The 144,179-nt window shown below is 40.9% G+C and overlaps 2 protein-coding genes and 1 non-coding gene across 11 annotated transcripts; 1 reads left to right on the forward strand and 2 right to left on the reverse strand.

Moving 5' to 3' along the window:
• Positions 1 to 13,915: 13,915 nt before the first annotated feature.
• TBPL1 (TATA-box binding protein like 1) lies at positions 13,916 to 52,300 on the forward strand. 7 transcript variants are annotated; one of them, XM_072824239.1, is made up of 8 exons: positions 13,925 to 14,053; positions 42,999 to 43,142; positions 43,627 to 43,805; positions 46,157 to 46,239; positions 46,400 to 46,463; positions 48,999 to 49,102; positions 49,213 to 49,307; positions 51,759 to 52,300. In XM_072824239.1, the coding sequence occupies exons 3-8, from the start codon at positions 43,671 to 43,673 to the stop codon at positions 51,836 to 51,838; spliced, it is 561 nt and encodes a 186-aa protein (XP_072680340.1). In that variant the 5' UTR covers positions 13,925 to 14,053; positions 42,999 to 43,142; positions 43,627 to 43,670; the 3' UTR covers positions 51,839 to 52,300. The 7 variants fall into 7 exon arrangements, with proteins under 7 accessions (XP_072680355.1, XP_072680340.1, XP_072680369.1 ...); XM_072824252.1 differs by lacking the exon at positions 13,925 to 14,053 and adding an exon at positions 14,058 to 14,190; XM_072824249.1 differs by lacking the exon at positions 13,925 to 14,053 and adding an exon at positions 14,817 to 15,112.
• Positions 25,723 to 109,074, reverse strand: SLC2A12 (solute carrier family 2 member 12). Of its 3 annotated transcripts, none has more exons than XM_072824220.1 (5): positions 108,782 to 109,070; positions 89,223 to 90,554; positions 70,280 to 70,402; positions 65,861 to 65,993; positions 25,723 to 26,461 (listed from the first exon to the last, which is right to left on the reverse strand). In XM_072824220.1, exons 1-5 carry the CDS (start codon positions 108,882 to 108,884, stop codon positions 26,428 to 26,430), a joined length of 1,725 nt encoding a protein of 574 aa, XP_072680321.1. In that variant the 5' UTR covers positions 108,885 to 109,070; the 3' UTR covers positions 25,723 to 26,427. The 3 variants fall into 3 exon arrangements, with proteins under 3 accessions (XP_072680321.1, XP_072680320.1, XP_072680324.1); XM_072824219.1 differs by lacking the exon at positions 25,723 to 26,461 and adding an exon at positions 54,029 to 56,226 and having other exon boundaries at positions 108,782 to 109,064; XM_072824223.1 differs by lacking the exons at positions 25,723 to 26,461; positions 65,861 to 65,993 and adding an exon at positions 68,296 to 69,109 and having other exon boundaries at positions 108,782 to 109,074.
• On the reverse strand, positions 67,460 to 67,566 carry LOC140609133 (U6 spliceosomal RNA). Its single transcript, XR_012011084.1, has one exon. It is a non-coding gene; the product is annotated as a U6 spliceosomal RNA (small nuclear RNA).
• Positions 109,075 to 144,179: the final 35,105 nt, after the last annotated feature.

Raw genomic sequence — 144,179 nt, forward strand, 5'->3', positions numbered from 1 at the left:
AGCTGTGAGACAGTGGATTTGGGGCTGAAAGCAATTCACTGGTAAGGTGCACGCTGCCCAAATCATTCTCTTCCTGTTATTATTTTTCTATGCACCAGACAAAATGGATTTGTAAATCAATTTCTCAAGTACTTAAATCGCAGGATTTCTCTAGCTATTGCCATCACCGTCACCAAAGAATGCCAAAGGGAGCCAAAAAAAAAAAAAAAAAAATTATTGAAACTTGCTCTAGAGTAGATGCTTTCATACATGATCTCCTAATATAGGATGCTATAATAACCACTATACTAAGCAATAAGTATCAGGTAAGTGTATGGTATTATTCGTTCTATTTTCACATATGGGAAGTCCAAGAACACATAGCTAGTAAGGTATGGATCTAAAAATATGAACCTGGGACCATCTGATTAGAAAATCAGTACTCCTTTCACTAACTCAGCCTTAATTTCTCACCAACAGACTAATTACTTTTTGATGTGCCAAGAAATTCCAGGTGCCAGGTTGCAAATAAAGTGCCATGCCTTTGAGAACCCCTGCTGGCAATCAGTTTTCTTTTTGTCTGACACATCTTTTCCTTGAATGCCTAAAAAATGCAACAGAAGTTATGGTTTTCCCTATGAAATTTGATAGCTCCATTGTGGGCACACTTAGAGTCTGGTTGTACCCACATCCCCACTGCTGGGCGGTTCTAGCAGCCAATGTTTATGGAGCGCTGAGTGCTAGGCTTTGTGCTAAGTGCCATGCAAACCTTTTCCTGCCTAATCCTCATTACAGTCCAGTGGGGACTCTTTTCAGAATGAGAAACTAAAGGCTGGAGAGGTTAAATATAACTTGACCAAAGTTATCACCTAAGGAGGAGCAGTAGGATTTGAACCCAAGTAGGATTTATTACAAACACTCTTGATTTTTATGTTTAAAAACACAAAACGGGGTTAATATATTTTTTAGCTACATTAAATTAGTAGAAGAAATTACTACCTGAAGATTATCAGGCTCATTTAAGAATGTTAAGCTGTCTTATGGTGAGCAGCCCATTTCTCGGAGTCACTGATACTCCGGAGTATGGACGGAGTCTTGTCCAGTCTCATTAATTCCAGGTGACACAGGGCAGACCATGGGTACTTGACACAAACAATTTGCAAGTGTCTTGGATGAGGATAGTTGCTGATATAGTAAATATTTTTGGCAAACTTGTGTTTCATGGCCTCATTTCTTACCCTGTGTCTGCTTGCTGAAAGCATCACATCCACCAAGGGGACCTCTGTGCACCTCAACTAATGAGTCTCCTTAGGCTTCCACTCTATGTTTAGCCCAGAATAGATCTCTTCAGTGCACATTTCTGTGACACTCAAACTAGAACAACACTTATATAACTACTGAAAGCAAATCCATTTAAATATTTAATATTTAAGTGTTTGCTTCACTTAGATTTCATTAAATTCTATTTAATTAAATTATCTCATTTATATAACATGACTATTATGCCAAAAGTACTTGATTGGGGAAAAAGGTAGGGACAAAGGGAAATTTAAGAATTTAATGACCTAGAACATACTGTCTTACTTAATTCAGTTTTATAAGATAAAACTGTGCACATTTAGACCTATTTTTAAGATAAAAATATGTATATTACTTCCATAGATCTCTCGGTCTGTGAGCATCAATGAGTCACTTATATCTTCCTGGAACTTCAGGCAGCTCCCAGTCTAATGGCTGTACCAGGATTTCCCCACATAGCCTAAAGAGAATTTCACAGTCTTATAAATCTCGATAAGTGAATCACCATAACAATGACAGAAGTTGGTCATTACTGTTCTAATTAATGAAAATTCACCATGCATAATTTTCTCAATTCTCAAAATTCTCTGTATAAATCCTTCCTCTCTGTTCAAGTTCACACCACAGGGTGGCAGCCTTGTTTCTTGTTTGCAGCTCTGTATTCACAACAGGAATCCTCATGTTACTGACAAGGTATTGGTTTTCGGGAGAAACCAACTGATGCAGAACCAGATTCTGAATGAAACTAGTAGGAAAAATAGTGTGGGCCTTTGTTTCCTATTTATAAAACCAGATTGATCTCCAAAGACCCTTTTAACTCTCATTTATGATTCCAAAGCTGACTTGAGACTGAACTGGAATCTAAGATTGTGGGAGGGGGATGGTGGGACAGAGTCTTCCCAGGCAAGCTGAAAAAGCTGAAAAAGCATGTGCCAGATGGGGGAAGTAGTGAGGGAGGGCAGAAGGTGAAACTGTTCCCAGCATCTTCCAAACAGAAGGGAAGAAAGTAACAAGCTCAGCAAGCCTCTCTGAAAGTTTGAGTCTGCAGGACAAAAGGAATTAATGAAGATTCTGATGGAAGTTATAAATGAACTAGAAAACACTAGTTGTAAGTATTTAATTTCCACACCCTAGAAAATATTCTAAAATTAATCCTTATATATAAAACTATCATCTCAGAGGAAAGTTAGAAAAAATCAATTGCTAACAGAAGTAACTCTAACAGCTTCTTAGAGGAGAAATACAAAAACCACCCCAAGCCAATCAAGGCATAGTTTCAGAAGGACAATCATTACCTGATCAATAATATTATTGTAACTATTCTGAAGAAAAAAACAAGTTAAGAGAAAGATAGCAATATGCATGCTGTCCAAAAAGAGGAAGACAGAGGAAGAATTTCAGACTCGTCTGCAGCCTTGTTCAGGAAAGAAAGTCTTGATCATATTTCATTACATATTTGGTCCATCTGAAGTTCATGCTCTTTTAGGCAAGATATTTACTACCCTATTTTGATAATGTTTGCCACTAAAAGTATCCAAGTATTCTTCCTTGAACAAACGTCCTGATCACTGATTATTTCTGTTACAGAGAAAGTATCTCACTTTCAGTATTTATTTGGAGACAATATAGCAAAGTGTTTTAGAGTACAAGCTTTGGAATTAGACCATGCAAGTTCAAATTGTCCTTCCACTTGGATAAGTTGCTCAACTTGACTCCTTTCCTTATCTTTGTAGAGATACTAACATACCTCAGAGGGTTGTTTGTGAGGGCTAATTGAGAAAATAAATGTACAGTGTCAAGCAGAGTTTCTGGCACATAGTAGATACCAGCAAATGGCAGATATTACCTTTAACTGATCCCTTCACTGAGGTTTTATTAGTTTGGGTGGATTTTTAATTGATTTTAATTGGGATTTTCAGACAATACCATCATGTGCAAATAAAAGTCATTTTACTCTGCCTTTATTACAATTTTTTTCTTTTTCTTATCTCGTTTTATTGACTAGAACTTCTAGAACAAAGAGGAGAAAATAATGTTGATAAGAAATGTCCTTGTCTTAGTTCTACTTTAATGAATATTCTGCTAGTCCAGGCTTGACATAATATAAACACGAAGACATTAAAATGTTCAAAGTTTGAATTTTCAGCTACCCTGTCTTCCTCCTAATAAAGTAAATACTATCCTGGATTTTTTGTTTATAATAACCTTACTTATAAAAAAATGTTTTTATTGTTTTTTTGAAAGCTTTGCTTCAAAGAGCCTTTTAATTTTGCTCGTCTTCAAGCTGGCATCATGCTCTATTTGTCATTTATTGAGGAGATTATCATTTCTGAACTGTTTTGTTCAAGAATTTTGCCTAGTTTCCTGGCTCATTGAGGTGATGGAAACACTTCAGGTACTTACCCTTAGGATATAGCTCTTTTGTGTCTCACTTGGTTTCAAGAAAACCTCCTATTCAACTTCCCACTGGTGCAATCACTGGGCTATTGCTGTGCCTATTACTCTGAGGACATCAAAAGACAAGTTCCAGTTCTCAGGACTAGCCAATGCTCACTGAGCAAGAACACCTTCTCATTTGCATTTACCTTTCTCCATTCTTCCTTGGTCTTAATTTTAGCTCTCTTTTCAGAATTTGCTTTTAAGAAAGGAAGGCCTCTAGATACTTCTCCCAGAATTTTTATCAGGTTTTTTTTTTTTTTAAGAGAATTAATTGGTCAATTACCAGAATCCAGAGGTTCATTCCTTTTTTCCTGTCATTTTTGCTGTTATTATTTTTTAGGAAATTGCTTGTTTCTTCAAAATGTCCAAACTTATTGGTATAAGGTTGTTCACAATGTTCTCTTTTTATCTTTTTGGTCTTTATCTGAGGTTAAGACTCAGTTTTTCATTTTTTGTTTTTATTTAAGCTGTATCTCTTGTTTTTCTTGGTCAGACTTATACAACAGTTGTCTACTTTATTGACCTCTTTAAAAAATCAGTAGAATCCTGTATTTTCTGTGTATTTTCCATTTCATTAATTTCTATCTTTATCATGTGTTTTTCTTATTTTCTAGAGTTTCCTCTGCTTTTCTTTCTCTAACATCTTAAGTTGGGTACTTAGCTCATGATTTTTCAGGTTTTCTTCTTGAAAGCAAATAATCTTATTAATTATATTAGTTAATCTCTACCTATTAATAGGCCTTACCTATTAATAATTCAGAAAGATTAATTGGCATATCTACTCTGATATAAATTTGTCAAATTTTAAAATTATATCTACTAGTTTTTGCTTTTATTTTGCTATTATTGATATGGCTACTAGTTTTTTGTGATTAGTATTTTTCCGGAATTTTTTAAAATTTAAATTCAAGTAGCCAACAAATAATAATAAGTACATCCATAGTTTCACATGCAGAGTTCAATAATTCATCATTTGCCTAGAACACCCAGTACTCATCATACCATGTACCCTCCTTAATACCCATCATCCAATTACCCCATCCCCACACCCTCTGGAATCTTTTTCATTTTTAATTTTCATAATTTTTACTCTTTAAATATAAAAAAAAAATCTTTGGAGATGGTGTATTTTCTTTTTGTTTGTTTATTTTTTTTAATCCACCAGAACAACCTCTGTTTTGAACTCAACATATTTTTTTTAAGATTTTATTTATTTATTTATTCACGAGAGACAGAGAGAGAGGGAGAGAGACACAGAGACACAGGCAGAGGGAGAAGCAGGCTCCCTGCAGGGGCCGGATGTGGGATTCATCCCAAGGCTGTGGGATCATGACCTGAGCCAAAGGCAGATGCTCAACCGCTGAGCCACCCAGGCGTCCCTGAATTCAACATATTTAAACACAGAATATAGTTGAATTATTTTTAATCTACTATTATATTTTTCTGGTATTTTTTACATGTGAGTTTAATCTATTTACAGGTATTATGGTTAGTAGAAATTTATAACTTATTTCCACTATTTTTGTGCTTTCTTTTAGTTCCACTTTTTCTATGTTTTTTTCTCTCTTGACTTTCTTTATACTTGCTTAATTGTTTGTTTTATTTATTTATTTTTTGCCTTCTACAAGATGAGAATTTATACATTCTATTTTTTATTCTGTTTATACTAGTAGTAGTCTTTTAGTAATCTTATTTAACAACTCAGCAAGACCTAGAACTGATCATATGTAACGTCTTCCAAACAATACAAATCTGAGGATGCTTTTCCTGCATCAACCTCCACCCTGCTCCCCCAAATTAATGAGTTGCTAAATGCACAGGATAAAATTTCCAGAATAAAAATTAAGTCGATAACTTTCCCACCAGTAGAGGGAGAGATGCATATTCAAAATATTTTATTTTATTTATTTCAAGATAATGTTATTTATCTTACTTGTAAATTGAATTATTGATTAAATGATTAAATGGACTTTTGTTTCAAGCAGGTGGCCTAAAAATACTTATATCTCTAGCTTTTCAAGATTCAATTCCATTAACAGAAAAATATAAACATAAGAATTACTTCATGCAGCACAAAGAAATTACTGAGGTGCCCCCAGAATACCAGAACAGTGGAGAGTTTCTGAATCATATAAAGCAGGTGTCACACAACAGTACTAAATCTGAGGTAGGGAGTGACATGGCAGGAGGGGAAACAAAGGAGACTCCATTTTGTGTGTTTGCGTTGTGCGAATTTCTACAAAGAAAATGTATTTATGGGGATCCCTGGGTGGCGCAGCGGTTTGGCGCCTGCCTTTGACCCAGGGCGCGATCCTGGAGACCCGAGATAGAATCCTATGTCGGGCTCCGGGTGCATGGAGCCTGCTTCTCCCTCTGCGTGTGTCTCTGCCTCTCTCTCTCTCTCTCTCTCTCTCTCTCTTTCTCTGTGACTATCATAAATAAATAAATTTTTTAAAAAAGAAAATGTATTTATGTGTTATTTGTGTAGGGAAAAAAGGTTACATAGTCATTTGCAAATAAACCATACGGATAGAGATTTGATGATAAAACCTAATAGAGCAGGATCTTTGAAGCTCATACATTTGACAAAGGTCCTAAGAACTCCTCCAAAAGAGGCTAAAATTGAAGACAGGGGAGCTCTTTAATCGATGTGGAATGTGTTTTTGTTATGAAATAAAGATCTGACTGTGTATATACTTTTTCTTTTTTTTTTTAAATATTTTATTTATTCATGAGACACATACACACAGAGAGAGAGAGAGAGAGAGGCAGAGACACAGGCAGAGGGAGAAGCAGGCTCCATGCAGGGAGCCCGACGCAGGACTTGATCCCAGGTTTCTCTGCTTTCTGTTTTTTTCTACTCATTTTCTATCCATTCTGCTCCAATTCTATACTGTATAATTATTGTTGCTTTTTAATGTGTGGCAGATCTGGCAGTTGTATATATTGGCAAAGCTATGTTATGCTCTTGCATTTTCTTTTTCAGATGAAATTTAGAATTTGACTAATTTTATTAAAAATTATCATTATCTATTGATAGGGATAACTTACATTTATAGATACATTTAAGGAGGATCAACTTCTTTATAACACAGAACTTTTCTCCATCTTTTGTCTCTGCTTCTCTTCCTGTCAGCTTTGTTAACTGCTAGTGAACATGGTCCTAGTGAACATTCTCCTTACAGAAGAGGATATGTCAGGCTGTTGCCCTCAGTCCACACCTTCCCAGTTTTACTACTAGAAAAAGAAATTGTTCTTTTTCCCAGCTGCACCTCAATAAATCCTGGAGTAGGACACTCTTTGCCCTGGCTTGGTCATATTACCTTTTTATCACCAATCACAGGAGCCAGGAAAGTGGGGCAGTGAGTCCAATCAGGAGAAGTAAACTCCATGGTAATTTGAGCAGAGACAATATAATAAAAAGAATTTTTAACTATAACAGGAAATTGGAGTATTAAGGGGGTTAGCTAGCATGAAACAAAGAAAATTGGAAATAATATAAAAACCACACACTTAAGGAGCCAGCATTACTCCTGGGGCTGGGATGGAGTGCCAAGGAGGAGCCTTGTGCACATCCCACCCCACCCGCCCCAATACAACAGAGCTTCAGACCTTGCTGGAGAGGGCATGGCCATGGCTCACTGAAGTTTACTTTGATACTTCCCAGACAGAATTCCCAAGAAATCCACTCTCTAACTGCTGAGGATAGCAGGTCTCAGGGAGAGGTCTCACTGGATTCTCCTACAGGTTTTGGGGGTGAGCTTCAGGAGTGGAAGCTTCATGTGTTGTTGGAGGCAGACACTAGAGAAGTTGCTTACAGTGTAGAAGCCACATGCACTACAAGAAACTGCCTAACTGCAAGGCTTCCACCTGCACCTCTCTATAATGAAACAATGCTGTATTTCTATGTGATATGACACTGTTATCCTCTTACAAGGGAAATTCTCCCCTTTTCATCAAATAATGTGACACAGAGTCTTCAGACTCATTGTATTTATTGCTGGCTATATTAATTAATCCTCAAAATTCAGTCACCGTTCTACTGAATATTCTGTTACTTAAAGACTAATTGTAGGGATGCCTGGGTTACTCAGTAGTTAAGCATCTGCCTTCGGCCCAGGGCATGATCCTGGAGTCTGAGGATCAAGTCCCACATCGGGCTCCCTGCATGGAGCCTGCTTCCCCCTCTGCCTGTGTCTCTGCCTCTCTCTCTCTCTCTCTCTCAATCTGTGTGTGTGTGTGTGTGTGATGAATAAAGAAATAAAAAATCTTTAAAAAAAAAAGACTAATTGTAGAGTTAATTTCTGTAGTGAGTTGCATTGTGGCCTCAGAAGATATGAGTACCCAGTACCTGTGAATGTGCCCTTGTTTGGACATAAGGTCTTTGCAGATGTAATTAAATTAAGGACTTGAGATGAGATCATCTGGGTTTATAGCGGTCCCTCAATCCAATGCCTGGTGTCCTCCTAAGAGAAAGAAGAGGGGAATTTGAGACACAGACACACACACAGAAGAGACAATATGAAGATGGAGGCAGAGATTGTGATGCATTCACAGGCCAGTGAATGCCAAGAATTACCAGGCTGCCACCAGAAACTAGGAGAAAGACATGGCACACATTCTCCCTCAGAGCCTCCAAAAGGAATCAACAACTGGATTTTGGAATTCTGGGTTCCAGAACTGGAAGAGAACAAATTTCTGTTGTTTTAAGCCATCAGATTTGTGGTACATTGTTGCAATGACCTAGGAAACTAATACAACTTTCAACAACTTGAATATAAAGTAAAAGTAGGAAGGGGATAAAGTAAGAAAATGCCTAATAAATACAAATAAGCACATAGATAGAATAAGCCAATAGAAACATGCAAAGATACTACAGTCCTCATTTCTATAATTGTTCACAAGGTCATAATTCGTATCTACAGCTTTCATTTTCCTCTACCCATTCTATATTTCCCCTACCATCCTCTGGAACCTCAGCCAGTTGGGATTCTTTGCTTGGTGGAGGGGCCCAAACCTTCAATTCCATAGGATCTGAGTCCTCAAACACCCTATTGTTTATTTTTGGTTGCTATAAGTTTTCATTAACTTTAATATTAGACATAATATTAGGTACTTAGAGGATCCCCAGAGAACCTTCTGGATTCTAGACTGTCTTTCTTGCCTTCACCATGTGTAAGTAAACCAGCTTTCCAAACAGTGTCACCATTTAAATGTATCATTTCAGGGCTCAGGGGCACCTGGGTAGCTCAGTTGGTGAGCGTCTAACTCTTGATCTTGGCTCAGGTCTTGATCTCAGGGTTATGAGTTTGGGCCCTGCATTGGAGTCTACATTAAAAAAAAAAAAAGTATATCATTTCACTAAAAGTGTACAGCTTTGGGTAGGGATTTTATTTCTTGTTGCTAATTTAGTAAGTGTAAGAGAGAGTTCAAAATTGCTCTAATTTGTGTGTGCCTTTTCTGTATGCTTTATTTACATAAACACACGTCTTAATGGTGTCTTTATACATTTATATGTTATTTATGCAGTAAATGTTTGGTAGAAGTAAAAAGAAAATCACTCCAGCCAGTAAATTACCTCATGTTTCTGTTTTTTGTTGCAGGGGCATAAGGAACCCAAAATGGCCAAGTGGGAGTCTCATCCTCTGATGTAGCAGAACCACTGATGCATCTCATGAAAGAACCATTCTCCCCTTGGGGATTAAATTCTCTACAACAGCAGAAGTCAAAGTTTCCAGATTAAGGGAGGAAAAATTCTGAGTGGCTTATTAGGTGAAATTGTGAGAAGAGCCATTCCTACTCCCATACCTTGATTCAAATTTATTCTGGCTATGGAAGAGAGGGTACCATGTAATGGTCTCTGATTCAAAATATATCCTGTAAGACAGATTTTCATTCTTCGAGGGTGTTGCCTTCCAAGAAGGCTATGGCTGAGTCTTCAATAAATCATTTCACTGCAGCCAGCTGCTTCCAAGTGATGGTGTATATGGTAAGATCTGTTAATTTCATAGACCATGGACCCATTGCTGCACTTTCTTTGCTGTGAATGAGTTCCCTGATTGGATACAACGTTGTGTGGAATGCATTGCCAGCAAATAAACCATTTTGTGAGTTCACAGATAGTGACGCTGGCAGAAACAATATAAGGAGTAAAGGCTAATCCATTTTCAGAATATGTGATTATGCCAATAAAAATGAATCTTTGCCCCCTCAGTGATGAAAGAGGTCCAGTATAATCAATTTGCCATTAGACAGCACGTTCTAAATACCCTGAGAATTTAACAGTAATGTCAGCAAGGTGAGCCTTGGTTAAGGAGACATTCATGTTGTTGAGCACAGGCATAGCCTACATTCTTACCCCCGTGGCCACTTTGTTCAAGGGTCCCTTGAACAAATCCTGCATGGCTGAGTAAAGAGGCTGGCTGACATCCACAGGTAGTGCCATTTTGTCCACCTGATTATTTCTAGTCTCCTCTGCAATGGATACCTTTAGTGTGCACCAAAATGGGACACAAGTATCTTCACAGTTTGTGCCCATGTAGAGAAATTCATCTATCTATCACTTCCTTTGTGATAGATAGGTGTGATTGGTGCTTCCTTGTCACCAATCTTCCAATCCTATTTCTTCTAAGTGCTTGTACATCTAGAAAAGCCATTAGCAATTGCCCATTCTGGTCACCCTTCACTCTAGACATGGTGAACAAGCAAATATACTGTTCTAATTACGCCCACTTGGAAGATTTTCCTTTACCACTGACTGTCCTTCGGACTCCAGAGTGGGCATAGGGGAACCACTTGTGCTGTAGGAGGTAGATTCCAGAGAGGGCTTCCATGCTTCAGGAGCTTGTCAGGGGGAACACTGGAACTGGGAAGCAAAAATCCTTACCTACTTCAATGTCTCTCTAGCCTTTTCTACTGACAAAACTTAACATTGTGATAGCTAGCAAACAAGAATATTCAAAGGATCAAGATCCATCTTCGCAGAGCAGACATAAAGTAAATTTGGAACTGAGAGCAATTTCAGTACAGGTACTATACACAGTTGCCCCAGCTTAACTGAGGACCCCACCTCTCTATCAATCATTATCACTATTGCAACTCCCACTTGGACCTGCATTAGATTGGAGGAAGGTAAAAAGTAAACATAGTTCCCCAAATAAGTGGTAAGAGTAATCTCCCTAAAAGAAGAGAGATGTTCTGGGCTGACAAAACAATAAATGTTCCCTACATGTTATCCTTTGGCTATTGTTCAGTGCATGTATGTGTACATACACACACACACACACACACACAGAGTTTTTTTATATATCTCTAATTCTCTTAATCTAAAGCAACTATACCTTATGCAACTGAAAATTTACTCAAACCCTATGCAGTGGGAGGAGAAAACTCAAAGTTACATCCAGCTCAAATTCAGGATCTTTGAGTATAGTCAGTCTTGAAAAGGCCCAGATCTAGCTAAATGATAATTAATGTATTTTCCCTTAATGTACCAATATACTATATATTATGTATATATATATATATATACTATAATGTACCAATGTACTAGAGGGGATGGAGAACAGGATAACAAAAACTGATGAGAAAGGGCAAAAAGGAGACTCACTGTGCAATGGTTGAGCATATATCATATCCTGTTGGACAAGAATAAGGGTAAGAAGGGCTCCTCTTGTCCAGCAGAGAATTGAGATCTTTGATCAACCACTCAAAGTGTCAAGATTCCCTTTATCTATTATTCTCAAAGACCCTGCCTTAGGCAAGTAGTGAGAAGGAATTTTCTACGACTGCCCTGGCAACTGAATTCATCATTCTGCTGACACCAAGACCAGGATGTTGTCTTTGACACAGCACACCAATAGATGCCTTTTCCAAGGATGAAGGTTTTCTGGCAATCCCTTAAAATTTACTTGGCTGTCAGTCAATGTCATTTGGGGGAAATCCATTCGGTCGTTATCAGAAATCTCACTGAGACAGCAAACTTTGAATAGGGACTTTGCCCTTCTTGTTTCTATCTCTTGGAAACTGGCCTACCAACTCTGTCAATCACCCTGGATCTTCATTCACTGTTTGTGCCACAGACTCTATCTGATGATAGGGTGAGAAACAGGCTGGGATTGTAAAGCCAGGTTATAGCTTCAGACTATCCCCTAAGTTGTGACCATTCAACTGGCATAATAGTAGAAATTACCTTTTTCAGTTGATAAGGGGGCACAGCAGAAGATATTTAAGAAGAGTCCTGAGGAATGATACATCCCTGACTCCATTGCTCTGCTGGGTCTCTGCATTTCTGGTTAGTGTATTAACCTTATGGGGGGGGGGGGGGGTGTGTGCATAAAACTTAGTTGTTTCAATTGGCAGAAGTACATATTATCTGATCAATATCAGCATAGGATAACGAGACCACTGGCAGAAAGGACTCCTCTTAACAGCTATGTATCACACTACCATTGCCCGTCTCTTTCAGAATGGCCCTACTGAACTAGTTTCTCTCTCTTGTGGCACTAACAGAGCAAGAAGTAGCTAGTATATTCCAATAACTTGATTTTTTTTTTTTTTGACCAAGCTCATTAAGCTAGAAACCCTAGTGGGCATAGCTATCTGTTGTGAGGGATCACTTTTTGTTTTTAGTTAGTAACTCAATGAAGGCAAATGCTTTCATAAATATAAAACTGCATGCTTACTTTCCATATAAAACTGCATGCTTAATATTCCATATTAAGAATTTCCAAATTCTTAGAAGTTTCAAAATGTTCCTCTCAATTTCTATACCGATTTCATTGCTGATTTCACTGCAGTTTGCAGACTGACTTTGGTCCATACACCACATTTTAAGTAGCACTGATCTATCAGATAAATATATTCTCCCAGTTAAGTATAAATTTCTGTGCTAATGGAGAGACTTGGTTTGGAACATATATGGCATATTCTAATCTTACCTAGCACCTGAATAATAGAAAATATTATAATCTTAGCTGGCACCTAAATAATGGAGCACATTCTAAGACCAATGAAGCCCACAGGTTTTATCTTATTGTCTTACTTCCTTCATTGTGAAGTGAATTCCTTGGTCAGAGGAACAGTGTGTATGATAGTGGATAGACATTCAATAGGCCTATGGAGAATGGTGCTTGCAGCAAAGCCGAATCCATTTCCAGAATGAGGAATGGTGGCAGTGAGACAAGTCTTTGACTAATGTATGACAAAAGGGATTTCAAAGCAATTGACATGCTTTATGCCAGGTATCTTGTTGGTCCCCTAAAAGAAAATTGCCTCATAAAGACCTTAAAATTGGTCACCATTGCTTTAAATTGGCTTTTCAGTAGTGGCGCTAATCACTGGATTATAGCCTTTTCCTCGTCATTCGGTTGGTAAATCAGACCATGTTATGCTACAGCTTAAAACCCTTCACGTCCCCTAGCACTTGGAAGAAAATCCAAACTCCCTTCTATGTCTATAAGGCACTGAAGGTTTAAGGCCTTAAGCTCTATCCAATTTCGTCTCATGTCACTCTTTCCATTGATTTGATCAGGATGTCCCACCGACGTAATGCTCCAGCATAGCAATCTCGGCATCTTGTTCCCTCCGCCTGTAACACTCTATGAACATCCCTTCTATTCCCATCCCTTTCAGCTAACAGCTGCAATGTCACCTCCTAAAAGTCCCCTCCCTGCTAACACACAGCCAAACTTCCCAATCAAGCCTCTTATTTATTTTCTTCCCTTACACCTAACACGAACTACAATTATTTAATAGATCTGAAAATAAGTTAGTACAGAAATCGAAACAAAACGGAAATCCCATACATCTACAGGGCTTTTAAGTGCTCAGATATTTTTCCAATGAATAATGAAAGAGCCAAATGGCTAACATGCTCCCAAATCCCCTTGACGTCCGCCCTTGTCTTCTCTCCCACCCAAAAGGACAAGTGGCTTTCTCATTTTTCCTCCAGGAGTCACACCAATCAGAGGCCGGGGTACCCATGATCCCGCCTTGTAGACCTTTAATTAAATCAGAGCTGCCCATCGGCCTCATCCGGGGTCGGAGGCTTCTGCTGCAGCCGAGCTCGGGAGGCGAGAGGCCCGTGCAAGCCGGGGTGGGACGCGGGCGGCGTCGCGGGGCTCCGCGCTGCTCCGCGCTCCCTGCGGTTACTCGAGTCTCGCTCCGCCGGCAGCGTCTCAGGCCACCCCCCCCCTCCCCCAAGGCTCACCGCGCCCCAGCGCGGCGGTTCAAACTGGCGAGAGTGCGCCTCCCGGGGTCCCCGGGTCACTCCAGGGCTACTCGGGCGCAGAGCCGCGGAAGGGTGTCAGTCCCCGGGCGCCCCGCTTGCGCTGGAGTGAGTGCCCGCCTACGCCCGTCGGCCCCAGCCGAGAGCCGCCCTCGCCCCCCGTGCATCCTTCCCGGATCCGGCTACACCGCGTAAACCCTCTGAGGTGCTCAGGCTCCAAGGCGGAGCTCTGACCGCAAACCCAAGTTGAGTAAGGAGTAAGAGCGAAGGGAGAAGCGACAGAAGTGTGCCGGAGGCTCCCTGCCCTAGTATCTATCGTCTGTCTATCCATGCATTTGTCTGTCCATCCATCCATCCATTCTCCCATCGCTGTATATTAGGACTTGAATCGGAATTCCTTAATGAGAGCTTTGCCGCGATGTTATCGAAATAGGACTCTCTGAGACAGAAAATGCCCTAGAAAATAAATTTAGTTGTTGAGGACTCGTTTTGCCAACGACGTTAAATGGTGGACCTTTAAGTCGAACGAGCTAACGAGAAAGTTCTAAAGTCTTCATCAATTAAAGTCCCTCTGTAGGCTAGTGTCGGCAGGAATTTGGTACTTATGTTTAGATATCGGCTAAAAACGTAAAAAAGGTCGCGCAGTGTTTTCGAAATCTTTTTAGACGGTCCTCAAGCAAAAAAAAAAAAAAAAAAAAAGGATGTAGCCCAGTCGCCGTCCCTGCCCCCCATTCCCGGACGTCGCCAAGCCAAGAGCGGGAGGGGCCCGCCTCCGGGGACCAGGAAGGAGGAAGGGAAAGTGGGGAAAGGGGCGGGGGGAAATGACGGGAGCAGTGAGAGCCGGAAATGAGTGGCTAGCGAGGAACCCAGGGGCATCCAGCCCGGCGGCGCTCTAGCCTCCGCGCGCTGTCTCTATGCTCCCCCTGCGTCGGGTCTATTTATTGTCGCGGGGAAGAAGCGGCAGCCCAGTACCCGGAACAACAAAGCACGAAAGACGGAGCCCGAGCCTCGGGGGCTCCTAGCAACGGGCCGGGGCGGGAGTTCCATGGAGACTGGGGAGCGCGCTCGCCTCATCATCATCCTCGTCCTCCAGCTTATCCTTCGCGTCCGACGTAACCGGCAGCAGCGCTGCCGCCGCGTTCTCTGCCGCCGCCCCCTCTTCCCACGGTAACCCTGTAGGCGACCCTGGGCTTGGGGGAGCGCGGGCGACCGGGCGGCCTGAGCGCCGGGGCTGCTGTGTGCGAGCCGGGCCGTGCCGCGGCGGGGATGTGCGGGGGCGGACGACCCGAGGACGGGAACGGAGGTGGGGGGCAGTTGGCCCGCGGGCCGGAGGGGGGGTCCACTTGTTAGGAGGACTGGGTGATATTTGGGGAGCTCATCGGGGATAACGGCGTGGGGGCGGGGCGTGCCTGCCTGCGAGCGTTATCGAGTAGGGTGTAGCATAAGAGGTATTTTATTTTTCGTGCTAGCTACCCCTGGGAAAGACGGGAGAAGGGAGATCCCCCAACTGTCTCGCCGCTTGCTCCCTGAAGCTCTCACCCAGAGGAAAGACGGATCCTGCAAAGATGCTAGGGGTCCATTGCTTCCCAGTAAACTTCCAGCGGCCTCTGCCGCGGCGGGAAGGCTCCCAGATCGCACCTTCGCGGGTTCCTGGTGCTGGCCACGCCAACAGCCCCGCTTTATTATTGTTATTATTATTAACCAAATTAGGTTTGATGAAGAAGGGCCCGGAACGAAGAAAGATAAGACGAATTGTGGGCAGGGGTAAGCAAGGATGAGAATTGGAATAAGCGCTTAATGACAGCCAGTAAGAGCCCTACAAGTAAATTTAATTGGGAATGACGGTTTTTTAAGACTCCTTCTGCAGGGATGTGCATCTGCGGGCTCTGTCAATGTGCTCAGTGGAACAAGACTCACACTGCAGCCAGTCCACATCTGTGAGCTCTCTGGCTGCATCTGTCACCTGCAGTTCCAAAGCGACACTGGCAGTTTACCAGAGTGGGCTTGTGTATTTAGGGTTAAGGACAGTGCCTTAACATTGGCTCAAGGAAAAAAGAAACAAGCTTGGTGTGATTGTGTGTGTGTGTGAAGAACCAATTACAGAATCCTTGAGATAATTGAAAAAGAAATATAAGGAAAAGATTTAGCTATTGGAGCATAATCTGCCATCTCTTAAAGTTTGAGAAAATGGCAGTTTATCCAAAAGGAAAAGGGGCTTTTCTCGCTATCTCGTTTGAAGAATTATTCAGTTTGATAAGTCCAGTTAAATATTTATCAGCTTATATTACCTCTTTATGCTTTACATCACTAACTGTTTAATGGTTTTATACTTTCCCAAATCCTTCCAGGTCAGTAGATGAGGTTTCCCTGTGGCTACATATTCTTACTAGAGAATATCATTTTTGTGTCCAGTGAGAATAAAGCTCTTTCTTTAAATTGGAGGGTTAAAGATGAAAATAAAACTGATAAGTCACAGAAGCAATTATGCCAACCACAGCCTCTATTTGTCTCCCACTTTTTTTGCTAAGCTTGGCTTCTCTTAAACAAAATGTGTCATCCTTGTCCCCAGCCCCCTCCTTTCATACTCTCTGCCTTCAAAATCAGAACCTGCAATGATCTGCTTGCTACTAAGTGCTCTTGATTGGTTGAGTAGTGCCAGAATAGTTTTTTAACTCAGGATTTTCATGGAATTGAGGTTCACCGTCTCTTCTTGAAGGAAGTTCACGGATGTGCAGAGTGGTGGGCAGTTTCCTTTAGTGGAAGTATAAACGTTGGGAAACTTAAAATTGCATTTTAGGACTCCTAAGAGGAAAAACACAGTATTGTCTCCTCTGCTGTTTAATCTTTTCATAAAAGCTGTTCTGTGAAGGATTTCCTGGGAGATGACCACGCTTGAGGCTGTTGGATGCTGAGTCCCAAGATTTTCATAGTGCAAATGAGACTTAGTGAATTTCCTCAATCTGGGGTTGCCATTATGCTCACTTCCCCTAGACCTGTTTGTGGTTAGCTCTGTCCCTTCCATGTCCCTTCCATGTCCCTTGACTGGAGGTCACGCCCTAGCTTTCACCTCTAGTAACAGTCCCAATTTCGGCATTCCCTGCTCTCTACTACAGTATTCCCAGGGTTTGGTGGTGGTTTAGTTCCCCTCCTTATTAAATCCTGTCTCAATCAAAATGATTTTTTTTGTGCTGCTTGTATTATTTGTTTCTTAACAGAGTTTTCAACTTTCAACGGATGTGGTAGGTCTATATATCCTTTTCATTAATGTTACTTTGTTTTATTTTCTGTCTGTATCCCTCACCTTTATTTGGAAAATTGGAGCAGTCATGTCACATGTTTCATTCTGTTTGTGCAATACAACAGGTTAAGAGCCTCATGCTGAGACTCAAAAGATTGTATTGAAGTAAGGCATGTACAAAATATTGTTACTTTTCAGGATTAAAGGTGTTTTCAAAGTTTAAGTGGTAGTATAGTGTAGACAGTCACTTTTTTAAAGGCAAGAGAGTATTGTAGAAAGGTTTTCATAATTCTTATTCTAAAATTTTCTTATCTTTTCTAATTTTTTTTCATCTTAATATTTGACTGAAATTACACTTTGCCAAATTTGAGGGAACAATTCAAGTGATTTCTGCAAATTTTTCTTTATGTGGAAAATTTTTGTAGCACAATCTTTGTGGATATATGATTGTCTCCTGTTTTTCTGTGGTTTTGCCTCCTGTGGTTTCAGTTACCCCTGGTCAACCATGGTCTGGAAGCAGATGATCCTCAGAATGTTAGTAGTTTAACGCTAGGTCATAGTGCCAGCATCGTTCATCTCACAGACATTTTATCATCTCACATTATAATTGTTCTATTTTATTACTATTGTTAATCTCTTACTGTGCCTAATGTATAAATTGAACTTTATTATAAATATGTATGTATAGCGAAAAATGTAGTATATATAGGGTTTGTAGAGTTTCAGGCATTCACTAGAGATCTTGGAACATATCCCCCACAGACGAAAGGCAACTACTATATATAGGATGTGCAGAATTTGCTCTAAAGTAGAACAAATACATGTGAAATACACAACTGAATATTTTTAGCATGTTATTTCTTATCATGGATGTGGCACATCATTTAAAATAAATATTGTATAATCTAGTTAAGTGAATGACAGCGTTTTTAAATGAAGGTCTTTAATCTGGTGATTATCCTCTTGCATCATCAACCATGTGATGAAATTATTATTGCTTTAAAAAATAAAAATTAAATTGATTTTAGAAGAATTTATTATAGAATGTTTCTAGCATCTCTAACCGAAAACCTGTAGTGCTTTGAAAATTTAGCTGTCTTGTGACATTTGAATTAAAAAACAAGGATTTCCTGAAATTTATACTGATTTATACTGATGCTTGTTTCACCTTTTATATGCTTGATGCTACATCAGGTGTGTACAGCTGGATGAAAGGTGTTTCTCCTCAGGTGCTTTTTGTGCACTTGTGTAGATAGCAAAGAAATGACGTACATGAATACCAAAACATGACACACAAATTTGAATTTTAAATATTTTTTTACATACATACAAATCTTTTGTGCTGTTGGTGTACGGATTTCATCATGCCTGCTAAATTAGGAGTTTCTTGAGGATCAGGACTATGGGTTGCCATCTTGTATGTTAATGTCATGCAGGTGTATGTGCATATTTGAAGATTAGCGTTTTAATAAAAGTTTATATACGTATTTTTCACTTCAGGTAATTATCTGGTAGATGAGGGGAATCTTTCAGATATCTAGTCTAATTAATGATTAATTCTTGATGCCTACAATTTCAACTTTTTTATGCTGGCTGCAAGTTATAAGGAACAAAAATTTGTCTAACATGATTAGGGCCTTTTTTTTTTTTTTTTTCTGAAATCAGTTCAAACAATAAGAATAATGGTTTACTGCCTTGAGTAGATGCAGTCTTTTCTCTTGTCCCATGAATACCACCTTGGGCAGTTTCAAAAAGGAGAAAGAGTATATGCATGTTTAAGGTCTTTCCATGCCACGTATACAAATTTGGCTTTTGTATTGTGATACACCCTTTTATCAAGAAGAGAGGTGGAGTGTGTGTGTTTGTGTTGTGGAAAAGCCAAGATTCTAGAAGTGTGTCATTAATGAAAATGAATAGGGTTGTATCAGAAATTATATTCATCTGGTTTTATATTGTGACTGGTGATAAAATTCAAAGTTTGGTTTAAATGGCTTGTTTTGTATGGGAAATAGGCTGCTAGAGATCCCATTAAATGTTAAAAAAATATATATATACACTAACGTGAATTTTGGGACAGTTCAGATCAGCCTTCATGCAAGAATCTATAATGGAACTGTTTACAATTTCACCAAAAAAAATGCAGCACAAAAGTTTGGCAACTTAGACTACGCAGAATTTATTCATCAAGCAAGAGTACTGCAAATCAGCTTGTATGTTGAGTTTTCTTAGGACATGTATGGCTGACTCTTAGTATTTTAAGTCAAAATTTTTTTTATTAATAGTTCCAAAGAATCAGGTGCTAACTTCCTCTTGCTGATAATATATTGATTACAGGTGTTTTCATCGTGAGGCAGAACATTGTTGATTAAAATCAATTATGCTTTCTTGGGATTAAGGCTGATACAGCGCTTAAGAGCTTGGACTCTGGATACAGGTTTTCTGTGTTGAACATAGTGGCTTTGCTGCTTCTTGGTGATGTGGCCTTGAGCAAGTTACTTCACTGCCTTGATTCCTCAGTTTCTTCACCTGCAGTATGGGGTTAATATTAGTACTAGCCTATGGGAGTTGCTGTGAGAGTTAAGGGTAAACCAGAATGGTGCTCAGCATTGTGAGTAGTCTCACATTGGCTCCCTGTGAGGAAACTGCTTCTCCCTCTGCCTGTGTCTCTGCCTCTCTCTGTGTGTGTCTCATGAATAAATAAATAAAATCTTTAAAAACAAAACTATCAGCTGATTCTCCCAGCAGCGATGATACTAGGCAGCACGTTAAAGGTGAACCAGCTGGGGGATCCCTGGGTGGCTCAGCGGTTTGGTGCCCGCCTTTGGCCCAGGGCTTGATCCTGGAGACCCGGGCTCGAGTGCCGCGTTGGGCTCCCGGCATGGAGCCTGCTTCTCCCTCCTCCTGTGTCTCTGCCTTTCTCTCTCTCTCTCTCTCTCTCTCTCTCTCTCTCTATGTCTATCACGAATAAATAAATAAATCTTTTAAAAAAAAAAAAAAAGGTGAACCAGCTGTATGTTTTGTTTCTTCCCTCTGGAAGCTTTCTGTTAAAGTATTGGAATTCTTGATTTGCGATCATTGACTGTTGGACACTTCTCTGCTGTTAGTTTTGGGGGGAGGGAAGCATTTTTGTTTTAATTTTGAATTATCACACAGGCATTTGGTTATCACTTATGGCAGATGGACTAAGTATAAAGAGATATCTCTCAGAATAGGAAGGCCAACAAAGCCTGGTCTGGCACCACATTGCAGCTATTGAAATGCTATTACCCTGTGGACTTGACCGCTTGTTTTGCTGTATGGTGCTCCTAAATAAAAGGAATAGACCCTGATGGTTTTCATTTAGCAGAATTAGTCTTTCTTTAAAGGATACTATTTTTGCTTGTATAACTTGAAATGGTGGTAAACTTGAAACTTGTTGGTGTCTTTGTCCAGCCATTTAATTCGAGTTTTCTGTGTCACTATAAATGTTCTACATAGTAGCTTTCTTGTAATTTTAGAAGTAGCTGAAACTGCTGCTCTGTTCCAGTAATTCGGTTGGCTCAAGAGTGACTGCATAAGACTGGAAAATTATTTGTTTATGGTAAGGCTAACACCATATACTGAGGCTTGCTTAATCAGGGGAATAACTTGATAATTGTGGCTTTGTTTAGGCTGTTATTGCAATGCTTAACTTTTCAAAGTTAAATCCAAATGTTTTAGTTTAGTTATATGGACATTTGAAACTGCTGACAGAAAATAAATGTTTCTGCTTTTTCGTTTATACATTGAATGGCAAACTGTTCTTTCCCATTTTGGCTAATATCAAGCTCATGGTTTTTAGTTGAAATAGTATTTTTATAGAATGTATATTACCAAAATTTATATAAAATATGCTATTTTTTATTTTTTTAAGATTTTATTTATTTATTCATGAGACACACACACACACACACACACACACACAGAGGCACAGACACAGACAGAGGGAGAAGCAGGCTCCATGCAGGGAGTTTGACGTGGGACTCGATCCTGGGTCTCCAGGACCACACCCTGGGCTGAAGGCAGCACTAAACTGCTGAGCCACCCAGGCTGCCCTAAAACATGCTATTAAAATACGTTTTGCTCTAAATGTATAGAAGTAGAGTTTTATAACTCTTTCTTCCATACTGTGCCATGTTTGTTTTAGTTTGTTTTATACCATCTCCCTGTAAGAAGATTGGCCAATATGCTAGTATTTGGAGATGTGGCTTTTGTTTTCCTATTTAAAGAGAATAAAGTCTAGTTAATATTGCTGATTTAGTTGAGTAATCACTGTATTGGCCAGATTGATTTAGTATTGATAGAGTATTGTTAGCTTTATTCCCATAGCCATCATGGATCCTGGATCTGGAAAATATTGAGATAAGCAAAGAAAAGGTCATGGCAATTTCACTGATATCTGTATCCATAGAAATATAGATACATAGATACATACACATATACACATATCCTTTAATTTTAGATATTTTAAGGACTGGAATGGGAAATTTTTACAAAAACAGGTCTCCAAAGTGTCAGTATTGTCCAGAATAAGAGCCCCTTTTGAAATACAGGTTTGACTAACACATTATTAATGTTTCCTTAGTGTTCTTCCCACCACACTTTCTCAGGGATAGATGTCGTTGTCCTTGAAATATAAAGACAGTAAAGCTAATGTGTAATCCAAATGTACAAATATGAAGATGGGAATTTGGTTTTTGACCTGGTCAACATTCATAGAGCCCATTATCATTTGAACCTCAGCTAAGATTCATGGTAAACCTGAAGCTTTTATGGAACAAGAACCACCCCATTCTTTTTCATTTATCAGGTTACTTTTGTTGAGCAATAAAGCCTTTTTTTTTCTTACTAGCTTATGGCTACAGTGAGCTTCTTGGCTATCTCCAATTATTTGTATGCATGTGTAACCTAGTGAAGTTGTAATGAGCATCCTTTAATTGCTCATGAGTTGACTAAATCCCAGGATTTCTGCTGGTGGCAGAGTAGGGTAGATGTGGGAAGCACAACCATTTTGAAGGCATAGTCACCAATTCATTAGACTTTCCTCAGCATGACCTTGGTATGCTAATCTCAAAGGTGCACTAGATTTCTTAACCCAATTCTCTACTCCTTTTTTTTGGTGGTGATGGGGGACCTAGAGTAAGGTATGTGACACAGCTCAACAGTTTATAACTGATAAAAAAAAAGCCATGTGATATTACTTTTATCATCCTCTTAGCAGCATGTTGCTAATATAAATATTTAGTATAGCAGAGGAAACCTTTGGCTGGCCAGTGATCTTGAAAATCTGCTTTAGTGCCTACATAGTACACTACTGCTTGGATAATTGTTTTATTTGTGTGTCCATTAAGAATGTGTGCCTTTTACATTACTCTTTCTAGGCTTTTGCCTTTTACATTACTCTTTCTAGGCTTTCTGTTTGGGGCCTGTTAATTTGGAAGAGTTTCAAATGTCTGAAGCTACATTCTTAATTTGTCTTCTTATATTCTCATTCTCACTTCATAAAGAGAGGCATGGTGGCTTTATCATTTATACCCATCCAATTGGATGATTGATATGCTGAAAGTAACTGTTAGCTAGTGTATGACCAATTGTCATGGAATGAACTTAGGATGTGGATGAATTAGGACCCTTGGGGTTAAAATGGAGAACGTAACTCTTAGGAGAAAGAGAAGGGAATATATACATCAAAAGTGCTAGGGATTTGTGTGAATGTTTTAATTAAAATAATTCTTTCCTTACATCAAAATCATGTTTATTTGTTTCTTTTTGTTGTTGCTGTTTTTTATTTATTTTTTTAATTTATTTTTATTTTTTTAATTTATTTTTTATTGGTTTTCAATTTACTAACATACAGAATAACCCCCAGTGCCCGTCACCCATTCACTCCCACCCCCCGCCCTCCTCCCCTTCTACCACCCCTAGTTCGTTTCCCAGAGTTAGCAGTCTTTATGTTCTGTCTCCCTTTCTGATATTTCCCACACATTTCTTCTCCCTTCCCTTATATTCCCTTTCACTATTATTTATATTCCCCAAATGAATGAGAACATATAATGTTTGTCCTTCTCCGACTGACTTACTTCACTCAGCTCTTTTTTTTTTTTTTTTTTAAGATTCTATTTATTTATTCATGAGAAACATAGAGAGAGGCAGAGACACAGGCAGAGGGAGAAGCAGGCTCCACGCAGGGAGCCCGATGTGGGACTTGATCCCGGGACTCCAGGATCGCTCCCTGGGCCAAAGGCAGGCGCCAAACCGCTGAGCCACCCAGGGATCCCCATGTTTCTGTATTTGTAAAAGCAGTTGCTTTTACACAATTGCCCTTCAGGATTTGGGGGTCTGAACTGAAACCATTCATAATTTGTTAGGTGTATGAATACTAAGCAAAATGTACCAGCAAATTAAATAAGGATATAATGGGATACTGCCAGAGAACTTGAGTGGCTTGGTGCTACTAAGATTTTTATTTGTTACAGTGAAAAATGTCTACCCTTCCTATTTATTCCTTAGCCTCACAGTTCTCTTTTAGTTGCTCTTGTTCATTTAAGTTAGCAACTATTTATTGAGTTGATGACCAAGTGCCAGCTAAGCCAAATTCTAAAGACACATTTGTATCCAACAGTTCTCTTCAAGAAGTGCAGTGCCTATGGTCTAGCACACAGTTCTGATGGAGACAGTACTTTTGCAGTGCCCTCTGCTGAGAATCCCTTTCTCATTTTTCCTGACTGGCTCCTTATCCTGCAAGATCTCATATTAATAATTTGTCATCTCCGAGGAAGTTAAGAGGCCTGCTTGCATCATTCCCCCTAGAGTTTCTCTTGTCATCTTATTTCCTTTATAATATAGATCACGTTCTCTAATTGTTTTAATTGCGTGTCCGTTTGTTGTCAGATTTTACAGTTGCCAGGAGGCTTCCTTACCTGACTGTTTTGTTCTGAGCTCTATTCCAGGGCCTAGCCACAGTAGGATAGGATATTCAGTGAACCCAATTATGGATAAGAGTCTGTTAGTTGAAGCAGGGAGGAAAGGGCATCCTGGGCCAATACAAAATTAGAAAATGGTCTGGTGTTGTAGGAGAAATGGTAAAAAGTGGAGATTGTTAAGTTGTGGAAGTGAAAGATTAGGTTACAAAAGGTAAATTGGAGACTTGGAACTCACTGCATTCCAGGCCAAGCAAGCTAGATTCTATTTTGTCTGTGCAAGAGAGCCAAGAGACTTTTCTTTAAGCAGGGTGTGGCACAAGTAGGAAGATAATTCTGGGAGCTTATTTGGTAGATGGACTAGACTGTGGAGACTACAAGCAAAGTTCCATTAGAAGGCCATAGCCATAAGAACATGTGAAAGCCTGAAATAAAATACCAGTGCTCTGGATGCAGAAAGGAAGCTACATGAAAAGTTAACTGGGTATAAGAGAAAAAGAAGAGCCGAAAGAATGATTCTGAAATCTTTGACTCAGGTGTCTGAGTGTTGGAGGGTGGTTCCATTAACTGAAATGAAGAATTAAGAGACCACAAGTATTTCAGAGGGGATTGATAAATTTTGGATATGTTGGCTTAATTTAATGAATATGCCAAACAGCTAGTTAAGAATATAGGATTGATGTAGGTGCCATAAACTCATAGATAGCACATTAAAACCTGGGAAGCTTAAAAAAGGATTTTTGGCAGTGGTTTATAACCTTTAGAGATCTTAAACTCATTGAAGATCTAAAAAAAAGAAAAAGAAAAAAGAAAGAAAGGAAGGAAGGAAGGAAGGAAGGAAGGAAAGGAAGGAAGGAAAGGAAGGGAGGGAGGGAGGGAGGGAGGGAGGAAGGAAGGAAGGAAGGAAGGAAGAAAAAGAAAGAAAGAAAGAAAGAAAGAAAGAAAGAAAGAAAGAAAGAAAGAAAGAAAGAAAAGAAAGAAAGAAAGAAAGAAAGAAAGAAAGAAAGAAAGAAAGAAAGAAAGAAAATGGCCTCAGATATGCATCCAAATCTGTGTGTATACAATTTCAAGGGGTTCCTCACCTCTGGAACCTATTACTGAGCTTTTCAGGAACTGTCATGGATTTCAGTTAAGAACCTCCAAGTTAAGGAGCAGATGGAAGTATTTGAGATGGGAGGAGAACATAGGAAATTTGCCTCAGAAGCCAAAAAATAGGGGGTGCATGAGGAAAAGTTTTGAGAATCAGGAGTGCCCAGGGCTTTATCTTCTGGAGAGGTTTAGTAGGAGGGAGTTTCAACTGTGACATCAGATTCAGCCGTGAGCCACTCATTCATAAACACCTCATACCATGCAGAGAACAAGGCAGGTTGTGAAGGCTTCATGCGTGAATCAACTTAAGGAAACAATACATGGTAAACAGAGTGCAGAAGTCTTGATGTTCTCTAATGATAAACAAGCCTGATATGAGAATAGAGCCCATTTTAAGGACCTGCTAAAAGGAAAATTCCATTATTTTGATGACCTTTTGTGACGTTTCGGCCCAGTGGCTCTCAACTGGCTGCCCATTAGAAACAGCTTAGAGATGTTTTTAAAAATTAGGACCCTACAAAGGTTAGTTAATCAATATCTCTGGGGGTGAGGCTTTTTGTAGTTTTTATTTGGTTTATCTTTTTCTTAATAGTTAAGAACTAGTGTTCCAGTTAGAAAACTTCTTTATCACTCTTGTTTTATGTTCCGTGTAAGAATCCTTTCTTTTACTTGTATATTATCTAATTACTCAGCTTACTATTGTGCTATTTAAAGTATTTTTAGACTTTCTAACAGGCCTTAATTTCCAGTTTAAGAAATGTTATGGCTTTCTTCTACTCTTTAGGCAAGTTCTCCATACTTACTGTTTTTGAGTGACATAGCCCTTAGTCAATTAAAAACCTGACAGTTCTGAGTAAAATAAATTCTTAATGGTGCTTACATGTGGAGAGAGTATTCATTCTGTAATCCTGTTTGCTTTTATTTAAGGATATTACTTTTTTACTAAATAGTAAAAATTATTTTTTACCTAGAAGAATTTGAACTCTGTATACTATTTTCCAGCTAGCTAGCTTATTTCATAATTCTGCCTTTGCTTTCTTAAAATGGCAGTCATGCATGGCATAGACCTTAAAACGGGTTGTCTGCACTCGAGCACACATTTTATATGAAGTGTAAACCTGTAAAAGCAGCTGAAAGGAAACTGTCAAAATAGAAAATTTCACATGTTGTGTTTTCATCTTGCCGTGCTTTCTCTTGATTAAATTCTTGATGAGCTGTCAGTGTTCAAGTTTGAGTCTTGCATTCACATCCCTGAAAAAAAATCAGAATACAGAGAAGTTTGAACTTTATGCATGCCAATGACACCAACCAGAAGTTGAAAGAGGGGTTATTTGATTTGTTTTGTCTTAGCCACCTAGGGAATTAACATGTATACGTAGAAAATAATAATCTTTTTAAAAGTACATGGCTTTTATTAGCTTATTATCAACTAATGGATTAATTAGTCTCAGAAATTGTGGCTACTTATGGGTAAGTTAGGACAAATAACAAAATTCTTTATAAAGTGATAACAGTTTTTGAAATGATAACCCATAATATGGAAAAATATAGACACAAGACCTGCTGGAGAAAACTGATTCCTTAGAAGTGCAATGAAATGAACATAATAAATTTATACTTTAAGTGAAATGAACATGATAAACAGTTCTGTTGCAATTTAATTTCTGATTGTCACTTTTCCGTCTGCCTGTGTTTGCCCATACCTAGCTAAGTAAGTTAGCAAAATACACATTTTGTAATATGTAATAGCCTTGGTCAGATTGTTTTTCCCTCTCTCTTCCTGTTCTTCTCCCCAATCTCTGCCCCTCCCCCCCAAAAAACCCTCACACAATCAATACTTGGTTTGAAATGGTTTTATTATTGGGGATTTTTTTTAATTTATTTATTTTAAAGATGTTATTTATTTATTCATGATAGACATAGAGAGAGAGAGAGGCAGAGACACAGGGAGAGGGAGAAGCAGGCTCCATGCCGGGAGCCTGACACGGGACTTGATCCCGGGACTCCAGGATCACGCCCTGGGCCAAAGGCAGGCAGGCGCCAAACCGCTGAGCCATCCAGGGATCCCCTATTGGGGATTTTTTAAACGTCACTGTTAAATTTATTTTTTAAATATTAATTTTACTTACTAGATAAACAAAATTATATTCTTTATTTTTACTCCTTGCTTTTACACTTGAAGGAACATGATCTGTTGTGTTCCCCAGCTTGAGGACCACAACAAATAATTGGAAATCCTTTCCATTTTTGAACATTTCTCTATTCCTGGGAGATGAAGCAAGGAGATTGTAATTGTAGCGATGGGAATAGCTAAATATATAATGCTTGCCATGTGCAAGTGTTTTGCATAAAATGTCAACTTTTGCAACACTCTGTAATAGGTACTATTACCTGCCTTGTTTTATAGATCAGGACATTAAGGCACAGAGGCATTAAATAACTTACCCAGTGTCACACGACTGGTAAATGGTATTTACCAGTCTGGATTTAACCCAGGTGATCTACTCCAGAGTCTGAACTCTTAAACTTTAGTGTGTCTGTGTGTGTGTACTGCTTTTTGATCTCAAGCTAACAGTTAAGCTCTTGCAGACATTTTATTGAATATGTTTAGTGTCTTGGGAACTATGCTAAGGCTTGGGTATAAAAATAAGTAAGATTTGATATGAGTCTGTGGAATCTATTGTCTAGCAGGGAGAGACAAACATGAAATTTCACTGTAGTGTGAAAAAATGCTGTGATAGTGGTTTGCATAGCAACCTGGTAATGGGACTCAGAGTAGGGATACCTTGGCTCGGTCTTAGGGATCAGATTTCTTAGTTCCTTTGATTTCTTATTTTACCCATCATGGTTTTAATTACCTTTTATAGTAGGGTTTTCAGATTTTCACTTCTAATCTATACCAGCCTATACTGAGTGACAGAATCTTATCTGATTTTTTGCTCTGGACCTCCCTTTCGGTGTCTCACAGGCTCCTTCAACATTTCTCCAGAGAATCCTTACCCCTCCTTCATGTCCCATCTCCTCTGCAACCTGCTTTCCCTCTGGTGTTTCTCTCACAGTAAATAGTATCTAAGGCCACAAACCTAGAGTCATCCTTCATCTCCCATTTCGTCTTCCTCATATCAGCCACAAATATCACTCTTCTGTCTACTTCTTTTCATCTTCATCCACCCTGGTCTCCACTGCTGTCCTCTCTCACAGGACTGCTCTACTAGACCCTGACCGAGTTTCCTGCCCATTCTTAACATCCAGTCCATTCTCCCATTACAGAAGTGCCAGTGATATATTTTTAAAAAGTAAATACTTCATGTCATTTCTTGCTTCACTTTTACTTCCCCATTACTCTTGGGATGAATGTGAAGATCCTTAATACAGCCTGGAAGACATAATTTGACCCTTTCCTGCATGTCCAGCCTGGTCTTGTGCCACTCTTTCCCCTCAAGCCATGCTGGCCCTTCTTCATGTATGAATAGTTCGTACTCTTAACTCACCTCAGAGCTGAGAATACCTGCCGTTCCCTCTACCAGGTCTTGTTCATTGCTAGATTCCTGTACCCTCGTAGAAGGCCTAATGCGTAGATTTCCAGTTCATTGTTACAGAATTGATTAAATGAAGGTGATGCTGAGCTATAGAACAAATAGGAATGAGCCAGGTGAATAATTTTAGCAGAAGGAATAGTATAAGCAGGCAAAGGTTAATATTCTTTAACATATAAAAGCTTGTATAAATCAGTAAGAAATCTCAGAAGGCAAATGAACAAAGGATCTGAGACAATTAACATAGAGTAAATATGAGGAGTAATATTTTACAAGTTCACCCTCATTAGTATTTAAGGAAGTTCGCCCTCACCAGTTAATTCAATATTACTTTTTCTTATAACTCACATTGTCAAAGACTTTTACAAAATACTTTGTTGACTAAATGCCAGCATATACACATGATGCAAACTTGTTTAAGATGCAGATAAATAGAAAGATTCAGCAGCCTAGAAACATGTGCCTACATGAGCATAGGAAAAAAAAAATTAGTTTATCACTGTGATAGGACTATGGATGACTTTTTCTTTGAGTATTTTTTATGCAATCAGAAAATGACATGCTCTCTGCTTAAAAATCATGCATTAAGACCATTTGTTTAAAATACTAAGAAATCTATACAATTCATTCCTGGGTAGCTTAGTCATTTAAGTGTCAGACTCGTGATTTTGGCTCAGGTCATGAACTCATGGATCCTGACCTCAAGCCCTGTGTACAGCTCCACGCTCAGCGAAGAGTCTGCTTGGATTCTGTCCCTCTGCCCTGCCTCCTGCTCATGTGCACTTTCTCCCTCTCTCAAATAAGTCTTAAAAAGAAAAAAAAAAGAAATCTATCCAAAATAAATTTTTCTTTTACTTAGTAAGGAATTGATACACCCAATTTCTAATCTCTTGAGTCTGATTCCCTAGATTTCATTTGTATTCAGTAAAATATACTTTTTCTCTTGTTATCCACAATAATACATTAGTTAATGTTAGCACTGGCTAATATGGCATTACTTTAATCGAGATATTGTGATTTGTGAGGTGTTCATTCATTTCTCAAAACAATCATGTGACAAGTAAACAATGTGCGCATTTTACAAATAAGTGTGGGAATAGTTCAGAGCTAGCCTACTGTCACATAGCTTCCATTAGGATCCAAGTTCTCTTACTTTATAGGTAGGTTTTAGTACATAATGAAATAGTGAAATTCGTAAGTAGGCTGCTATTTAAACATTAAATATGAAATAGATACTGAATTATATATTTTTTAAAGATGTATTTGTTTTAGAGACTGCAAGCATGAGCAAGAGGGGCAGAAGGAGAGGGGGAGAGAATCCACATGGAGTGCGGAGCCCAACTTGGGGCTCAATCTCACGACCCTATGGCCTTAGCTAAAACCATAGGTTGGATGCCTAACTGACTGAGGCACCCAGGCACCCCAGATTATGTATTCTTATATCACAAAATACTTTATTTTTTTAACTGGAACTTTTTCACGAGAGTATACACCATTGACATATCTTTTACTAAGCACTCCTTCAGAAATTCAGCATCATTTAAATTTTCCTCCACTATCTTTTAGGCACCGATACAAATATTTTTACTGACTGAAGCATAAAAATTCTTCCTTTCTATTTTTTTAAATAGGTATTTGCTGACAAAGCCCCAGTTGTTATTAATTAATTTCCATGAAAAACAGTATTTTTATTGTTTTCTTAATACAGATTTAAAAAATTACAACAGTTCGTTTTGATGCAAGTTATTTACATGAATGCTATCTGCGTACCACTCTTCAGAACTGGTATTTAGCCTGAGTCGTAGATAGTAGGCAGAGGCAAAAGTAATGAAGGTACTTTAACATTCTGTTTAACCTAATGTGATAACAGTTTTGTATATCAAATACTTTTGCTTGATAATTAAGTATTTGTTAAATGTTTTATATAATAGGGGTAGCATAATATATGATCCTTTCTTTTGGAAAATAAAAGCGTTTTTGAGGCCAGGCCTGTTAGTAAAATTTTCTTCCTGTGGCTAGAACACAAAAATGCCAACCCTAGGGATGGGCCCCTAAAGAGCTAAGGAAGAGCTCTTGTGCCATGCACTAAAATGTCTTCATGAAGGAAGGTCACGCTGCCACACGAGTTAAAGGTTTGTGGTTTGAGTTGTGTGCCTGTACCTTTGCCCCTTAGTGCTGGTGTCTTCCTTTACTGCCTGCCCCTTTGAACACAAATGCATGTTGAAGGGAAAATGGGAAGTTGAGAATTGGGATATTACTTAAAGATTTTATTTATTCATGAGAGACACACAGAGAGAGGCAGAGACACAACACAAGGAAAGGGAGGAGAAGCAGGCTCCATGGAAGGAGCCCGATGTGGAACTTGATCCTGGGACTCCGGGATCACCCCCTGAGCCAAAGGCAAACACTAAATCACTGAGCCACCCAGGCGTCCCTAGCTCTAGAATTGAAGTCAAAATTTAGCATATCATTCCTAAGCTTATCTATAGCATGTCTTCATCTAAGATGTTAGAATCTGGTATTTTAGAATTAGATGGGATCTTCGGAACCATCTAGTCTCATCTTCCACTAGAATGAAAGACTCATTCCATAACATTGCTAATTGCCGTTGGTTTATTCTCTAACCCCGCCTCCTCTTTTTTTGATACTTTTCTTCCTTGGAGCAACTGCTTTACAGGTACTTGTTTATTGGTGTGGTTTCGTGAGATCTGCTTCCATGTGACTTTAACTGGTTTGCAGTATCCTTTTTATTCAGATATTTGAGAACAACTGCTCTCTTTTCTTTCCTGTGCTAAATGTCCTGAGACTTTCCTCACACTCTATTTTTGTATCTCATGCCATTCGACTTTCCTCTGGATATTTGGTTATCATTGCCCTCTTTAAATGATGTTAGGATATTCTAGATGTGTCAGTTACAAAGAAGGCTACTACTTCTTTGCTCTGGTCACTCCTATCTAGCCTAGGTTTTGTTTGTTTTTTTAAGTAATTGCAGTTTTATGTCTTAGTATGATCTAGTGTGAAGTAAAGTCTTTTTCTTAAACATTCTTTAAAGGTGTTACGGATGGGGATCCCTGGGTGGCTCAGGGGTTTAGCGCCTGCCTTTGGCCCAGGGCATGATCCTGGAGTCCCAGGATCGAGTCCCGCGTCGGGCTCCCAGCATGGAGCCTGCTTTTCCCTCTGCCTGTGTCTCTGCCTCTCTCTCTGTCTCTGTCTATCATGAGTGAATAAATCTTTTTTTTTTAAAAAGGTGTTAATGGAAATTTTCAGATAATTATAGAGAGAATATATAACAAGTATCTGTATACCTATCACCTAGTTTTAATAGTTGTTAAGAGATGAAACAGTAACATGACATTTTTTGGTTTTACAATACAATTATATCTGCTATTCTGTATCTCAGAGTAGGTCATCCCAATTGCATATTGTCTCCATAACCACTCTATCATTGCATGTAACAAAATGAACAGTAATTCCCCAGTATTATCTGTCACTCAGATAGGTACTGATTTCCTTCAAAATTCTGCTTGCAGCTGGTTTGTTCAAACCAGGATTCAGTCACAAACCATGACAAACAGTTTTGTTTATCTTAATAAACAAAACAAAACGTGGGCTTTAAAATTTGTCAATGTTACATTTTATTATATTGATTTTGTCTCTCTGGGGTAGCCCAGGAATTGACAAACTTTTTTTTTAAAGGATCAGACAGTAACTCTTTTAGACTTGAGGGTATGTGGTCTTTGTCACAACTGCTCAGCTGCTCACATAGTCATTAGGTAAATACTTGAGAATGGCATGTTCCATTAAAACTTTTTTTTAACGGGATCCCTGGATGGCTCAGTGATTTAGCACCTGCCTTCAGCCCAGGGCATGGTCCTAGAGTCCCGGGATCGAGTCCCACATCAGGTTCCCTGTGGGGAGCCTGCTTATCTCTCTGGATGGGTCTCTGCCTCTCTCTCTCCGTATTTCTCATGAATAAATAAATGAATTCTTTTAAAAAACAACAACAACAACTTTTTTTTTTTTTTCACAAAATAGCCACTGGCCCATTGGCCATAGTTTGCTGACCCTTGCCTAACCTGTTGTGATCTCCTTTTTTTTCTGTCTGTTAATGTGGACTTCTCAGATTTTGTGTCAGTTCATTAAATAATACTATTTGATTATAAGATGCAATTACCTGTGAATCCATCAAATAGTAATAGCTACCATTTAATGAACACATGCTAAATGCTATGTACTAGACATAAATAACCTATTTAATCTTTAAAAGTACCTTAGGAGGTACAGTGATGCCACCAATTTCCAGAAGAGAAAATTAAGAAGTAAGTTTTCTTCTATACTATTAAATAGATGTGAAAGAACAGCAAAAAAAACCACCATTTTTTAAAAGGCAAAACGTTAGCTTGGTCACAGACGTGCGTGGAGGGACTATGTAATCTGTTGAAATCTGGACACAGAGACACAGAACGTCTACTTCCTAACGTGCTGTTTTGAGAGCTTTTTAAATAATATAAGATTACTTGGATAGCATGTCTTGCTTGTAGAAAAGAACAATTTCCAGGAGACCATGAGGGTTCGTGTTATTTATAAATTGGTCTGTATTCAGTCTCCCCCTACTTCTGCCATTTCTCAAATCATGGGTGGTAATTTGGTGGTTAAAGCATTAGAGGCCCCTCCCTCAGTATCCTCAGATGCAACTTGAATACACTTAAAGTAGCTAGATTCTACTTTTTTCTCAGGTTTATTTAGTTTTGTTCTTTTGGCTTTTTATAGGATTTTAGGGGTATTTTTGCCTTGTTTTTAGGACACTGTTTATTGTACCCTTTTCAGTTTAAATATCTCTTCCGGCATGGAAAATATAAAATGTAGTACAGGCATAACCAGTTTTATTGCACTTCACAGATACTGTGTTTTTGGCAATGGAAGGTTTGTGACAACTCTGCACCAAGCAAATCTATTGGCACCATCTTTCCCGTACTTTGATAAGTCTCTCAGTTTTCCAGACTTGTTTATTACCCTCTTTTGTTATGGTGATCTTTGATGTTACTCTCTAAGTGTTTTGGGGGCACCATGAAATGTACCCTTGTAAGATGGCAGACCTAATCAAGAAATAACGTGCGTATCTGCTGCACCAACTGGTCATTCCCCTGTCTCTCTCCTTGCACCCCCCTATTCCCTGAGACACAACAGTATTGAAATTTGGCCAGTTCATAACCCTACAGAGACCTGTAAGTGCTCAAGTGAAGGGAAGAATTACATAGCTCTCACTTTAAATCAAAGCCAGATATGATTATGCTTAGTGAGAAAGGCATGTCAAAAGATGAGATAGGCCAAAAGCTAGTTAGGTCTCTTGTGTCGTTAAGCCAAGTAGTGGATGCAAAGGAAAAGTTCTTTTTAATTTTTTTTTTTTTTTTTTTTTTTTTTTTATGATAGGCACACAGTGAGAGAGAGAGAGAGGCAGAGACATAGGCAGAGGGAGAAGCAGGCTCCATGCACCGGGAGCCCGATGTGGGACTCGATCCCGGGTCTCCAGGATCGCGCCCTGGGCCAAAGGCAGGCGCCAAACCGCTGCGCCACCCAGGGATCCCGCAAAGGAAAAGTTCTTGAAGGAAATTAAGAGTACTACTCTGGTGAACACAATAATGTGCTGTATTGCTGATATGGAGAAAATTCTAGGGGTCTGGATAGAAGATCAAACCAGCCACCAGATTCCCTTAAGCCAAAGCCTAATTCAGAGCAAGGCCCTAACTCTCGCCAAATCTGTGAAGGTTGAAAGAGGAGAGGAAGCCGCAGAAGAAAGTTTGAAGCTAGCAGAGGTTAGTTCATGAGGTTTAAGGCAAGAAGCCGTTTCTATAACAAAAGTGTACGATGAAGCAGCAGGTGCTACTATAGAAGCGGCAGTGAGTTCTCCAGAAGGTCTGGCTAAGATCATTCATGAAGCTGGCTACACTAAACAGCAGATTTTAGATATAGACAAAACAGCTTTAGTTTGAAGAAAATGCTATCTAAAGCTTTCATAGCTAGAGAGGAGAAGTCAACGCTTGGCTTCAGAGGTTAGGCTCTTCAGTTAGGAGTGAATGCAGCTGGTGACTTGCAGTTGAAGCCAGTGCTTATTTACCATTCAGAAAGCCCTAGGGCCTTTAAGAATTACTCTATGTCTGTCTACTCTGCCTGTGTTCCATAAATGGAACAACAGAGCTTAGATGACAGCACATCTGTTCGCAACTTGACTTAGTATTTTGAAGAACTTTTGAAGAACCAGAAAAAAAAAAAAAAAGATCCTTTTCAAAATACTACTGCTCACTGACAAGGCACCTGGTCACCCAAGAGCTCTGATGGGGATGTGCAGCGAGATTAATGTTCTTTTCATGCCTGTTAACACAACAGTCTTTCTGCAGCCCATGGATCAAGGAGTCATTTTGACTTTCAAGTGTTATTATTTAAGAAATACATTTCCATAAAGCTAGAGCTGCCACAGATAGTGATTCCTTTGATGGATCTGGAAAAAATACATTGAAAACCTTCCAGAGGGATCCCTGGGTGGCGCAGTAATTTAGCGCCTGCCTTTGGCCCAGGGCGCAATCCTGGAGACCCAGGATCGAATCCCACGTCGGGCTCCCGGTGCATGGAGCCTGCTTCTCCCTCTGCCTGTGTCTCTGCCTCTCTCTCTCTCTCTCTCTGTGTGTGACTATCATAAATAAATAAAAATTATTAAAAAAAAAAAAAAGAAAAAGAAAACCTTCCAGAAAAGATTCACCATTCTAGATACCATTAAGAACATTTTTAAAAAAGATTTTATTTATTTATTCATGAGAGACACACACACACAGAGAGAGAGAGAGGCACACTGGCAGAGGAAGAAGCAGGCTCCATGCAGGGAGGGAGCCCGACATGGGACTCAATCCGGGGACTCCTGGATCATGCCCTGGGCCGAAGGTAGATGCTCAATCCCTGAGCCACCCAGGCGTCCCATTAAGAACATTTGTAATTGGGGGGGGGGGGAGAGCTCAAAATATCCACATTAACAGGAGTTTAGAAGGAGTTGGACTTCAGCCCTCATGGATGACTTTAAGGGATCAAGACTTCAGTGGAGTAAGTGACTGCAGGTGCAATAGAAGAAACAAGAGAACTAGAATTAGAAGTGCAGCCTGAGGGTGTGACTGAATTCTGCAATGTCATGATAAAATTTGAATGCGTGAGGAGTTGCTTCTTAAGGGATAAGCAAAAGCATTTTTTGAGATGAAATCTACTTTGGTGAAGATTGTTGAAGGGACAACAAAGGATTTAGAATGTTACATATACTTAGTTGATAAAGCAGTAGACTTATTGGATTGAGAGGATTGACTCCCAATTTTGAAAGTTCTAATGGTGGCTCAATGCTATCAGAGAGCATCACATGCTATAGAGAAATTGTTCATGAAAGGAAGATCCAATCCATCCAGCAAATTTTATTGTTGTCGTATTTTAAGAAATTGCCACAGCCTCCAACCTTCAGCAACCACCACCTAGTGAGTCAGTAATCATCAACATCCAGGCAAGACCCTCCCCTAATAAAAAGATGGACTTGCTCAAAGCTCAAATGATGGTTAGCATTTTTTAGCAATAACATACTTTTTAAATAAGGTATATAAATTGATTTTTTTTAGACATAATGCTATTGCACACTTAATAGACTACAATATGGTGTCATGCAACTTCTATATGTACTGAGAAACCACACAATTCATTTGACTTGCTTTATTGAGTTACTTGCTTTACCGTGGTGGTCTGGAACCAAACCTGTAGTCTTCGATGTACTTTGTCTTAAAAGCCAGGAGGTGGCGGTGTTTTCCGAGTAATTCTTTTAAGGTTGCAGTTTGTGCTGATTGTTGAAAGTAATGTTTTTGAATACCATTAGAAAGTCAAAGATCCTAAAACACACGTGTTCTTGTCCCTAAAATCATTGAGTGAGGAAGAAGCTGCTTCAGCTTCTATGATGCACTTTTTTCTAGGACTATTTAAAAATTTTTATTGAGATTCAGTTGACATGTAACATTATGTTTCAGGTTATACAACTTGATTCAATATATGTATGAGTTGCAAAATAATCACACCACCACAGTGTGGTTAACATCCATCACCACACATAGTTACAATTTTTTTTTCTTGTGATGAGACCTTTTAAGATCTCTTTTATCAGCTTTCAAATATAGGATAGAGTAATATTAACTAGTCACCAGACTAGACTGTACATTACATCCACAGGACTTATTTTTTTTTATAATTGCAAGTTTGTACTTTTGACCACAATTATAATTGCATTTAATAAAAAGCTAAAAATAGGACATTTCCTGAAGTTAGGACAGGTGCAGTTTTGATCTTTGCTTTTTGTTAGAAGAAAATATTTGACAACTCATACTAGGCATTTACTTGAGGTACAGGACAAAACGCCTGATTAAACCATGCCTTAATGTTAGGCCTTGGGCAGTGAGAAAGTTATTGATAATTATATTGAAATCAAAATAGAATTAACTTTATTTTTCTTGTAATAAGTCTAATATATATATTGTTTTACTACAGTGTACAAAAAAATTGAAGAAAATTATTTAATTTTCCTGTATGAAAAAACTATTGGAATGTTTTACATTTCAAAAATTTGAGTTGTATTTTTCTTTGCATTTCTACCATGTTTTCTTTTTAAGGTTTTGTTTCTACTTTTATTATTTTCTTCCTTATGTATTATGGCTGTTATTTAATTGATTTCTTGGTTCAAATGCTTAAGTCATTTGTATTTCCATGCTTCTTATTTTCCAGTAGTTGTATTTCTTTCTTGCTTTTAACCTTTTCTTTAGTTGAAGTATAATTAACATATACAATATTATATTAGTTTGAAGTGTACAGTATAGTGATTCCCCATGTATATGCATTACAACGTGCTTATGATAAATGTAATTACCATCTCTCACCATACAAAGTTACTGCAGTATTTTTGACTAATATTCCCTGTGCTGTACTTCTAATCCCAGTGAATTATTTATTTTATAACTGGAAATTTATACCTCTTAATTTCCTTGTATGTCACCCATCCCCACACCCATCTTCCCCTCTGACAACTACCAGCTTCTTCTCTGTGTTTTAGTCTCTGCTTTTGTTGTTGGTGTTTGTTTTGTTTTTTAGATTCCACATATAAGTGAAATTTTTGAATAATTTCACACAACATAATACCTTCAAGATCTATCCATGTTGTCGCAAATGGCAAGATTTCGTTCAATATAGCCGAGAAGTATTCCATTATGTATACATATACAACATTTTTTAAATCCATTCACTCATTGATGTGTGATCACTTAAATTGTATCCACATCTTGGCTATTGTAAAGAATACTGTGATTAACATGGGGGTGCATATATCTTTTCGATTTAATGTTTTCCTTTTCTTCAGATGAATATCCAAAAGCAGAATGGCTGGATCATATGTTATTTCTGTGTTTAATTTTTTGAGGAAACTCCATACTGTTTTCCATAGCACCTATCCCACTTTACTACCAGCAGTGCACAAAGGTTCCCTTTTCTCCACATCCTCACCAGCATTTGTTATTTTTTGTCTTTTTGTTGCCAACCATTCTAACACATGTGCAGTGATGTCCCATTGTGGTTTTGATTTGTGTTTCCCTGATGATTAGTGACATTGAGTATCTTTTCATGTGCTTGTTGACCATCTGTATGTCTTTTTTGGAAAAATGTCTCTTCAGTTCCTCTACTCATTTTTTTTTAATTAATTTATTTATTTATTCATGAGAAACACAGAGAAGCAGAGACACAGGCAGAGGGAGAAGCAGACTCCCTGCAGGAAGCCCAATGTGGGACTCGATCCCGGAACTCCGGGATCACAACCTGAGACAAAGGCAGATGGTCAACCGCTGAGCCACCCAGGTGTCCCTCCTCTACCCATTTTTTAATTAGATTGTGGTTTTTGCTATTGAATTATAGGAGTTCTTTATATTTTTTGGATATTTACCTCTTACTGGGTATATATGATTTGCAACTGTTTTCTCCCATTCAGTAGGTTACCTTTTCATTTTGTTTGCTGTGCAAAAGCTTTTTAGGTTGATGTAGCTCTCATTTGTTTGTTTTTGCTTTTGTTACCTTTGCTTTTAAAATTAGACCCAAAACTCAGGGGAGCCTGGGTGGCTCAGTTGGTTAAGTGTCTGACTTCGGCTCAGGTCATGATCTCAGGGTCCTACGATGGAGCCCTAGTCTGGGTATGGCTCCTTGTTCAGTGCAGATCCTGCTGCTTCTTTGCCTTCTGCTCCCTGCCCCCACCCCCACCCCCATGAGTGCTGTCTCTCTCTCCCTCTCTCAAATAAATAAATATCTTAAAAAAAAATAGTTAGATCCAAGAATTCACTGCAAAGATTGGTATCAAGGAACTTATCACCTGCTTTTTTTTCTAGTTTTCTAGTTTTAGGTTTTACATCTCTAACCCATTTTGAGTTAATTTTTGTGCATAGTATAAGATAGTATAGGTTCATTCTTTTGAATGTAGCTATCCAATTTTCCTAGCTCCATTTGCTGAAGAGACTGTCTTTTCCTCAATGTATATTTTTGCCTCCTTTTTCATAAATCAATTGACTGTATAAGCATGGGTTTTATTTCTGAGTTATATTCTGTTTTATTAATCTCTGTGCCAGTTTTTATGCCAATACCATACTGTTTTGATTATTCTAGCTTTGTAATATAGTTTGAAACCAAGTCCAGCTTTGTTCTTTCTCAAGATTGCTTTTATGGTTCCATACAAATTTTAGAATGTTTTGTTCTATATCTGTGAAAAAATACCCTTGGAATTTTTATAGAGATTGCATTGAATCTGTAGATTGCTCTGGGGTGGTATGGATGTTTTAGCAATATTAATTCTTTTAATCTACTAGTATGCTGTATCCATGTATTTGTTTTCAGTTTCTCTTATCAATGTCTTACAGTTTTCAGTGTATAGGTCTTTCACCTTCTTGTTTAAATTTATTCCTGGGTATTTTATTCTTTCTGATGCAATTGTAAAGTGAGTTTTTAAAGTTTCTCTTTCTGGGATCCCTGGGTGGCGCAGCGGTTTGGCGCCTGCCTTTGGCCCAGGGCGCGATCCTGGAGACCCGGGATCGAATCCCACGTCGGGCTCCCGGTGCATGGAGCCTGCTTCTCCCTCTGCCTATGTCTCTGCCTCTCTTTCTCTCTCTGTGACTATCATAAATAAATAAAACTTAAAAAAAAAAAAAAAAGAATGTGCTTTAAAGTTTCTCTTTCTGATAGTTGTTAATGTATAGAAACAGAACAGATTTTATATATTGATTTTGTACCTTGCAACTTTACTGAATTCATTTATCAGTTAAAGCTGTTTTGGTGGAGTCTTTAGTGTTTTCTATATATAAAATCATGTCCACAGAAAGTGACAATTTTGCTTTTTTCCTTTCCAATTTGGATGCATTTTCTTTTTCTTGCCTAATTGTTCTGGCTAGGATTTCCAATACTATGTTGAATATAAGTGGTGAGAGTGGGCATCCTTTTCCTGGTCTTAGAGGAAAAACTTTCAACTGTTCACCATTCAATATGATGTTAACTGTGGGGTGAATCTTTGTTAATATCCAGCACTGCTCTCTTACAGGATAGACAAATTAATTGCAAGTAGGGTTTTTTTGTTTGTTTGTAATCTTTCAAAAATGTGTAATCTTTCATGTAGGATGCCTCTTTCTTTTTTAAATACTGACTTCATATTTTATCCTTGATCTAAAACCTATGAGAGCAATAGTATTAAAGCTGCTTGCCAGATTATATTCATGTAAAACATGAACATTGAGTAACTTAAGATGAACTATGTTTTTAGAGTTGCTTAAACTCTGGATTAATTTCAAGGCTTTGCATTCACCAAGATTTGCTTTACACCTACTCTCTTGACTTATTTTTACCCTATATATTGCCCTTGTATTCTCCCCTTAATTTGTTTTAACCTGTTTGATGAAAAGAAAAATCTATGTGAAACAGTAAATTTGACATAGTTTCTCTTTAGGTAGTGCTTTCTGTAGCCTATCCCATGGAATGTGTAGCCATTAAGATTAGATTTAGTGACATATAACAAAAATCCAACATGTGAGGGCCTTGAGATGGAAATTGATCTTTCTCTCACATTCATCAAGTCTGGCATTAGGAAGTGCAGGGATAAGGAGTTTCACTCTACTGGGAATTCAGGCTTCTGTTTTCCTGTTCCACTATCTTTATCACATAGTCTAATGATCCCAAATGGCTACTTGAGCTCCAACTTTTACATCCAACTCCAGACATTAAGAGTGAAAAGGGGTGGAAAGGCCAAAGGGGTCTTTGCTGGCCTAGCTTGGTCACTCTAAGCAGTCGGTTCTTCCCAAAAGACATAAAACCATTCATTTTACATTAACCATGATGGGACCATGTGGCCTCTTGGCTGTACCTATTCCAGGGAGCCTTAAAAGTATGTGTCATATTTTAGTCCTCCCACAGTGTACCCAGCTAGATTCTCTTGGGTTCTGTTCATTGTGAAGGAAGGGTGGAATGGATGTTGAGGTAAGCAACTAAAAGCCTCTTTACATTATTTCACAGTTTCTATAGGAACATAGGAAACCTGGTGAGGTCTAGGTTATTACCCAGATACTCTACCCTAGTATCTATTATTACTAGAGTAATAGAGTAGTAGAGTATCTGGGTAATAATATAATCATGGAAAGTGATACTAAGGTATCGCTACTCTGCCTTTTGATTTAAACTTATTTGATCTATATTAATTGTCATTTTTGTGTTATTATTACCAGATATATGTGCTAAGTACTTTTGATACGTTCTATATAACCCCCACAATACTTTCTGGTAAGGTACTATATTCCATGCCACAGATGAGAAGACTGAGGCCCAGACATAGTACATAACTTGTCAGGTTTTAATAACTAATAAGTGGTGAGTCAGATACTGATCCCACTTTTAAGATCAGTATTGATAACTGCCTCAGTCCTCTTTGTTAATCTGTGTACCCATATTTTTATCCATTGTTATCCCTGCCCCACTCCTTGTACATAAAAATTATTTGAGGTTGCTCAGACGTACACAACAACAAAATAAGCAGATTGAAGGGAATATAAATGTGAGAAAACTTGATGAACCTGAGATACAAGGGGTACACAGAGCTGAATGCTCCTTCATCCTAGAGAGGTGCTAGAAGGCTTGGTCTGACTTGTGTTCTATCAGATACTAAAAGACAAGAAAACAAGCTTGAATTTTCTTTATTGAAACTCTTGGCATCTTCTTTTTTTTTTCATTCTTTTTTAAATTTTATTTTATTTATTCATGACAGACACAGAGAGAGAGGCAGAGACACAGGCAGAGGGAAAAGCAGGCTCCCTGTGGGCACCCTGATGTGGGACTTGATCCTGGGACCCCAGGATCAAGCCCTGGGCCAAAGGCAGACACTAAATCGCTGAGCCACCCAGGTGTCTCATCATCTTCATTATTTTAATCGAATAATAATTTGAATCTTTATAAAGAATATTAGTTTTTCATATTGCTGCTTCACGGAATCTTAAAAGTCATTACAATGGTATTATTACTGTTTTCTGGTTTTTTCTGTGGGTTAAATAAGCTGAATTACTGTTACTTGTTTTTTAAGAAGTTGAAACCTAGGGACACCTGGGTAGGTAGCTCAGTCCATTGAGCTTTGGCCTCTTGGTTTTGGCTTGAGTCATGATCTCAAGGTTGTGAGGTCAAGCCTCACATCAATTTTGTGCTGGGCATGGAGTCTACTTGAGATTCTTTCCCTCTCTCTCTGCCCTTCCCCCCACTTACACTCTTTTTCTTACTCTCTTTTAATAAATAAATAAAATCTATAAAAATGGAAACCTAGTCAAAGATATTTTTTTTAGCTGGATATGGGTCATATGCTTACTAAAAACTAGGACTCATTTTTGTTTGTTTTTAGAAATGCTCGTATCACAGTTTTGAAAGGTATATTTTAGAAGACTGTGATCTTGACAAAAATGATGTTGGGCTCTTGGCCAGAGCTCCTTGAAGACAAAAAAGATTTTGTCTGAATTCACTTTTTTCTCTGGTGTCCTCAGTGACTCACTCGATAAGTGAATAATGAATGAATGGCTAGTAAATGAGAAAAACCTGTTAACAATTATTCTAATAATATAATTAATATTTCTGCTCCTTTAAATAAGTAAGCCAGCTATCCAAAGTAGAGGAAAAATAGGTTATCTTTCCTTTAGCCCTTTAGCCCCGGCACATTGTATGAGGTGGATTATTATACCATGAATGACTGGACATCAGGACCACAAAGTCCAGCCCTTGAACTTGGTGTATTTCGAGAATTGCCATAACTGTGATATGCCTGAAACATAGTGGTTGCAAAGGCAAGTAGCACGAGATAAGTCTGGTAAATTCCTGGGGTGTAAAAGTTACTTATTATAAGGAATAAAAATTAGGACCAGCTTTTGAAAGATTTTATATGATGTGTTTGTTATCTTTTTAAAAGTAACTTTTTAGGGATCCCTGGGTGGCGCAGCGGTTTGGCGCCTGCCTTTGGCCCAGGGCGCGATCCTGGAGACCCGGGATCGAATCCCACGTCGGGCTCCCGGTGCATGGAGCCTGCTTCTCCCTCTGCCTCTCTCTCTCTCTCTCTCTCTGTGACTATCATAAATAAATAAAAATTTAAAAAAAAAATTAAAAAAAAAATAAATAAAAGTAACTTTTTAAATGGGAAACAGAAGGGACATGATTTGGTTGGAGTGACCTTTGAAAAATAATGTAATTCATTTCTTATATTTTAATTTTCAAGACTTTGTGAAAAACAAATTAACAGAATATTTAATTACTTTATTTTGTTTTATTTCTTAGGATGTGATCTTCGTGGTGGGAAGCTAAGTTTTTAAACTACCCCAATGGATGCAGACAGTGATGTTGCATTGGACATTCTAATTACAAATGTAGTCTGTGTTTTTAGAACAAGATGCCATTTGAACTTAAGGAAGATTGCTTTGGAAGGAGCAAATGTAATTTATAAACGTGATGTTGGAGTAAGTATCTAAATTTTGGTATGTGTGCCACATAGACTAATTTTATTGTCCTGTGAATCATATTCTAAAATACATTCACTATACTGCTAGTTTATAAGCACCTTCCCATGTGCCAGCAGTACTGAATATAACATTGAGCCCTGGAGAGTGGCCCCTCCTCCCCTAAGTGTCCACTTTTGGATGTTCTCGATCTCCAAGTCTTAGCAAAGAACTCACAGGCTACTAGAATTTGATTGTTCTCCCAATTTCTTTTAAATGAAGAAGGGGACATTTATATGTAGTGCATACTTACACAAATATAATTTTTTAGGGGTACCTAGGTGGCACAGTCGGGTAAGTGTCAGACTCTTGGTTTTAGCTCAGGTTGTAATCTCAGGGTCATGTATGTGATTGAGCCGCACATCAGGCTCTCCTCTCAGCTCAGTCTGCTTAAGTTTCTCTCTCCCTCTCCATCCTCTCTTTCCCCTCTCACTTTCTCTCAAATAAATCTTAAATATATATATATTTTTTTCAGTTACATGAATGATATATGATATGAATGATGCCCTTATATGTTGTAATTTTTGTATTATATTTAGCCAAAATAGTAGGTATTCTTTAGTAACAAATAGCTGAAAATAATATGGTTCATATCATAACCTAGCTAGATACTTTAAATTTCAGTTTTTGTTAGACCTGTAATATTTAAAATGAAAGCATGGATAGCTTGCTTTTAAGCTTACTGAGATTAACATTACAAATGACAATGTGTGTTTATCAGCTTTTATAAACCAAATGATGTTGAGATATATATCTGATACATTTATTATGAAAATTATGGAGGTATATGAAGGCTCTAAGCTCTAAAAATTATGTGCCAGTATACCTCAGTGAATTATCATTAGCTCTTATACTAGAAACTAAGTTAAGGTTAATTCAACTAAAAATTGCAGTGACTCACAATTAAGGATTTTCAAGTTCATCAGTGATGCTGTCATCACCTAAACAAAGGAATAAATATGTCTGCTAAGAAGTTTAGAGAGTAAAATGCCCAATACTATGTTGGAACTTGAGCATGCCATGTGACAGGAAAGACATTTTTTGTAGAGGGGTTGATTGAGAAAGCTGTGTTGATCAATAAGGTGGTGGTGAAAGAATTAAATGCAGAACAAACTCAGTTTAGTGTTTCTCAGCTACTTGTGTATGAAATTTTATAATATCGTTTAGTTCAAGTTTAATTTGACTCTGGTAAATTTTATCCTTCCAGACCTAATAGCTTTTTAGTTTGATAATATGATATGTTACAAAGAAAGGGTGAAACTCAGAAAGTAACAAGGAGAAATTTCCAATTCATGTATATGTTACAGTATTCAATAAATATTTCTCTCTTACACATAATGGCTATATAATATTTTCAAAAATGAAAAATCGCAATGCAAATTTAATTTCACATTATTCTCTTGGACCTTAGTCCTTGACTGATTTATGTTCACTCTGTAGATAATTTCATTCAAACCCACAGCCTTAAATGCATTTCATATCTAAGGAATCCAACATTTCTCCTGTGTTCAAGATTTGTATATTGAACTTAAGTATGTAGTAGGCATCTCAACTGTAAGATACAATATAGTGCTGAGTACCATGAAGCAGAATAAAGCAGTATAGGAGATGATGAGCAATGAAGGGATGGGTGCTTTGGTGGAGTGGTCAGGGAAGTCTAGCTGACATCTGATGAGAGACTTGAATGAAAGTGAGAATATTGAGGAAGAATATTCCAGATGAAGTTAATAACAATTACTGCAAAATTCCCAAGGCATGAATAGGTTCAGCATGCTTAAGGATCCATGCAAATTGCAAATTCCAGTTATGTGTCCCGAGAGGAATGAGAGCTGAAGTTTCCATACTTGAAGTGCATTGATTTCAAATATATAGTAAGAGATTTGTACAGACCTTGTATTTTTAATTAATGTTCTTTTGAATTAATACATTCTTTGTGTTCAAGTATGATACTTGATTTCAGAATGGATGATTTGGAGAACAATTATTTCAGTCTTGGGTAAGCTTTGAGTAGTAAAACTTTTATTAAAATGGCCACATACAGGAACGCCTGGGTGGCTCCAGTGGTTGAGTGTCTGCCTTCGGCTCAGGGTGTGATCCTGGAGTCCTGGGATTGAGTCCCACGTCGGGCTCCCTGCATGGAGCCTGCTTCTCCCTCTGCATGTGTCTCTGCCTCCCTTTCTGTGTCTCTCATGAATAAATAAATAAAATATTTTTTAAAATAAAATGGCCACATAGAGTAGAGCCATAAGTGAAAATTAACACTTAGTATGTAACCATGGTTTTTTTGTTTCTGTTTTTGTTTTTTATTGCAGAAAGTATTAATGAAGCTTAGAAAACCTAGAATTACAGCTACAATTTGGTCCTCAGGAAAAATTATTTGCACTGGAGCAACAAGGTAAATTTTACTTGGATTTTTTATTTTAATTTTTAAATTTTTCCTTTATGGAAAGGACATTTTTCTAGACTTAAAATTATATGTACAGTTTGTCATGTTTGTCAGTATAAAATTTATTTCTTGTGTGACTGATAATCTTTTTCTTTCCTTAAAACCATAGTGAAGAAGAAGCTAAATTTGGTGCCAGACGTTTAGCTCGCAGCCTGCAGAAATTAGGTTTTCAGGTAACATTTTAAAAAACATCCAAACTGTAAATATTAAAGGATTTAATTTGTAAAGTTAAATTTTTTAATGTAATAGACTAAAGAAATCACACAGATACTCTTCTCATGATTGGCCTTTTTCTTACTGTCCTTCAGTACAAAAATTTCATAGTAAGCTCTCACCCATGTGTGTACTTGTAAATGATCCTGGCTTTTTCACTAACCCCTTCCTCATTGAGAGACTTGTTGCCTTACAAGTGAACTGCCTCTTCAACTCTTTAGGTTGTTCACTTCTCACCAAAAAAAATCTCATTTTTGATCATCTCAAGAGTGGTATGTTGGGATGATGAGTAGGGTGTAGGGCCCTATGTTTAAAAAGTTAAAGCGTATTTGTTTTTATTTATAGATAGGTATCACATAAATTATAAAGAAGAGAAAAGATATTAAAATGGAACTTGCAGGGACACCTGGGTGGCTCAGCAGTTGAGTGTCTGCCTTTGGCTTAGGGCGTGATCCCAGGGTCCTGGAATCCAGTCCCACATCAGGCTTCCTACATGGAGCCTGCTTCTCCCTCTGCCTGTGTCTCTCTCTCTCTCTGTCTCTCATGAATAAGTAAATAAAATCTTGAAAAAAAAAAAAAAAAAAAAAAGAATGGAACTTGCATAGATGTATGCATTGTACGGCTAAGAGTAAACAGTGTTCCTACATATTATGGTTAGTGAGAACATTACCATTATAACAGGGAATTGTAATTATTTAAAAATATGCAGAATTTATATAATCTGTGCTTTAGAAATAACTGTACATGATGTTGTAAGTTGAAAAGAATTGACATGAATAACTAATACCAACTACACACCTGTGTATAAGAACTCAGGAAAGGCTGTATTCTGTAAAATCAATCATAATGTATTTAAAATGACATAAATCCGGGACGCCTGGGTGGATCAGTGGTTGAGCATATGCCTTTGGCTCAGGGCATGATCCCGCCCTTGGGGAGCCTGCTTCTCCCTCTGCCTGTGTCTCTGCCTCTCCGTTTGTGTCTCTCAGGAATAAATAAAATCTTTAAAAAAATAAAATGACATAAATCCAAAACAAAATGCACATCATATGAAAAGGGACATTTATAAGATTGGTTTCCTGTGTCAAATCTGTGGTTTAGTCCACAAAAAGTAGACACTGGGTGGTGGGCTCTCACATGTAAAATGATACTCTTTGGCAGAGTATCAAGTCTGGCAGGTTAAGTTTATCAAGTATAATTTTATGGAGGCATAAATTTAAGTAAAAGTTAGTACATATTATGGACTTGTTATGTCACTTGCAAATGATGAGTAAATGAAAGAAAGGTAAAGATGAGCTGTGAGCCCCAAAGAGGTGGGCCCAAGCTGTGTGAAATTTGAATGAGTAGTGGTGGAAAGTTGAGTTTCTTTCTGACCTCTTCAGTCTTCATTGAGGTGGAACATGCTAGAAAGGCCTGGAAGTGCTGGTTGCTGCATGAGGAAAGAGGCGGTACTGAGAGTCTTGACTGATGGTGCTGCCACTTGAGACAGTTTTGTGACATTCATCAACTGCCTTATGCAAGTACTCTGCTGGAGAACTGTAGTTTGGGGACATTTCAAAACCTAAGATACAACCATTCAAGTTATTGGTAGGAGTGACTGAAGTAAGTTCCTTCTCAGCCTTGGAGCTTCTTGTCTTAGCATAACATTAGAAATGTTGAAAAAAATCCCAGTTACAAACACAGTCTTCTCACTCTGTCCCCCCAAAAGAAAACAAGCATCTCACTAAACTCACAGAAATATCATTTTATTCTATTGCATATAAGAAAATGTCTGACCTTGGAGCTCAGTGTATGCTCATTATTTATTGACTTTTAAGTGACAGCTTTTCCATTTTGACTCTTGAGAAGAACTCTGCTTTAATTTTTTTTCATCCGTCTTCTTTATCCTAGATTAAATATCTCATTTTAAGTATTAAGAAAATTAAACATAAGATTCAAAAGACCCTACGTGTTTTAATCCTGCAAATATCCTAGGTGTTGTTTAATTTTTTGAGGTTTTTGACCTTTGATTTCCCTTTAGAGTTGACTCTTTAACAACACAGGTTTGAACTGTGCAGATCCATGTACAGGCAGATTTTTTTTGAATAAGTATAGTATTACAATTGTATTTTCTCTTCCTTATGATTTTCTCTAGCTTTGTTGTAAGAATACAGTAGATTAAGATACAAAATATGTCTTAATTGGCTGTTTTATAGGTAAGACTTCCAGTCAACAGTAGGCTAGTAGTAGTTGAGTTTTGGGGGAGTCAGAAGTTATGCGTGGACATCTGACTGGCCAGCGATACTAATCCTTGTATTGTTCAAGAGTCAACTGTATGGTATTAAGAAATCACTGATAAAGTACAATATTGATGTTTAAGATGTACTTGTTCTTTCTTGCTCTTATTCTTAAGGATTGAAATAATGATTTACAATTGTTCTGATGAGCAGTTTTTTTTCTAATGAGTAATTTTTTTGTTTTAAAATAACTTATTGAGTCGTACTTCTCTCCTAAAGGTAATATTTACAGATTTTAAGGTCGTTAACGTTTTGGCAGTGTGTAACATGCCGTTTGAAATTCGTTTGCCAGAATTCACAAAGAACAATAGACCTCATGCCAGGTAGGTCTCTGAATAATCAAGACAACTTACCAAATTTATAATTACCTGTCAGCCTGTAAATATTTATATTAATTGTGATTTTTTTCTTTTTTTTTTTTTTTTTTTGGTAGTTATGAACCTGAACTTCATCCTGCTGTGTGCTATCGGATAAAATCTCTAAGAGCTACATTACAGATTTTTTCAACAGGGAGTATCACAGTAACAGGTATTTTATGGTATTGAAACCAAGCTTAAAAAAAAAAAAAAAAAGAAACCAAGCTTATCATCAGTTATGGTTTGAATGAGGTGCCTGTATCAAAATAGAAATAATGTCTCATTTGTCCACTTTAGTCACTTCTACTCCTCAAACCAGTCCCCTGACTTTTAACACTGTAGTTTAGCTTCCCCTATTTTTATCTACTACTTCAAAACTTTATATATGCTCCTTGGGATCTCTCTTCTTTCATTGATTATTATTATAGTGAGATTCATCCATATTATCCCATAATATAGTAGTTATAGATCATTCTTATTGCTGTATAATACACAGTATATGAATATATTGTCTGTAAGCATTTGGATAGTTTCCCGTTTGGAGCTATTAAGAATATTCTAATATATATTTTCATAGCATGATTTTTTAAAAATTTATGATGTCTTGCATTTAAAATATTCAAGAGAAACCCATTTTACAAACATCGTAAAGAGGTTTTACATAAGTAAAATATTCAAATATCATTGGTACCTATTTGTCATGTCTTACATGTATCTTTTCTGTATCTTTTGAGTCCTAAGTATTTGGAAGGGATGGTTTCATAAAACTAGTCATAGCATTAGCACACAGGATGGTTTTAAAGATATTGTGTTTATAAATTGTACAGAAACATCCCTTGGGAGTCTGGCCCAATTTTTGGCTAAGTTGAGTTCAGGAAAATTTCGTGGTGTTCCTGGATTTTTCTTTTTATTCCTTCAGTACTTAGAGGAAAATACACATTATTGACAACTTAAGACTCTCAACAAATAAGCTTAGTTTCGACTCATCCTATGGGTTTTCACATCTTCCTTGGAGACTTTTAAAGCCTCCTGCCAGCGTCATGCCTCAATATTAAAATGGAGGGATGAAGAACAAATCCATCTGTTCCCTTCTTTCAGCCATCTCTTTCTACATTTTGGAGCCCAGACTTCTGAGAAATCCCAAAGTCTGTTGATCAATAAGTCCCTACTAAGTATAGAGTTTACGATGCATAGGTAAAATCTGTATTTACTAAGTGAATAGATAATTAAACAACATAATAAACTGAAGGCAATCTGCTGGATTAATTAGTATACATTATATATTTATATCTGGAACATCCTGTGAAACATTAACAATTCAGTGAACAGATAATGAGTGGTTCCCATAGGCAGAGCACTATCCTATGGGAGGGAGGAGAAGGGAAATCAGGAAGGAGCAGACCCAGTTAACATGAGGTCAGTACCTTCATCACAGCAGGTACAATATATGTGTTTTCAGGATCTATGAAAAGAATTAATGTGTACTTGAGTGAAACCATTTTTTTACTCAATATAAGTTTTATGAAAATATTTTCATTGTCTTTTTATGTTTCTTTTTAGCTATTTAAATAGATTACATTTTTAAACAGTTATTCCTAGCATTATATGGATTAATTTATATATACTGTCACCTCCTTCCCACCTGTGTGTTTCCCTATTTACTGAGTAAGCTATGAAGATAAATGGGCAGATTATTAATAAACATGTGGTAGGTAGCGAGTACTAGTAGATCCAAGGGAGTTTTAGACCATGTAGTTAATAACAGCTCTCTGGCTTTCTAGTACTTTGGAAGCAGTTTTGTTTAACTTTACTGAGTTCCCCAGTACTCCTGTGAGCATAGGCAGTAGCTTGACCAAAAGCTAGACGACAGTGCCCAAAAGGATAGTGACCGGAATGTCTAGTGCCGTTCATCATCTCTTCCTCTAATTGGCATCCAACAGTGGTATTAGACATGATTTTTATCGGCACGGTCTTCACACTCATGCCCTAAAACGGGGTGAATAACATCATTTTGTGTTTCCGATTTCCTTTAATGGCTCAGAAAAAATTTTTTCTCTTGGCTTATATTATGACCTTATAATTATGTGAAGCGTAGACCTTTTTTTAAAGCAGTTAATCCAGGATGCCTGGGTAGCTCAGCGGTTGAGCATCTGCCTTCAGTTCAGGGCATGATCCCGGGATCTGGGATTGAGTCCCATATCAGGCTTCCTGTGTGGAGCCTGCTTCTCTTCCGCCTATGTCTCTGCCTCTCTCATGAATAAATAAATAAAATCTTTTTTTCTTTTTTTGATTTATTTATTTATTCATTCATTCATTCATTCATGAGAGACAGAGAGAGAGAGAAGGAGAGAGAGAGGCAGAGACACAGGCAGAGGGAGAAGCAGGCTCCATGCAGGGAGCCTGATGTGGGACTTGATCCCGGGACTCCAGGATCACACTCTGGGCTGAAGACAGGCGTTAAACCGCTGAGCCACCTGGGGATCGTCAATACATAAAATCGTAAAAAAAAAAAAAAAAAAAAAATTAAAGCAGTTAATCCAATGGTTTGAACTATGTGTTCAGTTCTGGGAAGCCCACATTCCTGGTGCTCTCCTCACCCCTTCCTCCATCGTGTTTGTTACAGGGCCCAACGTAAAGGCTGTTGCTACCGCTGTGGAACAGATCTACCCATTTGTGTTTGAAAGCAGGAAAGAAATTTTATAATCCATCACTCAACTGGTTAGAACCTAACTGAGCACCTTTTAAAACCTGCCGCACATTGGACTCAAAACAAAAGGAAAACTGGACCAACAGTAATTGAGGATATAGACTCTTATATTCATTCATGGCTGCAGTGTGAGCTCCAGGCCCTTTGGGTTTTATTTCAGACCTTGCTGTAATATAAAAAGGAAGTTTACAAGACATGACATTGCTGCTTTTACAAAAGGACATTCTATTTATTTTCGCAGTAATTCTCATGTCCCCGTAAGCAGAGCTGTCACAGTGTGCACTACCTTAAACTGTTTCGTTAGTGTCATTATTTTTTCCCAGTTTGAGCTAATGTGTTTTATTTGTGAATAGTCTTTTACATTTTTGTATGCTGAATATGGGCACCAAAGAACCTGTAAAAGTTATCTTTTTCAATTGAATGTGCACAAATAAAAGTTTGCAAAAGATCTCTCTTCATATCCATTCTGCAACTTTTATTCCCCATTTTCTATTTTAACAAAAATTGTATTCATAATTCTTTTTTTTCTTTTTAATCTATGCAAGCTTAGACTTTTGCTAAAGTGTGTTGGCTTCTTTTTGAAGTGTATTTTGTAAATATATGCCACATGTGTATAGTATCTTTTACTGCTCTGTTACCAAATATCGAATAGGAATTTTTTTCTTGCAGATTAGAAATAAAAATGTATATAAATTCTAGGGAGCAAACCAGAGTAGAACTTTATAGGTTAAGCATAATGTTTTCTGTTGCTAATTTAATATGATAGAAAATGTTAACTATCTTTTAAAAGTTACAGAAGTGTAGTTTTAAAAGGCAAGACCTTGTACCTACTACAAGATGGATATGAGAAAGAAGCTGTGATGGGTTGTACCTCATATGTGCTTTTGTTATTCTGGTAAGACTCAACTTTAGTTGTAGGACAGTAGTCATCTTAGGTTGGTGCTGAAGGCTATCCTAAGAGTTTTGTCAGAAGTTGATACATTGTGCTATTTTAACAAGAAGTGCCCACAAGCTGCCTCTGTGCCAACGGTATAATTATAATATAGTTCAACTTGAACTTGAAAGCCATTTTGCAAGATGTGTCTTTCCCCTTGCTATGTCTTATTTAATGGAGCTGAAGAGTGACTATTCAGTATCTGGGATTGCTCCTCTGAAAGTTACAATAAATATGCATTTGTGAAACTTTGGCCCTCTGGCTCACCCCCAAGCCTGGGGGCAGTCATACCGGATCAGGCTGCACTTGTGCTACCACTTGGGATTAGGAGTTTTGCATAAGCAACAATAATTTCACTTAGAAATAGAGCTAAGTGGAGAGTCCAATTAGCTTCTTAGTAGTAACTTCATAGAGACAAGATTCCAACACCATCTTCCACTAAAACTTGGATTTCCAAAATGTTTTGAAAGTTTCATGAAAAATTGCGACATCTTGTCCTCCATATTCTAGTTCATTTTTCTTACCATATTATAAAGTCTTCCAAACCTAGCTACATACTGCACTGACCAACATACATTATTTTATACTTCTTTTTATCTTTTCTCTCAATGCCTTTCCCTACTGTGCCTCTCACACTTAAGTCAGGGGGGCAAAGGCTAACTTTTATATTTTCTTCCTTGTGAAAGATTTAATTGTGGTTTTCAAACTTCTCTTTCTCTCTCACTCACTCTTTTTTTCTACATTATGTTTATTTGTTTCATCTTAAGATCCAGTAGGATAGGATAAACCTCATAAAATATAGAGGAGGAGACAGTTCAGTAAAGAAGTCACAGGTTCTGGGCAGACTACTTTTAAAAATTGAGGTTTTCCACTTAGCTTTAACTAACAGTATTAAGTGACCTGTTTTGTAACATTTACAAAAAAAAAAAAAAATACAGGAAAGGGTCAGAAAACATCATTATATGGCCAACGTGCAGATCCAGATGTTGTAATATTTTCAGTATTCAAGTGACTTGAAAAGTAGGTAGATCAGTAGCTCATCAAAATGCTTTCTCAGAAGAGAAGAAGAAAGACAATCTAACCAGTTCAGGTTTCAGGGCTGCCATGTGAGCATCACCTGGCAAAGTGTCATGGATAACCCTCTAAACTTAACAAAGCTGGTAAGAATGAGCGTGTCTGATGTCTTCTGCTGGCTCTTCACAAGTGCTGTAAATTTTTTTATAAATAAAAACTGTGAATATATACACACAAATTGTAAGTATTCCCCCTTTTTTTTTTATTTTTGAAAATCAAAGAGCTCTGATTAGAGAGAGGCGTACTGGGTAAAAATTTGAAGACAGAATAAATTTAGTTACAGACTCAGGATAATAAAAGAAAAATATTAGAGTGTTTAAGATACTGAAGTTGAAATCACTAGTGATAAACCTCCTAAAGGTTATGAACAGTTTCCTACCCATTTAGGATGAAGGGCTAAAACAAGAAATTGGTAATGTGTATATACGGTGTTTGAACTTCGAAGGAAACCTGTAACAGTTTTGTTAAATATCTCACAATCTGTGATGCTTGACAAAAAAAAATCATATCAATTACCTATCTTGATTTTTAAAGAATAACCTTGGCATATAATTCCACTGAGGATTCATCATAAATTTCTTAAACTGATCCTCTACAGAAGAGACTTTTCCTTCTCCTTCCAAAATAAAAAACGAAAAACTTGTCCTCACTTGCATAGGAAATGTGCTGTGGTACAAATACGATCTCACATCTCCCTACCTGGTAGCTTTCCCTGCCAGTTTTCATTATATAATACATTTCAGAATCAGCACTTTCCGTCATTCTCCGGAGTCTCTGTGATTACACTGTCCCTATTCCTTACATAGATTTATAGGCTTTCCACTTTGTTGTAGGGGAATTACTAGATCATACACCCTTTTATCAAACTGGAACAGTTCGTTAGGGGCCAATAGGAAGGTTCCAATCTAAACAGGGTTTTGGCTCTTAGGATTCTTCTTCAGGCCAATCATAATGTTTTATTCTTTTTCAAGTTAGGTTGTTCATGTAAGTTTTTGTGTGCCTCCCATAGCTTATAATAGTAATTTAAGGGGTTACTACTTAAGTAGATTGAGATTCTTTATTGTAGATTTTCTGTCATCTCCAAAGTGGTAAAATGCCTCACCAAGTCCTAATATTCAACTGGAGAAATGCTGAAGAGAGCAATTCATTGTTGTGTGGGGAAAAACCCAAGTTTCTGGTACCCTTGGTGACCTCCGTTTCATCATAGAGAAGAACAATAGTGAGGGAACTGTCCTGATGTCTGAGTGTCACTCACTACATCTGCAGTCATCTGGAAGTCAGCATCAGTTACAGCCAGTATGCTGTAACCTGAGGTAGTGATATTCCTGAGGAGTGCAAACAATTGCAGGAAACCAATGGATCGCCATTAAGCCATTAAGAAAGCCTTATAAAGAGTTTTAGAAGTTTGACCTAGTAACTCAAACCTAATTGATTATAGAGATTTGGATCAATAACCTAATGGCCTGAGTCCTTTTCTAATGTTTTACTAACAGGCACTACTAAATAAAAATGGTCCCAGGATTTGGAAATTGTCCTTTCTGTTCATATTTTTTTAAATGGATGGGAAAATGTTTATTTTTCTCAACTATTGCGGAATTGTTTCTTTTTTAACATTTTATATATATAATTCATAAAACAGTATTTTGCGTTACACCGTAGTTCATAATTCATAAAAATAAGCTGCATAATCTTTGTACTTGTTGAACTATAATTAGGAATTATCACTGATTCCTAGCCAGAATCCTATCCTAATCTAGAACACAGGTGCAATTATCCATGTTGTGTCCTATTTCTTTTTTACAGAGGCCCAATACAAGTACTGTCTTAGTGGGCAAAAAACTAAGCTTGTGTTCAAGCCATGTATGTGTCTGAATAATAAAGCTGCAACTGGCCTCTGTACATACAAACCTTAAGGCAAAAGTTGATCGCGTTACTAGTTCATAGTTTTTCAAAGGCTGCTCTGTGAAAAAGGTGAAAAGTGTTGAACTAGCCAGTATTTTTTTCACCTGGTATCCTACACAGAGTAAGAAAGAGACCACTTGGGATCTTATACCTCGTTTACCTTTTGAGAGGTGGAGGTTAAAGTTTGTCTTTATAGTTTCAGGGTGTCTCTTTAAAACTAGCTTCGTGACACTAAGGAGAAAAACATGGGAGTAGGCAACGTGTATCAGTACAAAGACACCCTTCTAATTGTTCTTGTACTTTGTCAACATTTGAGGCCACTAGGTCTCTGGAGAAAGCTGCCTCGGTTGCCCCCTACCACAGAGCTTTTGACACTCCAAGAGCTGCTCTTGGGGTTTTCTTTTCTGAAGCTGTTTTGGCACTAATTCCTCTTGATGATGACTCATAAAACAAATGTTGTTTTTCACATAGTTCCTGAAAGAGAAAGAGGCACTAATGAAAATGTCATTCTTAGTTTATAGTACTTAGGGGGGAAAAAAAAGGTACAGGCTATTTTTTTTTTTTTTTATTGCTTTGAGACCTTAATATTTTAGCTGAGCCAAAAAGACATTTCTATTGCAAAGCCTTGATGTGTCATGAAATTCACTATACCACCGAACTTTGGTCAATCTCATGCAAAGCGTAAGGTGAGGAGGGTGACTTCGCAGAATACCATCAAGGCATTCCTATCCGCAGAGTCCAAGGACAGGATGACATAGAACTAATGGAGATAATATCCCAGAGCCCATTTTATTTTTTCCTCTTCTCAAACTAGCAATATGCCAGTATTTATGCGTACATTGTCTGCCTTCGCCATTATCAACTTTCTACTGCATCAAATTCTTTTCTACAGCATTATTCCCATCAGTATAAAGTATGCCCTAGTATTTTTATTTAAAAACAAAGTAAGGTCATCTCTGAACCTCCTCCTTCAAAAAAATTTTCCTGTAATTTAAGCAGTTACTCAAGTGGCCACAATGTGCCTGGTACTACGGCAGGTACTGAGAGTGGATGTGGACTCCTGCTTTCAAGGAACTTACCTCTTAATAAAGGACACAAGTGCATAAGCATATAATTTCAAGTCGTAAAAGTGAGAAAAGTAAACAGAGGAAAAAATAATGAAAATAGTCGGGTGGGAGATGACTGCATCATACCGCTGGCATCACTCAGGGAACGTTTGGTCGGAAACTGACAAGGAGGAAGCCCCGTGAAGAACCGGAAGCACCGTGTGTACAGAGCGAGCATGGCTAGTACAGAAATGAGCAGTGCGATTAGAGCGGTAGCTGGCGGCCATCGAAGTATGCATTTTATTCGAAATGTAATTTGAACCACAGGACTTGGGGCTGAAGAGTGATATTTTTTCAAAGATCAACTGCTGTATCGAGGATAGACCCTAGAGGGCAGGGGCTGGAAGACCAATTTAGAGGTTAATCTAGTTCAGGTCAAAGATGGTAGGGACTGAGCATGGTACTGGTTGAAAATGTCAGATTCGTGGTATGTTTTGTTAACAGATGTAACGAGACTTAGGATAGAGGTGGGCTTTATCATGGATGAATCCTAGGTGTCTGGCCTGAGGAGCCCCTCCCACCACCCCCAAGCAGAAGGCCTGTGGAGGAACAGGACGGAGAATCCAGGGTTCTGTGTAGGTCCTTTTAAGCGGGAGATGCTTACCAATGATGTAAAATAAGCAGATCTGGAAAGTGGAAAGTCAGGTCAAAGGTCAAAACCTAGAGGTACACATTTGGGAATCATCACTTTGGCTTATAATGCCTTAGGGACAGATCTAAGAAGTGAATATAGACAATACAGGCACAGCTCTAAGGACGGAGTCCTGGGCACTACTGTACTTAGTGTAGAGGAGGAGGAGGAAGCGAAAGATACCAGAGTGACTGATGAGGTAGGAGGAAAAGCAGAGAAGTGTGATATTCCAGAAGACAAGTGAAAACAAATGTTTGAAAGTAGGGAGTATGAGGAACTGGGCGGGTGCTCCGGGGAAGTCAAGTAACAGGGACTGAGGTGTGTAACGTGGAGGTCATAAGTAGCCTCAGCAGAAGGAAAATGAGAAAGTCTGAGCGGAGTTTAAGAAAGAGTAGGCGGTGAGGACACGGAGACGACACAGCGGACTCGCCGTGGAGAATGAGAAGCAAGCGGGGGAGAGTTCAGCACCTGGAGGGAACCTGGGTCTAGAGGCGTGATAGGCTCGTGGAAGGGGAGGGTGGGTGGCGGACAGAGAGCTGGCCTCTGCGGGAAGACAGGCCGGGACATGCAGGAGGGCGGGCTACCGAGGCGACGGCGACGGCGACGGCGTGGAGGCTGCCCGGGCCTCCCCAGCCTCCGTTTCCGTGTCAGTGAACTGAAAAGGCGAGCCCGGAAGGGGTGCGGGGCTCGAGCAGGGTCAGCTGTGAAGGAGCCGTCCTGGAGAGGAGGGAGGTCAGTCCCGGGCAATGTGGCTTGCTTGCGGGACATTCCCGCAGACCTACTACGGGAGACTTAGTTCGAAAGTCGAAAACCAGGCAGTCCGCGCAGTTGTGTGTTTTCTTCAGCCACATTCAGCCCCGCGGGTGCAGGGGTAAAATAAGCAAAGAAATAGTTGAATCAGCGTTAGGTTGTGCCTGAATGAAGGAGGCAAGAAGGCAGGGTAAAGGGGGCGGTGGTGGTCCCGGGGTCTGAGCAGAGCAAGTGAGGACGTGGCTGCTCAGCGGATTCTAGGTCACGGCCAGGCCGAAGATTGGCCAAAGTGCAGCTACTCGAGAGGGTGAGCTGGAAAGCGGAGGGTGAGCAGAAGTGACGTCGGAGGATATGACCATCCTGTTTGCTCCCCTTCCTGGCAGAACTCCAAAGTGGATGGTAGCCGACTTCCTCACTTCAGGAACTTCCTGTCTCTCCTCAAGCCTCAGTCTTTCTGTCCTCTCACTCCACTGAGACTGTGCCTGACAGACCTGCCTCACCTCTCTCTTGGTACCTGACCTCTCCAGAGCATTCGGCACCACCTGGTCCCACCTTCCTAGAACACTTCTTTTGGCCTCAGTGATACCATGGTCTCCTGGCCTTGCTCCAAACTCACTGTCACCTCCTCTGCTTGATCGCCAGATGTTGGATTAACCCAGGGCTTGGTCCTGGACCTCATTCCCTTCTCTCTACTCTCTGACTAGATGTCATCTACTCCACAACCTAAACACTGCCTACAAAGTCATGGCCTCCACAGTCTGACCCTATCCCTGAGGGTCTCCAGCATCTCAGACTTGTTATATATCCAGTGGCTGACTCATGGTACATCTACCTGATGCCTAATGGACATCTCAAAATGAATGGATCTAAAACATCTCTCCATCCCTGAAACCTAGGTCTCTTTCTGGCTGCCTTATCTTAACCAGCCATGCAATTTCTCAAGCTAAAAATTCAAGTGTCATCTTAACGACTTCATTGCCTTACTCTTATATTGAAGTCATTCATTCATTCGTTGAATAACTTTATTGGAGATCAATAAGCCAGTAAGGCTGATAGAGAAGTGGTCTGAGAACTAAGTCTTAGGGCATGAAATCTTTAAAATAGTGGCTTTCCAAGATGGAACCAGCAGATGTTGACAGAGTGGCTGATAGCAGACAACCAGGAGGCAGGTCCCCAAAGGCAGGGAAGGAATTATTTCAGGAAGGAGGGCATGCTCACCTCGGTCCAGATCTGGAGATGGTCGCCATGCTAGCCATTAAGATGAAGAATGAGCATTGACCCCTGGGTTTGGCAATATAGCAGTAAGTGGGATGTTAGAAAGATCAATTTCACTAGAGTGGGGGCCATTAAAGTCTCACTGGAGCAGGTTCATGAGAGAATGGGAAAAGAGGAACTGATGCCCATGTATATTCATTCTAGAACTTTGCTATAAATGGTAGCAGAGAAACAGCATAAGTTAAAGAGGAAAATGGAATTAAGACCATCTTTTTTTTAGATGGGGGAAAAAAATCATACAAGGTTTCCATGCTGGGGAGAAGTTGAGATCCAGTTAGGTAAAATGTGCGTGACACAGGGGTGAGCAGAGAAAACTGTTGGAGAATTGATGAGAGCATAACATAGGAATGATGGAGCTAAGAGAGAGAACCCAGAGGGATGATGGTGTATTTAGATACAAACACTAGTGTGTGGGTTGGTGTGTAAGGTTATGGAAATGTGTCCATTCCCTCCACGAAGCCAGATACAAGGCCAGCAGTGGGAGTGAGCAGGGCAAAGGAAGGGGGTAGGTTTCCAGAGAGAGAAAGTGGTATGGAGCAGTTGTCTGGGAGACAGGCAGTTAGCAGGCACCCCCAACAATCCTGATTTAAAATGAGAAAAACCCAACACTGTGTTTATGTGCTTTCTCAGCCACGTTCACTGTGTGGCTGCAGAGGCTCACTCGGCACACCTCAAAATGTGAATCAGCTCGCACCACTCCCTGCTAAGATATTTTAGTTGCTTCCCATTGCACTTAGAATGAAATCCAAGGGGCACCTGGGTGGCTTAGTGTGGCAAGTGTCTGCCGCTCTTCCCTCTCCCTCTGCCCTCCCCCTTCTCCTGCTGTCTCTTGATCTCTCTCTCTCTCTCTCTCTCTCTCAAATAGATAAATAAAATCTTAAAAAAGAAAGAATGAAATCCAAACTTTCTAGGCCTGCAGGGCTCTGCACGCTAGTCTCCACTGACTTCCTAACTAAATCTCACAGATTCCTTGCTGTTCCTGGAACAACAACAGGTCAAGTGTGTTTCGGACTAGCCTTTGCACTAGCTGTTCTCTCCATCCCAATTCTCCTTTCCCTATCTTTGCTGGCTCCTTATTATCATCCGGATTTTATCTTAAACGTTACCTCTCAGAATCACATTCTTAGATCACCCACACAAAAGTAGCCCCCAAATCACTCCCTGTCTTATCATCGGGTGTTTTAATTCTCGAGGCATTTTTGCTCTCTGAGTAATGTCAGACCTTGAACAGTGGGTGCCTGGCACATAGTAGATGTTCAGGAAATATTCATGGAACAAGTGAGTTTGGGTGAAAGAAGGAATGAATGCCCACATACAATAAGCCATAGAAGTGAAAGCTAAACTAAGTCTCAGAACTAAAATATTTTCAAAACAGTAACTTGTTCATTTTCTCTCTGTTTCCACTTAAACGGAGAAGCATACAAGTCACAGCTGAAATAGCAAATATGGCAAACATCCCATTTTGAGTTTGTAGCTGGCAGGGCAGAAGCTCGAAATAAACTCCTTTCAAATTACATTATTGCTGAAATCTTTTCTGACCTCTCAGCTGAGTCACTGTTTATTTTATAAGAAACCTAACAACCTTGGAAGAATATTTGTTTTCTCAGCCTTGCAGAAATGGAAGTACAAGAACCCGTCGCCAAACGTGAGAAAGAAAGGAAAATGTCAAGCAGCGTATAGTACCAACTTCGAAGTTGATTTCACACTAGAAATCGTTCCCTTTCTCCCTCCTCAGACAGTTGTTAGGATATACTCGCCAGGACTCTCTTTGCCTGGTGACAAAACTGGATTCACTCTCTTCATTAACTTCTAAATTTGAGAAGACTTCCCTGAACACTGCCAGCGAGCTCACCTCCGCTCGGCGCGGGCACCGACTTGGCTGCTTGGACAACTTCTCGATACTGCCATGTCGTTCAGCTTCTTGTGTATTTTTGTCTCTGACATTTCCCTCCGGGGAACCTTGTTTTAACATACACATTCTACACATGCTTTGGCCAGTTGACACCATTCAGGCTGCTCACATTTTCATTTTAAAAGCCTTTGCCAACCTGCTGCTTCAAGCTGAGACAACCCTAGACCCTGCAGCACTAGAGGAATAGGAGCCAAGGTTTCCTCTCTGCCCTCACAACACGCCTGGCAGGTGCCTTCACTGCTGCTGGGAGTTACACCTGCAGGATTATGTTGCCCCCTTATCTTTTCTCTATATTGGACCTCCTATCTACTCCTGTTCTTCAAAACCCAGCACTCATGTGGTCTGTCTAGGGTTGCCAGTAGTTTGGCTTTTGTGCTTCCCTTACTTTGCAGTTTACAACTTGAGGTTTTATGGGATTGCAGTTTACAACTTGGGATTTATGACTCCAACGAGTGCATGACTCAACAGTAAACGAAATGTGATTCTTTCAAAAACATTTCATAACTCAGAGTTTTACTAATTTAGACAGATGCCTTCCCCACCCCGATTCTGAATAAATTTTGCTGCATTTTAGATAGCCAAATCATAGGTTGCTAGGGAATGCCTTATTCTAGGTGTCTACTAGATATAAAGATGGGCTTTTCTTAAGTTTTGTCCTCAAGTTTTTATTTGGTTTGCAACCTGATACATTCCGACAGCCCCACATGAAAAACCGATCTAAAAGATTCTTAACCTTAACTCATCCAGACTATCCATTCCACTTTCAAGTTAGGCTTTTTAAAAAAGAATTCAATCAAGAGCAATGACAGAGTAGGTCCTTAGTTTTGTTCAGCTCATTCATAATTGCTTTCTCCCTGCCTCCACATTGTAGTTAGTGTTGTTCACAAGAATTTTAACAAACCTTTATTTTTAAAGGCATTTCACTCCCCCAACTAATAAACAGATAGTTTAAAAGTGCATACAATGCACAAGGTGGACCCGAGAAAGATCCCAATTGTCTCCTTTTCCCCTCAATCATCTTTTCCAGTCCAGCTCCATGTAGCTTCACCCCATCCCTGCATGCCATCCAGCCCCCATAGTCTCCTTTTTTTTTTTTTTTAAGATTTTATTTATTTATTCATGAGAGACACACAGAGAAAGGCAGAGACACAGGCAGAGGGAGAAGCAGGCTCCATGCAGGAAGCCTGATGCGGGACTTGACACCGGGCCTCCAGGATCACGCCTTGAGCCGAAGGCAGGCGTTAAACCACTGAGCCACCCAGGGATCCCCCTAGCCCGATCGTCTTCTATATGATTTCTTCAATACACTCCCATGGGTCTCCCTCATTCAGCAGCACCCCCTTCCCCTCTCTATATTTTGCTGAAGTCTTCCTTTGAAAATCGGGTAACTTTTCTCCCTTGCTCTATTGTTTTAAACATGCCCTGCTGCCCTCAGCATAAAATCCAAACTGTTAAAAAAAAAAAAAAATCCAAACTGTTTACCAAGATGGACGAGACCCTTCCTTCTCTGCCCTTTGCTCTGGACTCATCTCTCAATCCCCAACCTGGAATCTGCCCTCTTCATATCACACCAGTGAGTATACTGTCCTCTACGTGTGCGTCTTCTCTGACTCCCACATACTCCTCTCTGCCCAGATAACTCCTTCAGGATTCTGCTATGGTATTACCTCTTTCAGGAAGATCTTATAAATGAAATCCTCCAATACATGAGATTTTCCTTTGTGTTTGCCAACAATGGTAAATATTTGCAATGGTCTGTTTTCTTACCTATCTCTCAAAGTAAAGAAGCTATGCATCCTTGGTCTCCTATATCCTCAGTTCTTTCCTAGTACAGTGTCCAGTGCCCAGGAGGTAGTCAGACAAGAGTTGAATAAATAATATCTGAAGTGGAGGAAGGGAGTAGTGTGGTACAGCCAGTATGTCTCTCCTATGGACCACATACCTGTTCCTCCTCCCATTGCATAGGATGTATTAGACCATAAATTAAATTACATCCTGTGACCCATGGATCAAAACTTGTGCTTCATACCGTTACCCGCAATCTAATCCCCACACACAATGAGTTCAGCATTGGCCTTGCTCACAAGTTATCAAATGAATCAGTGGATACTTTTAAATCACCTGCTGGGAATCAGTATTATGCTAGGCACGGTATAGAGGTTCCATACGAAGGATAATAGGCAGAGGCCATTCCTGGAAACCAAAACTTTATAATTTAGTTAAGGAGGTGAAACCACTAGGGTTTTAGCTAAGCAGTATAGAAGAAAATGGGACTGGAAAATGTTAAAAATCCAGGAAAGGAATGTTCTCCAGGACTAAGCTTATGCAGGGCTTCAAAGATGAGGATTTGCATCATCTTTTAAGGCATAAGGATGTCAGGTTAAATCTTCAATGATAACTCTATGTAGGAATAGAAGCAGAGATAAAGAGATAAGTGCCAGTGAAGTAGGAGGGATTCTAGGGAAGAAAATTGTTTCATAGGAGCTAAAAGAGGATTTCAAGATAGAGTAGGTGTGGTGGAGTAAATGTGATTTAAAAAAAAAAATTCTGTGTCCTTCATCTCATCAAGAGATTAAGTCAGTTTGTATACCCCTTGATTCTGGGCTGTAGAATGTACTTGTAGGATGTGAGAAAGTAACGGGGGTACTGCGGTGTGACTTCTAGAACATACACTTTACAGAGCCTAATAGCTCCTGCTCCCATGCCTTGGAAGGCTGCCCTGAGTCTGCCACATGAGGAAGCCACATGAGCCTGCTGGAGGCCAAGGCAGCACATGGACAAGAGAAGCTCCCCACTGAGCAGCATCAGTCTCATCCACGCAGGTGAGGCTCTCATACTGCCCAGTCCAACTGTCTCTCCCACCCACGTAGGCGCATGAGCGCACCCAGAGGTAACAAGCGTGGTTACCAAAGAATCCTGGGGAATGGGGGCAGTAGTGTATTTTAAGCGGTGACGTTTGGGGATGGTGCGTCACACCTAAACAGACAACCAGTGTGAAACAGGTGACAGGGCAGAATGAGAGAGGAAGAATGACCACTGGATTTGGAGGTCTTCCGTGTCCTGGCATCTGTGTCCCGTAAAAGGCCTTAAAGCTGAATCAAGCTTCCAGATGAATGCATAGAGTCACCAAGGCCTGAGGCTGTTGGTTATTTGAATCCTGTATCTGTAATTAATAGTCTCGTTCAGATTCTGTGCTCTCCAAGAAATCTCGTCAGTTGGCTTCAGCTTGCATAGAGCCAAGCAATGTGCGGATCAGGCCAAGGGGATGGCCAGCCTTCCTGACAATTATATTTCCTTGTAAATAAATAATTTTCATTTTCATTGTATTTTTAAGAAACAGGGATTTATCTATAATTAAAAATTGACCCTACAATTTGATATTTAACTTACAGCTTGAATTAAGAGAAAAGTCTTGCTGCTTGTTAACGTGAAATATCTTAAAACTGCAAACCACCCAAAAGTGTGTAAAATATACAAAGTGAAAGTTTTCCAAATCCCACTATAAATAAATATGCACATGTATAGCTACCATCGAATCACCTCTCAGGTTTATTCTTCCCTCAGATAAACGCTGAAGAATCGCTGTGCCCACAGTTCCTGTAGCAATCATACATTTCTCTCTAGTGAACTGAAGGTATTTTTAGAAGAAATTCACAAACTATGAATAAGTAGTACTCTCCCATTGCATTAAAATGTTAGAGCGACTACCCCTACATGTTCAAGCATAATGATTTAACCCTAGGAAGAAGAACAAGTTTCCCTTCATTCTCTGCCTCTGTGTACCGCCTCCTTCCCCGCAGTTCAGCAGTTAGAGCTCTCTGAGTTCCGTTACCAAGAGGACGAGTTTTCTAGAGCCCACATCTAAGTTAAGCTGTTTAAACAATCTCTCTGTGTAAAATGTATTGGACCAGTTTCCAGATGCTACCCATAGGAGAAACTTTTCCTTAGCTCATTTTGATTATGCCATATTTGGAATAATTGCAGTGACTTAAACCCAAGGGTATTCCTGATAATCACAGCCTTAGCTGGTGTTTAGGGTTTACAGACAACCTACACGTGTGATAGAGGTAGAAGCTCATGGCTCTGGCACAAGCTGTGCAAGACATTCCAAGACTTACCTGCAACCCCAAACAAACAAACAAACAAAAAACCCTCCTGCTTGGGGAACCTAGAGAGACGAGAGGGGTTCTTTAAACATTACTGAAAAGAGCTTTGAGAGGTTCACCTGTTAGAAAGCACCGGTTTTTCTCATTCCTTAGCTTAGTCACCCAGATTCAACACGGGGCATAAAAACTGGATTTGTGTTTTGAGAGAGTTTCTCAACAAAGGTAATATCTTGAAATAATTTCAGATGTCGGATCATTGTTCAGTTGTATATAAAAGCTGCATTTTTTGACCAGAGCGTCGTTCAGAGAGCACGCACATAATACTTACGCTTTTGCCAGCTCCACTGATATTTGTTCCAAAGAGCATCCCTTTGTCTCAGGTATAAACACAACAACAAAAACCAGGGATGCTAAGCTCATGATTGTATATATAAAGCACACCCACGGCAAGCCAATGAGATCTACAAAGGACAAAAGAGACCGATTAAAAATGTGCTTTGTGTTGCTTTGACCCCATTTGTGGACAGCTGCTTCTTAGGGCATGTATAAAAACCTGTGATTTTCTTTCTTTTTTTTTTTAATATGTTATTTATTTATTCATGAGCGATCCAGAGAGAAAGAGGCAGAGACACAGGTAGAGGGAGAAGCAGGCTCCATGCAGGGAGCCGGACGCGGGACTCGATCTCGAGGCTCCAGGATCATGCCCTGGGCCAAAGGCAAGCGCTAAACCGCTGAGCCACCCGGGGCTGCCCCAAAACCTGTGATTTTCAAACATGGTGGTCGTATCCTGGAAACAGCAACCACAAATTAAAGATATGTCCAACCTCTGGAAGTCTCCTTTTTACAAACTACTCCAGCTTTCTCTGTTCAAGCCTTGTGACTATCACAATTTAAACCCAATGCCATCTTCTTGGTGAGGCTGCTTTTCTTTTCCAAAATGGCAAGATCATGCTCATTGAAAAAAAAAAAATTAAAAAAAAAAAAAAAGACCTCAAATGACAGAGAAACCTAGAAAGCAGAAGGTAAACTATCTCTTCTGGCTCCTCGGCCTCACATTCCTTCCTAGCTGGTGGGCGTTTTTAAAGGCAGGTGCACAGACGCGCTTTTCTTGAAATGAGCTCACGCTTCTTCACCCTGATTCAAATAAATCATTTATGGTGGCAGCGTTTCCTTTCAGCCGAAAGGACACCAGCCTGAGCAGAAGCGGGAGGACGCAACGGGCAGCGCGACAGCGCGGCGTTCATTCAAGCCCCGTCCCGCTGGGCTTCTCTTGGGGCTGGCAGTCTTTTGCCCAAGTGAGTGCCTAATAAGGTGCTTGTAGCAAGGGTTCTCCTTCCCTCTCTGGGACAGAAACCCAGAATATAGAAAGGGGAGGATAAAACCAAAAAACCAAAAAACCCTACAACCAAAGGTCATTTCATGGAACTTGTCCTGTTTGAGTACTTTCAGTAACGGGGAGCTCACCCCTTTCAGAGACTCTCAGTGCGTGGTGGGCTGCCCTTACCCCTTACAGAGGCCTTCCTCACCCATCCTGAAGTCTAAGTGTCCCTTTCAGGAGCCTCCACTCTGAGGTTGTGCCTCGCTCCCTGGGTCCATTCTCCATCCCTTCATACCAGCACCACAGCTGTGCACATCCCTGCCTGCACCCCTACCGCTCTCCTGGACATCTCCTTGCCCCAAACACCCTGAACTCTTGCAGCCTGAGGTGAACTTTTGCAACCGTTCTGCACAGACCACAGGTTGCATAGCTTCCAGGTGCCCTCCCACGATGGACACATGGCAACCCTCTTACAATATTTAAGCAATCTTCTTAAAACACTTTACTCAGAGCTGAGCTCGATCCAGCTGTATCATGACCACTGCCCAGTGAATTGGTTTCCCCAGAACACTCTGCTTTTTTTTTTTTTTTTTTTTTTTTTACTGCAGCAAAAATATGGAACGCTTCACGAAATTGCGTGTCATCCTTGCGCAGGGGCCATGCTAATCTTCTCTGTATCGTTCCAATTTTAGTATATGTGCTGCCGAAGCGATCACAACACTCTGCTTTTATGGACATTGCTGAAGTCACACTAAAAGGGCTGGTGTCCAAGGGCTTGCTGCCAAGCAGAACCCTTACTTACCTCTTTTACTTGGAAAACTGATTTTTGAAAGTAACTACAGGTTTCCCCGCTCTTGGACAAGTTTGCATTATGCCACTTTGCTTTTCTGAAAGATCTACGTTAGTACCCAATTTTGCTAAAGGAGAGAAATCCAAAGAGGATTTTCGCTCTTAGGAACTGGTAGCTACTTCTCTGCTTCAAGCCGTCTTGGCTTATGAAAGATTTCCTAGAGACGCTCTAGTTTCAAATAGTGGGAGAAACCTGTATTGAATTTCAAGCTTAGGGCAGCCCGGGGCGCTCGGCGGTTTAGCGCTGTCTTCTGCCCAGGGCGAGATCCTGGAGACCCAGGATCGAGTCCCACGTCAGGCTCCCTGCATGGAGCCTGCTTCTCCCTCCCTCTGCCTGTGCCTCTGCCTCTCTCTGTGTGTGTGTGTCTCTCAGGAATAAATAAATAAAATCTTAAAAAAAAAAAAAAAGAATTTCAAGCTTAGTCCAATGCAATGTCATCTACAGGTTCATTCCAGGATTTTTAAGTGAATATGCTTTCCAAACATTTGTTTTAAATTCAGGAGAACCTCTGGATGTGCATTAGTTCATCCTCTACATTAGCTATCCTTCCCAGAGATTTGCGTCCTCTTTTTTCCAACCCTGCTCATTTCCATTCTTTGTTCTATTTTTTAATTAAAAAAAAATAAGCACAGTTGACACACAATGTTACATTGGTTTCAGGTGTACAACATAGTGATTCATCAAGTTCATACATTATGCTGGGATCACTTCATTTTTTTCTTTTATATTTCTCTTTCTCCATGTGGAAAAACGTGTGTGTGTGTGTGTGTGTGTGTGTGTGTCTATGTGTCTCTGTAAAGGTGAAAGGCACAGGACTTGCATAAGATCTGAGTAGAATAGGTGTGGTTGGTGCTGATGAGCAGTTTTTTCATTTCCTTTAATCTTGGGCTATTTCTAAAAATGGGACATAAACATTTGAAAATTTTATGTAAAGCCACGCTTAATAACTCCAAAAGTTAATTTCCAAAAGTAGATATACTAAAAAAAAAAAAAAAAGTGGTTGACAAGATTCAGAAGTGCTATATATAGATATATGCCTTTTTGAGTATATATCCACTTTTCCAAATTAATATATGTATTATTTATATCATATACATACATGAGGAAACAGGAAAGAAAGGAAACAGCTATTGGTCAATTTTGGAGGATGCTGGGGAACTATCTCATTATTTGGAAAACTGGAAAATAAAAATGTTTTAAGCTTTTCTCTTGCCTTTTTTTATGATTCACACATGAGGGCAGGCAAATCACTAAGGAGAAGAAACATCTCCTTAGAGAAGTAGCTTTGATCAAAATTTAGAAGGAACAATGGAATGAAAATAACAGATCTGGGTGATGATCTTCAGAAAAAGCCTCCATTACCAAGTGGGAGACAGATGATATGTCTCTGTGGCAGGACTCACCATCATCTGTAAAGGAGTTTACAAACAAATAAACTCATGAGAGTTTATTTACAAACAATGAGAAACAAATGAGAAACAAATGAGAAAATCTAAATCTGCTCAAGCCTCTAGATCTAAACAGCAATTCACTGGAAACACAAAGGACCGAACTCTGAAACAGATAATCCAGTTTCTTCGTTAAAAATACAAAGCTGTGGCCAATCCCGAGTGGCTCAGTGGTTTAGCGCCACCTTCAGCCCAGGGCCTGATCCTGGCTACCTGGGATGGAGTCCAACGTCGGGCTCCCTGCATGGAGCCTGCTTCTCCCTCTGCCTATGTCTCCACCTCTCTTTCTCTGTTTTTCATGAATAAATAAATAAAATCTTTAATATATATATTTATATTTAATATATATTTATATTATATATTTAATATATATATTATATATTTAATATATATATATAGCTGTGGAGGAAGAGGGAGAAATGGAGATGAAACCTAAAAATTATAAGAGACATGCCAATCAACTGTAAGTTATGTATTGGGATGGTGATTCAAGCAAAATCTACAAAAATAATTATCAGACAATTGGAAGAATGGGAACACAGACTGGATATTTGATACCAGGGGATTACTACTAATATATTTAGGCTTGATAATGATATCATAGGTATAGTTTTCAAATGTCTTATCTTTTAGAGGTCTACATGGAAATTTTATAGACAAAATGTCATCATGTTTGAAATGTGATTCAAAATAATTGGGGGACAGAACAGGTGGGGTTATAAATTAATTAAGAATGATAACATTAGGGAGGGCTGGCTTCCAGTTGGCCCTGGGACCCTCCAGAGAGGGCCTCTACTCTGCTCCCTTGTCCCAGGGCAGGGGGTGGGGCACCCCAACCCCAAATTCACATGTAACAAGCTCTCACCCCAGTCCCCTTTCCTGCCACCCTGAAGAGTATTTAAAACCAGTTTTGAAAAAAAAAAAAAAAAAAGAATGATAACTTTATTATATGTGCTGCTGAAGCAAGCACAAGAATGATAACTTTAAATTGGGTGGTCAGCATATCAGGTACATTCTTTTTATTCTGAATGTTTTGAACACGTCCAGAGTAAGACGTCTTTTAGGTGAGTGTGCTTCCCTAACATGTGTCCTAGGAGCACAATGGTGTAGAGGAAAATATCGAGTCCTTACCGGTCACAGTCAGAAATGTCAGAGAGATGAGGAGATTGATGCCCCAATTCATGCTAGAAGTTAAAGCCATGGCTCGTCCTCTAATTCCACCAGGAAAAATCTCGCTCAGTAGCAGCCAGGGCACTAGAAGAAAGGGAAGATTGGGGGGGGGGCAGCAAAATGATCAAAAATCCATTGAATTCAAGGGCCAGCCCTCTGACCCCTGCCCTAGCCCCGCCTGGTTGTGGTTGGAGAGCCAGGCTGTGTCCTTCCTCATGTGCTTCCTCCTCCATCTCCAGCCCAGGGAGAAAGGATTCAGGAGAAACACTGACAGAGCCTGACAATAATCCTGGAAGTAGGGGCAGAGACAAAAAAAAGCACTGGTATGTGACCCAGGCCTGAAAAATGCCAGCGGGAGGGGCGGTGGCTGGGCCACCTGCTGGGGAGCAACCCAGAGGCACCTGCCAAGCCCAAAGCCTGTGCCCCACCAGGACTCCACCTGCTCGAGGGGCCCCTCACTTGGAGAAGTCCAGCATCACAGCTAACGATGAGTGGGTGGGAAATGGAGCCAGAAAGGCAGGAGAAGGTCTTCCGGACCAGAGGCCAGCCAAGCGGGCAGAGGCTCTGACATATACAGAGCTTCCAAATTTGATTATGATACGTGACTTCATGTTTGAATTTCTGAAAGGAGACTCTTGTTGGCCCAAAAACCAATCAGAACACTTTTTATTATCTGAGAGTGACAGGGAGCATTACAGGGCCTGCCTGATGGGACTAAAACTCACTCTTCTGCCCACAGCCTATCAAACCTGGCTTGTCTCAATCAAATAGCTACGAGTTCTTGCAAAGGGCAGAGTACTTTATGAATCTTACCTCAAATGATCCTCCCCAAATCTCATAAGACAGGAACTGTTACTATCCCTCTTTAGAGGAGATAAAACTCAGGCTCAAAGCATTAATAATTTGCCAAGGTCACAGAGCTCGGAAGCAGTAGGGGTGGCACTGAGCCCTGGCAGTCAGTCCGAGAAACTCATGCTTTTTAATCACAGTGCTCTCTTGGTGGTAGCTCAATAAATATTTGTTAGTATAAGTAAATGTGGAGCATGAGCATTTGATTCTGAAGAAAGAAGGACGTGGGGGCTGCCCCAGGCCTGGCTCACTGCTGGCAAAGTCAGCATGCGATGGAAAGCCAGCAGTTAGGTACAGACCAGCTGGGGGCCTACCCTAGGGCAGGCAGCAGGGAGGACGCAAGAAGTCGGGGAGGGGTCCCCATGCCGCCCACCACCAGGGCTGCCTATGTGGGAATCAAGCCGTCAGCTGTGTCTCTAATTTAACAACTCGCCTCCCAAGAGGAGATTGGGCTCCGGACAGAAAACATCTGCTCATAGTAAATGTTCTTACTTTAAAGTAAGAAAAAATAAATTGAATTCTAGAAGAGGGCTGGAGAAACAGTTTTGTTTTGTTTTTTTTTTTTCCTTGATGATCTCTTCCAAGTGCATCCGTATAGGGTTACCATTAGAGCATAGAAGATAATTGGAACAAAAGCAACATGTTTATTATTGCTCTAATTAATAGGGAATTCAAAGTTAAAATTCTGTATCCATCCCCTCTACTTCCTACCCCTTCCAAAACCTTATTTCCTTGGTAAGATCACTTGGCTCTTAATGAGACCACTGCAGTGCTCAGGTGACCTTGTCTTGAGTTTTGTGAGACTGGGGATCTGGCTTTGGGTAGAATGACAGTCGCATTAATTCTGGCGAAGCCTTTGTAATGACCTGCCCCTGGACAAATACAAGATAAAAGTATGTAAATCCAATGTTTTTGAAGTTAAATAATCTATGCCACAGACCCCTATTCCCCTTTCTGCCCGTATTTGTCACAGTGCTGTATAGGATTTCTCATCACCTTTTGCTCTAGCAGCCATGAGGAGGAAGAAGGTGGAGGAAGGGTCACTCTTTTCTAAATGAGCTCACACAGGTTTTCTTGATCTACCTCCATCCCTACTTCATCACCTCTGAAACCTCTTCTTCCCTTCCTCACCTTGTACCATGACCACCTTTTGGAATTATTTGGTGGGATTTTGGTAAATCATCACTGCGGCCATCACACTCATGTTGGCGTCAGATGAGAATGAACTGATCCTGCCGTTACAGAAAATGGTGGGTCTCGCCAACAAGAAAATGAGACTGTTTCACAAAGCCTTAGTTACGAGCACTCAGTCTGAACTGTCAAAGGCTGGCCTAGAAGGACCCACAGTCTACGCTGAAAGCCTGTCCTAGGCATGCACCTGAGCCAGGTTCATTGAACTAATCAGTGAGCAATGGACTGAACATTGAGAGACTGCCCTCCATCTCTAATGAGACTTTGTTAGGAAAGCCTTGCACCTGATATTTCCAAAAAATAATGTATCATTGCAGAAAGCTTCTACTTCTTTCTTGATCTGATAGAAAGAATTCAAGAATCGATTCTTTGGTTTATCTAATATTGACAAACTGGGTGTTGTAGCAGTTGACAAGGGTTTTGACAAGGATGATCCAACCTCCCAGTAAGAATCTGTCAAGTCAAAAACGAGGAGAATATTATTTTAACAATGATATCAGCACCCTAAACTCACAGATTTTCAAATCGAGAAAGTGAAATGAAGTTCTGAAAAGGATCCTTGCAGCAAGATAAAACTTACTGAAAGAATAAGAGTCTCTCTCCATGGCCGACTTAGGAGTAAGATGATGCCAAAATCTGACAGGCCAAAATCCGTTCCCTAGAAAGGAGCTAGGGATGTCCAAAGTAGAAAAAAAATGGAGTAACTCTGTTTCAGTTCATAAGTAAAGAGCACAGAGATGTAAACTATCACAGGGGGATTTAATATGTTGATATTCAGAGTGACAAGTAGAAGTTTTCTGAAAATCACTGATGTTTTCTCTAATGGGATGGCCTCATTTCTCTACCAGAGGAAGTCATTTAATGCCACATGCCACAGTGAAGAAGAGGTGGCTTGCTCCGGGTGTCCTTGTTCTCCCCTGCCCTGAAGATAGACCCACGGGTGGTGAGGGGGTGCTTGTGCTGTTTGCTCATGAGGAATTCATAGAGTATTAGAGACCTAGTGAACTCCTCTCAAGTGAGTGCCACCACTACTGTTAGGCAGGCCCTGAAACAATCCTCCTTGACCTCCATTCTTCCACCCTTTGCCCCTGCGTTCCACAACTACCTCAGCAATCCTGCCTCCTTTAATGTCAAAGTCTGTACATCTTTGAGGCCTTCTCTGTGCTGCAAGGATACAGGGAAGTTAAGACTTGCTGGGACACACTTTGCCCACAAGTATTGACACTTGTATCTCACATGATATTAAGTAACAGGGCTGCCCATCAGGATTTGCCTAATCCAGATGAAATCTGCAGACTGGGTTTATGGCTGCACAAAGCATCATGAAAAGACCATGAAGGACAAATATGTTGCGGTGTATCTGTGTGCCGTGGAGGACATGGACTTGCATTAGCTGGGGCAATCCATGGAGATGCCTTAGGCTTCCCACAGATAACCTGCCACACTTACCCCCCTGCCCCCTCCATATGAGCCACTGAGGCTGTCACTTCAGCCCTCGCCTTGCCCTGCTGAGTGCTTCCTAAACTTCCTGGCATACTAGTTCCAGGTTTGAAAGATTCACGGAGATCTTAAACTCTTGCCAGAAAATTCTTGGCAACTCGGAAGGCAGAATTTTCAATGATTTGATTTGCCAAAGAGTCCGTGTTCCATACTTTGCAAAGGTGAAGCCAAATCCCATGGCTTTTATTGTGTATGCAAAAAGCACATAGCACACCTAGCTCTCTGTCTGCCAAGAGATCCCTTGAATGTGAATATGAGAGGAAAACACACCTATTTCCTTCCAACCAGAGGTTTAAATCCTGGCCTCAAAAGTTCCCTAAGTGGGAACGGTCTGCTCTTTAAAAGAAGACACTCCACTGTGGGCCACTGTCTCCAACATCAGTGATGATGCAATAGCTTTCATTTGTTTTTATTTTTATTTCTCATATTCCCCTTTCTCTTCATCTCTCTGAGTTTTGCTCATGCCTGGCCTCTTCTAAAGCAAATATTTTACTCAAGAATATTATCTTCTAGCACTTAAATAAACCAAGAAAAGCAATCAAAACCTTAATGTTCCCCAATCTTTCTATCTTAATGATTTCTAGTCAACACCAACTGAAATGATTTTTTTAGACATATTTCAAGGAAAATTGAAGTCAATGGAATAACTCTCAGTTTAAAAAAAAATGCCAGAATTAATTATGACTTTCTTTTGTGAGCAAATACCTGCTCACAAAAAAAGCTACTGGCAGTAGACTTTAAACTTTCTTGTGTAGCCTTTAAAATAATTTTTATTTTATTTTTTAAAAGATTGTTTAAAATTTTATTTATTCATGAGAGACAGAGGGAGGTAGAGACATAGGCAGATGGAGAAGCAGGCTCCATGCAGGGAGCCTGATGTGGGACTCGATCCCAGGACTCCGGGATCATGTCCTGGGCCAAAGGCAGACCTTCATCCACTGAACCACCCAGTGTCCCTTTAAAATAATTTTTAAAACTAAGTACCTTCTTTCATTTATAAGTCAACATCAAACTTTCTTTTCACTGTAAATTTAAATGATAGCAAAGAATGCAATTTCTTTTTTTTTTTTTCCTTTAAAGATTCTATTTATTTATTTATTTGAGAAAGAGAGGGAGAACACAGAAGGAGAGTGAGAAGGAGAAGCAGACTCCCTGCTGAGCAGAGTACCAGACTTGGGCTCAATCCCAGGACCCTGAGATCATGACCTGAGCTGAAGGCAGACGCTTAACCAACTGAGCCACCCAGGTGCCAGCAAAGAATACAACTTCTATTGTATTATAAATTCAAACATATAGAAGAGAGCACTTCTCACTCTTTAAATATTTCCAGTAGAATTGAAATACCATACCTGATATTCATCATCATCTATTTAAAAAATATAGGAATAAGATATTTAAGGTAAGTTTTATATTGTTTTTCACCTTGGACTCAGTATTTTATCCTTTTGCAATGCATTTTAAACTTGAAAGTCTTGATCACTTCATCATAATGCTCTGAAAAAAATTACCATAAACTGAACTGAAATTTTAGTTCTTTTTTTAAAATTTCCCCTAAGAGCTTTTAGGTATTTTTTTCAGTTATTAATACAATAAATAATACAAAATGGATAAAAATTATAGAACTATATTATAAATCTTTAGAATTAACTATTAGAAATGAAAAGTGAAATTTGTTGAAAAATCTCTCTTAATGGACAGGGAGTTTTTTTAAAATTATGTATGTGTGGATGAATGTCATTTCTAGAATAACATGATACATTTCTACTCTTTAGATGAAATTTATTGTTCTCAAGAATAATGAAAAAGTATGGGGAACTGAGGAAATTTTATAATAGAAATATCACTCAGTTTTTTGAATTAACAACAAAAAAAGTTATTTGTAATGATACATCAGCTGATCACTTAGTAGGTCATCCTTTAATTTTGTTGAAAGCAAATTGTTGGCAATTGTAGGCCTATGAAAGGATTACTATCCAGTCATTAGAGTCATTTTTCTATACCACACTTACACCAATATTTCCAATTATCTTTTGGATTAGTGCTCCTGAGTTTTTTTAAAATTTGGGACATGTATCATCATAATAAGTTTTCTGAGGGTTAACAGGTTTACTTTCTTCCACTTAAAGTGGAAGCACAATTATTCCTAGGAAGCTGAGAAAGAAGAAATTTTAGGCAACAGATTTTTCCTAAAAATCAAGAAATTGATTTTCCTTGATGCATGACTGAAGCAGTACTCTGCGAAATCAACCCCGAGGAGTACGAATATCCCAATTTCAGACCACTGAACTAGGATTCAAAATGAAAAAGAAAAGGAGTTATAAGAAAATAGCCTTTTTAAATTAACACTGGAACTGGAATGTCATGCTTCAGATGTAATATGTTATTTTGTGCTTTTTTGATGATTGATGCTTTGGACTTTAATCAGAAAGGTATTATAGTCTTTCATGTTATTAATGTTCCCTGGAAAAATTCTTAACATTGTGTTCTGGAAAACAATAAAGTAACAAAGGAATGCTTGTGTTTATTAAGATAGTGTTAAAACCTTAGTCTGTTTCTTTAATGTCTTTACTATTCTGATAATTCACAATTCTCAAGGGCACAGGACTGTGAGGAAAGTTCAACTCTATTGTTTTATGTGAACGATTGCCCACAGTAATGGAATTGATGGTGTCATTTCACTGTGTGTTGAGTTGTGCTCATCCTACAAAAATGCAGTTTTTAGACTGGTTCTGTCAGGTTCTGGTCGGTTGCATCATCTGACTCCAAAGAGGACTTTAGGATTTAATTAGGTAAGGGCACATATGTCTTTAAGTTTTTCCTCCTTTGCTTGGCTTCAAACTTAGCATAAAACTATTCAGACACTAATTTTTATTTATTTTGCATTATATTAATGATTAACATCAGAGGGCCAAATAGCTCATCATTTTAATCAATTAAAATGGCCTTTAATTTCACTAATTGGAAAAAAAGAACAGGATGGATGGGAATATTGGTGATAACTAAAACCTGAGATTTAAAGGAAAAAAATGTGAAAAATCTTAAGCTTACATACCTAACACCTAACTTATACTTAACACAAACCAATGTGTGAATATGATTGACTAATGGCTACAGTTGATACTAAAATTCTCATGTTTAAAGTCTAATAAACATGCCTTTTCTCTAAAGCTTTGTGATTATCCCATAAGAAGAATGACAGAGAAAAAAAAAGATGACCAGTAAAAATGCCTTTAACTTTGATGATTCTGAATACTAAAGACTTAGTATCTAGGAGGAAATCTGAAGACTATCAGAATCTTTATTGAAACATTGGATATACTTCTGGTTTGTAAGCTTCTCTGTTCTAAACCCAGCATCTCCTGGAGTAAAGCAGCTAAGTAAACTTCTAAATTAGAACCTGCTGTTTCACATCCCTGGAATGTCAAAATCTTTAGCTGTGCAAACATCACATGAACAATTTCTTTTTGAAGAGCTAAAGTTATTTGGATATAAAAATCTAAATTTAAATGTTATGGCAGATGAGTCTTATGCTTCCTACTGATACCCATGCTCCAAAAAGCTGGCTAAACTCCATAAAACTAAACCAAACAAAAAGTTAGACTCTACAGTTTTTGAACCTTAAAAAATTTCGAGTTTCTTATTTAAAACAGAAAAGTGGCCTTTTTAGGATTCTTGACCTGAGAGACAATTCTTCATGGGGCGCTTGCAGTTCTGTGTGTCATATGAGCAAAAGCACTGACTGCTTTTGTTTTGGGTTTTCTTTGTATGACAAACAGCCTTAGAAGACAGAGATAGTGTCTCCTCTGGAGGAAAGGCTTGTTTACTACCCAAAAAATTAAAGATATCTTCTTCCACAGAGGAAATCAGGCTGGCTTACTGTCTATTATAAAAGATTTGGGTTCCCTAGGCTTGGCGATCCTCTTCTCAAAAATGGCCAATTATATGTGCCCGTGTCATCTGGTTCTCTTCATGTTGCCCTGTGGGTACTGGGGCTTGAGGGAATGATGCAATGCTGATACTCTAGCTATTGCTGTTGCTGGGAGTGATAAATTGTCCTGTCTGATCAAGAAGTCTTATGTTGTTTTCCAAAATCCATAAAACTGAGAAAGGCTAACTTGTTAATTTGCAAGTGGAATAAAATATTAGCCAGCTTGCAGTTCTTCAGAGTTTGATCACTTACAGCTATGGTATGATTTTTCCACAAAGATCTTTTATTACTATTACTAATTATGGACTGCCCTTTACATCTTGAGGGATTTAATGGGACTGTTAAGTCTGAGATAATCCATTGAAATATTTCTGTAAACTCTAATGTTAATTAAATAAGCAAAAACAAACCGCAAATACCAGGTTCAGATTTTCACATATTTCTTTTGGAAAACTGTGAAGGAATTGTCTCAAGTCCTTTTTATAAAGAGTCAAGTTTAAATACATCTAATTACTAAACCAAAGTAGGAAAAATTATCCCATGATATTGTTAATCTCAATATTTATTTTCAAGGGAAAGGCTAGAAATCTGGAAATGAATATTTTGTTTAGCATTATAAATTTTTTTAAATGGCCTTAATTTTAGGACATTTAAAACATGAACTTTCTTAGATCATCAAATATTGAAAATGGCCTTGTGTCCTCAATTGAGTAGCTTTATTCAGATACAATTTTTGGTCAGATGTGCATGGGATTCCACATACCATCGTTCATTTCTGATTCCCTATGTACTGACCCAGATACATACCAGAGAAGATCAGGATATATAACTCCAGACTAGAGAGAGAGAGAGCTGCCCCTTCTTTCACAGAAGCTGAGAGTATTCTAGAAACGTTTTTTAACTTACTCAACAAATAATTATTGAGCCCCTATTGTGGGCCAGACCCTAGGTTAGGCTAGAGGAAACAACTGTGAAAAAGACATAGTTTGTATTCACATAGGACATAAAGTCCAGATCAGTTACACCAACTTGGAAGAGTAGACATTTGGGTATTGCTCAGCCTATATCACACCTTTCACACCCCAATGGAAAAACCTGCCTGGTTCCCTAGGAAGATCTCTTCACTGTAGGTAATCCAGAATTAAACCATATTTTAAAACATAGATCTATCCTTTTTAGTCTTGACCCAACTGGAATGGTGTATGGGAGGGAGGTGAGGAGGACCGTGGCATTACAATTCAACATAGGGCCGTGGAACATGTCCTGTGTGTCCTGACATGACTTAAGCAAAATGCCTGCTGAGGTCAGTGCTGGCATTATCAGAACTATTCATGTCATGTCTAGACCAGAACCTGATATTTGTTAACACTAAGAACTAACTGTACTGAGTCCATACTGCACACCAGGAACTGAACTAGGAACATTTTATACAGGTTGCCTCATTTGACCCCACCACTATGAAGTAGACCATATTTGCCTCATTTTCTAGATAAGGAAACTAAAAGAAACCTCAAGAGAGAAATTGACTTGTTCAAAGTTCTACACCCTGGAGCTAAGAGTGGAAGCCAGATAGCTGGGTGCCAAAGCCTGTCTGAATTTAAACACTTGGTGTTACAGCCTCTACAGGCTTTCTTACTATTCCACTAAACCTTCAAGCTCACATCCCCTCAAGGCCACTGGATCTGCCATCAACCCTGCTTAAAACTCTCTGCTCCCAGATCTTCACACTGCTTTCTTCATATAAGCCTTGGCCCAACATCACCACCCCAGGAAGGCCTTCTGTGACCATGTGACCTCCTCCACACCTGCTCCTTCATTTATCCTTCCTGTTGTTTCTTTACCATTCTAATCTCCACCTAGAGTTGAATACTTCTCTCCTCCTGACACTGTATTATACATGTATTCATGTTCTTGCTCATTGCCTATCCTCACCACTGGCTCCACAAGGGCAGCTGTGGACCTCACTCACCTGTCCCCAGCTAACCACACCTAGCACTGGGCCCAGTATATCATGGGTGAGCATTAAGTGAGTGAATTAACAAATCCCCATCGCTTCCTCCCTCTCCCCTCTCCTCTTGGTCACCCCAAATTGCTTTCTTGCTGGAACTCCTGCCTATTTGGTAAAAGAGCTTAGAGGAGTTGATTTGGTGGCACCTGTCACTCAGTCTACAGTGTGAGGTTCTGCTTGAATGAGTGAATACAGAGGTAGTTAAAGGATAACCGTTACAGACTCATTACCGAACTTGACATGTGACATTGGACAAATTCTTTCCATCTGCTTTCATGAAGAGATACTAGTCATGAGATGAGAGAGGAGGTTCCTTAATTTATGAACGCAGGAATGTTTGGATCTTGAAAAGCTCTAATTATTGTGGAAAGAATACCTACACACATTTTTCTATGTTATAGTGGCTAATTTAAGAAGGGCTGGGTTTCTATACAAATATCACCTCAAATGAACTCATGAGAGAATAATTTCATGCCTTGGGTTTGGGCTCATCGGTGCTTTATTTTTGAAGCATGAGTAGAAGAGAAATCTTCATGTGGCTCTAAGTCCTCACAATGTCAGGAATCCTTGGTTCTACCCTGAAGTTTGAACCATGATGGACAAATACGGAGCTATTAAAAAGAGCTAAGTGATAATCAGGATCACCTCAGAAACACAGTTTTTGAACATATTTTTGAAGTGAAAAATGAGGTATAGAAAGTCAAATGTTTAATAAAGGTCTCTAATAAAAGCAATGGAGTCTATATCTTGATTTCATTTGATGGAAGAGTTTTTGTATTAGTTACTGAAAAAATGGAGGGGAGAGGCTCCTAACCTCTTTAGGCCACGAATCCTTCAGCAAGCTGGTGAAGACTATGGGTTCTTTTGAATAACATTTTAAATGCATAAAATAAAATACATGAGATTACTTGGTACCAACCAAATTCATGACCCCTCCTGAATTTAGATTCTAGGGCAACCCTGTTATTTTACAATTAGGAAAACAGAAGACCAGAAAGTAAAATGATGTAGGGCATGTGTTTTAACCTAAAAATAGAATTTTTTTTTCTTTTTTTTTCTTTTGGCTGAAGAAACTATGTTGTGATCTAATACAATTAAGGAATGTTGTTCTAAGCCAACTCATATTTAAGAATGTTTAATAAAAATTTTTTTTAAAGATTTTATTTATTTATTCATGAGAGACACAGAGAGGCAGAGAAGCAGGCAGAGGGAGAAGCAGGCTCCATGCAGGGAGCCCGATGTGGGATTCAATCCCAGGTCTCCAGGATTATACCCTGGGCTGCAGGCAGCTGCGCCACCAGGGCTGCCCAATAAAAATGGTTTTAGTCTCCCTTTCAATTTTACTTTAGAAAAGCAAGTACTTTTCCCTTTATACCACTGTTTATGCAAAGGACTTGTGTCTGTTACAAGCAATAAACTCTCTAAATGAAATACCTGGGCAATAATCACATCAGATTGATACACTTTATAATGCATTCAAAATCTGGTATGAAAACCTTGATTATGAAAGGAGGGAAAATGAGTGGGAACTATCAGAGAGGGAGACAAAACATGAGAGACCCCTAACTCTGGGAAATGAACATGGGGTGGTGGCAGGGGAGGTGGGCGGGGGGTTGGGGTAACTGGGTGATGGGCACTGAGGGGGCACTTGACGGGATGATCACTGGGTGTTATATGTTGGCAAATCAAACTCCAATAAAAAAATACAAAAAAACAAAACCAAACCTTGTTCCTGTTAAAAACGTTCTCTAAACTCCCACTGGTTTGTGCAGTTTATACCAATACTCTAGAATACGATTTTGGTGATTGAATTGGCATTCCTAGGATATGTTTTCTTTACAAAAGAATAACTACAACATAAACACAGGCATAAACAACTGACTTTTGGCAAGTAAAACAAGGACAATTACCAGATCTCTTCTAAAAATTCTAGGAGAATCAACAGCCCCAAACTACGGGTGTGAAATAATTGGTTGTTCTCTTTAGCGGGGAAGATCTGAGATTCTTAGACTGCCTCCTGATCCCATGCATGAATATCCAGCTCTTTAGGCTTATGTATTTTACTCAATGTGGACTTATATGGCACTTTTTAGGGCCCGTTTTTAAGGACTTTATTATGAGGTGACTTAATCCTCACAATACTGTAAGATAACTCTTAATTGTATCTACATTTATAAATGATAAACTATGAGGCACAGAGAGGTTAACTAACTTCCCTAGGGTTGCACAGCGGGCAAGTGGCAGAGTTGAGATTCGACTCTAGGTGGCGACCTACTTCAAAGTCCATGCTTTCCCTTTTCTAAAAAAATGAACCCATACTTACACATAACCCAGCTTAGGCCTTGGAACCACAACTATAAGTTGAAGAAACCATAAGATGAAGGGTCATTTCTTTTTCCCATACCCCATGAGATTCTCCATCTCATTAGCAAAAGGAACTCTGTTCTCCATACAGCAGGAAAACGCCTAGGTGTCCAAGACAAATCCAGAGCTACTTTTATTTATTTTTTTTTCAGAGCTACTTTTAGATACTGAGTCTGAAGTTCCCAATAACTCTTCATGACTTAACAAAGAAAAGCCCTAAATGCCTCCTGCTACCTATTTCTGAGCACTCCTAACTTCTGTACTTCTCATCTTATAGGCAAAACCAGATTTTTGAAAATATGCTGAAGTGATGGATTGTTCTGCAAAAAGCCTCACAATGGTCACTGGCAGGGACAGCAGTGTCGTGGCAGCCTAGCATTTCCAGCTTACGTGGCACTTTGCCTGCCCCAGACAACTTGACACATATAAAAAACATACTTTGAGGGCAGCCTGGGTGGCTCAGCGGTTTAGTGCTGCCTTCAGCCCAGGGCGTCCTGGGGATCGAGAATCGATGGGAGACCTGGGATCGAGTCCCACATTGGGCTCCCTGCAGGGAGCCTGCTTCTCCCTCTGCCTGTGTCTCTGCCTCTCTTTCTCTCTGTTACACACTCTCATGAATAAGTAAATAAAATCTTTTAAGAAATAAAATAAAAAATAACACACTTTGAGACCTTTCTTATATTTGTATCTCATTTTTAAACTCCTTCTCCTCCAACCTCCCTCTTAGAAACACAAATGTATTCCTTCATGGTTTTCATGCAGTGCTTCCTTTAAGAGAAAGAAGCAAAAAATAGAGATGTCATTTCTTCCCTCTAAGAGCTTATTTTAATAACTATATTTGGTTAATTAACCAAAACAGGGACACCTGGGTGGTTTAGCGGTTGAGTGTCTGCCTTCGGCTCAGATCATGATCCCTGGGTGCTGGGATCGAGTCCCACATGGGTGTCCCCACAGGGAACCTGCTTCCCCTCTCCCCATCTCTGCCTCTCTCTCTGTGTCTCTCATGAATAAATAAATAAAATATTTTTTAAAAAAACATACAGAAGCAATACACTTCATCATTAAGCACTAAGTTGTGTCATCATACTGACTTCCACTTACAACACACTCAAAGCATCCCGAATGCTCCCGAGGGCATCAGCTCACCTGATGCTCACCATACCCTGTGAGACAACAAGGTTTACTACGCACATTCATAGATGACAAACAGCTGAAGGGAAAGGACCCCAAGGGGGCTGTGTCTCTTGACCGGGGTGTGGAGCAGGGGCCATAAGGCAGCGCGACAGGTAACGCACTGCCCGTTGCACGGCGGCGAGGGGCCCCCTCCTTTTGCAGGCCAGGAGGATCTAGGCTACTTCTGTATGAGCCGTGGCCTTGGGCAGCACGCCACTGACCACCAGGTAAACGGTACCCCCAGAGTTGTGCCGGCACCAGACGAAGCTGGGGAAGATGATGGGAAGCCCTGAAAATCACACCGTCCTACCCTCAGAGATGGGTCAGTTAGTAGCAGAAAGAGGATGGGATGAGGCTCCCGGTGCCTGGGGTTCTAGTCCAAAATCTGTGTGATCTCAATCATCTTGGACATCTTTATTTTCTATAAAAGAAATATGTTATATGTTGAACTAGATAATTTCTAATCTTCATTTCATCTTGAAAGGTATTTGACTTCTCTGATTTGGGAGAAAGGAGGAAGCCAGGGAAGACTGGTGAGCCGTGCTGACACCAGGAACTTGGTATTTAAGGGGCCCTCCTATGGAAGGCGGGTGGTCGTGGCGAGGATCCGCAAGGTATGAGAACTACAGGAAGGGACTTCCAGGAACCTAGGCATGAGCTCACAAGGGGTAGACTAGGTGGCAGAAACGGGAAGGAAAAGATAAACACGGGAGCCATCCGTGAGGGGAAATACAAGAGCACTTGGTCACTGACCAGATTGACCAAAAGGCCCCAGAGCATCAGACCGAATGACAGCATGGAAAAGAAAGGGATATTCTCCTGGCATAAGAGAGAAAACAATTCAGCATTGGACTGATACTGAAGATTTAAAGTGCAGAAATCCAGTACTCATCAGGAGAAAAGGAACTAGAAGCCGTATGACATAAGAGAACTAGAGATAAGTGAGAGTCATAAGTTCAAGGGAGATCATGAATGCCCCTGAGAAAATAAATGTGGAAGCTTTTACAATGCATTAGCAAAGTGGTTTTTTGTTTTGTTTTGTTTTATAGCTAAAGAAACAAAAGCCAAAAGACATGAATTTAATGACCTCATCTCATTTCAGAAATAGATGAAATGGAAGCTAGGCATACATTGTAACAATTAATGCTTTAATTAAAAGAAATAAATATCTGTCACAGCATTTGAAGATAGAATTTAGGGTCCTTGACGTTCTGGAATATTTTATTCCACATTCACATCTATTCTTTCTTAGTCCCGAGTTTATTACTTTGGCAGTTCTGTGTCCATTTAGCTGAACTGGAACTACATTTCCCAGCGTTCCCTCCTCTGTATAGTGTTGTATGAGGGTAGGCCGAAATATAAATTTGCAACCAGACTTGGAAGGCTAGAGTGACACATCCATCAGCCCTATGCTGGGTCCTAGACATCACTGCAGCTTGTTCATGTCGCTGTGACCTGCTGTCTCTTCTTGCTAGTCCAGGGGAGCAGCCAGTGCGCTGGTCCCCTCCTCCAGCCTCTCCTACTACCAGACCAGTTACACTATCAGAGCTCTACAGAGCAGGACACCTGTTTTTCTGAAGGTGGCCAGAGTCATCAGAGTGGATGCAGTGAGAGACAGATTCAGGCTCCAGTTTCTTCTCACAGATTCCAGTTCGCTCTGGCTTTAAGTCCAGCTTTTCTTCCCCAGGCCCTGCTGATCTGCAGAGACTGCAGGACACAGTCAGATGCAGAGCAACAGGCTTCCACAGGCTTCTTCGCCAGCTTCTCCTTGCGGCCCCGATGAGTGACCTTCTCCTTTTCCTCTCACTGACTCCTTCCAGGCCTTTGCTTTCTCAGTGTCTTCCACAAGTGTGTGCAATGGAAGCCTTGTAAGAAACCCCTTGTCCCCTATCACTCACAGTGGTTCTTCTCTGACAGAATTGCTCACAGTGCCTTATTTTCCAGGCCCTTCTACACCCAGCCTCCCTTTAATTGACTGTACTCTGTGCCTTTCACTTATTCTCAAGGGACCATTAGCTATCAGAAAAGGGTGAGGAAATTTTAAAATGCATCTTAATATTTTTAAATAGTCATCTTGATAGACTGAACACCAGTATTAAAGCACTGGCTATGAGGTCTGGGGACACCATCTATTGGTTTCTGGTACCTGGAAGCCTCCACAGCACCCAGAACTATCCAGCTGCTCAGTAAGAGAGAAAGAAACTCCTACCTTATTTCAGCCACTGATATTTTGGTCTTTGTTATGGCTGAGCTTGAATTCTAACCAAATACACATTAAACGTTATCTTAATTGAGTTCAGTTATTCAAGTACGAGCACATCAAAGCTGATCATTATTCTCCCTCTCTCTTATTCTGTAGCTCAGCCTTAGAAATGTACGTGCTCTTTTACCAAGCAGAACTTCAGAAAAAGAGAGGTTATCAGTATCTTGCATAAAATGCAGAGTGGCCCATTTAATAGCCTTATGTGATAGACGGTGATACACTACTTTCATTCATTCTTACTTTTTTTTTTCATTCTTACTTCTAATGTGTCTTCATGGTGGACTGAACTAAAAGTAATTAACATTTATTATCAAGACCAACACAAGACTGTCTATTCTTGTCCTGGACTAGGGATTACCAGTGAATTTCAGAAGACAAAAGGCATTTTCAACTATTTGAGCAAGTCACTCAGCCTCTCTGAGATCCAGTGCCACCGTTTATAAAATTTGGTGAATACTCTTTCTTCATAGGCTTGTTGTGAAGGTAAAATGAAATACTCCCAAGTATGTAAAGCCTTCCTAGTACAGTAGTTGACACAATAGATGTCAATAAATATTAGTCAAATTCAAAGCCTAAATATGTTTTAAAAGAATTAGTATGGAATACAATTTAATGAATTCTAAAAGGTAAATAACAAAAAGCCCTCAATAATTTTTTCCAAAATCAAACTGAATTTCCTGAAAAGAACTCTTGTTCTAATACAATAATGTATCAAATAATATCCTAGTGACAGAATTTGCTACATCTTTCAAAGTTACCCAAAAACTAAAGAGAGAAAGGTAACATGAGCTTGGGATAACTTTGACCAAGAATCGGTAGGTTCTGGAAGTTCAAGAGCAATGTCTTTGATATAACATGTGCCATGTTATATACTCTGTTAACCCGAAAGTTTCTCTGACTTAAAACAAAGAGAGCATCCTATTCTTTTTGCTAAGCTTTCCTTAAATTCTTAGTTGATTCTTTATATTTCAAAGGATTGGGTCAGGGACGCCTGGCTGGCTCAGCAGTTGAGCATCTGCCTTCAGCCCAGGGCATGATCCTAGAATCCTGGGATCAAGTCCCACATTGGGCTCCTTGCATGGAGCCTGCTTCTCTCTCTGCTTGTGTCTCTGCCTCTCTCTGTGTGTCCCTCATAAATAAATAAATAAAACCTTTAAAAACAATAACAACAACAAAAGATTGGGTCAAAAAAAATGATGTGAACAATATTTTTAGTTTTATGATGAATATAAAGGGGGGAAAGTTGCTGGCAAAGGAAATCAGTGAGACAAGACCACCCAAGTTTATCCTATGAGCAAAACTTACTATACTTATTAATATAGAAAAGTTCACAAAGAAAGTTAAGTTGTTCCTTGGTACAAAATAACATTTGTATCTTGCCCTTCTGGTAGACTTTAAAGAGTTTTTAAACATAAAAGTATAAGAGGCTTTCTCCAGTTTCATTAGCTTTATGTATCAGAGGAACCTTATTAGTGTTGTTGGGACTGCATGTTTGTGTCACTCCTACAATTCATATGCTGAAGTCCTAATTCCTAATGTGATATTTGGAGGTAGGGCCTTCAGGAGACAATTAGGTCATTGGGTAGAGCTAGTGATGGAACTAGTGCCCTGTGAGACGCAACATGAGAAAGCTAGCTAGTTCTCTCTCTGTCCATCCCTCTGCCATGTGAGGACACGCCAAGAAAATGGTGGCCGTCTACAAACCAGGAGCGGAGCAACAACCAAATGTGCCAGCACCTTGATTTTGGACTTGGCAGCCTCTATACTGGGAGAAATAAATGTTTGTTGTCTAAACCATCCAATCTTTGGTGATTTGTTATAGCAACCCCAACTGACTAAGACAAATGTCTTACAGGTACACACCCAAGCTGACTGAATCTTGAAATAATAGTAGAAACCTGTTTCTAGGAAACTGTTCATTAATAATATTTATCATTGTTAAGTCTTAACAAGGAGGGCCAGGGTTCAGAAGCAAGTCAGAGAGATCAGAGGCTGATGGTATTGTAGTATTTACTGTACTTATCCATGCACAGTCCATTATAAGCAAATCTGTCTACTCTTAGTGCCAGAGGAAGGGCCAGTTCTAATCCATCCATAGTTTGGACCATGTGGCCAGGGTGTCCCTGAACAGCCACTTATGACTCCACAGAGCAAAGAGCAGTCAATGAGATTCCTTCTCTCACTCCGGAATTTGAAAGAATCAAAATTCAGAGACTGATCTCACTTAGAAGTGAAAGTGGACTGCGCTGGTGAGGAAACAGAGCTGCAGTAGAGGCCATATCGGCTATGTGCAAATCTAGTTATTCATTAACAGAGATTAAGCAGGCCAAGCCTGCTGGTTGCTGACCAGAAAGAAGCAGACACAGAGAATATAGCTCAGTTAATTCGAGCATAATCTCCTTGAAGACAGGGACAGTGTCTGTGTTGTTCATTGCTATTTCCCCAAGATCTAGCATAGTTCCTTGTTATTGAAAAAAAGTAGCCTCTTGATACCTATCACCTGAATGAAGAGTTAATGACTTAACAGTAGATCACTAGAGCAAGCCCTAAAGTGACTTTCTTTCTTGAAACAGTATCAGTTCCTGGTACCAGAAATCTAAATTTGTCCATGAGATTCCTTCTCCTTCAGAGTAACCTATGTCCTCTCATGTTCCTATGCTTCACTATTTCCTTTTATTTGGGCAAAACTGTTTGGCCCTTGATTCTTGTAAACAACAACAACCACCATTTTTGTGTGTGTGGGAGAGAGGAAGGAGAAAGGGAGGGGGGAGAGAGGTCTGAGAGAGAGAATGACAGAGAAGGAAAGAGAGAGAGGGAGAGAGATGCAGGAGTTGAGGCTGGTAGAGAGACTACACTTTACTTCCCTAAATAGAGGTTTACTTTAGACTTTGGGTGCGAGGCTAAAGACAAGTAACTGCAAGAACCAACCTGCTATAAAAAACTCTAGAGAGTTTGCTCAAGAGAAGTGTTTAAGCTTCCTCATTGGAGTAGACTAGCTATATAAAATAAAATAACCATGTAGCTATCTCCCTATAAATTGTTTATATTGTATTGAATGGGAGTAACTTGACTACCATTCTCCTACTTAATGAGTAAAGTGCTCAGGGATGTTACTCTGGTGATAAAACACAGGTACTTAAACGAATAATCCACCCTCCTTTCCAACTCATCATTTGCTCTTCTTCATTATTACTGAATGCATTCACTGGTGTGTCTTTAAGGAAATCTAAATGCTTTTTTCCTTCCGTTTATGAAGAACTCAAGAATGGTGTGGCAGAAAATATTCCAGTAAACTGCTTTCATAAGACAATATGTCCTCTTGGGCAATACGTATCTTTCAAGATCTGGCTTATCCCCAATCAATTGCTGTTAAATTATCCTCATGTGACAGATAATGGAAAACTAATCCTTCTGCTGAATACCAGCCCTGTACATTTCACAAAGGAGGTATGAGCCAAGCATACTTTCCACATTAGTAGAACCATCAGGTGGTCAGTATCATTCCCATTTTACTTCTAGTAGTGTTACGTAAAAGGTACCACAGTTACAAGATGTGCTGATGGTAAAAAGCAATATGTTAACATTCATAAGGGCAAAGAGGGAAGGAATAAAAAAATTAAATACTTACTTGGTCCTAGACCAATTGAAAAAGCAGCAACATAAACAAGCAAGCTGGCTAAGGAAAGCCATTTCAGGAAAGCTGGGACATCTGCAGGGTCTGTGACTATCAGGTATTCAGCTGGATTCAGTCTAGCATTTGGTAAGATTGTCACCCCTCTCTTATCCATGTCATTTCTTGTGGGCATTAAGGGGTTTTGGCTGTGGGCCGTGATCCCCTTAAAGAGTTCTCTAAGAGTGTCATCATTGGCTGACAGGTTTCCTGGCTCATAAAATACAGACTTATCCAATGACTGGTTGATAGGGCTCTGGCTTCTGCAGATATTGGTGAAGTTCATGGGGATGTTGAGATTCACGATGCCCATGGTCACCAATGAAGCCGCCATCACAGAGGTGCCGATACAGAGGAAGGTTTTGCTCCCAACATGGTCTACAAGAAGAGTGGCAGGGATGGTGCTGATGACCTTGACAACTCCAACCCCCGTGGAGGCGAGGCTGGCTGCCTCGTTGCTTTGGAAACCAACAGATTTCAAAACAGTTGATGCATAGAATAATATGTTTGGCTGACCGGTGACTTGCACAAAAAACACCAAGGTTAGACCTATCATTATCCGAGTCCTCATGTTGTCCTTTGATCGAAACAGATCCCAAAAACTATACTGATATTCATCTTTCAGGGAAGATTTTATCCCAGTGAGTTCCTCTGTTGTATCTGAGATGGCTCTCAACCTTCTGAGAACCTTGCTAGCAGCCTCCTCATGTCCTTTCATCACCAGAAACCGGGGGCTTGGAGGAAGAAAATACATTGCGATTGCTTGCAAAACTCCGAAGGGAATAACAAGGCCAAACATGTATTTCCAGCCATGGGAAACATTCGCAAATGCATAGTTTGAGATGTAGGCGAAAAGTATGCCGATGACAATCATCAGCTCATTCAGGGACACAAGAAGACCTCTTCTGTGTTGTGGAGCAATCTCTGCGATGTAAACACATGTGGCAATTGAAGAGAGCGAAATGGAGACCCCTATAGCAATTCGGCCTACAATGAGGACCTCATAAGATAAACTGAGTATCAGGATGAGGCTCCCAAGTCCAAGGAGGCAGGATGACAAGATGATGGCAGCCCGTCTTCCATACCTGTCAATCAGGACCCCTCCAGTGAGGGAGGCCAGCAAGGCTCCAATGAGGAGGGAGCTCACAACCATTTCCTGCTCGTGGCAGGTTAGGGCTAATAAAGTTCTTAACTGAAGAAGGGCCCCAGAGATGAGCCCAAGTTCATAACCCACCAGGAGGCCACTGACAGCTGCAGTGATGGATGACAGGAGAGTAAACATGCCGCAACCTACAGGCAGAGAGAAGACAGACAGTTCATTTCTGTGCTGTTATTTTAAACACTTTATGTCTGAATGGAGATTTAACCTTGTATAAGTAAGTTTTTCAGAGCACTGAGTATAAACACAAACGTAAATATAGCAAAATAATACATTAACAAAAATGATTAGCTATAAAAGGAAATATCCTTTTTCTTTCATTTTGGGGAGGAAAGGGTGGAGACATTAAGGAAGTCATTCCCTTCTTTTTGTGATGCTGACATTGTTTTTAGGTACTAGCTACAGCTATGCAAGAGGAGCAGAGGACAGATGTTGAAGAATGACAAACAAGAACACCATTTAGTTCCTGCTCTGGCATCAGATCCAAAATTCAGACAGCCCAGTTCCTCAGGTCCCACTGCAGGCCATTCTCTAAAGGCAAAGCTTTGAGGCAGAGAAGACAGCGTAGCAGCCTTAAGAAATGTTAGAGGCGGGATCCCTGGGTGGCGCAGCGGTTTCCCGCCTGCCTTTGGCCCAGGGCACGATCCTGGAGACCCGGGATCGAATCCCACCTCATGCTCCCGGTGCATGGAGCCTGCTTCTCCCTCTGCCTGTGTCTCTGTCTCTCTCTCTCACTGTGTGCCTATCATAAAAAAAAAAAAAAAAAAAAAAAAAAGAAATGTTAGAGGCTTCCCCGTGTGTAACCTGGGGGAAAATGAAGCCCTGTCACCAGGAAACCTGCCCTTGTGTCTCCTGGGCCACATCTGGCCAAAGCCAGCTCTTGTTGAAACATGAGGGTACTGTGTGTGTGTGTGTGTGTGTGTGTGTGTGTGTGTGTGTTTGCCTTTGCAAATTTAAGGTCACACCAAAAAGAAAGAAAAGAAATGGATGCTGGGGAGGGAGCCAACAACATCCATGATTTGCTCTGAGTAAGAAGGCAAGGGAATGGCACTGGGTGGGAGGAAGAACAAAAGGGACTTTGTATTGTTTTATTATTTTAATGTTAAAAACTGAAGAAAAATAGCAAAGTATTAACAGTCATTAATTTTCATAAGTAGGTAGGTCGGTGTTGTCTTTGTATTTGTAACTTGTCAGAACAGAAACAAAAAGAACAAAAACTAACCAAGGGAACCTGGGCATTGCAGGCACAGGAAACAATAATTTACAAAGTGTGACACAGGAAAGCCTGTTTTTGGAATTGTTGGGCGGCCAGTTCATCAAATGTGGCGCATATCAGCTTGGGGAGGTAAATAGGATCCACTAAATTTGGATAGGGACAGAGGGGACATTTCAAACAGAGCTGTGGAAGTCACAGTGGCAGTGTTTTATAGTTTTCCAAGTATAATGGGGCATTGCACACTGAATGGCATGGAGGCACTGATGCCAAGTTTCTTGCTGCTGGGTACAGACTAGTTCTTCCAGGAGCAAGACTGGTAACAAAGAAGAGTGTGTTGCCTTAGAGTTAACAAGAGATGATGGTAGCTTAGACTTGGATGTTCAGAGGAGACGTGGGGACAAGTAGGCAGATTCAAGGGTAATTTGGAAGTGCAACATCAATTGGATTAGCCAAAGAAGCAATCTAGTTTGGTCATTAAGGAAGCTGAAACCTCAGGGATCCCTGGGTGGCTCAGCGGTTTAGTGCCTGCCTTTGGCCCAGGGTGTGATCCTGGAGTCCGGGGATCGAGTCCCACATCAGGTTCCCTGCATGGAACCTGCTTATCCCTCTGCCTGTGTCCCTCTCTCTCTCTCTCTCTCTCTGTGTGTTTCTCATGAATACATAAATAAAATCTTTTATTTATTTTTTTTTTAATTTTTATTTATTTATTTAATTTATGATAGTCACACAGAGAGAGAGAGAGAGAGAGAGAGAGAGGCAGAGACACAGGCAGAGGGAGAAGCAGGCTCCATGCACCGGGAGCCCGACGTGGGACTCGATCCTGGGTCTCCAGGATCGCCCCCTGGGCCAAAGGCAGGTGCCAAACCGCTGCGCTACCCAGGGATCCCAATAAAATCTTTTAAAAAATGTTGTTCAGCTCTAGGAAAAGAAGCATGTTGAATAAAGTTGGTCTGAATCTCTTCCATCAGAAATATCCAAAGAATCCTGGGACATAGGTGACTTCAAAAAATAAATCTAAAAAGGATTGAATATTTAGATGGAGGGGCAAATAAAAGTGCAAGAATCCACAACAACATAAAATTAATTCATGAGCATAGCAAACACAAACCATTAAATTGAAATTAAATCAAGAATTTAACCAGCTAATCAGAAAACAAATATTTAGCACCAGTGCATGGCAGGTATTTTCCTAGGAACTGGGATCCACATCTATAGCAATAAAAGAAACCAATGTAGTTATATAGTTCACCCCCAAGAAACTTAACATTCTGGTGATATCCCTTATTACATACTGTCTTAATTTTTACTTGGAAAATGACTTTTAAAGCACCCTCTTATAGGTTCATTCATGTCCTGCATTTCCACATATTTTTCCCTATTGGGATCTTTAAATCCTCAGCAACATATTTCTTTACCACAAGGAGAATCAGGTCAAATTCTCACATCTGGATAAGGATACTGTTTTCCTTCGTATCTCTACTTGTTTATTTTATCTACGTTTGACATATTGATTTGCTCTATGTGCTTTGGCAACTGGTCTCTGATATTCAGATTAAAGCAATAAGTGACACAGGCAGCACGGGGATACTGAGTCAAGGACATGGCAGAGCAGATGCCAGAACTATTTGAGGAGCAGAAGCCTGTCCCTGCCACCTTGTCTTCTGCTCCTTCCTAGTTTTCCTTTTTCCTCCTTTGTTAGTTAGGTTAGAGTTTCCCTATCAAAAGAAAGACCCCTTGAGATATAGGAGTCCCTTCCTTTGACATGCTATCCTCCTACTTTAGGCAGAGTCCGAGGTGGTGAGTTTGGGAGGAGTGGGGCAAGGGGCAAGGCAAGTCACGAAGCCTGCTTCTTACACCGTGGGGGGCCTGCTCCTGACAGAAGAGGGATCCAGTTTCTTTGTCCAGTTTCTGGACTTAGCTTCATATGCCTTGTTCTTTCAGTCAGGGTTCACTGGACACTGACAAATAGGGATGTGTACAAAGGGTCTGGAAACCATCCCAGTTTGTCACTGTCCGTCTGGAGACCCAGCAGCTATAATTCTTCAGAGATAAAACAAAAGTATATCCATATGAATTACTAAAAATCATTTTTACGAAACTGCAGGTTCTAAAAAATGTTATATATCACATCATCTATCTATCACCTATGTAGGGAGTTGGCCCCGGGAGAGGCAGCAGGGGCTAGAGGAGACAGTAGGATGAGGCTCGACAACCAATGTCTTTTCAAAAGAACACCCAGCCCTTAGGTCAGACACTCTGCACTTCACTTTTTTTTTTTTTTTTAAAGATTTTATTTATTCATTCATGAGAGACACACAGAGAGAGAGGAAGAAACACAAGCAGAGGGAGAAGCAGGCTCCATGCAGGGAGCCCGACGTGGGACTCGATCCCAGGTCCCCAGGATCACGCCCTGGGCCAAAGGCGGGCACTAAACCGCTGAGCCACCCAGGGATCCCCTGCACTTCACTTTCTTGGAGAAATTTAGCATTTCCATCGGTTTTGCCTCCGGTCTTGCTTCACAGGGTCCCTTCCTTTACATTCTTTTCCCCCAAAAGGGCCCCAGAGAATTCGCAGCCGTTCGCAGACAGCAGACATGGCAACTCTCTGGAGACCCGCGGGGCCTTGGCTCGTGCGTCCCTCTGTGCCTTGCTCCTTTGCTAGAAGACAACAGGGCTCTTTGGGTGCGAGATGATCCTATAACAAGGTAGGAACGTTGAAGTGCTAATGGAGGCTACAATCACCGCCGAGGGGCTCCACTGAACGCCGGAGACGCACCAGAGGGCACAAAGGCCGCGGCCTGCACAGGCTCCCCAGGCCCAGAGGCTCGCAGCGTCGCTGGCTGCCCCGCCCCCCCCCCCCCCTCGGTTTCCATGACCCTTGAGGCGGTGCCGCTCCGGCTCTGGCCCTTCCCAGGCGCCCACCACGGCGGGCGAGCCCCGGCGGCTCCCTGGACCACAACCACCGCCTCGGCGGGCCGCACGGCACTGGGCTGGGCTTCCCCGCGGGAGAGCCGCGGGCCTTGAAAAGACCCCCTTTGCGCTTTGCTCCGAGAAGAACTTGCAGTAGCCCCAAATCGACCTTCGCATGTGGCCCCGTCCCCAGTCCTCCTCCCTGAGTATCTTTCCTACCCCCCATCTTTCAAGAGTCCTCTCAAGTGCCACCTCCCCCAGGAAGGCCGCTCTGCTCTGCCTTATTCTGCAGCCTCACCCTGAACCCCTCTGCGCTCCTCCTGCCCCCAAAATGTGTTTCTAGGGCACCTGCCGTCTTCGGCCGTGCTCATTTATTTACCCACATGTCTTCCCCTGTTAAACCGAAAGTCCGTAAAGCCCCAAACTCTGCCTTCCTGAGGTCTATATTCTCGTCTCTGGTCTTTGGCATGAGGTAAACACTCACAAAGGTTTGTCGGGTGATTGAAGAAAAGAATGAAAGCGACAGCACTCCAGGATGCGGTCCGGCCTGTCCTCCCCAGCGCCAGCTCTGTCCCCGCAGGAGCATGAAACAGCGCCTGCAACTCTGGGCTCACAGAGGCGCTTGGCGTTTGTGCCGCGCAGTATTAGCATCGCTGCAAACCTTCCAGCTCTAGTATCAGCCTGTTCACGTGGCACCACCATAGACACCGTAAGTTGTTTCATTATCGCTCGTTTATTTGTACTTTATGACCCAGCAGCCCCATGCACAGACTTGGTCTCTGGTTGTTCAGATTGGGTTTAGCAGCCCCACTGGGGGACTCGAGTTTTCAGGCTCCGCAGCAGTCTCCAGGCACCTGTTCTGCAGCTCATCCTGACCATTTGCCGTTTCTGGAAAATGCCAGGCACTTTCCCAGACTTGCGCTTCTCCTCATGGCCTGACTCTCCCCTCACTTTAGGGCCTAGGGAAATCTGAGTCATTCCTGAAGTTACAGTTTGAAGAGTCTCCCCTCCCCTGCAAAACCTTTCCAGATGGCTGCTCTTTGGTGAGCATCAATCTCTCTTCTCTCCCTTGCCTTTTCTTCCACGGCCTCACAGTACCGTGGATTATATTTAGTTATGCCCGTCACCTACCTTAGAGTGGGAGCGCCTTGAGAGCTGGAGCGTCACCATCAGGGGACCCACACGGGGCTTGACGGAGAGCTCAGGACAGACTAGTGGATGTCGCGTGGATGAGGTGCACTGGCTCAGCCAGAGAACTCCTCCGGACCCGTGGAGAGTTGAGGTGTGCTGTTCCACCGGGTCCCAGGTGCTGCCTCTTGGCCCTAGACCACGTGTAGGGCCCCCTGGGGTGGTCAATACTGGGCGCTAGCCATCATCTAACCCCCGTCTGAGCCCCCTTATCCTCTTTAGCATACAGTGAAACTCAGCCCAACAGAAAATACAGCCCCCTCTACACCTGCCGTCCTTTGACCCCTCTAAAACAAAAAGTCAAGAACTTTGCTTTCTTTTCCATTTCGCATATCTCAGGCTTGATTCAGTAGCACTTGTCCAGACACACTTTCCAGAAAACAATTTTCTCCGAATTCCGTGGCGAGGGAGGTGCACAGAGTGCATGTTACTTCCACCGGCTTATTAGCCCTTCCCTGGATCTTGCTTTGTTAACTCTCTACTTCTGCTGATTACAGGTAAGACTTCTCCTTCTTTTCTTTCTTCTTTCTTTCTTTCTTTCTTTCTTTCTTTCTTTCTTTCTTTCTTTCTTTCTCTTTCTTTCCTTCCTTCCTTCCTTCCTTCCTTCCTTCCTTCCTTCCTTCCTTTCCTCCTTCAGTGTGAGACTGTCCCCAGGATAGGTCTGGATGTTTGTTTCTTCCGAATTTTGCTGCTACTACCTGAATTCTTCTACTGAGAAAAGACATCTAGTATTTTGAGTTTTCCACCTACTTGTTTAGTAATAACTATTTTTGTGTTCCTTATATATATTCGTTCATCTCATTTCCTAGGTCTGTCTTCCCTGCCCTTTTTCTGTGCACCTAGAATAGCTCTTCCTATTTATCCTCCATGTCACAGATTTCAGATAATAATTCTGCCCCTGTGGCTTTAGAGTCCCCTCACTCATTCCAGGTTCACACAGGTCTGTCTGCACCTGTCCTCAGGCCCATCTTCACTTCGATTTAAATCATGGTCAGATGTTGTCCTAAGCTCTTTTTGTCAGAGTCCACTTTTACAAAAACTACAGACAACAGAAATCGGATGCTTTCCAAAATTTATATATGCTCCCTTAAAAAAGAAATCTTAAAATGCATCCTTTGTCTTTGTTTTTAAAATGTATTTGCCAATGGCCAGATTAGCTGCCTTCCTTTTACCCAGCCCCCAGATCAGTTACGATATTTTTGACTATAAGAAACCAAAACCTAAAAAACAAGGGTTTAAAACATTGTGGCATTTACTGTTTACTGTTTAATTAGCGAGAAGACCAAGCTGAGTTTGGTGTCTCCAAGGATTCACACTCTACCCATCCTTTGTTCCTACCTCTTCAGAGGGTTGGTTTTGTCCCCGGTTTGTCACTATATGTGCAAGGTGGCTGCCACAGCTCCAGGCACGATTCTCTCACAACCAAATTCAAAGGCAGGTGACAATGGAAGAAGGCTTGGGGCAAAAGGCCTTTTTCCTTTTCTGGGGGAGAGAACTTTCCAGAAGCTCTGCAGAAGATGATGGGTTTCAGGATATGCAACCCTTAAAATGTGGTACCTTGGCTTCTTGAGTATTTTAAGCTGAAGGAGTCTGAAAAAATGGGAGAAGCAGAAGGTTCCTCTCACCTCCCCACTGTCCATCTCCCCTGAAGTAGATTAACAAACCCTCACATGAGAGGTACCCCCCCACACACACCCACAGGAAGGGAGCAAGCTCATCTCTGAAAACGAAGAGAGGCCTCGAAGGATCCAAACAAACAGGCCTTGCCAAGTCTCCCCTAGTTTGCTACACTTACCTCAAACAGCTTGACCTGTCACTTTGCTCCATGGCTGTCCACTCTGCATCCAGCTGAGCATAAAAACACTCAGCCTTAACCATTTCTTACAGTCTTAATTTCCTGGCGAAGGCTCCCAAGTCATGTAGAACTTAAATAAATGTGGATGCTTTTCTCCTCTAATCTGTTTTTGCCAACGTAACCTTCAGCTCTAGCTGAAGACTCACCCTAAAGTCTTACTAGCCAGAACCAGAGGGTTCCATGGTCAAGCTTGGCAAGAGAGGCTGAGACATGAGTACCTGAATATTTTAGTTTCCCCAGATAGGAAAGGCAGAAAAGGAGAAGGGAGTTGGAGCAGCTGGCGGGTTTTCAGTGTCTGACACACCACATTGTAGCCACCTGGTGGCAGCTGGGAACTGCTCTGAGGCCGGGAGGACCCATAGGTATGTACAGCTGATGAGGGAGCAGAAGGCAAGCTGAGGGCAAGGCACAAGCCAACACCCAGCAAGCCCCCAGGTGGGACCAGTGTGACATTCCTCAGGCACTCCTGGTGGCCTGAAAACTAAGGGAAAGGTGGAAAAAAACAAATGGTTAACTAAGAGAGATCACAATCCTGCAAGACAGGAGTCTCCTTCAGTTTACAAAATGTCTTCTTGATTTACAAGGAAAAAAAGCATTCTTATCAATACCCTAACTAACCCAGAAGAGAGCTCCCAACTATCTTCATGTTGATGCTTTACTAGAGGGCAAAGCAACTTGACAAAGGCAAGGCCTCCAGTATCCTCTTCAGCACACAAAAGTTCTTTTCAAAGCCCCTACCCCCTTTTAAAGATTTTATTTATTTACTCATGAGAGATACAGAGAGAGAGCCAGAGACACAGGCAGAGGGAGAAGCAGGCTCACTGCAGGGGGCCCAATATGGGACTCTATCCCAGGACCCGGGATCACGCCCTGAGCCGAAGGCACAAGCTCAGCTGCTGAGCCACCCAGCTGCCCCTTAAAACCTCCCTTTCCCTTGCATCCCCCAACTTCCAAGAATATAATCACCACCCATCACAACCCTGAGGCAGCAGCTTTTCCTGCCCATGGGTCCCGTCCCTGCGCATAATACAACCACCTTCTTGCACTGCAGACTTCTCAAGAATTCTCTTGGCAGTGGGCTCTGGACCTCACCAAACTACATCGCAGCTGCTGGCCAAATTTCTGATGTCTGGTAGTTAATTTTCTGATGTGACTCTGTTGGACTGAGGAAGGAATTTTTGCTTCCATTTTTTGGTCCCCTGAGCAGGAATAAGAGATATCATTCCTGCATGATCTCAAGAGGCCAGTAAAGTTCTTTGCCTGTCAAAACCAGTACATGCCAAACTACAGCTTCTGGAAGGCACCATTCCAGTGGCTCATCCGAGCTTTGTCCTTTCTTAACACTGATGTCATGTTCTGGAACACAGCGAGCTGCTATCTTTCCTACCTGCCCGGAGTTGCTGACATCGAAACTGTAGTCCCCAAGAGAGAAAGAGAAGTCTTTGTAACAGGATGGCTGGGAAGACCGGACTGTGGAACAAAACTTCGACTCCCTGCCAGAGCGGCTCCAGGGGTCCATGCAGGTGTCTGCCCTTTAGCTGGCTCCTGAAAATGGTCTCAATTACAGATGCCCAGTGAGAGTTTGTGGAAAGCTGGACATTTTACTGCCTTTTATGCATGAGGCCCATGTTTGCATTTTATTTAGGGTTAAATCCTAATTTATTGATGAATATATCTGGCTCTCATGTATTTGTAATTTTGCATCTCCTTCCATGTGTTTTACAGATATTTTCAACTGACAGTTAAGGAACAGGATGAATCTGGAGAGCAAACCAGCAGCTACCTCACCTAGAGACCTCTGAGGCTTCCTGGATGGGGCTCTCAGTTTGTGTGAGCTGTGGGGAGCTGTGGACATTTGAGGATTAACAAAATCGTTAAAAAGGATCCTTGTCCCATCAATGACCAGTGAATGTTGAGAAAAAATAGTAACATACATAACTGCACCTTAATATTTCAAATGTATGCAGTCGTGATAAAAACATTTTTTAAAAATTCAAAGTGCCAGTGATTACACAGTAGCTTTCCATCAGCCTGTATTTTCCAATCAACAAATACAAACCTGTGAAGATTATGATGTGAGGATTTAAAGTTGTTGAAGGAGTTGTTAAAGGGATCTACATACTTGAAAATGACTGCGAATCATCCTTGGTGCATTTAAAATTTTTAAATGAGGGAAATAAAATGGGAAGAAACAAATAATACTATAAAGCCTGTGGGTGTAAAGCTCTTAGGAAGGGCACTTTATTTATCAAGCCTAATACCTGGAGGGTCCCCTGGGTATTAAGGGAGAGCCGCATGGGGCATGCTGATAATAAACAAGTGGACAATGGGAAAGAGAGAGAAGAAAAAAGCCAAGAATGTTTTATATACTAATAAACGACAAATGTTGATGTCTGTATGTGGGAGGGAGAGAGACAGACAGAGAGGAAGAGAAAGAGTTCAAGAAAGAATGGCTGGGGGAGCCTGGGTGGCTCAGTGGTTGAGCATCTTAGGCTCAGGTCGTGATCACAGGGTCCCAGGATGGAGTCTCAAATCGAGCTCCCCACAGGGAACCTGCTTCTCCCTCTGGCTATGTCTCTGCTTCTCTGTGTTTTTCAAGAATAAATAAATAAAATCTTTTAAAAAATGGCTAAGAATGCCCAGAAATGGGAGAAATGGAAGCAAAGGTACAGACAGGTTATCAAGTTGTAGGGGAGGAGTTGGGATGGGGGTGGGAAAATGGGGGGGGGGGTAGCCACATAAAGAAATAGGCCACAGGCCTGTGGGTTTTAGAAAAGTTGGTTTAGGGATCCCTGGGTGGCACAGCGGTTTGGCACCTGCCTTTGGCCCAGGGCACGATCCTGGAGACCCGGGATCGAATCCCACGTCGGGCTCCCGGTGCATGGAGCCTGCTTCTCCCTCTGCCTGTGTCTCTGCCTCTCTCTCTCTCTCTCTCTGTGACTATCATAAATAAATAAAAATTTAAAAAAAACTGTTAAAAAAAGAAAAGTTGGTTTACAATAAATTTCCTATGGTGGATTTGACAGGGGAATTTTAAGAATGGGCCCATCAAATATTTAATAGAACTATAGCTCTCTTCAAATCATAGTAATGATCCACAGAGAGCTTGTATGAATGGAATTTGAGAATGTGAAGGAAGAAGGAATGAATGTGAAGGAAGAATTCTCTCATCCTATGCGTAAATTGGAGCAAGGATGAGAGAAAAGACTAGTTGCACGAGGTGAAAATTAAGAATCTGGTGGAAACAGGAAGCTGGTAGAAAAAGTGATCAGAAGAACCACAAGACTCCTAAGGCGTACAGTGTGTGTTTGAGGATGGGCAGAGGGGATTGGCAAGCAAGGAGACCCTGTGGTGGCTGGAGCTACGTTTATTTACATATTAAAGGAATGGTGACCCCAGGAAGCTGGAGGATTTCAAGGTGCAGGTGAGGGTTCTAGGACTCCCTAATTCTATTGCCACTATGATCACTTTCAGAAACTTGCTTGGTTTCCCTAATCTGATACAGCCTCTTCCTAAGAATTCTTCCTCTCATGGTACTTAGCACACAAAGGTTTCTTGATATGGTCCCTGCTTACATCTCCAGATTCCTTTGTCATCCTCTGGCCCCTGGATGAACTCTGTGCTCTTGTCATACAGAAATATCTGTAGATCCCTGGATGTGCTATTCTCTCTTCTCAAAACTTGTATATAAGCCATTTACTCTGCTTATAACGCTCTCTGGAAATGCACTGACCTCAGTTATACCTTCTTGACTCAGCTTCACTCTACTCTCTTCCAGAACCCATTAAAAACTGGCTGAGCTGTCCCCTGGGCACTAGCATAGCATGGTGTCATTTATCTGGCCACCTCCTCCATCTTGGGTTCCCCAATCCCTTCTTTCTCCACCGGTTGGCAATGAGCATCTGCCTTGCATGGATGTCTCTTATTCACCTCTGGACCCAGGATCTAGTATCATGCCTGATTCTTAGTAGACTCAACATTTCCTAAGATGACCTTGTAATTACTTAGATTCTTATCTTTCTCATGAGTTGGTAAAATCTATAGACATGGATAATGTCTTACATGTCTTTCTTCACTCTGAAATATCCAACTCAGTAAGTATTGCTGAATTAAAATGTTCTTTTTAGGGGGCACCTGGGTGGCTCAGTTGGTTAAGCATCTGCCTTCAGCTCAGGTCATGAACCCAGGGTCTTGGGATCAAGCCCCACATCAGGCTCCCTGCTCAGTGGGCAGCCTGTGTCTCCCTCTGCCTATTTGTTCTCGTACTCTCGCTGTCAAATAAATACAATATTAAAGGAAATAAATAAATACAATGTTCTTTAGTGAGGTGCCTGGGTGGCTCAGTAGGTTAAGCATCCGCCTGTGGCTCAGGTCATGATCTCCAGGTCTTGGGATGGAACCCCACATTGGGTTCCCTCTCCCTCTGCCACACTCCCCCTGCTTGTGCTCCTTTGCTCTCTGTCAAATAAATAAATAAAATCTTTAAAATTAATTAATTAATTAACTAATCAATTAATTAAATGTTCTTTAGTTCAGCTGAACACTTAATTCATTTCCCCATTTAACAATTAAGCATGTGCTATGTAACAATACTATGTGTTGGGCACAGACGGTGACAGGTTCATCTGGATAAACGGTGCAATCAGCAAGGTGGTCACTGTTCAATCTGGATTTGATGGTTTAAGATGGTGGTTACCTGTCCCTCCTGCATGTGATCCCTGATGGAAATACAGAGATCAGGCATAGTCCCTACCTCTAATGTACTGCACGGGGTTTTCCAAGCCCACAGTACTTGCAGTCAGTTCAGAACTCTGATAGGAACTAGACTATATATTTTATTTTGGAACCTATAATCTTAAAGCCAAAGACATGTTGCATGGAAAATTAGGGAACTAGCTAAAATAAAATGCAATAAAGTTCTGAAATGAGTGAAACAGGGACCCCAAATCCCACATCAGATCACAGAACAGAGCAGGAAGTAGAGACATCAGGACTGGATGGTATTATAGGTCAAGTGGGCAAACCCCTGGAGTGGATCTTAGGATACTGAGACTCTGCCACATAATACCTATCCATGCTTCCTGCAGCAAGCCCCTTTGCTTCTCTTGGAGGTGCGTGGGCTTAATGGTGAAGGTACAGTCAGGAATCAGAGTGCCTGGTTAGCTGCCAGCTAGCTTGTGACATGTCCCTTAACCTTTCTGTTCCTCTATGTTTTCATTCCTAAGATATAAATAATAACATTACCTACTTCATAAAGTCGTTATGAGAATTCATGAGATAGAACAGTGTGTTGCGCATGGTAATAAGCCCTTAGTAAATGTGTGCTGCAATTCTCTTAGCCTCAGTTTGCTTATCTGTGAACTGGGGATAATATTTGTGAAGTTTTGTTATAAAGATAAGAAGGGATAATAGTAATAGAAGCACTACAATAATCCTTCAACAGAGATTTGTTTAGTCTGAATCAGTGAGATAAAATTGCCATAACAAGGAAGTAAAACTGAAACAGTCTCCCTTACTGATAGCGCAGGAAGTAAAATGATACCTTGTTTCCAGCATAACAATGATGCCTTTTCATAAATTCTTGAATTCCTTTGTTTTGGGCGGTACCTACACATAATTGGGCTTACATCACAAAAAATTGTTCCTGTGATTTTTTGCCTTGGGGTTTCAACAGTTTTGTCTCCCAGTGGAAATTGAAACATTTCATTAGCTTGGGAATGCTCTCTTACCTTACAAATTGATCTTAATCACAACTTTTCTCTCTATTCATAAAAGTCCTGCACATTTGAGGCTGAGATGCCATTTTGGGCTGGCTTCTAAGTTAACATTGCACATTGCTACCAACTCCAGCTTCCACAAAGCGTGGAAGCAGGTGAGTGCAGGAGCACCGCATTTTGGAGAAAATAATATGGATGTGACCAACAACCCCCAGAGCCTAACTATGCCAGGCTGACTGAGTCATTAGTGCTGCCGAGAAACAATTACTTCCATGGGAAGCACCATTTAACAGTTTAAAGATGAATTATACTTGATTTACCCAAGGGAAAAAAAAAATACTCCTATAAGTCAAACAAAGGAACTGTGTTTTTCTCCCTGATATTTTGGCACTTTATAAAGTGAGTAATTGTCCAAAAAGAATGAAAGCTACTAAAATTAAAATAATATGATAATTTATTTTAGTCTCACTATTATGTCTACCTAAATTGTATAGAAAAATTGGTGTATTATCGAGGCATAACTTTTTAGCAGATGCATAAAAGACTGCTGTGACATGGGAAGTAAAATGATGCCAATGAGCCAAAACAAACAAAAATTGAATTTAAAAGAACTCTTATGAATTTATGATTTATTATAAAGGTTATATAGTTGACTCAAAGTTTCAGTTGGGAAATATCTGGGGCGATTTCAAGTCTTTTGCCTTTAACAGAGATTGGGTACTTTCTGAGGGAAGATGGATGAGAAATTATCCTTATCTGGTATTTGGTCCAACAGTCTCATGGGAAGAAGCCCATTTCAATTTTCCCCCTCACTCACCACCATAACTTGGTATCTTTTTGCAAGGCTTTCATCCCCTATTTTATTCAATAACTCATCTTCTTGGGGAAGACAGTCCATGAGAAAAAATTGAACCAGGGAGCCCTCCAATTTAAGAATCCTATACAACCAACATTTCCTCATACAATCTGAGTAAATAGCTATTTCAATGCCTAGAAGCACAAGCTAATTGCACACTAATGGAGGGCCATTAGGAGCTCTCAGAATTTTTCCACCCTTAGGCTAAGTATGCCTTCTGTTCCTACAATTGAGAAGAAGCTACCTCCAAAACCATATTTAAGAACTAACTGTTCTTGGGGCACCTGGGTGGCTCATTGGTTGAGCATCTGCCTTTGGCTCAGGTTGTGGTCCAGGAGTCCTGGGATGGAGTTCAGCATCTGGCTTCCTGCAGAGACCCTGCTTCTCCCTCTGCCTGGGTCTCTGCCTCTCTGTGTGTGTGTTCTCTCATGAATACATAAATAAAATCTTAAAAATAAAAAAAACTATTCTTGAATGAAAAATATAATCCCACATATCCACAGCAATTAAAACCAGCATTCTAAAATTGGCTGAATCACCTTTGATTTACACATGCAAATTGTAGTTTCCTTAGGTAGCTCCAGGGTGAATTCATTGTATTTTGAGGGTATTTCTGTGGTTGGTTTTTTTTTTATTGTTGTTTTTACCAGCTAATATAAGATCCAGCCCACTAAAAAGTACTCCCTTGAAAATTCACAAACAACATAAATTCAAGACTACCACAAGGTGTGTTCCTGGAATCTCAGAGGCCTCTGCTCCAACTAGCAATCTTACCAGACAGAAGGGTGATGCTAAAAATATTTACCAACTGGGAAAGGGGCATTGGCCTATTCAAAGAGACATGAGCTGTAAAACCGGCTCAGGCACACTGGTGCCTGCTGACTAATTTCAGCCCTGCAGGTCAGTCACATTGCTTAATTAATGGCTTCATCTGTGTCTGCCAGGCCCTGCCACCTGCAGGGTCCCACCAATGCATGTCTGCTGCTGTGGTGGCAAGGGGCAATCTCCCTGCCCTCTCTAGGTCACAGTGATCTCAGTGGGAGACAAGAGCCCTGGCTATGTGAGCCAAACACCACCCAGAGTTTGTGGTGAAACAGGTCCCGCCATGTTTGCTTAGAGGCTTCTCTCTTTCTAGATCTTGGAGAAGTCATTGGCTGGAGCCTCACAGTCACAAAAAGCCTCAAATTTAGACTTTTGATATAATTTCCAAATGACATTAAATGCACAGTCAGAGCTAAGCTGACTACAGTGAAAAGGGAGATGGTTATCTTTAAATCTGGTCTTATTTCCAGACAAGAGTCTACAGTGTCTCATAGATTAGCATACCTATAAATCCTGTCATTCCCATGGCAATATCAAGCTGCATACATTAATTTGTTATCAGCTATCAACTTATTAAATAACGCCTGTTCTTAAAACACAATAATTTTTTGTCACAGGATTTATCACTCTTTCACTGATGGAAAGCCTGGAAAAAATGGTAATCGCTAAGGCCCCGGGTGTTCCCCAAATGACTGGTTCGTTGTTGTTAGAACCCTTTGTCTCACAACCAAGCTCTGTTAGGAGGTGGAGCTGTTTGGCCAGACTTACTCTTCCCTGGGGATAAGCTTGCTTCTAAAAGTCTTCTCAGCTCTCTTACAAGTAGGCTTCCTCTCAAGCTGCCCAAAGAAGGCTGAGAAAGCTAAGCCGGACTAAATCCAAGCGGGCCTGCTTTAGGCTAACCCTGAGAATCCAAGACTCAGTAAGAGCATAGTAAAAATGCCCTGACCTCAAAGACATGGCCTGCATGAGCGGAGAAGTGATGAACCTGTGGTTTGCTAACCTGGCCCCACCCAGGACCCTGCTCAGCCTTCAGCGATACATGGGTGGAAAGGGAGCAGGGTGTCTCTCATGGGTAAATAAATATATTTTTAAAAAACAAGGGAGCAGGGAGCCACCTGCCACAGGATTTTCCTTGCTCTGCCTCCCCTCTGTCCTCCAGAGATGTGCTAAGATTACCTCTCTTACATATAGATCACCTCTTCAGCTTTTCATTTGTAAAAAGGAGTCTCACAGATTTAAATAAGTTTGAGAACAACTGCCTTTGGCTATTCATCTGATTAACACAAGTGAGCATCTCTTAAATCTCAGACTTTTGAAACACGAAATTGGAAGAGCCTGAGAGACCCACTTCCTGAGATGGAAGAGCAGGCATCAGGCCTCCCAGGCCAGAGACACCGAGGTGAGTTTGTGCCAGCACTGAGTAGACCTGCGCCAACCACACATCTCTCCCTTGTGTGAGATGTTCTAGCCCTGCACTTTCCTAACATCACCTATGTTGTGGTCAGCTCTAGGCATCAGGATTGAGCTCAGTCCTGCCTAGGAGGTCGTTTATGTCTGTAAGCACTGAAAAATTTATTGAAAATATATGCACTTTGAATTATAACTTTTTGAAAAGGAATTTAAGTGTTTTTAGCTTCTAGCCATTGGAACAAAGCATTCTCTCCAGTTTAAGCAGGGATGGCCGCATGAGATCTGCCAACATTTTTCATTGCACATCGAAGCATTAACGGGTGCTATCGCGGAGTTTAGAAATTCTTGTTTTGATTTGTTTTTTTGGCATCCCAAATGATTTAATTATCTTGCCCTGAGTTGTAGGACTCTTTCCTCTTTGTGCTTTAATTTTCCCATGTAGGAATATAGAAAAACCTGTATCTTCAAATGCAGGGCAAGTATGATAATTATTGAGCATATTTAAATACTCTGAATTTCCTGGATGAAACTATGAAAGTTTAAAATACAAAGAAGTGAAAAGAAGTATTTGACGAGCGTTATTTTATTAAGCCTCAACATCTTCATAAAACAGACTAAAGTATAATCCCAAACCACAGAGTGAGCTTGCACTATGCATTCGGTCGATACAGATATATGTAACATTACCTTTGGGTCCATCTCAGACAACTTAGGAAAATTTGCACAAGTAGTACTAAAATGTTTTGTATTCATCTAAATATAAACTATAGCACAAATCAAAGTTTTGCTCATTTAAGATTTGGGGAAAACACTTCAGCTTCCTTTTCTACGCAATGAAGTTTCATTAGAATTAAATTTTAAAAATTTTAAAATAACTTACAGTATTTATTCATCTTTCACTTCTTTAGAACATAAACAGTTGCACTTTAATTGCATTTTGTGCATATCTGCAATCTTTCCAAACACAGATACTCGTGACCCCACCTCAGGATAATTGTGCACTTGCGCAGTTTAACCTATTAGGAGTACACAGTGCTTTCAAAGCCCTATCGAAATTAAATAGTTCATTTTTCATTGTTGCTGTAGAGGCCCCCTCAGGACAGAGTTTCTTTTCTTCTTTGTGACATTATCACCAACTATTTAGTGAACACTTTTGTTGATTTGGGCACCTCAACAAGCTCTGCAGCTCAATCTTTCAGGAAGTTGAAGAGAACACTGCGGCTCTCTCCCTGAACCCTCAAATACAAGCCTTCCTGGGCTGCTCAGAGACAAAAAGCACACGTGGAGAAGAGGAGCTCTGCTTAGGAGAGGACTTGGCCACCCTGAAGGGTGACCCCAGGCATTCATTCTTGACCACAAGTGGGAAAGCTGGAGCAAAGCTGAGCAGGAATCAGGGCTGGGAAGGCTGACCGAGGCTCCTTGCTGAGGAGCCTCTCCAGGCCTTCTGGGGGGCGGGGGGGGGGGGGGGGGTCACGGACTCAAGCCCCGGATCAGACAAACCCAGGATGCAAACATGACTTTATAAAGCCATCACAAGGTGGAAGGTACATGCCTTTTGTGTCACTTAGTGTTCTGGATTATTCATGAAATTCCAACTGATGGTTGGGAATCTACTTACTGTACGGTGAAGGGGAGCAGAGCTGGGGAAGGCCTTACACAGAATTATCTGTGTTGATTTAATTTCCTATTATGATTCTTTCTATTCCTTTGGGAACTGACTAACAGAGTAGGAGAGGTTAGCCAGGAGCTTGCGCCGTGTTTGTGGGAGTTGTGAATGTGGAAGCCACGGCCAGGACTTGGTATAGCAAAAGACCACTGAAGTGAATTAAAACTTTGTCAAATTTCACCTCCGGAAGGAAGAAGTATGAAAGGAACCTGAGTTTGAAAGGCCAGTTGGAAAGAGAGCGGGAGCAAATCGAGCAGGGGTTTTAGGCTGGAAATTCATTACAAATTCATGACAAGCATTGGCTGGGAACTTTAGAAAAGAAAGTTGTGTTCATTGATTACGTAACTACTTTTCTGAAGCCTGCTTAAGATACTGATTGAAAACCTGGTGGTTCTGAATGTCCACTTGTGACACACTGTCCACTTGAGGCAATAAATGAAAAAGTGTGTGTGTGTGTGTGTGTTTACACATGGGACTCTCTTGCCAGTGACTCTTCCCCAAATGAAAGAGTGACACATTCTGTCAACCCATCGGTGGACCCGACCTGCCGGCCCCGGGGCTTCTGGATCTTCACGTTGCACCTCCTGCCCGCTCCTTCCCACGGGACGCTGTCCCCTTCTCTCTGTGCACGCACCTCGCACGCGCACGTGCGCACACACACACACACACACACACGCACACGCACACGCACACACAGGAGCGAGAGCGCCCCGCTTTACCTCGGGCCCGGGCAGGCCGCGGGCTGCCGCTGCGCTGCGCCTCCGCCGCCGTGTCCCGCGGGCTCAGCAGCCCGGGGCCCTCGGGGTTCTCCGCAGGTACCATGGTCGCGCGGAAGTCACCGCGGCCGCCGCGGCTCCCGGCCACCCCGGCGGCCCGCTCTGACAGCAGCGGTCACGTTCCCCATGCTCGCATGCTAACGAGGGAGGGGGGAGCTTTGGGCAAAGCCAGGGAGATTTGCAACCAACTTTGTTTCTATTTCCGAAGGCTTTGCCCTTTTCGGTGACACGGGCCGTAGCTATTCCAGGCAGCCTATCACCGGCAGTGGGAGGGCCGGGCTCTGAGGATTGTTTTCGCCTTCAGAGGCCGGGCTGGAAGCGAGGGGTCAGCAGGCTTGGCAACGGAGCTCGGACCCGCGCTTTGGCCGCAAGCCGGGGGTGGGGGGCAGAGGGGACAGCGGCTCTTGGGCCCCTGCACCTTTGCAAACAGGCAGAGAAGAGAAGCCTGCAGGTCGGAAGGAACGAGGAGAGGGACGGGGCCGGAATGCCCACAGATGCTATCAGTTAATCTTGCAGCACGGGGAACAGTTTCTGCAAAGGCATACCAGAAGGAAAAGTGTGTGTCAGTTGTTCAGCCAGATTGTTATTCCAGGAGTCGTGACACTCACCGTTTAAACAAAGCATAAAACATCTTCACTGTGTCAGCCTGATTTTGCTCTGGGTGAATGTGGTCTGTTACTCTTTCTCTGCAAGGCCTGGCGGGCAAATCAGGCCCCAGGCCCCAGGCCCCAGACCCCGCCGCAGGGACCCAGACCGTGCACATTCTCTGGACCTGTGGTACTCTGGAACCATAGCAAAGCAATCCAGTTTATTCACACATAGTTGTCTTTGAGAGAGGATCCAACCCTGAATCTCCAGTCAAGTTGTGTGACAGTCTGCTTGGGGGAGGAGGGTGTTTTCAACTCAGAGAGACCAGACTAATGACCCATTGTGTGGAGGTAGTGGCCATAGATATCAGAGACAAAAATCAGGGAGTGAGAAAAAGGATTCCCCTCCCAGCCCCCCGTGATTTTTTGAATATATTTATACTAATGGTCTTTCAGAATTGTGATAATTTTATCTCCAGTTACACATTTAGCAAATCATGCTTAATGAAAAATCTTAGAGAGGAAATTGGGATCATTTGAAAAAAATCATTAGGAGTGAAAACTAAAATTTATGGAGCATTTATTACGTGCTAGGAATTGTGCTAAGGGCATTAACTCTGATGATTTTTTTTTAAAGACAATTCTTTCGAGAAAAAAAAACGCTTGTGAACAGGTACCCATATTACAGAAGAGACAATGGAGGCTAGGTTGCCCAAAGTTTCATAGTACGTTAGTTAGTGGAAGAGCTGAGACTGTGAAGCCAGGCAGTCTCATGCCATAGCTCTTTGAAATCCTAGTTTTTCATCCTTGTCCTTCTCAGATTATCTTGGCTTCCTTCACTTTCAACCTTTCTTGATTTTAAGAAGCTGTCAGGAAATATTCCCTTTTGTCCTGGTCACTTCCCTGGACAGAGAGGCAGATCTATGCCATAGGCAGAAGCTGAACCACCCAGGACTTACTTTTGACTTCTTGACAACTCTAAATGAACTTACCATGTGTCCATTGTCTTCGCTCATCATTAGATATTTCTATATTTTTCTTATCCATCCAGGAAATCAGGTAGTGAATGGAAAGAAACCTGTGGTAATTCAATTAGCACTTACTGTCCACCTGCTGTATGTCTGCCAATCGTGCTAGGAAAGGGAAGTTTTTCAAACACAGCCCAGCCCCATCCTGATTCAGGGGTGAGTGTTTCAGAATCCCCTAGATCAGCTTGTCCCCACTCAAGTGCAGTGATGCTTCAGTGTTTATTTGTTCCCAGCACATGTTATGATTGTAGGAGAGCAGTTTTTAATCTGTGACATGCAGACTTCTCATCAGCTCTCCATGTTCTCTTTGCTTGCACCTTTTCTGCCCAGAGCCAGTGACCTCACTGGGGGGTGGGGTCATGTTCTCACAGTAGGTAAATTGTATAATGGCTTTGAGGAATGATCCCAGGCCCTGTGTCTCCTCCAGCAGCTTGCTGGCACCACAGAAGTGCCAGGGCGTTTGCTGTCATCTTTGATCAAACATAAGAAAAACTTAATTCTAGAAGTCCTCAGAGTGGCTAGAAGCGACTCTCACCTGGCTTTCTGTGGCCAAATTACACTGGAACTCCTAAGGCATAAACTAACAAGAAGTCGAAAGGAACGAGCAAACAGTGTGACTGACTATACTGCCCCGTGGTATAACTGATTCTGTTCTTCAGGCCATCGTTGACCTGCTGTGAGCCACGGCTGGCTTGGTCTTTCTGTGCTCACCTTACTCTCTTAACTCTGAGAAAAGTTTAGTGGGGAAATTCTTTTCACCCAAGCGACAGGGGAATAGTCTTCTGCCTAAATTTCGTAAAGTAACCTGTACTTCTTGATAGTATTTTGCACATTTATAATTTATACTGTGTGAATTGCTGAGGATTGATCAAATTTGCCTTTTCTGTTGGGTGGTAAGCTCTAGGAGAGTGTGAGCATGTTTGGTTCATCATGGTATTCTAAGCGCTGGCACCGAGTGAATAGTCGATAAATACTTGTAAGCTAACAGATGATTTCTGTACATCCAACCAACTTTAGCCCTGCTAGAATGTAACCTCCAAGAGGAGAGGCACTTAGTCTGTGCTTGGCCTCGTCCATCTCTACACCCCCAGCTCCTGGCACAATACCAGGCATGCTGTAGGCCCTTGATAAACATTTCTGAAATAAGTGGGTGCTCACAAATGGAGCTTTTAGTGAGCTAAAGAACTATTTTGTTTTTTAACTGGTCAAAATCCACTCTGTCCTTCCTCTCTCCCTTCCAATAATCTCTTTGGAACAAGTATCACCACAGGCTGTCCCTCCTCTGTGGAGTCTAAGCCACTGCTACCCATGAAAGCTGTTTGTCCACTCAAGAAAGATATCATCCCCAGGCAGTAGACCATTCATTGCCCGTAACACCAATAATTGTGCTATTTTCAACCACCTGGTTGTAGGCAGTGCTGCGGAATCCTAAGACATATCTTTTACATATTATAAACTGGCAAGACAGGTAAGAGGGGACCAGAGAGAAGGCGAGTTGCATTGCCAGGTACATGAATGTCTACTATTTAACAGGCCTATCTTTGTGGCCATTTTTTTTTTAACTTCACAACTTTGTGAAATAAATACGACTACTCCCATTTTGCAGAAATTGAATTTGAGAAGTTCATGAGCAATGCCCAAGATCAAAAAAGGCTTTCCAGGGCAGCCCCCGTGGCACAGCGGTTTAGCACCGCCTGCAGCCTGGGGTATGGTCCTGGAGACTCGGGATCAAGTCCCATGTCAGGTTCCCTGCATGGAGCCTGCTTGTGTCTCTCTCTGCCTGTGTCTCTGCCTGTGTGTGTGTGTGTGTGTGTGTGTGTGTGTGTGTGTGTGTCTCCATGAATAAATAAATAAAATCTTTAAAAAATAAAAAGGCTTTCCAATGTTTTATCATGAACATTTTCAATAACACATGAAAACCGAGATTCTGTAACCAACATGTTACAGCAGGCTTGCTCTTTACCTGTCTGTACCTCAATCTTTCTTTCCACCCACCAATCCATCTCAATTCTTATGAATTTCAAAGTAAGTTGAAATACTTAGGTATGTGTATCATTAACTAGAGTTCATTATTTGCTTAGGTTCTTTTCTTTGTGACATTTTACATACAATGAAGTGCACAGATCCTAAGGGTGTCATGACATGATCTCAGAAAAGCACATACCTATGTACAATCCAAACTTCCATTAAGTTACAGAACATGTCTGTCATTCCAGAAAGTTCTTTTATATCTCTTCTGAGTAAATTCCCACCTCAACCTCTAGAAGCAACCAATGTTCTGTTTTTTTTTTTTTTTTTTTTCACATGGGTTAACTTCACTTGTTCTAGGTCTTCAGGTCATGGAATCACAAACTATCTAGTGTTGTGTAAGCCTTCTTTCCCCTGGGCATAATTTTGAGCTTCACTCATGTTTTTGTGTGTGTTAGAAGTTCATTCCGTTATTGCCAAATAGTATTCCATGGGTTTAAACCATACCACAGTTTATTTATCCATTTTCCTATTGATGTACACCTGGCTGTTTCCAGTTTGGAGTGTTATAAATAAAGCTGTTATGAGCATTCTGGTATGAGCCATTTTTGTGGAACATAAGATTTCAAAGCACAGTGGTCCAAAACCATTTGATGCCAAAACCCACATATTTTCCACTACACCCCGTTGCTTCTCTGCAGTGTATCTCACTGCACTATGTTTATGTGGAATGTACCTCCTGAGTTATTAATCCTAAAATGGCTCATTTTCAACAATGTAAACACAAATGAGGTAATATGATCTTTAGACAAAAAATATCCAGATACAAATTTAGCTCATTAACCATAGTCCAATAGAATATTCATCTTGGTATGATTTTTTTCGAAGGATAGTTATTTTACCTGTTTATACTATCTAATTAACTTCTTTATCTAAAGGTTTTCAATATAACTTTATTTCCTATGTGTTCAGTATTACCAACCATAGTATACAGATTAAAGTTCCTCAAATTACAAAAGGAGTGTGGTTGAATTTATTATAATATATTTGCTTGATATAAAATTATAGAATACATCATTAAAAGAAAGAATATAGCAATAAAAAATGTTATGCTATTATTGTAAGTGGGAAAATCAGAGTAGAAAATTGAATGCTGATTACCATTATGAAACTTTTTAAAAACAGGTACATATTGGTAGAGACTAGAAGGGAACTTGGAAAAATTGAAAATAACTAATAATATTGGAAAGGTCATCTTAGGCCACATTAAGAAATTTAGACCCATCCTAATAATGTGAAAATCGTGTGTAAAAAGCATTTTCAGAAAAAAATGTTTTCTTAACATTGTTAGATTGTATAGCTATAAGTCTGAAGAAAAACTTCAAATTTAGGGCTACCTACCATATACCATTATGCAATTTATACATTGCACAGCTATAGGTGGACCATTTCCATTCACAGATAGCACAGGTTGGTTTGTTTAATTATAAAATAATTTTTTCAGAAAATGATACTAAAATGTCATGAGACAGGGACAGCTTTTTCTAATTTGCACAAAGATGCATTTGAGCAATTATGAGGGCTATCCACTTTATAATCTTCCTTTAAATTACACTGTCTTGGGATCCCTGGGTGGCTCAGCAGTTTAGCACCTGCCTTTGGCCTAGGGCATGATCCTGGAGTCCCGGGATCCAGTCCCATGTCAGGCTCCCTACATGGAGCCTGCTTCTCCCTCTGCCTGGGTCTTTGCCTCTCTCTCTCTCTCTTTCTCTCTCTCTCTCTCTCTGTCTCTCATGAATAAATAAATAAAATCTTTAAAAAAAATAAAAATAAATTACACTGTCTTATTGATTAGTCTAGCCTACATCTGCTTTGGTCCTGCTTAGCTATATAAATAAGCACCCTTCTTCATTCGATCAACTATTTTTCCATATAAATTATTTCTAATTTTTAAATCTTCCTCAGTACTCTTACACGGTCTTTGGATGGAGGCATCCACAAACTTTATTCAATGACTAAGCCTTTCCTTTAGGTTATCCTTCCATTCATATCACGATGTCAGAAAAAGTTGCTCAATCCTGTGTGACAACCGCAGCCTTTATCGGGTTGAAAGTTCTGGTCTGCCTACATCACAGTTCTCCTCATTTGCTGGTCAACGAGGAGGGCATTGAATAGAAAATCAACTGCCTCGCACATAGAAGCTAGGAAGGCCCCTTTTCACATAGGGTCCTTTACACAGAAGGCCAGGTTCTGCCGAGCCCATCACACACTTTGGATTTTCCTTCAGGAGCTGGTGGCAAGAAGTAATAAGTAGTAAGTGTCTCAGGCCCCATTCAGGCAATAATGGTGATGATAGCTGTGACTGCCAGGGCCAGTGTTTAGGGTTATTACATACTACGCTGGAGGTATGTGCCTGGGGTCAGCCAATCAGCTCTGAGCAGGACTTTGGTACTTATTTTTGACTACAGAGTCTCCAGGTGGAATTGGTTCCTGAATTCCCTTAGTGGAGTCCATCTTCATGTGTGCAGAGGCAGACTGACAACAAAGCTAACAAAATTTAGGCTTCGGCGCCTCTCACTCCCATTGGTCCTTCCAGCAATGCATTCATATGATCAGACATTTTTTTGTTTTTTTAAAGATTTTATTTATTTATTCATGAGAGACAGAGAGAGAGAGAGAGAGAGGCAGAGACACAGGCAGAGAGAGAAACAGGCTTCCTGCAGGGAGCCCAATGTCGGTCTAGATCCCAGGACTCACGACCTGGGCCAAAGGCAGATGCTCCACTGCTGAGCAATCCAGGCATCCCTGATCATTTTTCACATTCTTGTAAAATTTGCAAAAGTAAAATATTTAATTTCAATGAATTGAGACGACTAACTCTTTGCACCATAACACTGACCTCCCTCCTCTTTGTCACATTTTCTTTGTGTCAGGTGACATAGTGGCCCTGGAATATTTGGGATCCAGCTTAGGGGCAGTTACTCTGGAAAGATACTTGGTTTGGGTTTCATTTAGATGGCTCACACCCACTTTGGTGTAGAGTTACGCTCTTGCTAGCTCTCCTTGTCAAAGAAGGACTTCTAGGAATTCTCCTGCTACCCATTATGACAATTCATGTTGCACATATTCCACATTGTCACTCATGTGGCACAATGATGAAAGGGACAGAACCTGAGGTTGTCTCTCAATGTGAACCTGTTCTATAGCTCCAGGCACCAGGAGTGTGTGGGCCGTGGAGGGCCACCACTCTGGAGGACAGACTAGATTCTTTCCATTCTCCCTGTAGAAAATAATGTCACCAAAAAAAATGTGGATGAAGAGGAGATGGGGGAAAAACATTTTGAGATGTATCAGGCAGTTCTTGGATTGTGTGATGTCTGTAACGCTTAGCAGCTTTTTAGTATTCATAATTTAGCTAAATAAATATCCACTTTCGTACTTCATTTTGTATTCTTATTTTTTTAACGTAAGAGCCCCCCAATTTTTAAAAACTTCAGGCCCCACAAAACTTGCATCTGACCTCATGAATACATTTGGGAATAGAATTCCTTCCAGATGAACACACTTAATAGCCATCCCTCAGATCCCTTCCCTTCTCCCTTTCTCTGCTGAATCCAGGCCACTTGACTGCCTGTGCCGTGCGGGGTGGGGGTCAGAATCTCCAGCGGGTTCCCCGAGACCATTTCCATATAGCTCCAAGATTTCTTTTATAACTTCTAGACCCTTATGTGGATTATGTGGATCCAGTTATTTTATACCTTTCAGCAGCTTCAGTGTTCTTAGCATTGGTCTAAGTTTCTTTTTTTTTTTTTTAAAATATTTTATTTATTTATTCATGACAAACACAGTGAGAGAGGCAGAGACCCAGGCGAGGGAGAAACAGGCTCCCTGTGGGGAGCCCAATGCAGGACTCGATCCCAAGACCCAGGAATCATGACCTGAGCCAAAAGCAGACACTCAACCGCTAAGTGCCCCTGGTCTAAGTTTCTTAATGAGACTTGAGATACCCTGCACAGTCTGGCTCAAGCTGACATCTCCAGACCCATCTCCTCCCCCTGCTGGACTTGAACTCTGCAATCTCCTCCTATCTCAGACTCAACAGTGGGCCAGCTAGTCATGCCTCCTTGACTTGATCCCCTCTTGGATGGTCTTGTTGCACCCCCCTCTGTGGTTGTTCCAATCCTACCTCAGCACAAATAACTAAGCCAGGAGCAGATTGGTCTTGTCCAGGGAGCCAACAGAATGGGCCAGGATCCTCTCTTTCTCATCTTCTCTCTCTGAATTAAGTTAGGGACTGGTTATATTAGTCAGAGTTCAGTGTAGGAATTTTTTTTTAAAGATTTTTATTTATTTATTCATAGAGACACACACAGAGAGAGAGAGAGAGAGAGAGAGAGAGAGAGAGGCAGAGACATAGGCAGAGGGAGAAGCAGGCTCCATGCAGAGAGCCTGAAGTGGGACTCGATCCAGGGTCTCCAGGATCACGTCCTCAGCTGCAGGCGGCACTAAATCACTGCGCCACCGGGGCTGCCCTCAGTGTAGGAATTTTAAGCAGGAATGAACTTAACACAGGGAGATGAAGCTTATAAAATCATAAGTAGGCCTGAAAAATCAGATTCTAAGCACACAGAAGCTAACATAGTCATGAGTTCAAGAATGTGTTGCTTAAATCCATGGGTCAGATCCTAACCTTCCCCCTCACTGCATTCTTCAGGATATTATCAGTGCTGGAGTGCTGCCTCAGGGAAGTCTCATATATGCCCCATCCCATAGGCTAGCAGAAACTCCCCGAAGAGGCAGAAAAAATAGCCTCCCCATCATATCTGCCTTCATCCAGAGGCATATAACTGATATCTAGAGCTTGATTGCAAGCAAGACTGGGAACTGAGACTGTTTCCTCATCTCTAGAATGGGATAATAGCACCTGTCTCCTAAGATTTCTGTAAAGGTGAACTGAATTAATATACAGAAAGTATTTATTTATTTATTTATTTATTTTTTTAAAAATGTCTTTTCTTCTAAAGATTTTTTTTTAATTTTTTTTTTTTAAATTTATTTATGATAGTCACACAGAGAGAAAGAGAGGCAGAGACACAGGCAGAGGGAGAAGCAGGCTCCACGCACTGGGAGCCCGACATGGGATTCGATCCCGGGTCTCCAGGATCGCGCCCTGGGCCAAAGGCAGGCGCTAAACCGCTGCGCCATCCAGGGATCCCCAGAAAGTATTTAGAACCATATCTGAAGGCAGTGGTCCTTAATGAGTCATAATAAACCATAATATTAAGTCCACTCAGTAGCAGTTGTCACTATTTACATCCAAGGGACCCCATAGAAATATAGGACAATAATAGAAAAAATACTAGTTAGAGTAAGATAATATACATTTTAATGTTGGATTTTTTGTTTATTATCCACATGACTGTGGGTAGTTCACATCATCCTTCTAGACTCAGTTTCCTTCTTTTTTTTTTTTAAGATTTTATTTATTTATTTGACAGAGAAACAGTGAGAGCAGGAGAGGGAAAGGGAGAAGCAGACTCTCTGCTGAGCAGGGAGCCCGATGTGGGGCTTGATCCCAGGACCCTGTGATCATGACTTAAGAGGAAGGCAGATGCTTAATGACTGAGCCACCCAGGCACCCTCAGTTTCCTTATCTTGAAGACAGGGAGACATATACTTACTTTGCCAGAGCTGCTTCTGCCAGCAACCAAACTCTCTTCTTTTGGCAATATTTTTGTAATTTTCTTTTGTGAAAATTACACACTGCTTTGATGGACGTGCCAACTACTGCACACCACACTTCAGCCAAGGGGTAGGCTTGTAACTGTCTGCCATGGCAATGAGATATTCTGCCTTTGGAATGTGTGTCTTGAGAGGTGACACAAGGACTATACTCCTGGATGGAGTAGTCATCATTCCTGATGGCAGAACTTAGAAAAGGCCATTCACTAATTCATTTTACCCATTTCTCTAGAACTTTCCTGGTTCTTCCCAAGACTTTGTCCTCGCCATTGCCTCCCTTAGTTCTATAAACCACTCCAAAACTAAGCGACATTTTGGGCTAATGTTGGCCAGAGTCCAAGATTTCTAACAGAAACTCTCTGAAAGGATTTTAGTTCAGACAAAGTCAGATAAAGTATTTCAAAGTGCCTTTAAAACCATTAAGTGCTATATAAATATAATTTATCCATCAATGCAACAGTGATAGTAACTGTGGAAGAAAATCTATTTGTTTATCCAACACAATCATGCACTCCATTTCTAAATAAGGACAGAAACAGCATATGACAGTAGACTGGCAATGGATACAGTGGAAATAAACCAGAAACGTCTACGAATCTCCAGCCTTTACAATAGCATGACCTGACTCAACATTTCATAGAGCCACATACCCAACTGGAGGCCCCTGGTGAGATCTTTAACTTTCACCTGAAAATCTGGGGGCTGGCCTAACTTCCCAGGAGAGAAGGTGAGAAGGGAAGGGGCTGAGTATAAAGGATTGAGGGTGTGGCTACATTTTTCAAGCTCCATCTTTAGACAGTTTACTCATCAAAATAGCAAAAGGGCAGCATTGTAGTCCTTCCTTTCTCCTCTGCCAAATAAAGATTTTTCTCACTGTTAAGGCTGAGAGAATCAACCTGGGCATCAAGACAACAGATTTGCCAGTACAGCACTTCTTAATTTGTTTTCTACAGAGTTTTGGTGTCCCTTGAGATGTTGATAAGTATTCTTAGGAATTAAAAAATGAGGGGGCTCTTTCATGATCCAGAAAGTTTGAGAAATTGTTCACAGGGTATGCTGTTCTTAGAACACCAAAACTCTTAAGAAAATTTTCCATATAGACATTAAATACTTTTAATGCAGATTTCTGCCAACTTCTTTGATTTCAGATCTGTAATTTCTCTGCAAAACAAAAGCATCACCTTTTAGAAGGACATAGCTTGGTAAATCTGCATTGAGACACTTGAGGCAATGGGGTGAGCTTTGCTTAGAGGCCTCAACCTGACTTTGCTCCTCTCTGCTGCCCCCTCCTGATAGATAGAGGGAAGAGCAGGTTTCCCTCTGCATGGGGCTGAGGAAATGGCAACAAGAGGCCGCCAGGATCTACTGAGAAAAGAGAGAGCTCCTCACTAATTTTTTTTTTTAAGTTTATTTATTTGTTCATGAGAGACAGAGATAGAGAGAGGCTGAGACACAGGCAGAGGGAGAAGCAGGCTCCTGCAGGGAGCCCGACGCGGGACTCGATCCTTGGACCCCTGGACCACGACCTGAGCCGAAGGCAGACGCTCAACCACGGAGCCACCCAGGTGCCCGAGCTCCTCACTAATTGTGCGACTGTTGGTGTCATCTGCTGTGTGTGGTTTTTGTGGCTCCGGGTAGCAGTTTGTTCGTGCTGCATCTATGCCTGCCCAGGTGTCTTTGGGCCCTGGAGTGACTGGAATATGGGCAGTCATTCAAAAGCTCATTCATCCATCCATACAAATATTTATTGTGTGCTTATTAATACAGCAGTGATAAGCCAGTACAAAGTGATAGGGCTAGAAACATGAATGAGGCAACTCTCCTTTTGTCTCACACCTAGCAAAGGACTGGCAAAGAGGGAATCTTATCCAAGGTCAAGAGGCAGGTGAGGAACAGGACAAAGATTCACATCAAGCCCTAGTAAATATAACTTTCCCTGTCCTTATTCTCTCAGGTGTTTCTTTTCAATTTCCTTCTCTACATTTCAAAACGTTTAAATACCACGGAAGGCAATTAGAAATCTAAAAAGGCACACTGGGTTGGCATTGTTGGTTGAGCATCCAACTCCTGGTTTGGGTTCAGGTCATGATCTAAAGGCTCTGGGTCTGCTTAGCAGGGGGTCTGCTTGTGATTTTCTGCCTCTTCCTTTTTCCCCTCCCCAAGCTCGTGCACTGGCATGCTCTCTCTCTTTCCCAAATAAATAAAATCTTTAAAAAAAATCTAAAAATGGCCAAATTTGAAGTGGCTAGCCAATTAGATGAATGAAGTTTTTGATGAGCATTCTGAGAGACATTTCACTTGAATCATCATCCTGATATGCATTACATACTTCCCTGCTTTAGCTGACATAGGGTAGGAACCAGATGGAATGTTTCCTGGGTTATTCTGGGTAGTGACTGTATTCAGTTGTCATGCAATGATGTCCTGAAGAGTAACTGATGTGAGAAATATGAAGCTACCATTGCTCCTTCATGCAGTTGCTTCTAGCTGGTGACCCTCAAACATCTTTGTTCAAGTACATCATAAAAGAATTTGAAAAACTCTTGAGAAATTCTGTACCTCTTTATACATTTCTTTTTTTTTAATTTTTTTTTTTTACGATAGTCACAGAGAGAGAGAGGCAGAGACATAGGCAGAGGGAGAAGCAGGCTCCATGCACCGGGAGCCTGATGTGGGATTTGATTCCATGTCTCCAGGATCACGCCCTGGGCCAAAGGCAGGCGCCAAACCGCTGCGCCACCCAGGGATCCCTCTTCATACATTTCTAAGCTGACATCTAAATATTTTACTATGAATTTATTTATTTATTAATGAGAGACAGAGAGAGAGAGAGAGAGAGGCAGAGACACAGGCAGTGGGAGAAGCAGGCTCCCTGCAGGGAGCCCGATGTGGGACTCGATCTCAGGATCCTCAGATCACGCCCTAAGCCAAAGGCAGATGCTCAACCACTGAGCTACGCAGGCGTCCCTATATGAATTTAAAGAGTTGTAAAGTCTGTATTTTCCAGGACACTGCATAATATATATATACTCTTGGAATATATTCATTAAACGCAGGGAACCATGTGGATTCAATCAGTGAATAACACCTGTCACCTATCATGATAGGCCTCAGAGTCAAACAAAACAGTCAAATAATATTTATTTTTCACTATAAAACATTTAAACTCATTTTTGAGTTCAAATAACCACATTGGTGTGCATTTTTCTGTGACAGTCTTCTCATTTCTGAATTCTTGTTCTAAAATAGATTGATGAAAGATGGAAAGAAAAAGAGATTTGCCACAAGTTGAGACTTGAGACCTGAAGTTTGCATGAGAAGGAGGAAGGCCCAACATCCATCTCATAATAAAGAAATTGTTAAACAGCAACTAGAGCTGTCAAGTAATGACAAGACATGGAAGAACTCTAAATACTTATCACTAAAGTGAAAGAAGCCACATAAAATGCCTTCATTCTGTATGATTCCAACTATAGGACACTCTGGAAAAGGCAATATGGTGGAGATCAGTGGTTGCCAGGGGCTAGGGGGAGGGAGATATGAACAGGTAGAGCAAAGAGGAATTTTAAGGCAGTGAAACTGCTCTGTGTGATAATGTAATGTTAGATACATGTCTTTATACATTTGTCAAAATATATAGAATATATGACACCAAGAATGAAGGCTAATGTAAATTATGGACTTTGGGTAGTAATGATGGGTCACTGTAGGTTTATCAGTTATTCTGGTGGGGGATGGTGATTGTAGGGCCAAGGGGAATATAGGAAATCTTCATATCTCTGCTCAATTTTGCTGTGAAAAGTAAAATCTTAAAAAATCCCCAACTGGACTAGATTTGACCAAGCTCAGTGTGAATTGATATGTGAGTGTCTGGCAGGTGCTGTGGTACCAGGCTAAATTACTCTGGCCTGGAGAACTGTGGCAACGTTGGTCGGCTGTGTCTGGATACTCTTATCTTGCCAGGCCCAAAGAGGAAGGCCAACCCCTCTGAACGGGGGATGCAATTCCAGGCAGCAAAAGTGGAAATTTCCACAATCATTCTAGAAGGGGCAGATCTAGAATCCAAAAGTGAAAACTTTGAGGTCTGGGGTGAGATTGGGTGGGTGGGAAAGGAAATATCTTTCTCTGGGGCTTTACAGATTAAGGATTCAGGAATTAAAGACAAGGATGTACCCAGGAAAGCCCTGCTAGAGGTCCAGCAGGGGCAGAGTTGGCTTCTGAATCTGGAGGCAGGCAGGTATACAACAGCAAAGTTAACAGCAAGCCAGCCCCGAGCCCTTAAGCTGTTGTTCTTTGTGTCTACACTGTTTACAGATATGGCAAACCGTGGTAACCAGTCTCAGCTACTTTGTGAGATCTCTTGAGTAGCTGAAGCTATTTTTCGGGTGCTTATTTCTGAGTTTGAGCCCTTATAAGTGGGTGATGACACCAGATATGTGGGATTCATATATACCTGGAGATAGAAAAATACACATCTAAAGATTCATCCAAGAGCATATTTTCCCCCACCAACTTTTGAATATTGTATGAATTCTAAGAACACCCCAGTGTATCCCAACCTGGCCATGCCACCTGAGTTACAGGCTAAGCTGTTAGGATTTGGGTGGATTTGATGGAAACAATCAGAAGGAAGTGGCTGTAGCTACCAGTCTGACAGAAGTGAGGATATTAAGTAAATGATCTCACGGTGACAGGTGTCCAAGGCCAGAAAGGATATCACCCATGAAATACCCCAGCTGTATTAGTTTGCTAGGATTGCCATAATAAAGTGCCATAACCTGAGGGGCTTAAATAATAAAAATTTATTTTCTCACAGTTCAAGAGGCTAAAAGGCTAAGAAGAAGGCATCAGTATGGCCATGTTCTCTTTGAGGTACCAAAGAAGGCTCTGTTTAGGGGATCCCTGGGTGGCGCAGCGGTTTGGTGCCTGCCTTTGGCCCAGGGCGTGATCCCGGAGACCCGGGATCGAATCCCACATCAGGCTCCCAGTGCATGGAGCCTGCTTCTCCCTCTGCCTGTGTCTCTGCCTCTCTCTCTCTCTCTCTGTGACTATCATAAATAAATAAAAATAAAAAAAAAAGAAAGAAGGCTCTGTTTAGACCTTTCTGCCTACTTCTGAAGATTCCTTGGCTGTGGCTTCAATAATTCAAATCCTCATCTGGTGTTGCCCGTGTGTGTGTCTGTCTCCTTATAAAAAGAGCACATCAGTTGTAATGGATTAAGAACCCACTCTACTCCAATATGACCTCTTCTTAACTAATTACATCCATGAGGACTCTGTTTCCAATAAAGTCACATTCTGGGACACCTGCATGGCTCAGTGGCTGAGCATCTGCCTTTGGCTCAGGTTGTGATCTCAGGATCCTGGGATTAAGTCCTGTATCAGGCTCCCCCCAGGGAGCCTGCTTCTCCTTCTGCCTGTGTCTCTGCCTCTCTCTCTCTCTCTCTCTCATGAATAAATAAATATAATCTTATTTATTTATTTATTTATTTATTTATTTATTTATTTATTCATTCATTCATGAGAGACAGAGAGAGAGAGAGAGAGAGGCAGAGACACAGGCAGAGAGAGAAACAGGCTCCACGCAGGGAGCCCGACACAGGACTCGATCCCAGGTCTCCAGGATCACACCCTCCGCCAAAGGCAGGTGCCAAAACACTGAGCCACCCAGGGATTCCCGAGTAAATAAATATAATCTTAAAAAAAAATAATGTCACATTCTGAGGTCCTGGGGGTTAGGGTTTCAATATGTTAATTGGGGAAGAGGCACAACAAGAACTCTTCTCAGCAACCTTTCTTTTCGACACTGCATTAAAATGTCTACGAACTTTAGAAGAGGATTTAGAATTCACTGAAAACTAGAGGAGACTGCAGGTCAGTTTCCTGAACACCCATCTGAAGGCTGTCAAAAAGGCCGGGGTCTATATTTGTACTGAGATTAGAGTTTCTGGTGCAGAAGGTGGCCCAGGAGAGTTAGACACCTGTAGCTCAGAATTTGCTCATTTAAAACAGGGTATGTGCAAAACAGAGTGTCTTACCTTGCTCAGTCTCACCCTTACTAGACATTTTGGCCCCAAGTGCTCTCCTACCCACTGAAATGGGTGAAGGAAAGGGTGGAGGTACGGAGTGAGGAAACTATTGCTACTCACCTGAAGGCAAGAGCAAGGCTTCAGTGGCCCATATCTTGCCTCCTGTGGTAGATGGAAAATTAGCACAGCAACGAAAAGCCCTGACTTCCCTGACAGACTTTGGGGAACTTGGTGCAGGCACCCTTTCAGGGAGCCCAGTGCTGAGGCACCCTATAGAGTATCCTCTGATCTGGTACCCCAACAAATGGCTCTGACTTGGTCCTTGATGGAGTGGCCCAGAACCCAAGCAGAGCCACAGAAACATGCAGTAGGCTCCAGCGGAGACAAGGAGCCCTGCTTGGTCCCATGGTAGGAAGATCCAAAGCAAGCCGCTGAGGGTTTAGGGAAGCACAATGGGCTTGTATTTGCTTTTCTTATGGTGGACTGTACCCAGGAATGAATGTACAACTAAATAGAGGAAATCAGGGTGTGTTGATAGCAATTGTAGAGAATCAGGTAGGCAGCAAGGAGTGGAGACACTACAAACAACAAGAAATTAGGCTTAGCTGGCTTCTTCAGTTTTCCTTTTTACTCCACACTACAGAGGTCCTAAAAATGGGGAAAAGAATAGTGAGGAAGAAGAGGGCACAACCCCGTTAGGATATTTGATCTGGTTTTATCAAAAATTGACTCTCTTCCTCTCCAGCTAGCTTTAAGCCAAATGTTGCTCCCCAAACTTGAGGTTTACTAGGGGCTTCAGAGCCTAAGAAAATTATGTGCATCGGGCACATAATGAATTGGGGAATTGCCTTTTGATCCACTTGCTGGGGACCCAGATGCCCCTGCCTAGTAGTCCAGAGAACAGGAGGAAGATCCCTCACCAACTGATGAACTGCTTCAAGTTGGGGAGCTAATATCCTGGGGAGCCTAGACCTGGTCCTCTTGGAGGGACCACGGGATAGGGAACTGTTTTCTTTTCAGAGACTCCAAGGTTATGTGAGGAGATGGGAGGTAGAGAAGAATGTTATAAGACCATTCTTTGAAAAGATCAGTTTGTGTTTTGGGCTTGCTGGTAGGTCGTGTTTATTCCCCCGTCCCAGAGGATCGCCAGGCCTTTGTGTTCCAAAGCAGCCCAGAGCCTTTGTGCGGCGCCGCAGGAAGCAGCGGTTGCCAGGAGCCCAGAAGACATCCCCCTCCGGGCTTTTGTTTTGCCCAGGCCTCGGCTGCTGGAGGGGAATTCGGTTGTTTAAGAGGGAGAGCAAGAGAAGTGAGTGCTCAGGGTTGAAAAGACCCAAGCAACTAAAAGGGAGGAATGTTTTTCCAGAGCTCTCCTCCAGAACCGGGAAGGAAATGGGGGCTTTTGCGATTTCCGCACTGAGAAGTGTTGCAGAGAAGCAGCACTCCTCTGTCCCAACAGATCCACGCGGTCTGGAGCGTTTTGGATCAGGGCTGTCAGAAGCTCAGGAATGGATCCTAGGTCCACCCGGAGGCTCCTCCTCTCCGTACCAGTCCTTGTGGGAATTAGGCCCCAGGCTGGCCCTCTCATACACAGGGTTGATGAACAGAGTGCAGAGTGCATCCTCCTTCCTTACCGGTTCCTTCACTCAGACAAACCTGTCAATCTCAAACTGTGTTACCAGTTCATTAAGGTCTTTTTAATTCTTCAACTGGATTTTCCCACATGTGTCCAATTCTCACTATAGTAGCTTCCAAGTTCCAAAACTAATTCTTACATTCTTTTTTTTTTTTACATTCTTAATATTTATAGCATTTATGTTTGCAGTGCCTTCAGCTCTAATGAATTTATTCATACTTTGCCTATAGATTGTTTTTAAAAACTGGTATTCATCATACCACATTTACAATAGGATACTTATAAATGCATTATTCACTATCGAACTAATTGAAGTCATGTGGTGAGATACATACAGAAATATACTCGTGTCACTAAAAGCTGTAATAGAAAAAGTATGTCCAGATGTTAAAATCAAATAATTTGTTTTCTTATACGCTACCAATTACTTAAAGTTATGTATGCCACAAAAGTGACATACACTTTTTATTGCTTCATATTTGAACTTTGATTTTCTTATGGATGTTTGTTTTACTTTTTGTTTCTAATTGCTCTCATATTTTCCTAAAAGAAGCAAATACATATTTTTCACTAAGATCATCTAACTTTTTTTTTTAAGATTTATTTATCTATGATAGACTTAGAGAGAAAGAGAGGCAGAGACACAGGAGGAGGTAGAAGCAGGCTCCAGGCCGGGAGCCGGACGTGGGACTCAATCCCGGGACTCCAGGATCGCACCCTGGGCCAAAGGCAGGCGCCAAACCGCTGAGCCACCCAGGGATCCCTTGGTCATCTGACTTCGTTTTTTAAATTATTTTCTTATTTATTTTATTTTTATTTTATATTTTATTTTTTATTTTTTTTTATCTGACTTCTTAAAGATACTTGCGGAGGCAAATTAACTGACCTGCTTGGATTTCTTGCTTTAATTTGAACAGGTTGCTTTTCAAATTATGAATTATGCTCTGCTGCATAATCTTCATCATGGGTTAGTCTCCTCTCTATTGACCTCATACTTTTTTTTTCTTGGATTCATTTTAAGTTTTTCTGAAGTAAATCCTCATCTTTCCTCAAAGAGTAAATAGTAGAAAACCTTTTGAGCTATGCATATTTTAGAATGCCTTTGTTTTCCCTTCATGTTGGAGTACAGGTGTAGATTGATATATAACTCTAGGTTATAATAATTTTTCCTCAGAACTCTGAAAACATCAAGCAATAGGCTGCGCACCTAATTTTCATTCCTTTTAAAGAAACTGGTATTCTTTTCCCTCTCTCAAAATCTCTTAAACTCTTTTATTTATTCCTGGAATTTTGGAATTTCATATCTTGGTATAAATCTTTTCCCCCTTGCATCTATAAATCTCTCTACAGTTTTGAATCAGAGTTATTAATTTTTTTTAAAAAAATTCATTTATTCATGAGAGACACAGAGAGAGAGAGAGAGAGAGAGGCAGAGACACAGGCAGAAGGAGGAGCAGGCTCCATGCAGGGAGCCTAACATGGGACTTGATTCTGGGTCTCCAGGATCACACCCTGGGCTGAAGGTGGCACTAAACTGCTGGGCCATCGGGGCTGCCCTGTTAATTTTTTTATATTTTAGAAATTCTTGGATTGCATAATTTGTTATTTCCTTACCTTTATTTTCTCTATTTTTTATTTCTAGAACTCCCCTTAACCACACTTTGGGTTCATTTCTCACGTATTGGTTATCTATTACTCTATAGCAAAGTGCCACAAGCTCAGCAGCTTAAAACAAAACACATTTACTATCTCATGGTTTCCATGGGTAAGGAGTTAAGGCACAGTCCAGCTGAGTCCTTTGCTGGGGGTCTCAAAAGACTGCAATCAAGTTGTAAACTGGGTTGTAGTCACATCTGCAGGCTTGACTGGGGGAGAATCTGCTTCCAAGCCTGGCACAATTCATTTCCATAGGACTGAGGGCCCCAGCTTATTGGGGTTTTTGGCTCAAGACTCCCCTCCACTCCCCAAGGCCACCCTCAGATACTTGCCACATAGGCATCCCAACATGGTTGGCTATTCTCTTCTTCAAAGGTAGCTGGGGAGAGAGAATCCCTAGCATCAGTCTTTGAGTAAGAAAAGATCTTGTATAAGGTAGTGTAGCCACAAAAGTGACATACATCACCTTTGCCATAGTCAAGTCACTAAAAGAAACTTACAGATCCACCCACACTCAAGGGGAGAGGACTATACCAGAGTGTAAATACCAGGAGGTGGGGATCATGGAAGAGCCACCTACCATTAGTCCACTGCATCCCATGTGCATCACCATTCATCTGCCTTTTCTTCCCCCTGCAGTTTTTATTTTTAATACTTTTTATCTCTTAATTTATACTCTGGAAGATTTCCTTTTTTTCTTTTTTCTTTGCCTGTTCTTCCTGCAAATACTTCCCATGAAGTAGGGGGGAAAATTACAATAGCATGATGTCTTGGCTGTCTAGTAAAGGATATGATTCAAAGGAGGGAGTGAAGGGGGAGGGGCAAGACGGCAGAAGAGTAGGGTCCCCAAGTCACCTGTCCCCACCAAATTACCTAGAAAACCTTCAAATTATCCTGAAAATCTATGAATTCGGCCTGAGATTTATTTTTTTTTTAATTTTTTTTCAATTTTTATTTATTTATGATAGTCACAGAGAGAGAGAGAGAGGCAGAGACACAGGCAGAGGGAGAAGCAGGCTCCATGCACCGGGAGCCCGACGTGGGATTCGATCCCAGGTCTCCAGGATCGCGCCCTGGGCCAAAGGCAGGCGCCAAACCGCTGCGCCACCCAGGGATCCTCGGCCTGAGATTTAAAGAGAGAACACCTGGAATGCTACAGTGAGAAGAGTTCGCGCTTCCATCAAGGTAGGAAGACGGGGAAAAAGAAATAAAGAAACAAAAGGCCTCCAAGGGGGAGGGGCCCGCAAGGAGCCGGGCTGAGGCCGGGGCAAGTGTCCCCAGGACAGGAGAGCCCCGTCCCGGAGGAGCAGGAGCTGCACCGACCTTCCCGGGCGGAAAGGGGCTCGCAGGGAGTTGGAGCAGGACCCAGGAGGGCGGGGATGCCCTCGGGCTCCCTGGGATACTAACAGACACCTGCGCCCCGGGAGAGTGCGCCGAGCTCCCTAAGGGCTGCAGCGCGCACGGCGGGACCCGGAGCAGCTCGGAGGGGCTCGGGGGCGGCTCCGCGGAGGGGGCTGCGGGGCGGGAGCGCAAATCCAACAGCGCAGGCCCCGGAGCACAGGGCGCCGGGACACAGCCCAGGATCCGGCCTCCCCCCGGGACAGGCAGAGGCCGGGAGGGCCCAGGACAGCGAGGACGCTCCTGCCCCAGCTGAGCACATCAGCGGCCCCGCCCCGGAGCCTCCAGGCCCTGCAGACCGAGAGCTCCGGAGTTACTGCGGGGGCTGACTCCAGGGCTCCAGAGCTGGCCCCGCCACTGGGGCTGTTCCTCCTGGGGCCTCACGGGGTAAACAACCCCCACTGAGCCCTGCACCAGGAGGGGGCTGAGCAGCTTCCCCAAGTGCTAACACCTGAAAATCAGCACAACAGGCCCCTCCCCCAGAAGACCAGCTAGACGGACAAGTTCCAGGGGAAGTCAAGGGACTTAAAGTATACGGAATCAGAAGATACTCCCCCGTGGGTTTTTTTTTTTTTTTTTTCTGTTGTTTTGTTTTGTTTTGCTTTTTGATTTGTTTGCTTCCCCCACCCTTTTTTTCCCTTTCTTTCTTTTTCTTTCTCTTTTTCTTCTTTTTTTTTCTCTTTCTCTTTTCTTTCCTTCTTTCTCTCCTCTCTTTTTCTCCTTTTCCCAATACAACTTGCTTTTTGGCCACTCTGCACTGAGCAAAATGACTAGAAGGAAAACCTCACCTCAAAAGAAAGAATCAGAAACAGTCCTCTCTCCCACAGAGTTACAAAATCTGGATTACAATTCAATGTCAGAAATCCAATTCAGAAGCACTATTATACACCTACTGGTGGCTCTAGAAAAAAGCATAAAGGACTCAAGAGACTTCATGACTGCAGAATTTAGAGCTAATCAGGCAGAAATTAAAAATCAATTGAATGAGATGCAATCCAAACTAGAAGTCCTAATGACGAGGGTTAACGAGGTAGAAGAACGAGTGAGTGACAGAGAAGACAAGTTGATGGCAAAGAGGGAAACTGAGGAAAAAAGACACAAACAATTAAAAGACCATGAAGATAGATTAAGGGAAATAAACAACAGCCTGAGGAAGAAAAACCTACGTTTAATTGGTGTTCCTGAGGGCACCAAAAGGGCCAGAGGGCCAGAATATGTATTTGAACAAATTCTAGCTGAAAACTTTCCTAATCTGGGAAGGGAAACAGGCATTCAGATCCAGGAAATAGAGAGATCCCCCCCCTAAAATCAATAAAAACCGTTCAACACCTCGACATTTAATAGTGAAGCTTGCAAATTCCAAAGATAAAGAGAAGGTCCTTAAAGCAGCAAGAGACAAGAAATCCCTGACTTTTATGGGGAGGAGTATTAGGGTAACAGCAGACCTCTCCACAGAGACCTGGCAGGCCAGAAAGGGCTGGCAGGATATATTCAGGGTCCTAAATGAGAAAAACATGCAACCAAGAATACTTTATCCAGCAAGGCTTCTCCTTCAGAATGGAAGGAGAGATAAAGAGCTTCCAAGACAGGCAGGAACTGAAAGAATATGTGACCTCCAAACCAGCTCTGCAAGAAATTTTAAGGGGGACTCTTAAAATTCCCCTTTAAGAAGAAGTTCAGTGGAACAATCCACAAAAACAAGGACTGAATAGATATCATGATGACACTAAACTCATATCTGTCAATAGTAACTCTGAACGTGAACGGGCTTAATGACCCCATCAAAAGGCGCAGGGTTTCAGACTGGATAAAAAAGCAGGACCCATCTATTTGCTGTCTACAAGGGACTCATTTTAGACAGAAGGACCCCTACAGCCTGAAAATAAAAGGTTGGAGAACCATTTACCATTCAAATGGTCATCAAAAGAAAGCAGGGGTAGCCATCCTTATATCAGATAAACTAAAATTTACCCCGAAGACTGTAGTGAGAGATGAAGAGGGACACTATCTCATACTTAAAGGATCTATCCAACAAGAGGACTTAACATTCCTCAATATATATGCCCCGAATGTGGGAGCTGCCAAATATATAAATCAGTTAATAACCAAAGTGAAGAAATACTTAGATAACAATACACTTATACTTGGTGACTTCAATCTAGCTCTTTCTATACTCGATAGGTCTTCTAAGAACAACATCTCCAAAGAAACAAGAGCTTTAAATGATACACTGGACCAGATGGATTTCACAGATATCTACAGAACTTTACATCCAAACTCAACTGAATACACATTCTTCTCAAGTGCACATGGAACTTTCTCCAGAATAGACCACGTACTGGGTCACAAATCGGGTCTGAACCGATACCAAAAGATTGGGATCGTCCCCTGCATATTCTCAGACCATAATGCCTTGAAATTAGAACTAAATCACAACAAGAAGTTTGGAAGGACCTCAAACACGTGGAGGTTAAGGACCATCCTGCTAAAAGATGAAAGGGTCAACCAGGAAATTAAGGAAGAATTAAAAAGATTCATGGAAACTAATGAGAATGAAGATACAACCGTTCAAAATCTTTGGGATGCAGCAAAAGCAGTCCTAAGGGGGAAATACATTGCAATACAAGCATCCATTCAAAAACTGGAAAGAACTCAAATACAAAAGCTAACCTTACACATAAAGGAGCTAGAGAAAAAACAGCAGATAGATCCTACACCCAGGAGAAGACGAGAGTTAATAAAGATTCGAGCAGAACTCAACGAAATCGAGACCAGAAAAACTGTGGAAGGGATCACCAGAACCAGGAGTTGATTCTTTGAAAGAATTAATAAGATAGATAAACCATTAGCCAGCCTTATTAAAAAGAAGAGAGAGAAGACTCAAATTAATAAAATCATGAATGAGAAAGGAGAGATCACTACCAACACCAAGGAAATACAAACGATTTTAAAAACATATTATGAACAGCTATACGCCAATAAATTAGGCAATCTAGAAGAAATGGACGCATTCCTGGAAAGCCACAAACTACCAAAACTGGAACAGGAAGAAGTAGAAAACCTGAACAGGCCAATAACCAGGGAGGAAATTGAAGCAGTCATCAAAAACCTCCCAAGACACAAGAGTCCAGGGCCAGATGGCTTCCCTTGGGAATTCTATCAAACGTTTAAAGAAGAAACCATACCTATTCTACTAAAGCTGTTTGGAAAGATAGAAAGAGATGGAGTACTTCCAAATTCGTTCTATGAGGCCAGCATCACCTTAATTCCAAAACCAGACAAAGACCCAACCAAAAAGGAGAATCACAGACCAATATCCCTGATGAACATGGATGCAAAAATTCTCAACAAGATACTGGCCAATAGGATCCAATAGTACATTAAGAAAATTATTCACCATGACCAAGTAGGATTTATCCCTGGGACACAAGGCTGGTTCAACACCCGTAAAACAATCAATGTGATTCATCATATCAGCAAGAGAAAAACCAAGAACCATATGATCCTCTCATTAGATGCAGAGAAAGCATTTGACAAAATACAGCATCCATTCCTGATCAAAACTCTTCAGAGTGTAGGGATAGAGGGAACATTCCTCAACATCTTAAAAGCCATCTATGAAAAGCCCACAGCAAATATCATTCTCAATGGGGAAGCACTGGGAGCCTTTTCCCTAAGATCAGGAACAAGACAGGGATGTCCACTCTCACCACTACTATTCAACATAGTACTGGAAGTCCCAGCCTCAGCAATCAGACAACAAAAAGACATTAAAGGCATTCAAATTGGCAAAGAAGAAGTCAAACTCTCCCTCTTCGCCGATGACATGATACTCTACATAGAAAACCCAAAATACTCCACCCCAAGATTGCTAGAACTCATACAGCAATTTGGTAGCGTGGCAGGATACAAAATCAATGCCCAGAAATCAGTGGCATTTCTATACACTAACAATGAGACTGAAGAAAGAGAAATTAAGGAGTCAATCCCATTTACAATTGCACCCAAAAGCATAAGATACCTAGGCATAAACCTAACCAAAGAGGTAAAGGATCTATACCCTAAAAACCATAGAACACTTCTGAAAGAAATTGAGGAAGACACAAAGAGATGGAAAAATATTCCATGCTCATGGATTGGCAGAATTAATATTGTGAAAATGTCAATGTTACCCAGGGCAATATACACGTTTAATGCAATCCCTATCAAAATACCATGGACTTTCTTCAGAGAGTTAGAACAAATTATTTTAAGATTTGTGTGGAATCAGAAAAGACCCCGAATAGCCAGGGGAATTTTAAAAAAGAAAACCATATCTGGGGGCATCACAATGCCAGATTTCAGGTTGTACTACAAAGCTGTGGTCATCAAGACAGTGTGGTACTGGCACAAAAACAGACACATAGATCAATGGAACAGAATAGAGAATCCAGAAGTGGACCCTCAACTTTATGGTCAACTAATATTCGATAAAGGAGGAAAAACTATCCATTGGAAGAAAGACAGTCTCTTCAATAAATGGTGCTGGGAAAACTGGACATCCACATGCAGAAGAATGAAACTAGACCACTCTCTTTCACCATATACAAAGATAAACTCAAAATGGATGAAAGATCTAAATGTGAGACAAGATTCCATCAAAATCCTAGAGGAGAACACAGGCAACACCCTTTTTGAACTCGGCCACAGTAACTTCTTGCAAGATACATCCACGAAGGCAAAAGAAACAAAAGCAAAAATGAACTATTGGGACTTCATCAAGATAAGAAGCTTTTGCACAGCAAAGGATACAGTCAACAAAACTAAAAGACAACCTACAGAATGGGAGAAGATATTTGCAAATGACGTGTCAGATAAAGGGCTAGTTTCCAAGATCTATAAAGAACTTATTAAACTCAACACCAAAGAAACAAACAATCCAATCACGAAATGGGCAAAAGACATGAACAGAAATCTCACAGAGGAAGACATAGACATGGCCAACATGCACATGAGAAAATGCTCTGCATCACTGGCCATCAGGGAAATACAAATCAAAACCACAATGAGATACCACCTCACACCAGTGAGAATGGGGAACATTAACAAGGCAGGAAACCACAAATGTTGGAGAGGATGTGGAGAAAAGGGAACCCTCTTGCACTGTTGGTGGGAATGTGAACTGGTGCAGCCACTCTGGAAAACTGTGTGGAGGTTCCTCAAAGAGTTAAAAATAGACCTGCCCTACGACCCAGCAATTGCACTGCTGGGGATTTACCCCAAAGATACAGATGCAATGAAACTCAGGGACACCTGCACCCCGATGTTTCTAGCAGCAACATCCACAATAGCCAAACTGTGGAAGGAGCCTCGGTGTCCATCGAAAGATGAATGGATAAAGAAGATGTGGTTTATGTATACAGTGGAATATTACTCAGCCATTAGAAATGACAAATACCATTTGCTTCAACGTGGATGGAACTGGAGGGTATTATGCTGAGTGAAATAAGTCAATCGGAGAAGGACAAACATTATATGTTCTCATTCATTTGGGGAATATAAATAATAGTGAAAGGGAATATAAGGGAAGGGAGAAGAAATGTGTGGGAAATATCAGAAAGGGAGACAGAATGTAAAGACTCCTAACTCTGGGAAATGAACTAGGGGTGGTAGAAGGGGAGGAGGGCGGGGGGTGGGAGTGAATGGGTGACGGGCACTGGGGGTTATTCTGTATGTTGGTAAATTGAACACCAATAAAAAATAAATTTAAAAAAAACAAAGGAGGGAGTGATCAACAATGTTAAAACTATGTTTTATTTGCTAATGAGTTGAGAAAAATGATAACTTCCCTATTGAACTTAGCAACATGTCATCATTGTGAGCTTGGCAAGAACAATTTTGGTGGAATGATAAAGGCAGGAGCCATTTGCAATGGGTTCAAAAGAGAATGGGAGGGAAAGAACTAGAGTAGGATCTAGACCACTCTATAGAGTAGTTTTGTTTTTTTGCTTTTAAGTTTTTTCCCAATTTGATTGATAAATAATTGATATACTGGAGACAAACAATTGAAATTGTTTTTCTTTTTTTTTTAAGATTTATTTATTTATTTTAGAGAGGAAGAGAGAGAGAGAGCAAAGAAACGGAGGGAGGGGCAGAGGAAGAGAGAATTCTAAAGCAGACTCCCTGCTGAGCTCAAAGCCCTACTCCACTAGGGGCTCAATACAAGGACCCTGAGATCATCACCTAAGCTAAAATCAGGTCAACCAGCCAACTGACTAAGCCACCCAGAAGTCCTGAGAGGAATTTTTCTATTAAGATAAACTGAGAAAATGAGGCAGGAGTTGGACAAGGATGCAAGATTGAGAGAGATTATTTAACATGTGAGAAGTTATTGCATGCTTACATGCTCATGGCAGTGATCTAGAAGAACAGAGAAAAAATATAAAGGGATACAGGAGAGAAAGGGAACAATAGCAAGGCAATAGTTTTTAATAGATAAAGGACAGCAGGATCTGATGCACGAGTGGGAAGTTTGGTCCTAGTGTAGACAGTACAGTAAAAGGCAGTACAGTACAGTACAGTAAAAGGCAGGATGAGAATTGGGAACGGAAATGTTACCGAGAATGTGACCTCCTCCTACTGAGGGAACATGGCAGGTGGATAGTTGATCTTAACCAGACCTCCTATAAATATGTTAATGAATTTTACCATTAGATGGAGACACACACACACACATGCACACACACATACAGAAAGGGAGCTGCCAGATGTCAAGGTGGTCAATTAAGACAGCCTAGAATTATATAACAACGCACACTATTACTTCAACATCAAGGCAGAATAAAGGCATTGGTATCTCGGCCTATTTTCTGCCATTTACCCTTCTGAGAAAAGAACATTGAAGCTATAATTCAGCAGAACTTATAATGAATCCAAGAAAGAAACAAGAATCAGGTCAAAATGGCTTATTGTAAAGAAGCCTGGGACTTAACAGAGTTATGCAGCATGGCAGGCTGGGAAGCAGACTGTATTCTGTACCACAAACATTGTTCAGAAAACAATTGTTGATCTGAAAACAAAATGCATTCTAATGAAGGAGAAAGAGATATATTTTAAAAAGCTGAGTCTGACAGATTTGGGCTCCTCCTCCTGAAAGAAATGCCACATGTGTACCTAGTTCTTGCCCATAGTCTTCAAATTATCAGTGATGTTTGATGCTGGGTGAGCTGTTATTCAAGTGAGTTTGCTCTGACAATTCAACCCTTCTACTCTGAAGGCAGGTAGGTGGGCAGATTATATTGTGGGAATGTGGTGGGTACAATATCTTCTTTATTTTTTTTCTTTTGGGTTTCTTGGGTAAACTTTGATTTCTCCAGTATTAGTCATTCTGTTTATTCCTCTTGGTCCTTCTCTTGATGACTAATTTTGGGAAATTGTTCTTGGTTACTTGGCAACAAGCTAGTAACCAACGGCTCATGCCTCTCAGGGGCAGAGTCTGAAATTTCCTATATAATCAAGGGCCTTCACAAGGAGGACTGGTACCCAAATTGAACTTCTCACAGTAATGGGCACCCTCAAAATCTCTAGATGTGAATAACCGGCATTTTCCAGGTTGTTCTTAAATAATTGACACCCAATCTCAAACTTTATACCCCAAGCCAGAATGTTTATTTTTCTCATACAAGATGATTGTCATACTCACTTTATACAAAGCAAGAAGAATCAGGGTCTTCCTGCCACAAGCCTCACTATATGTTCAGCTGCTCCCAGATCAAGCATGCCTCCCAAGTGGGTGCTAGAGACCAGAATCCTCTGAACTTCCACCATGAATAGCCTCTGGTGTTTGCCTAAATCTCTGTGGCAATGGTCTGATGATCCTTGGCTGTCCTTTCCTATTTTTCCATGAAGGGCTAGACTGATTAATGAAGGAGATTGGCATGGTTTCCAAAGCTACTGCATAAGTCTGTTCTCCCAATGAGAATGTCCCCCAAACCAGCATATTGTCAGGGGGAGGTGTGTGTATGTGCGTGTGTTTCTGTGTCTTGCCCACATACATACACATGCACTGAATGGCAGGGTTTACTTCTGGGTGGAAGCCCTACATGGAACACATGGGCTAATTTTGTCAACAAAAAGGCTAAGGCTTTATTTTGGTTTGCTTTGTCTACTCCTGGATCCTTAAACTCTGTGTAATAGATCACTCCCTTTCTTTACCTACCACATCTCTGTGGTATTTTTCCCCCTTGGGCTAAAGACAGCAGCCAATTACTTAAGTGTGGGGTGAGGGATGATAGATGGGAAGACAGCCACTAACATAACCATTCCAGAGAAGGCCTTCCAATAAATGAAGGCCTCCCACTCCTACTTGGAGACTGCCAATGCTAAGTGTAGGACCCCCTCCTGGAGCTTGCAAATGGGAACAGCTGCTATCTCTACTGCAGTCTTCTTTCCATTTTCCAGAAATCAGTAAAAAACACTACTCCACTCATTGCCTGTTGTGGTTGTTTTTCCCTCTGTTTCTTATGTATAATACATATATTCACCCAAACTTTTGAACCAAAAACCCAGCCCTTTATTTTAAAGAATCTGGGTATGAAATAACAAGCTACTATGAACCCTGCCTTTCGTATTTGTATAAGATGTTAAAATAGGACACTTTTACCCTCAATTTCGCTACAGCTTCAAAGGGTTGAGTAGAGGGTAATAGGTGGTAAATGCTCCCACGTTCCCAAGTGAGGTATTGCACCTCCTATGCAGGGCTTGCAAAGCTGGTGAACAAAAGCTGTTTCCGTGAGCCTCCCATCCTAACATCCACCAAAGAGTATTAGAGGTGGAGATTGAAGAGGGAGTTTCTTTGAAAAAATGCTGGCAGAATAAGACTTTTTCCCTTCCCAACCCTACTTCTGGGTCATTGTACTGCTCTCCTCCCACCTATCTCTGACCAGCATTGGTCCTTTGTTAAATGGTCAGGTACAGATTCTCATTTGCTGGCTGGACAAAAAAGATGGAAATATATTTGTATACTGCTACTGATATGAAAACACAGCGTTCTGGATTTTTTTGACCAATAAGTATTTTTTAGAGTTGTAGCTGTAAAGGATATCTGGGTGACATTTAAACTAATTACTTACACAGACACATCTTTTTTTAAAATTTTTTTTAATTTTTATTTATTTATGATAGTCACAGAGAGAGAGAGAGGCAGAGACATAGGCAAAGGGAGAAGCAGGCTCCATGCACCGGGGGCCCGACGTGGGATTCGATCCCGGGTCTCCAGGATTGCGCCCTGGGCCAAAGGCAGGTGCTAAACCGCTGTGCCTCCCAGGGATCCCCGAGACACATCTTTTTATTCTGATGGTAGTGGCACCACTGATCTTGAGTATTCATTTATACTTTGGGAGAAATGATTTTAGGTTTTAGGTTGATTTTAGGTTGATTTTTTTAATACATTTATTTTTTATTGGTGTTCAATTTACCAACATACAGAATAATACCCAGTGCTCATCCCGTCAAGTGCCCGCCCCCCAGTGCCCGTCACCCATTCACCCCTACCCCCCGCCCTCCTCCCCTTCCACCACCCCTAGTTCATTTCCCAGAGTTAGGAGTCTTTATGTTCTGTCTCCCTTTCTGATATTTCCCACACATTTCTTCTCCCTTCCCTTATATTCCCTTTCACTATTATTTATATTCCCCAAATGAATGATTTTTATAATTCCTCATGTCTGCACAATTGCTTTTAAAGGTGTACATAAAGCTTCCAATGTTAATATTTATTTTGATGCATTTAAAAAAAGGGGGGGGGGGAGGGAGAGGGCAGCCTCTTTTTTACCGAAGTTGGTGACAATGGTTTCAGAGACACACTTGGAAAGCTTGATGGGTGTTTCTGAATTTAGGAATCAATTTGAGCCATTCTTATGAAACAAAGCTAAAAGGCTAAGCTGAAGCCACTTATGGAGATGGGAAAAGAAAGTGGGCTATGTTGGGCAGGTGGTACACTTAAGGATGCTTGGGTGTACTGTGGACCAAGTGGATAGTAGGGTCTGATCCTGGATGCATCTGGAAGGAGCCCTACACAGAACTACCGAGTGAAGTAATTCCATCAGTATCAGGTCAAGAGGATACACTGGCTCTGGTGGTAAAGGTAGGGGTTGTCACAACACATCAGTTAGAGATTGCATCACCCATGTCAGGGGACTGTGCAATGTGTGGTCTCATAGGGGCCTCTGAAGACCCCACAGAAACACTAAGATGAAAAGGCCAACTTGGAAAATGGAACATCCATAACTCATCATCCTAAGTTAGAGACCCAAATTGGTTGGTGGAAAGGAGAAAGAAGCTCAAGGAAATTGACCATGTCCCTCTTTCTCACTGCAGGCTTCCAGCCCAAAGACAGCCTGGGCTGGCTAAGGAGGAAGCATTTACTCGATAAAGTTTGGAATTTTTATAGCACATGGAACTAGATATATTGATGATTGAAATAAAGCTGTTACTATTAGAAGTAATAGTAACTGGAAGGTCTTTATTATTTTCTGAAAGTTATTATCAGATTCTTGAGGCCTGCCTCAGATTTTATCTAACAGGCAGAGAAGAAATCCCTTTATAGGACAGGTTGGTAAGAGAAATGAGGAGAAAGAATAAAATAGTTTTTTCTGCTTGCACCCCACAGAAATTACATTTCCATTCTTCTCACTTAGATCCAACTTTCAAATGTATCTTTTGAGGAAAAATGAAACTGGAATCAGAGGGAGCAGTTTAGATGAATAGAAACAGCTCATATGTCATCAAAATGTCTAAGTGTGAAAACATTCATTCGTTATTAATTCATTAAAACTAAATGGATCACCTGCTGTCCGCCATGACCTGAGCTAGGCACGTAGGATACAGATGTGAATAAGAACGAGCCTGCACAGTTCTTAGTCTAGTGAGTCAGATGTGTAAACAAATTATGGCACAATGTGACGTCATACTGCAGACATAGATGCGTAATTGTATGGAAGCCTCTTCATATCTCATTCTGCTCATTTGCCACTAATCCTAAATGTAGAATTTCTTAGCAGAGAAATCGGGAGGACACAACGGAATCCCAGACCATAGAAAGGTTGAATTGGATGGGCCTAAAGAGGTTTTGCCCACTTCATGACTTTGCTGAAAGCCAGAGCTCCTTGCTAGGGAACAAGTTTTGTGACAGCTATTATGCAAATTAAACCAAGCTTTCCATGATTAGAGTATTGTGGGAATTGGCACAATGATGTATCTTTTTTCTTCCACATATTAAAAAAAAAATCTTAAAAAAGCTAGAGGAGAAAATGGAAAGATTTTAAAAGCTTGTGGCATTTAGCCCTCATCAAAAACAAGAATTAAAAGTGAGAATAATAATAATCGTTAGCATTTCAGTCTTCAAATCTTTTTCCCTCAGGATTCTGAAATGAACAAGGTACAAGGATTACAATGTTTTTTTGAAGGTCATAAGGATAATTTTTTCCATTATTATTCTGTCACATTAAATAATATTCACTCCTCAGAGATATATTTTGGCCATCCAGCTATTTACAGATTACATTAAATTGGAAAACCATTGGATTGACATATTTGGATTTCTCTGTACAATCATTTGAACAATTTTTTTCTTTGGATGGAGAGAACAGAAAACTACATTTAGCCTTTTATTTACTTATTATTTTTTTTTTAATGTTCAGCCTTTCTCTCTTTGAAACTAATTTACTTGAAGTTTAGGACTTTTCCCCCCCCAAGCAATAGAGCAGCTTTGTGCAAAAAGATGATCAACTATTTTTTTAAAGATTTTATTTATTTATTCATGGAGACAGAGAGATAGAGAGGCAAAGACACAGGCAGAGGGAGAAGCAGACTCCTCGCAGGGAGCCTGATGTGGGACTAGATCCCGGGATCCTGGGATCATTACCTGAGACAAAGGCAGATGCTCAACCACTGAGCCACCAGGCGTCCCAAGACAGTCAACTTTTACATTGTCCATATAGCTGCCATACAGCTTGAGGGAAGGCCCTATCTTTTCCCTTCCCATCCTACCCTCCGAATGTTTCAATAACTACCCTTTCAAAAATGAATTTAAATTATTAGTAGTGGTTATGAACGTGGTCTACAGTACCTATGTATGAGAAAGGTTGTATTATTTATTCTAAATTAAATACACCAGTTATGTTTTGGGGATGGCTTTAAGGATCTGAAGACTCACATGGGACCCTCAAACTAGAAAAGGTATCTAGTCTTCACAACATCATTGCCATGGCTAAGACACCCAGCTGCCATATTTCCCTCCATTAGAATTGAGACCAGCATATCAAGGAAAGTTTGATCAGTAGGTGAATGAATGCTTGAAGGCTATTTAAAGTCAGCAGGAGACTCTATAACTTCAACGTCCAAGGCCCTGATTCTTAGCTGTTGGTATCTGAAGGGGGCAATACATAGGACCCCCTTTTCTCCCCACTTGAGTTCAGGACCAACTGGGAGATGCAGGAATTGTGCAAAAGGAGATCAAATACCACTTCAGATATGGATAAAGCTCCATCAGAGAGTGGCCAAATGGTTTGCTTATACTAAACTCCAGAGCTTGGCTAGTTCACCCACCTAGCTAGACAGGCTTACTCACATAGCCAAGGCTGCTCTGGGCAGTTGTAGTCCTCTTCCATCAGAGGCAGAGTCTGGAAACCAGACAGCAAGGCAGAGCAGAAAAAAAATTGAGAAGAGTTGGGATGTGCAGGCTCATCTTTCTCCCATCTCATTCACCAAAACAGTTGTTTCTCCTCCCCTGGGAAGACTGGGAGGTATTGTGGGAGAGAGACCAGGTGCTTGACTTCCATGGAGGTCTCTCCACAAGGGAGGAAACATTAAGAAAGGAAATAAGTGCACTTCCCTTGACATCAGTATTTCAGTTCCTCTATCAGTTATGAGCCACAACATAAGGGATGTCTAATGTCTCCTTGGGGCATAAATGCCCACCCATTGCAAACCCCAACTACTTGTTCCTCCTCAGGCTCTGGAAGCAACACTTCTGCATCCTCCTCTGGCCAGCCCTGGCTTTCCACCCACAGTAGCTACCTCCCTCCGTGGACCATTTTCCCAGAACAAAAGGGTTGGTGGGGAAGAGAAAGGAGAACTCTAAGTGCCTCCTACCATCTGTTTGCCATATAAGTATCACTGAAGCTATGGGGCCCACAAGAGAATCTAGTTTCTTAGGATGAAGGAAGGGAAAAATAATTATCCTCCTTCACTTTTCCTGTGAATTAAGATGCAAGAAATTGACCTAAAAATTTATTCTTGTCACCTTTTAAAAATTGCATTTGCTATATAAATAATAGGCATTTTGGGCAGTTTGGTTTAAAATCCAGCACTGATAAGAGGGATGAAAGATAGCAAAGTTTAACTCTTCCTCCCTCTCAGGCACCATTGAGGATTTAGCACTAGGACCCATTAATTGTATGTTGACAGAAAGAAATCTTTTTTAGAAGGATGGGGCTCTGGCTGGTTTCAAAATTGTCAATTCTGAATGTTTCCCCTTCAAAGTGGGCCTTCTGGTGGTCAAGGCAGCTGCTTGCAGAAAGATATGCATGAGTCAATATGTCACTCAAAACAGATGGAAGGCCAGCATCAAAAAAGAACTACAAATAAAGTATGGACAGGTTTTCTCCCTGGACATGGATAAAGAAACTGGGTGACCTGTTTTTGCCACCATCTTGTCACCTCAAAGCAGAGCCAGATGTATGTAGTTAAAATAATAAAAGGAGAGATGCTGGCTTCTTATTTATTTATTTATTTATTTATTTATTTATTTATTTATTTATTTATTATAGTCACAGAGAGAGAGAGAGAGAGAGAGAGAGAGAGAGAGGCAGAACCACAACACAGGCAGAGGGAGAAGCAGGCTCCATGCAGGGAGCCCGACATGGGATTCGATCCCGGGTCTCCAGGATCGCGCCCTGGGCCAAAGGCAGGCGCCAACCGCTGAGCCACCCAGGGATCCCGTGAGATGCTGGCTTCTTAATAACATCTTTGAACATATAAATCAAACCAATCCTACCCTACCTTTGAAATTTTGAGCTACATGAAACCGTGAAATATATTATTTGAGCTAATAAGTAGAAAGAGAGAAAAAACTTTAAAGGAGTAGTAACATCTCTTTCCACTATGAATTTGGTTGTTTATATTAATTCCTGTCACTAGACCGACTTTCAAGAAATAGAGTACAAGGCAGTTATGTTTTGGTAAGAGGGAAGAGAAAGAAAAATGTAGAGAAAGGAAAAGGAGGAGGGGAAGAACCATGGACTTTCTTCAGAGAGTTAGAACAAATTATTTTAAGATTTGTGTGGAATCAGAAAAGACCCCGAATAGCCAGGGGAATTTAAAAAGGAAAACCATAGCTGGGGGCATCACAATGCCAGATTTCAGGTTGTACTACAAAGCTGTGGTCATCAAGACAGTGTGGTACTGGCACAAAAACAGACACATAGATCAATGGAACAGAATAGAGAATCCAGGAGTGGACCCTGAACTTTATGGTCAACTAATACTCGATAAAGGAGGAAAGACTATCCACTGGAAGAAAGACAGTCTCTCCAGTAAATGGTGCTGGGAAAATTGGACATCCACATGCAGAAGAATGAAACTAGACCACTCTCTTGCACCATACACAAAGATAAACTCAAAATGGATGAAAGATCTAAATGTGAGTCAAGATTCCATCAAAATCCTAGAGGAGAACACAGGCAACACCCTTTTTGAACTCGGCCACAGTAACTTCTTGCAAGATACATCCAGGAAGGTAAAAGAAACAAAAGCAAAAATGAACTATTGGGACTTCATCAAGATAAGAAGCTTTTGCACAGCAAAGGATACAGTCAACAAAACTAAAAGACAACCTACAGAATGGGAGAAGATATTTGCAAATGACGTGTCAGATAAAGGGCTAGTTTCCAAGATCTATAAAGAACTTCTTAGACTCAACACCATAGAAACAAACAATCCAATCACGAAATGGGCAAAAGACATGAAGAGAAATCTCACAGAGGAAGACATAGACATGGCCAACATGCACATGAGAAAATGCTCTGCATCACTGGCCATCAGGGAAATACAAATCAAAACCACAATGAGATACCACCTCACACCAGTGAGAATGGGGAACATTAACAAGGCAGGAAACCACAAATGTTGGAGAGGATGTGGAGAAAAGGGAACCCTCTTGCACTGTTGGTGGGAATGTGAACTGGTGCAGCCACTCTGGAAAACTGTGTGGAGGTTCCTCAAAGAGTTAAAAATAGACCTGCCCTACGACCCAGCAATTGCACT

This window comes from Canis lupus, chromosome 1 (assembly GCF_048164855.1).
Source record: "Canis lupus baileyi chromosome 1, mCanLup2.hap1, whole genome shotgun sequence".
NCBI lineage: Eukaryota > Metazoa > Chordata > Mammalia > Carnivora > Canidae > Canis > Canis lupus.

What these genes read in the sequence shown, in the direction of transcription:
- TBPL1 (XM_072824254.1), top strand. Translation starts at nt 43,671, where the DNA reads ATGGATGCAGACAGTGATGTTGCATTGGACATTCTAATTACAAATGTA. An exon ending in TTTATAAACGTGATGTTGGA is followed by an intron (nt 43,806 to 46,156) that starts GTAAGTATCTAA and finishes TTTTTATTGCAG; the next exon opens with AAAGTATTAATGAAGCTTAG. An exon ending in AACAATAGACCTCATGCCAG is followed by an intron (nt 49,103 to 49,212) that starts GTAGGTCTCTGA and finishes TTTTTTTGGTAG; the next exon opens with TTATGAACCTGAACTTCATC.
- SLC2A12 (XM_072824219.1), bottom strand. Translation starts at nt 108,884, where the DNA reads ATGGTACCTGCGGAGAACCCCGAGGGCCCCGGGCTGCTGAGCCCGCGG. An exon ending in GACATTTCTGACTGTGACCG is followed by an intron (nt 65,994 to 70,279) that starts GTAAGGACTCGA and finishes TGTCCTTTGTAG; the next exon opens with ATCTCATTGGCTTGCCGTGG. An exon ending in TCAGTGGAGCTGGCAAAAGC is followed by an intron (nt 56,227 to 65,860) that starts GTAAGTATTATG and finishes TTTCTCTTTCAG; the next exon opens with GAACTATGTGAAAAACAACA.